General features: G+C 38.4%; 4 protein-coding genes across 11 annotated transcripts; 2 read left to right on the top strand and 2 right to left on the bottom strand.

Moving 5' to 3' along the window:
• Nucleotides 1-33,031: 33,031 nt before the first annotated feature.
• On the bottom strand, nt 33,032-49,929 carry LIPI (lipase I). 2 transcript variants are annotated; one of them, XM_065848898.2, is made up of 10 exons: nt 49,728-49,929; nt 45,646-46,022; nt 44,328-44,436; nt 43,333-43,434; nt 41,797-41,886; nt 40,516-40,683; nt 38,894-38,986; nt 37,761-37,872; nt 37,212-37,385; nt 33,032-33,405 (listed from the first exon to the last, which is right to left on the bottom strand). In XM_065848898.2, the coding sequence occupies exons 1-10, from the start codon at nt 49,774-49,776 to the stop codon at nt 33,318-33,320; spliced, it is 1,362 nt and encodes a 453-aa protein (XP_065704970.1). In that variant the 5' UTR covers nt 49,777-49,929; the 3' UTR covers nt 33,032-33,317. The 2 variants fall into 2 exon arrangements, with proteins under 2 accessions (XP_065704970.1, XP_071665828.1); XM_071809727.1 differs by lacking the exon at nt 37,212-37,385.
• Nucleotides 49,930-54,675: 4,746 nt separating this feature from the next.
• Nucleotides 54,676-63,751, top strand: RBM11 (RNA binding motif protein 11). 3 transcript variants are annotated; one of them, XM_071809720.1, is made up of 7 exons: nt 54,677-54,712; nt 56,526-56,864; nt 58,023-58,200; nt 58,615-58,777; nt 59,693-59,768; nt 60,511-60,604; nt 62,504-63,751. In XM_071809720.1, the coding sequence occupies exons 3-7, from the start codon at nt 58,111-58,113 to the stop codon at nt 62,834-62,836; spliced, it is 756 nt and encodes a 251-aa protein (XP_071665821.1). In that variant the 5' UTR covers nt 54,677-54,712; nt 56,526-56,864; nt 58,023-58,110; the 3' UTR covers nt 62,837-63,751. The 3 variants fall into 3 exon arrangements, with proteins under 3 accessions (XP_065718878.1, XP_071665821.1, XP_071665818.1); XM_071809717.1 differs by lacking the exon at nt 54,677-54,712 and having other exon boundaries at nt 54,846-56,864; XM_065862806.2 differs by lacking the exons at nt 56,526-56,864; nt 58,023-58,200 and having other exon boundaries at nt 54,676-54,838.
• Nucleotides 63,752-66,139: 2,388 nt separating this feature from the next.
• Nucleotides 66,140-106,952, top strand: LOC136103038 (multidrug resistance-associated protein 1-like). 5 transcript variants are annotated; one of them, XM_071809684.1, is made up of 28 exons: nt 66,141-66,304; nt 67,744-67,805; nt 70,722-70,863; nt 72,246-72,403; nt 73,415-73,592; nt 75,189-75,443; nt 76,910-76,975; nt 78,127-78,264; nt 83,060-83,206; nt 84,310-84,394; nt 84,509-84,575; nt 86,148-86,274; nt 87,672-87,848; nt 88,364-88,531; nt 89,557-89,743; nt 91,338-91,407; nt 92,363-92,423; nt 93,547-93,766; nt 94,257-94,411; nt 95,681-95,836; nt 96,842-97,041; nt 97,850-97,931; nt 99,347-99,448; nt 100,407-100,550; nt 101,215-101,373; nt 103,849-104,015; nt 105,048-105,242; nt 105,729-106,952. In XM_071809684.1, the coding sequence occupies exons 1-28, from the start codon at nt 66,242-66,244 to the stop codon at nt 105,838-105,840; spliced, it is 3,843 nt and encodes a 1,280-aa protein (XP_071665785.1). In that variant the 5' UTR covers nt 66,141-66,241; the 3' UTR covers nt 105,841-106,952. The 5 variants fall into 5 exon arrangements, with proteins under 5 accessions (XP_071665798.1, XP_071665785.1, XP_071665793.1 ...); XM_071809692.1 differs by having other exon boundaries at nt 66,142-66,304; nt 83,060-83,125; nt 97,850-97,976; XM_065840799.2 differs by having other exon boundaries at nt 66,142-66,304; nt 97,850-97,976.
• A 2,187-nt stretch (nt 106,953-109,139) lies between these two features.
• Nucleotides 109,140-117,491, bottom strand: HSPA13 (heat shock protein family A (Hsp70) member 13). Its single transcript, XM_065862810.2, has 5 exons — nt 117,387-117,491; nt 115,908-116,248; nt 114,836-115,049; nt 114,021-114,188; nt 109,140-112,569 (listed from the first exon to the last, which is right to left on the bottom strand). The coding sequence occupies exons 1-5, from the start codon at nt 117,409-117,411 to the stop codon at nt 111,899-111,901; spliced, it is 1,419 nt and encodes a 472-aa protein (XP_065718882.1). The 5' UTR covers nt 117,412-117,491; the 3' UTR covers nt 109,140-111,898.
• Nucleotides 117,492-134,652: the final 17,161 nt, after the last annotated feature.

Below are 134,652 nucleotides of genomic sequence, written 5' to 3'. Positions count from 1 at the left end.
TGAGAAATGAAGCATGGAAAAAGAAAGCTAAAATGTTAGTGGCAGAAGTCATGAACTGTATAGGACCAACTGCATGAAGCAATGTATGACATACCCTACTGTGGCAGAAAGGAGTTTCTTTGCTTTCCTTTGCTAAACACTAATTCCCAGTCAGGAGGCTTGTTTAGATTAGTAACCAGTTTGGTATGCTCATTTTACAGGAAAATAAAAAACATCCTTATGGTTAACATTTGGCAGTGTAGATAAGATTGCTCTAATATGGACTGAGTTCTTGGCACCTATTTTCTTGGTGTGGCTTCCACAGGAGCAATTTTTTCCTCAGGTAGTAAAAATCAAAGCTAAAAAATGCTCAAGCAGCTATACTCAGAAATTATTAGGGACTGAATGAGATCACAATTAAAATTACTAGACGAACTACGTATTATTTTTAAGACAAGGAGTCTTCCTTGGTTTCCTCCTCTTTTGTTATAGAACAGACACAGTCTTACTATGACAGAGAGTAGACAAGTATGGAACAGCAACAGCAAAAATCTTCCTTTGTTGAAGAGCTTATAGTCTAGTAAGGTAAAAATCTTTATACGAATAATGTACTTACTGTTTGGGCAGCCTAAGTTTTATGTGTTCTTAATTATTCATTTATTTGCTTCTAAGTGCTTTGGTTTAAAAATGATGTGATGTGTACATGCGGTGTTGATACTCAGATAACTTAATTGTTTTGGTAATATAACAAGGCATATGATGTAATGTCAATAGAGTGCACCTTGTGTGCATTACAGAGCTTTTTCTCATGGATGGTTATCCTCTAGTGACAAAGCTAATGATTTCTAATATGTGTACAGGCTAAGAAAGAGACTGCAGTGATAGACACTTAATAAATGGTTAAACAGATTGGTGGGAAAGCCAAGAAAAAAAAAAAAAAACTCAAAATCAAATCTTGGCTTTGAACTGGTTTTGGAATTATATAAGCAGATGAAAAAATTTGAATGTGACAAAGGAGAGGAGAGGAGAGGAGAGGAGAGGAGAGGAGAGGAGAGGAGAGGAGAGGAGAGGAGAGGAGAGGAGAGGAGAGGAGAGGAGAGGAGAGGAGAGGAGAGGAGAGGAGAGGAGAGGAGAGGAGAGGAGAGGAGAGGAGAGGAGAGGAGAGGAGAGGAGAGGAGAGGAGAGGAGAGGAGAGGAGAGGAGAGGAGAGAAAACACACAAAACAGAGAGAAGGGAAATAAAATCTAGACAATTACTATCATTGGGACTCAACCATGCAAGATCAGTAGCATTTATTGCTCACGTCTTCTCAGAGGAAAAGGGTCTAAATAAGATTGATAGATATCAACAGCTGACTGTTCAGAGCAAAAAGGAAACGCTCACCTTTATGTACCAATAGTGTGCTATGTAGTCTTTCTGAACACATGTAGTCTATTCAAGAACATTCTTTAAAGAGTCATCCTAGTGCTGCTGTAAAGTGTACCTTTCTGGACAGGTTGTGCATTATGTTGTTTGTTCTTGTTTTGGCTTTTGGATTGTTGGGGGTTTTTGTTCGTTTTGTTTTCTTTTTTTTAATTTTGATTTTTTTTTTAATAATATTAGTATTAGTGATAGGCAGTAAAAAGAGCAGGTAATCACCTCTTGTAGTCAAAATAGGCAAATCAGCTGGAGCAAATGTCTTCTCAATAAGTTAATGTAGATGTATCTGTCCAAAAATCGTAAAGCCTGAACTTCATGTATGAACATTTGGCACAATGAAATTAATTGGTATTTTGGCAGTGATTTCAGCTGGATCAGAATTTTATTAAACAATTTTTAGTAGGTATGAGGTACGAATGCATCAACAGAATGAGAGGAGGATAGAAAACAGACCCTATATGTAACAACATCTTTAATTAGATCTACCAAGTCATATATGCAAAGCATTACCTTCACTGCTGTGATTCAGATTTTCTTTTTAGAAACATATCTACTAATCCGTTTCTTTGCCCACACTTAATGCGAACTTAAAAGCCAGATTTACATTATAATTTCCCAATATACGTGCCCATTTTGAAGGGCGTCTGACATGTCCAACAGAAACCCAATGGGACAAATAAGATCAAACTCATCATTGTGATATGAGTCATATCAGTACAAAATAAAGTATTAGATTACCAGGATGAACCAAGAGGTCATTTACCTTTTTCCAGTTGCTCAGTTTAACAATTAAGGCTTTGAATGATAATTTTATTTGAGTTGTGTCAAAAGTAGTTATGCTGCTATTAACAGTAATACCTAATTACAAATATAATCATGATTTTGAGTAAAAATTAACCCCTAAAACCCTTATAGTGTAGAAGGTTAAGCACTTTGATTACTTTGTACCTAGAATCTAACCCAGAATCTCAGTTTTATAATGCCCAACCTATTTCTAATTGATTTTATATCACCATTGATTATTACAACAATGTAAGACTCATCTAATTGAGTTATAGAGGAAAGGGGGGAAAAAAATCTATCACTAAGATACAGAAGCATCCATCAAAGATGCATTTAGAGCAAATGGACAATGCACTTTTTTTTTTTAGAAGTTGTAATTGTATTCAAGGGAATGACATTTAGCAGTCATTGACTGTAGGTTATTGAAATATTCTGTGACCTTGGCTCCACTTCCAAATAGAAAACAAAACCACAAATAAAACTAGAGGGAATAAAGAAATTAAATTTTGGTCTCAAGTACACTGTTTTGAAAATGTTTAATAGTAAGATAATGATCCCAACTACTCTCACAACTACCAATTTTGGAATTGGTGCTTAACCAAAAACCCACATGTCAAATAACCCCATAATCTCTAAATGGACAGAGTTCAAATATATAAGTGAATCTGTAGACACTTACTAGAGCAGCCTAGCTATTCTAGTAAGAGTATGGGTTTTTTTGACAAAATAGTTGTACCGGTATACTTCTTATCTTGCATAAGTCTAACAAATACATATGCAACACATCATAGGTTATTTCATTACTATGTAAGATTAAACTATGGTAATACAGCTTTTAGCACATGGGACGGGTATTTTCCAACCTATAGTATCCTGGCATTTAAAGGAGTAAGCTAATATTTAGCAGTAATGCCTTTTTTAATTGATGTAGCTACTTCTCATAATGTTAAATCAGAACCTAAAGGAAAACTTTTTTTTTTTTCAGAAGTGACAAGAAAGGGTAGAAGTTGAAAGCCAGGCCCCAGTTCATTTAAGAGTTATTTATTTACAGCTTGAGTCTGTTCATTGAATTTAGCTGTTAAGTAAAGGAGTAGGAAGACAGGGGAGAGAGAGAGAACAGAAGCTCTTTCCCTGACAGCAGTTGTTAGAGCAGATCTCCTGATTATCGTAATGGGTTCACTTGTCAAATGCCTTTCATACCAAAACCAAGGCTGTTAAATGTGAAGTTGAGACTGTGTTGCTTTTTTTTTCCTCCCCCATGAAAAAAGCACTTTCCACGTCTCCCCTCAGCGACGACCATTAAAAGCATTCTGATGCCTGGGGCAATCTTACTTCCAGGGGGATATCATAGCATCTACCTGTCTTTTGTTCCTTCTGAACGCGCTGTTCATAACTCCAAGCAATGAGTCAGCACGTAAGGTTTAATTTTATCTCTTTTGACCAACAACATTCATTAAAAAGTTCTGTTTCTTAATTCCCATTCCCTGAAAACAATGAGTACTCTACCCACTGAATTGAAAGCCTTTGCTCATGCTTTCAGCTCTTTAGTAGCAAAATTCCTTTAAAAAAAAAAAAAAAAAAATCAAAAGTCCATGCTGGTTTTGTATCAGCCAGTAATCTGACCCTAAAACTCTACAGTGACTAAATGAAGATTTTTATATTTTTTAATTTAAAATGAATAAACAAAATGAATAATTATTGTATGCCATATAGCCTGAAAAAAACCCTCTTTTTTTTCTTCACTGTGTATGAAGAAAACAAATTTCCAATTGTATTTTAGAGCAGAGACAAGTATAGTGCTCTGTACCTCAGCATTGCTTGAGATTTATTTGAAAATAAAAATTATAATTCTTGTTCCCAGCTTACCTAATTTAATAAAGAACCAATTTATGAGGCATTTCTGAGGTATTTGTGTTGGCTTTTAAACTATTGAAACACCAGCAACTCATGTGAACCTTTACAGACCTGCAATTGCTTTTGCTGGCACATGATGCACAGATTTTAAGTGTGATATTCCATCATAGATACTGCAGGCCACCAGCCTGCTTGCAGAATAAAAAAGAAGTAGAAATAAACATTTTAAAGGACAGTAAAAAGGCGGAAGGGAATGTAAGTGTGTGTGGGGGAAGGAATCCCCTCAAAAGTGAAACTAGATTTTCAATTATTTCAATAAACCATTTTTATGTCAAGGCAACAAAGAGAATGAACTAGTACATTCAAAAAAAACTTCAATTCCTTTTCCTACTGTTTTGTAATAAATGTACTGAAAAATCATTAATATATTTCCGAAAGATGGAGAGTCAGAAATACAGCACCATAGTTATTGGTTCTGTACTTTCTTAGAAAGACAAGTGATTGGTCCAAGTTTTCCTGTTAAACGTATTGAAGAAAAGGAAAGCTGCAAAAAGGATTAATTCTAGAATACAGAAAAAAAAAATAAATTAAAAAAATCAATAACAACAGAAATCTAGGGAATAGATTAAAAAAATTACAAGGGCTGGAACAGGTACTTGTAAATGACAGATGAAAAACATAAATCAATAGAAAGCTTTGAAAAAGGTACCATAGGAATAAATTAATATATACTTCAGAAAGATTAATGTTTTGTATATGGCAGAGAAAACCAATGGAGCTAGTCATCACGGAATGGAAAATAAAATCGTATCCCATAACACGTTGCAATGACCTTGATAGGAAGAAGCTGGCTGCAGAGAAGCTACATCTCACTTAATTAGGTAGGATTTTGTGCAGCTTTAAAAGTCTTTATTTGATCCTCTACATTAAATAGAGCTTGTTACCTATAAACTGCTCATAACTTAAAAGCATGTCTCCTTCTGAATCAAAGTGAGACAGTGATAAATATTATAATTTTCATATTTGTTAACTACCTTTCTACCAATAGAAGTGTATAATTTAGAAAAACACATTGAGACATTACTGGTCAGAAAGCTACTGAAACACATTTTCTGATTTAAAAATTATGATTCAACACTGTTCCTTTTATGCAACTTCCCAGAAAGTTTTATAAATATCACTTCTTTGATTTTAAAAAGGAAATTTCTACTACTAGAAATTTGTAGTACAAACTACAACACAAGCTAGTAGGGCTCACTCTCAGAGCTTTAACTAGACTTGGAGGGGGAGGGGGATAATATCAGACTTGCTCATGACAAGCTGTGAGACAACACACCAAGGTTAGAGGGACGGTGTGCTAGCAAGGACCCTCAGCCTGTTGTTCTGAGATGTGCTGGGTACACTGCAGCAGACTTGAAGTCTTACAGAGATGAGTCAGGGGCTCTTGAGGTAATAGAAGCCAATAGGGAAACACCAGTGAAATACTTCAAAGGAATTAAGGTGTAGGTGAAAGTCCCTCTACATCAGTGCACACAGCATGGGCAACAAACAGAAGAAGTTGGAAGCCACCAGGCTGCTAAGAAGTTACTACCTAGTTGCCATTACTGAAACTTGGTGAAACAGATCCCATGACTGGAAAATCGTGGAGTGCATTGAGGAAAACTCACTAAGATAGGTAATAGACAGCCCTACCAGAGGCAATGCAATACTGGACCTGACGGTCACCAGTGCATCAATGCAAGTGAGCTAATCGGTGACATCAAGATTAAAGGCAGCCTGGGGTGCAGTGATCATGTGCTCGTGGAGCTGGCAGTCCTGAGGGATGTGGGATAGGAGAAAAGTCAGGACATTGAGTTTCAGGAAAGCAAACTCCAAGTTCTTCAAGGAATTGGTCAATATGACCTCCTCTTCCTTCTTGTGAGCAGTTACTTATGAAAGATTAAAGCTGGAGGACTCTTTAGGAAAACCTTGTGAAAATAAATGCACATATCAATGACTGAGCAGGGCAAATAAACACTATTTCCCCAGTTCTCTAATAAACTATGTAAACTACTCTCTTTCCATCTTCTAACAGCAGCCCATACCCATACTAATATCGCTATCTAGAGCTAGTATACAGTCTACAATAATGCTTCCCCTTGTATCAAAAATAATTCTGTACTGCCTCAGGCAATTTTTCTAACTTTCCCTTTCACATCATACTGTTTGATTAGGCATTTTATTATGATTTTCCCAACAACTTCTTAGCCATACCCTTGACATATTTTAATTGGGGTTTCCCTGTGACCTGAAGATGGACACCTTTCTCTTCCAATTAGTTAATGGTTTCCTACTTTTTGCTGTTGTTGTTGTTGTTTCCATCTCACCATCCTCCTTGACCTCAAAGCAGCTGGAACTATGAAATTAGATTAGACAGGCTCATGCAACTCTCTCAGCTCCACAGAAGCCACTGCAGTGGTTTTGCTGTTTGTGTCCAAAACTATGCCATTTTGTTGTATAAATTGCAGTAATCATAGGTGCATATGAATGGAGATTACTATTTCCAATAAAAATGAATTTATGAAAATAATAAAAAGCAGAAAAAGAGATGAACACATTTGTTTTCGTAGCACAAACACATAGAAGACAAATATAAGCCTTCCCAAAGGCTCTTTTCAAAGATTTTTCATCAACATTACCCCAAAAACAGCCCTTCAAAGGAGAGCTACTAATAACAGAATGATAACAAAGTTCAGTAATTAAAAATGGTTTATTATTAAAGACACACTAACTGAGGTTATGACTGGTAGGAAACTCATATTTACATTTCAACTATGCTATAATTTCAGTGCAAGACTTGTAATACTAAAATGTAATGTGGGAAAAGGCAATTTTTACACAGGTAGACAAATGTCTACTTTTCTAACTTCTGCCTCTTGTGAAGCAATATTAACTCAAGTTGACGCAAGTATACTCTCTAGTTCTCACTGCTTACATTTTACAAAAATTTTAAAGGGATATGGGCATTAACAGCAAATACTCACAAAGAGTCATTTTCTGTGTGTCATTAGCCCAGTTTTGAAAATGTAGAGTGAAGGCCATGCAAGGAAAAGATCTGCTGAAACTATAGCTATAAGAGAAAGACAAAGTAAAATGATTGGTTGAAAATGCAACTTAATGAGGTGGTACAAATTAACTGCAGTTCAGCAAGTACACATCACTTACTACAGTGGGTATGGCAGTGTCATATTGCTTATGGACATAATTCTATTAATTAAAAAAAAAAAATCAAGCCAGCAGTAGTGGAGGGAGTAACTTATTTCTATTATTTGCATCTATCTTGTTGTTACATGCTGGGAAAAGGAAACTATCACTATTCTTTATGATGTTATGCTAAAAGTTTTCCTCTTTTTCTCAATGAGCTGTGCAAGTTTTACACTCCTAACAACCATTTGTCTTTCACCTTGATGACTCTCTGCTATGAAAGCAGGACAGGATCAAAGAAAGATGTTAAGCAATTTCACTAGTAATTTCATATACATTTTCAGTTCCACTCATTGTGACATTTCTGTTTCATATACATGAGGACCAAATATAGACTGCCTGAGCTCTTTCCATAAACTCAGGACCCGTCTCACCATCCACACCTTCTCTTAATTTTCTTACCTTTTGACAAAGAATGAGGAACCCACACCTTAAATCAGGAAATTGAGTTCTGAAAAGTTGGTATAGTTGAATACAGGAAGAGTATTTAAGTTAGATTTTTCAACTCAAAAAGCCTGATATCCCAATTAATCTGAGTCTGAATCCAAATGAATAATGAGGCTTTTGTGTGATGCCATTACTTTCATGATTACACTATACTAAAATAATTTCTATTATTTTACTTATGTAACACAATGCTTTATGAATGTTAAGGATATCAACCTTACAACAGTGCTGACAGATACATGTTATTAAGCAAAATGAAATGCAGAGCTGCTGAGTTAGAGTGAAATTTAAGGAAAAAAAAATCAATAATAGCAGAAGCTGTCATGGAACTTAGAATTCCTGATAGCTAATCTGCCACTTAACAAACAGCAATTATCTGAACAAAAATGGAGAAAGTAGTTCTCAGCCATAGTAGGAATGACATTTACCTGAAAGGCAGAAGCCCAGAAGCTTATATCTATGTATGCAAAGTGGTAGACAGAATTGATCCTGGTAGTTGTTTTCATCCTTCATAGCAATTAAAGTAAGAGAAATCTATTCATTTGGTGGGGTGAAAGACCAAACCATTTCTGTCAGGTCATGGCTACTCCACATATCAAATATAACTTGATAAACTCAAGCTATGTTTGGTTTTGACACTCTTTAGACTTCAATGTTATTTCATTGCAAAAATAAATAAAGCTATCAACTTCAACTCCACACCAAAAGTGTCTATGGTGAGAAAAGAAGTCATTTAGTTTTATATCTCTTTCCTGAAGTGTATGATTATGTCTCCAATAGAAAAACAAAACAAAACAAAACAAACAGTATTCTATCGGCTACAAATTCATTACTGCTCATTTATAAAACCCTCCCTCCACTGTCACCTCACGAGTAATATGGTGTATTTCAGTGTATTTTGTTGGGTTTGGTGCATTTTGACACTTCCATTTAGTGTTTTGTACTTTCTTTTCAATTCTCTCCCTGCGTTGTATCGAACTTTGCTCATTATATTTCAAGTAGTGGGGCCAATAAATAGTGTTTGTCAAGATATACATTCAGTAGAACATTGAAAGTGTCTGCTTAAAATTTTCTTTGAATAATTTTTTGTTAAATGTTTTGGCAAACTATTAATTAGCACACAATGATTTGTGCTAGACTCTCATAAGTAGTACATGTAGAATTATAAACACATTTTATAACTAAACAGCAAAAAAGATAGACCGTCTTTCCCACTGAAGAATTTGTTGAACAAATAATCTACCCGTCCTATGTAAAAGGGATGTTATGCACCTTTTTCTGGACTTGCACACTGTTATAAATCTGGCTGTTTCCTTTAAGACAAAAAGTCTTTACCCTCATAAGCAGGATGAGTCATACTTCTTAACAGTTAACATCTATAGCTAAAGTTTTACTTTATGTTGAACATGAAGAATGATGTCCACAGATCAAACATAAAAATATTCAGAAAAGTACAGAAACTCTTTCCAAGAGCATCTTGCAGATGTTTTTTTCAATAAATAGTCTTCACTTGATCATTTGACAATTAAAATTCTGACTACTACATTCTTTTGAGCTAGAAAACATCAAGAACTGGGCATTTAACGTATCTTTTATTTATACAGGATTCCATTAGGGACAAATAACACTGAGTTTCTCCTATTCTAGCAACATCAAAAACTCATCACAAGTGTGTCCATCTCTTCTTTTTACCTTGACCATGCTTTCTTGCTGTACTGGGTCTGGCTGGGATGGAGCCAGCTTTCTTCACCGCAGCCTGCATGGTGCTGAGTTTTGGATTTGTGACTGAAAGCGTGTTGATAACATACCAATATTTTGGTTGTTGCTGAGCAGTGTTTCTACAAGTCAAACCTTTCTTTTTCCCCCGCTCTATCCTCACAGCAAATAAGCTGGGGATGAGCAAGAAGTTTGAAGGGGGCACAGCTGGGACAGCTGGCTCAAATCGGCCAAATGGATATTCCATGCCATATAACATCATGCTGAGCAATAAAACCTGGGGTACGAGAAGCGGCAGGGAGAAACTGGCTTCCAAGGTGGTTATTGCTCAAAGATCATCTGGGCATCAGTCTCCTAGCAGGAAGTGGTTCATGATTGCTTTTTCATCACTTTTTGTTTGGTTGGTTTTTTCCCCCTCTTTCCTTCATCTATTAAACTCTCTTTATGTTGACTCATGAGTTTTGTCACCTTTTCCTCCTCTTGTTCTCTCCACCACACCACCACAGGGAGGGGGAGAGCGAGTAAGCAGCAATGTGGGTGCCTAGCTGCTGGTTGGGGTCAACCCACAACACCTGCTAAGTTAATTATTCTATTGTATTTTCTCTTTTCCTGTATGCTTTCTTGCCTTCATTCCCAGTAACCTGTTCCCCAGGCTAGGTCAAGGTCTTTGCTCAGGGACAGAATTGAAGGACATCACATGGAGAGCAATTCCCCCCTCTCTTAAGTTGTCTCATAGTATCCTGTTAAATTAAGTCAAATGTCCTACACAGGACACCAAGCTTTTAACAAAGCTTAACATTGTGCAGCTCATAGCTTATGATATAAGCTGATCCTAGTGTCACCTTCTCAGTAAACCATTTTTAAATTAATGAAATTGTTTCCCTGAGAAAGGCATTTACCCACTGTTAAATGTACACAATTAGTTCCACTTATATAAAATGATATTTTTAGCATAGACAGCTATAGCAGAATCCTTCTTTCAGTGTTTGCTTGAAACACAATCTTAAGATGAGTAACTGCACTAGTTAATTCTGGTATTTTTAACAATCCAACCATAGCAGATCAGACTTAACTCACCTGGCACCTCAGGAATGGTGCTCCGTCAGGCAAACCTGTAGCTCTGCTCAGCACGGCCAGAAAAACCCAGTGCAAGGTGGCTGGGGTATGGGAAAACTCGCTTTAAAAATCTCAGTGCAGCCACAACCTATATTACATGTGATGACTCTTGTATATGGTCTCTCATAACACAAAAATTATACAATTTTGTCTATACATTTGCTCTGTTCACAAAAGCATTTTCAGATAGCACAGTCACAAAGCAAAATAAATTATTTACCCTGTCTACTAGCCTTTGAAGTTTTCATTAAATTCCTGTAGGAATTATTCAGATATTTGGAGAAAGAATAGGATCATCGTAGATATTTCAGACAAGATAGTCTGTAACCACTTATTGGCATGATATCTCCTAAAAGGTCATTGATAATTAGCAACAGTCTCTATTAAAATTCAATTTTATATGACATATTTGGAAGTGCATCAGGCAATAAATTGCTAGATTGAAAGTGTTTTTCCAATGAATGTAGCCACAATGGCAGATATGTATTGCAGACCAGCAAGATTGCAATAAACTAAAGTACACTATCAATCTGCTGAATTAATGCTGGTGGTTTGATCCATTGTATTCTCTGTGACAGAGACAGCAGTTGTAGCTTGATAACTATTACAGTGACAAATACTAACAGACAAAGACATTCTTGAGATACTCATGTCAAAGTTTATATCTAACATCTCTCAGGTGGACCTGAAAAATATTTTTCCATTGCTCTTTTGTTCCAATGGACTCTGCCATTAATGGCCACTGCCAGAAACGTGGGTCTGAAAAAAGAGGTGAAGGCTGAAGTTTCTTAGGATTCTTCCCCCACTACCCCATCCTGCAACAGACCCCCAAATCCCATGCTGCTGGCAGCTAGGAAACATACTGTTTGTGTCTATTATTAGAATAGGGAGAAGAATTTTTCAAGAATGGATTAGCCAAACAGTTCTTTCACAATTTGCAGTGATTCACTGCCTCTCTGACATGCTCTTGATTTCCCCCAGCTACACAAAAAAGGTAATATTAACTCAGAGAAGCTACTGTTCACCAATCTGCCAATTTATAGGAACAATAAATCTCATGAAACCAAGCATTGTATGACGTTGCTTCATATTTGAGCTCTCTGATGCATAATAACTACATCTGAATTCTGAAAGAAGTCTCTGAGACTATAGTATCTCTGTTATCAGAAAAGTTAAATTTCAAAGAAATGGTTGGACAGAGAAACAGCCAGACATCATAACCTACATTCTCCTTGAAAATTCAGGTTTCCCACTACCTACAGGGAGAAAGCACCTGAAATAACTGTTTATGCCAAGTTTTACCTCCTTGGTATTTAATTGTTAGATTGCTGCTAAGGCCAAATAATAACTGTTACACATTTTTCTAGTATAGAAAGTGTAGCAATGAGGGAGTGAAAAAGCAAACATTTCCAGCAAATCACTTCTCACTAATGGTAGCATAAATCTGCAGTTATCCAGCTGACTTCAATGAATCTACTTTACATTTGTGCTGCTGTAGCCAAGCATGAAATTCGTCCATGATTTATTCTATAGATGAGATAGATCTGAGTTGGACTCAGTTTTGCACTTAGGAGATGGCCTGTAGTTGAAAAAATCCCTGTAGTCTCCACCCTTTTTAGTACTTGCACAATAGATGCTCTGTAACAAAGTTCAGAAGAAATTTACATACCCATCTGGATAAAATATTAAATTCATTAACACCTTATCTTGTAGATGAAAATTGCAAATTTAAAACCTTTCTTCATGTGAAATACTGGGAGGGTTTTTTTTGTCAGCAGTGTGAATTGATGTTTCCCGTCTTTTACTTCAAGTGTTTTGTGGGAAATGTACAATTTGCACTTCAAAAGGCTCGCACCAGATGAGTCATGTGCTTTGCAGCCCTAAGAATCTCTTGCAATTGTATCATTAAAGTCAAGAGATTTCCATATATTTAAAGTGACAGGCTTACATTTATTTAATTCCATAGGAAGTATTAGACTCTGTATTGTTTGGAGCAACATTTCAACATATTTGGATCTCTGTTCTATTTATTTAATCATATAAATGATGAGCTGAGTACCCGTTGCAGTGTAAAGTCTCAGATGTGTGAAATAGTTTACCAATCAATCTTAAAACATGAAACAAAAATAAACCAGGCTCCCCAGCTCAAAACAATTTCTCCTATCTTAGGCCATTATTTGATTGTACAATTTAGTTTTTAACTTCACATGGTACCAGACCAAACCGTGACAGATTTACTCATTCAGTATGCCTCATGGAAAATATCCTATCACAAAGATTTCGGGTGAGAAGTCATCAGAGCACCCATCAAATCCTTCAAGCATTAGGATATAATTCCTGCTACACCTGTTTACAGGAGCAGCTCTGTAATCATACAAAGGTACAGAAGCATTTTTGCTTCCAGTTAGTACCCTGCGTATAGAATATTTCTTCACAGAAGGATTTGGAAAGGCAACATGCCACGAAGCACTATCACAGCAAGTAGCTGAGGTGACCTCTCTCTCGGCTGTGAAGTCTCTGTCAGAGCTGGAAGCAGCCTGTTCACACCTTGCAGCATGCTGTTCCCAGCACTGGGATACCGAAGCCTCGCGGTGGGTGGGAACTACACATCTCTCCTACCAGTGATGGGCACAGGGGTCTGAGGGAGCTGCTCATCACCTGCTTGCTGCCATCTCCCCCCTGCTTGGAAATACATAAAAAATAAATAAATAGATAAACAGATAAATAGATAAATAATGCTACTGCTACCTAGGAAGAAGAGGCAGGCTTAATATAGCCTTCTGACATTATCAAACCCTTGCAAACATTATTTGCAAGGAAGTCTACAATATTACGGTCCATGGGAACAGTACTCAAAAAATGATGGATGAGACTGTGCCAGGCAACATTATGGGAGGCCCTGGTGCCCTCACTTCCCAACCCATCACCTCCCTCAGCCTCCAGCAATGCCACCTAGGCCAGAGAAAGTGACTGGGGTCAGCCACAGCCCGGCCATCCCCAGGCACTGCTGCAGCCCTAGCCCAGTTGGGATGGCAGCCATCAGGACAGGATGGGGTCAGGGTGAGGGTGGTGCCTGGCCCAGCAAGGCCCAGGGGCAGGTAAGGGGCTGATGGCAGCCCCCAAGGTGCCCATGGCCCAGATGTCGTTTTTTCACCTAAGTGAAACTAGCCAATATACATAGTATTTGATCATGCTTTTAAAGTTTTGATTCTGTGTTGTCCGTGACAGCTGAACACAACTGTCCTCCCCAGCATAGCACTCCATTAGCAGAAGCGGTGAGGAATTGCAGAGCTCTCCTGCCAGCTCAGCAGGGCTGGTTTGAGTCCAGTCACTCCCTCTTCCCCTGGGGAATGGCCAAAGACCCAATTTCCCATTACCAATGCTGATTAACTACCTCCTAGTAAACACTACAGTCAAAGTTATACCAGCAGCAGAAAAGAACTAACCCCAAGGTACTATTTCCATTAGTTGTTCAGTGTGATGCAATAAGAAGTTAAATCCATGCTGTAGTGATTAAAGATGTCAAGGATTTTTGAGGGTTTGTTTTGAAGTAAGCCATCTATGTTAACAGCATGTCCAGGCATACTGTAAGCTTGATCACTGCAAAAGGCAGGGAATGCAGAGGGATCTTACAAGGTAAGGGTCTTAATTTGACAACAAATCTAGTACAGCTTGGCCTAACTTGGAAATGTTGATGGCACTTCTAATGAAAAAGAAAAGGAAAAGAAAGAAAAAAAAAAAAAGCAGACGTGTCTGAAAGGTCTAGTACTAAAACACTATCAGCTAAAACTGCTTGTTAGGGGCAAAATAAATGCTACAGAGAATTCCTTAATAGTGAAAAGCTTTTTATCACAAGGACATCAATCTTCTGTACTTTTACATTCCCCATTGCTAACAAGCAAGCACTTCACAAGCCTTAATGCATGTATAACATTTCTGGGAGGTAGAGGAATACCATTGTTTTTCATTTTACAGATGGAGAGCTGAGGCAGAGGAAGGGGAACACTCTGACCATGGCCATCAGTTTGAATCTTCATTTCTGGATCCCTGGACCACTGCGCTAAATACTGGGCATTGCTTTCTACCACCAGCAATGATATAAATCAACAGGGTGAACCCAGTGTGGATCTAGTCTCAGCTCGCCAGAGCAACTGTCAGACACAGGGATACAGGACTAGAGGGCACAGCGCTTTTCCCAGTGCTGGCAAACAGGATGGTACCCCAGGTATAAGCATCACTGAAACCAGACAAATGACTACCATACCTGTGCTATAGGCCTATGTAGGTTAACAAAGACCTGTGCTTTAACATGGGCTGGTAAATAGAAGCCTGTCGCTCACCCCTATGCAACATAAGCTTTTGGTTTGTTGGTAACTGTAGATCTGCAAACTCTTTTGCTGATATACAGGTGTATTATTTATACATGTGTACTATTAGCTTGATGAAATAAAGTTATATTTGATATGAAAAATAGTGTATGAAATTAGAACAAGGACCTGGAACCAAGACGCTTTCATGCTCTTGCTGAACACATGTAGCTTCTACAGTAATGCAGAACAGACCACATGAAGACAGTGGGACACAGCAGATAGGCACCCTGGCACTAATCCTGTAAACCACAATAGCCCCTTTGCAAGGGAGAGAGAAAATACAGCACCTTTCCCCTTGAAGAGACAACACCTGGCCTGGGATTTGACTCAGTCAGTGAGGAGGTACATTAATCCACAAAAGGAGGTAAACAACTTGCAGGTTATTACCTTTAGCTGCACAAGTATGTAGTGTATGCTTATTAGTAAGCACCTTTAACATCCTTACCTCTTTCCCCTGTAGTCATTTTGATCATCTAATACAATAGCTCTTGCAACAATACGTGTCTCAGCACCTCTAAATCACATCATCTTTTGTCTGCCAACAGGTGTCGCTATGAGGAAGGAACAGAGACAATGGAGAACCCTTCTATAGGATTTGCCACAAAAACATTCATGGGGAGCAGCATGAAAAAAATGCTACAGACCCTTACTTGTGGCTTCCATGTTGCTACTGTCTCAAGCCACCAGTATCAAAGGAAATAGCACCAGCAGTAGGGAGAATCAGAATATGTTCCCAAAATGCTGTATTTTTTTTCTGGTCTCCTATAAATGGATCTGAGTTTCTTCCTCCTTCCAAACACATGCTACTTCATTCCAGAATAAAGGAGAATGTTTTCCTCTATAGAAGAAAATAATACAAAATAATTACACAAATGAAACATTTCCAACTTTTCCACTACCTTTTCCTGAAACATTTTCTGTTGAATGCTATTCTCCACAGACACACATATATACACATATTTATAGTGTATCTGTATAGATCATGTTATTTCTACATGCTCAAATGCTGAACTCTTCTTCAGCTTTACTGCATTCTTTATCATCTATTATCCCTGTCTGTAGGTTAAAATATTTCATTTTTTAAAGTCTGTATTTCTACTAGATTTAAAAAAAAATACAGATTTAAGGAATCAACTACATGATTTCTGATGTGAACTTATTTAGTTAAACTGTTCATATTCATGAACCTGTACTGCTTCTAAAAGCTTAATACAAGTGGATGTAATCAGAGCTAGTCATTGCTTGCATTGATAATTTTAGCATTTCAAAAAAAAATTATTACAATGATCAGTCTCTTGGAATTTGTTTTATGTTCTCTGATCTTTTGTTTTAACACTCAGTATGGTTGTAATAAGATAAAAGGGATGTGCACTTTAACAAAAAATTGTTTTCTGCATTCTTCCTCTTTCAGAAATTAAAGCTCCTCCAATGTATTGCAGATAATTGAAAAATAAAAATTATGAGCTCATTTTTAACTTAAAAAAGAAAACTCTTGCAGAGCAATTCAACCTGGAAAGTCTGAAAGATAAGAGCTGTTATGCAGCATTCAGATAAGGCCTTTCTCAGTGCTTTGTAACCAGGCAAAATTCCTATTCATTTTAATAGAAGCTTGCAGAAGGGTTGAGTACTTTGATACTGATTTTTTTTACATATAGAAAGCATGGGCAGTGGAATGAAGGCTATCTATTTAACAAGTAAAGCACCTAATAAGCTATCCAACTTGGAAGAGTGAAATTCAGGGAGAATTAGATCTGTCATCTCTCTTAGCTGCAATGCCCTGGGTTTGGAAAAATGTCATGAGACCATAACATATAGATAGTCAGATTACTTTAATACATAGCCCAGCTTATCATAGATACCTGCGCAAGGAAGTATACTGAACAGCAAAATACTGAGATCATTGCTGAATGCTCTTGTTATACACGTACATCTATTGTGTTTTGCTGAAAAAGTATTTAGAGTAAACAAATATCTATGTATAATTACATTGGCTTCAATAAGAATTTTTATAGATTTTTTAATGGAATTTGCCATTTGTAAATTTTCTAATTTGCTCCAGAAAATTCTAAAACTTCATGGTAGACTAAAATTAAAATTTTATTTTATTTTATTTCTGGGTTTATGTATTTTTTATATTATTACGTGACATCCAAGTAGCAATAACTCTTACTGGTATCATAATAATTGAAATACACTTCTACTCCTCTTCTTTTTCTAAAACCAACATGACCAATTGAATGTTATCTTCAGATGGAAAAAAAAAAATTGCTGAAATATTCAAGATAGACACCTCAGAAGACAAGAAGATTTATTATATTCTTTGGAAATATGCCTCCTGTGTCTGCTGTAATGAAATGCTCCAACAGGCACATACCCAGGCATCTTTGTATTGATTCACAAAACTCCTACTACTTACCAACTAGCTGTAATGATTTCAAAGAAAACCTAAAATATGGACTAAAGATGTGCTTTAAAACATGTTTCTTTCTTGCAGTAAAATCAGAACATTCTTGTACTCCTGCTTCATTTCATCTTCCCAGAGTTATACCATACAATTTGTTGGATGTTAGTGCAATGAGACAGATTTCTGTAATTTGCTGTGTTTTAAATGTTTTAGAGATGTTTTTAAGCTTATTTTTACCACACATATTTTTTCCATTGATCAGGTGCTGGCAGAAATTAGAAAGTAATACGATGAGGGAAGGCAGAAAAAAAAAAAAAAAAAAGAAGTGGAGATGGGATGTTTCAAATCGGCTTCTCAATTTCAGAAAAGCTGTCAGACCAGAAAGCTGAAGTGCTGAAGAGCCTATTCTGCAGAAAGTCTGACTCAACCGGTACAATTGGAAACTCCTCCAACCACAGTAGGGATTTCCAAACCTGAAGGAGAGTTAGAGTGCACCCAACAAGCTCCGGTAGCTTTACTTAGAAACTAGCTGCTTTTGGGACAGGTAACTGTAGCCACAACAGCCAGGGGCTCAACTGAGTTAGAATGACTGGTTCTGAGGGTATGCTATGAACTACATATGAGAATTAACCTGGATCTGCAAAAGCTCTTTTTCTGCTTTTGTTGCTAGTATTTTCAAGTCAATATACTTCCCAGTTCAATTCAGTGATGTTGTGAAACCATAGTTCAAGCATCATTTAGACAGGGATTTCAGCTTCTTTCATTCTTAATTACTCAAAAAAAAAATTAGGTGAGATGAGATCTGAACTGAGAAGATCAATGCAGGCACAAAGACAATTTCCTAAGAAAAAAATTTGTAACCCTACATACCTCTAAATAAGCACGCATCCATAAATCTTCAAAACACTCAGGATGGAATACTTCACAACATAAGCATACAAAGTAGATAATTACTGGCTTGCTTACTCTTCTTGCCATTCTGCAATTTCCATTTCACTTTGTCAAAGTGCTAGGCAAGAAAATATGTAATAAGAACGACAAAGAAAGCAAACTTGAAGTGCCACATTTAACAAGTTAAAAGACATTAAGAATAGTTCTAATGATATTCTCTGGAATGACTGCAGTGTCAAAGCATATTGAAAAAAATTTATGAAGAGCTGCAGAATAGGCACAGAACAGACATTCAAACCCCTAAACTCTGTGATGTGGAAGCATGTAATTAGAAGAGTGCTACATAATAAACACCAATTAAGCCAGAACAATCACAAGGGGAATAAAAAAATGAACACTAAAGCAGGAAAACCAAAGCCATCTGCACACTGAAAAATGCCATGAATTCAAAACAGTCTGTGCATAACCGAACACCTGAAAACCTCTTTATCACCACACTGGGCAGAAGGGGGCAAAGAATGTCATAACAACAACGTTCTTGTTATAAAATTCTCTGATATATTCACTAATATACAGGCATAAGAAATTGCTTCACAATAGACACCGGAGATTAAGATTAAAAAAAAAAAAAAAAAGAAAGAAAAAGAGTAAGAACTCCTCCAATCAGTTGTTTAAAATAACTCACTACCAAGACTGAATAAAATTCTTTAATGTTAACCTACATTAATATTAAACTACTACATTAACAAGAAAAATAGGGTTTATTTTGCTTATAAAGGTTTATTGAGCATCTTATTTCTGTGTCTCACCTGATCATAGACATGCAAAATACAGAGAGCAGCAGGCTACCTCAATAACAGTTACTGTACGCTCTTTCTAACCAGCATCAACCCACCTCTTTTGCATTCCTTTTTACTAACATATTAAGTTCCTGATTACCATACCTAAATCAGTTACCTCCTGCAGAAATATCTTTTCTTTTCCCAAATATGGAGTGTTCTTGCTTCCCTTCCCCATCAAATGAAGGCCTTGTTCTCATGAGGCCTTAAATCTAATTTCACAAGGAATTAAATCAGTAGTAAAATTCATATCAACTGATACCTGTGCTGAAGAAGTACCCAGCTAGTTATATTTAGTACTGCATCTGTCACAGGAAATAAAACCTTAAACATTAATGACAAATGTGTGAACTAACTGATGGCTTTTCACATGTGAGTCATTTCCAGAACAATACTTCTTCTGATTCATCTAGCACCAGCATTGCCATGCAATGTACAACCTTTGGGTGCCCATGAATGCAGGTAGCCAAGAAACTAGTGAATTCCCCTCATGGAGCTCTGCAAAGTGATGGCATCAGCAATAAATCCAAGGAGGAAGAAAAGAAGGTAAAAGGCAAGAAGGACAAGATGCAAATTATATAGTTTAATTAGGCCGCAGCTTCATTAAATTGGAGATCATTTCTCCACAGTAAATCATTTCTCCTGTGATTGCCCCAACCTATTTGGGAAGGTCCTCCTTAACCCACTGACATGATGTCAGTCCTTCCGTCTCTACTAGGCTAAAAATGAAAGAAGAGCTGGTGACTGTTACTCCTTACCCTGCAGCCTCACAGATAATAGGTATTTTGATGTCCTTCACCCTCTTTCTGCCAGCTCATTTCTAGCCTGCTCTATCAGATAAACCTTGTAGTTCTTCCTGTACCATGGGCATGGTTGGAAAAAAACAAAGCAGAACAAAACGAAGAAACTTGACCAGCCCAGTCTTGTAAGAAATCAAAATTTCCCCTTAGCTCCCTTTCAATCCCTCACGGAGTGCAACTTGTCAAACATGCTCCTCTTTCGAACAAATAGGTAGGGAAAGTGAGGAGTGAATCTGACCTTTAGAAGTGATGTAGTGTCAGAGTCAAAAGGAACCGAGTGTAGCTGTTACACGATCTCCACTGTGCACATGATGCGACATTTGCAGCTCTTGGATAACACTCTTGGACAATTATTCTCACTTCCAGGTAGACATGCAACCGAAGGATTCAGGAGTGGCCTCTCTGCACAAAACCCCAGACTCATTTACTGAGTCACATAAATAAAAGGGCATCCACACAGGGTGCTGTTAGGAGACATTGGACGTAGTCTGGGTAACTGGAGATATTACCAGAGCAAGCAAGGTACTTTTAACTCTTTATGTTCATGTCTGCTCCAAACCCTTCTAAATATTTGCCTGTGTACTGCTTAAAGCTAAATGATACATTAAGTGTTAGAATTCTGTATTTCTGAGAATACATTATTTCTATAAAATTAAAAGTCATCAGAGAAAATAAAATATCATACTTGACAATATTGATTAGTAAAAATTATGCATTACTCACTTTGAATTACTTCTACAGCACAATATTGTCCTCTTGCTAGTAGGAATAAATTAATTATAACATTAGAAGCCATTGTACAAAGGTTAAAAACAGGCATGCATTCAATCTACAGAAAACCAAAAAGTTTAGGTTAATGAAATGTCAAATGAAAAGAGTCTTATTAATTAGCAGGTTCACAGCATTCTTCACAGCTATATTTTAGAGATGTCAAACTGTAATATATTAATGCTGTAGGCAAAAGCTGCATCTCCATCTAGAGAATAATTTCAAGCTTATTTTATTTGGATCTTGGATCTTTTTCCTAGTGATTTGTATGCTGCAAAGCACTATCTCTTCTTCGTGAGTCTTGCATGAGACAGAAACCAAATGCAATGTTTATGGCCCCACACATAATGGGATAAAACTACTGAAAGAGCTCTAGTTATATTTATTTTTTAAAATGGATTGCTTTTTCAAAGTTTAATTAACATTGTACCTCATGTAGGTAGGTGTTTTTGGTTTTTTTTTGTTTTTTTGGTTTTTTGGGTTTTTTTTGAGGGTGGGCATGGGGAATGTCGATGTAGGCTGATTCAAGTCCATTGCAATCAACATAAGTCTGTCCACTGGCTCTGCTGAATACTTCACCAAGACCTAGTAAACAAAAAATAGACTACCTTGCAACCTAACAGACTTGGAGCTTCCTATGTAATATGCAGAGAGGACATGGAGTGAGGAGTATCTGCACTAGGTGTCCCACTGCTCCAGTCCTTCAGTTGTGACCTGAAAGCCATTCATGAGCAGATATTGTAACACTTCTTTCTTTCTTTCTTTCTTTCTCTTTTCAGCCTTTGCCCTTTGAAGAACTTCGATAATGTTACTGTCTATTGGGATTGTTTTTGGGAGAAAGACACAAAGTTTATTCAGTCACTGAGAATCTACCTTTAAGAACCAAGCAACAAAGTAACATTGGTGGTCCTGTGGGTTGCTTTTGTTGGGGGAAAAAATTGCTACTGAAGGGAGGTGCAGGAACAAGTGAAATGCCAGACACAGAGCCAGTTCTGGGGATGGGGACTTCTTGTTCTGTGCTTGCGTGGGCAGGAAAAGGAGGAGCTGACTGCTGAGCCAAGTTTGGGTGGCATGACTCCCAGGAAAGAGTGTACCAGGGTGCAGAGCAATGCTTACTGGAGGCAGCACTTCTTCAGCTGACAGACAGTTCAGGATTCAGCTCTGCCTGCAAAACCCACTCATCTGAACTAGAACAAACCCCATCTGGCTCAGGTCAGGATGCAACTAAGTCTATGAACAACGTGCCCTGGTGGACAGATCCGTATCTACCAATTCAAAGATCTTTTCACAGATAACACTGCACTCAAAAATCTTCCTCCTTTTCCCTGAGCACATTGCAGGGCTTGTTTTTTGTCTCATGATTGTCTCTCCTTTCAAAAGACTTCCTACATTTTCATTTATTTCTCTCGCACTGCTGATCAGGAGGTTGAAGATCTGCATTATTTTCTGGCTCCACTCTTTGAGACTTGTCACCACTCTCCTTTCAGTAGTCACTATGTCCTCAAATCTACAAGCTTCCTAACCTGTTTCAATAAAGATGACACAGTTTAGCTGGAACAATTTAAATGGTAGGGTTTTGATACCAGTCAGAATACACCAAAGTAGGTTGGGTAGCAATTACATTTGCAGGGAAGATAGAAGTCCAAAGGGTTATCAGCAGGGATCTTCCAGTTGTCCCAGTGACTAATTGCACTTTGTCCACATCACTCTGCATTGCCTGTCAGAGCAATGAGGTCAGCTTCTGTTCAAGTCTCCACACCTATTTGCAAATATTAGATAAAACCTCTGGTTTTTTTCTTTTTTTCAATAAAGATACCTATCTGCATGTTCCCTGCCCCACTGACCTCTCCAAGCCTCCCCACTCAAAACAAACTGCAACAACCCACAGTCTTTTTGTGTGAGCTGTTGAACAGTTGGTGAAACTCTTGACCTCATTTCATCCAATCTTATTGTTTTCTTTCCTCATTTTACCGTATTTAATAAAATACAGATGTAGGTACTTCAAAGAACAACCAGAAAGATAGCAATAGCAAGGGGAAAAAAAAAAGTTTGATTCAGAGACATTAAAAAAACCCAAAAACAAAACCAAAAAATCCTCACAACCCATAACAACAACAATGAAACTATTTTTGATTGCAGAAATTAGGGCAGATGGACCAGATAAAACATAAATCAGCACAAGTCCTTCACCTGATAGAGCTATATTCTATGTCATTATACAGGGTGTTTCAAAAAGATGGACCCAATTCCAAAGGGATAGTGATTTCAAATTGGATCCATCTTTTTGAAACACACGGTATATTGTATTATGTGTTTATTACATTAGTTTACGAAATGGTTTTAGCTTAAGACATTTTTTAAAGTATTCTCTCCACGATAAGGACATATGATTTCAAAGTAAATCTGGCAATTTTGCTGACCAGAACTGTCTCTTCTTTTATTTCAGAGAAAAAGGAATGCAAAAATGAGAAAGGAAAAAGAAGCTCACTTTTTTTTTAATTAGATCTAGCTATTGATAATGGGGGTGGCCTAGGGATCCTGTTGACAAGTTAACAATAACCTATATGAGACCTGAAGGTTCTATTGCATGCATATATATGAACAAGTATAGAAGTCTACTGCCTCCAATTCAACCAGGCTCAGAAGGATACAGATCTCAACAGATAGAGTCATGCTGTTTCTGGAAAAATTCCAATTTATACATGTCTCTTTAATAACGTGGCCCTCCCAGGATCCCATGTGTTTTGCTAGTCAAAACATTGGGAAATATCCAAAATTCAGCTATCTTAAAATGCAATAATATGCATTATATACACCACAACACCTTCAAACCATAAGCACAGTTCCTGACACCTTTCATACGGCCCTCTGTTCCCTTAAGGAAAATCAGCTGGAAATCAAACACTTTAAAGTGAAAGTATTGTGTTGAATAAGAACTGAAAAGCTAAAGCCCCGTCTGCTCTGCCTCCATAGTAAAGACACCTTGCTATATTTTATAGGATTAGGGGTGTGCCTTGGCATCCAATACATGACAATGCACCTTGTGTTGAGCAGTATGCCATGCTATGATTAAATCTGCATTCTCCTTAGACGTGTCTGAACGGTGGAAACTACGGACTAAACACATACATGAGCTTGGAGTAGATGGATGGGAGGGAGAGATCAGAAGAGCCTTTAAGACATCCTTTGCTTCTTCCTTATGCTATGTATAATATTTTCTTAATTGGAACAAAGAAATAATATATATATTTTACACAAACTAAATGTTTTGTGACAGTTTTGAGCACTAAGAAAATCTTTGATTTTTGAGCAAAAAATACTTAATAATTGCTTGGGACTGCAATTAGGTAGGTTCCTGTTTGAGTACGTATTTAATTCTCATCTTAATCTTCCACTTAAATCACCTGGAGTTTAAGTGCTTTACTGAATCAAGCTCTAAAAACTTCATTAACTGAAGTTGAGTCATCACTCAGCCAAGTGTCTAGATCCAAATCTCCACTCAAGATAGATTTCCGAACCTTAAGAAAAGGACTTTTTTTAACATTTGACACATATCAAAATAGACTTGGAGTTACAGAATTACATCAAAAAATATTCAGATGTTAGGCTGATGTTTCTTCTGATTTCACCTCCTTCATTCTCACTGCATTTCCAGCAACATAATTTTAGAGTTATAATTGCCTTCACTTCAGATATTTCTGATTTACATTTTTAAAAGTGAGAGGTCCAGCATCCTTAGCATTGGCTTGCCCAGCATCTGATGTTGTTTTGAAACACTGAAAAAAACAAACTAGGCTTACTTTGATATCAGATATTTCTTTATTTCAGCTACTAGGGGTTTTTACTTCATTCTTGGAAATCCCTTGTCACCGCTTCTCACCCATCAGAAAGCTACAAGAATCTACTTTGATTCATGAAACTTAATTGACAAAGAAAACATTCTGAGGTTGAAAGTTTGAACATCAAGCTTGCTCAATTAGACTCCTAGTTTGAGCGGCTTAAAAATATGTTTTAAGATATTATTACTGTGGTAAGTACAATAAATTTCTCTTGAATACAGGAAAAGCATAATACTACTATGTGCAGGAGATGATGCCTGTCAGTTCTTAAAAACAAAACAAAACAAACCAAAAAAACAAAAAACAAACAAACAAACAAACAAACAAAACCCATCGTAGCTTAATTCTCCTAATTTCAGACCATTTTGTTAAAATGCTCCAGAATTTAATTCACTAAGGATTTTTGAAAGAAGTGGCTGTGTTATCTTACATCTCGCAGGGATTCATTGACATATCAGCTAAAAGGACATAACAGCTTTAGTTAGAAGCACTTCAAAATGGGCAAAGTTCCCATCTTAAATATACACAAGCATATTAAGTCTCTGGAAAGTCATGACTCCTAATCCTCTAATTGCCTTGCTTTTTCCTTTCTCTTTCAAACAGACTATATGTGTTCAAATTGCATTGTCTTGCACAGCTAGCAGATGGGGTTCCCATTCTTAGAACACAACAGATGTATATTCTGCATACACTGTTTGGAATGAGGGTTCTGAAAACACTTGGGTTACTTTTTACTGGTGTAAATCCCTGTATGTCCAAGGAACTCTGCTGATTTAAGGTATAGCTACAGAGCTGACTACAGTCTTCCCCTTTGGTCTGTATTTTTTACATTTTACCCTTTTCCACAAACAGCAGACTGAGTATCTACAGGTAGATGAGATGAGAACTCTCTCTACTCCTTTGAGCTGCTGACCATGACGTGCCTCCTGTCTTGAAGTCACTTGGAAACTATGGCCAAGTTAAAGAGCTTTGCCGAGATGCTGGACATTTTAATTTGAGATTTGAGGAAAGGTCTTTATGCGGAAAAGTTCCAGTACATACCAATAGATAATCCATGTAACTGCCCTGTTTGTGTTAAATTTTTATGAAGTCTGCCTACTGACACTAGTGGTGATCTTCAGAAAGCCTTACCTAAACAGTTTAGGAGTTCCTGCTTCATTGCCCTGACCTACTCTGGGCTCAATTACTTGTAAAGAGACATGGCCACAAGGTTACTCCTTCCACTTGGGAATCAAAGTTAGAACAAGCACATCTTCATAATCTCTTCTATTAGTTCACAAATTATATTCATTCAAATTTGAGGTTTCTCTTTTTCCACTTCAGAAATTTACTCACTGGAATAGTTACAGACTAGTTGTAGCTGGAGTCTACTGACTGCAACAAGTTCTGTGTAAAATCAGTGTAGTCTACCAATTGTTTATGCTATAAATTTCACTATTTGAAACAGCCCTCATGGCTCCTTTTGGCTGGGACAGAGTTAATTTTCTTTATAGTAGCTAGTATGGAGCTATGTTTTAGATTTGTGCTGGAAACAGTGTTGCTAACACAGGCATTTTTCAGCCACTGCTGAGCAGTGTCTGCTCAGAGCCAAGGCCCTTTCTGCTCCTCACCCCACACCAGCAGCAAGTGGGCTGGGGGTGCACAAGAGGACTGGAGGGCACACAGCCAGGACAGCTGGCTGCAACTGATGGAAGGAACATTTCACACCATATGACCTCACGTTCAATATATAAAGCTGTGGGAAAAAGAAGGAATGTGGGGATGTTTGGAGTGATGGCCTTTGTCTTCCCAAGACACCATTGTGCATGATGGAGGCCTGATCTCCTAGAGATGGCTGAACACCTGTCTGCCCACGGGAAGCAGTGAATGAATCCCTTGTTTTGCTTTGCTTGTGTGCACAGCTTTTGCTTTACCTAATAAACTACTTCTACCTCAACCCACCAGTTTATCCACTTTTACCCTTCTGATTCTCTCCCATATCCCACCAGTGGGGAGTGAGCAAGGGGCTGGGTGATGCTTAGTGGCTGGCTGGAGTTAAACCACAACAATATTGAATTAGAATAAATACTGAGACAGGTTGATATGATTAAGAATACATTAATAAAGCATCATTCATTTAATTTACTAGTGCTTTGTTAGTTCTTAATCTAAACATTGGCCTACCTCTCTACAATAGTATTTAAGCAAGTGTATTTTGACCTTAACATCCAAAGTATTCAAACTTCATTTGCCTGTAACAAAAGAAAAAAAAAAAATCACATTTCCCTTTGCTTACTCATCTTAGAACCCTTGCTTACTCTAATGTCTGAACATAACAAGCAAAAACTACTGCTACAAATCCAGAACTCTGTCCTTTCAAGATCAGGTAGCACAAAAGGGAAGCATTCTTATTGTGATCAAAATTTGTGCGTGTTGTAGTTTCCTTGACAAGGTTGAGCTCACACTGGCATGCTTAGCTATACTGAAAGGAATAATTTAAGATGTTTTCCGTATTGTTGTTGGTTTATAGTTTATGTGAGAACGCTGCCCTCTTCTGACTACTTTTTCATTTCTTCTAAAATCCTAACACATTTTTCTCATCTCCATTTACACTTCATCCTTTGTTTCTCTGTACATTGTATTGTTAGGACCATAATCCCTTTTCCTTACACTCTTATTCAGAACAATATAAGAAACTTAGATATGAGAAGGTTAAATACACTATGCAATTAATGTGTAATCTGCTCGCAGTTGATAAACACGATAAAATTACCACTCCTCCATTACTCAAACAGTGAAGCAGGAAGCAAGGTCTTGCATCCAGGGTTCTGTGGCAGTAGATATACAGGCTGGATTTTCACCTTTTTAGAAAGTAACACAGAGTCACAGAATGTCAGGGATTGGAAGGGACCTCAAAAGATCATCTGGTCCAATTCCCCTGTCGGAGCAGGAACACCTAGATGAGGTTACACAGGAAGGCATCCAGGGGCGTTTTGAATATCTCCATAGAAGGAGACTCCACAACCTCCCTGGGCAGCCTGTTCCAGTGCTCTGGTACCCTCACTGTGAAGAAGTTTTACTCATATTTAAATGGAACCTCCTGTGTTCCAGTTTGTACCCATTGCCCCTTGTCCTATCGTTAGTTGTCACTGAGAAGAGCCTGGCTCCACCCTTGTGACACTCACCCTTTACGTATCTATAAACATGAATGAGGTCACCCCTCAGTCTCCTCCAAGCTAGAGACTCAGCTTCCCCAGCCTTTCCTCATAAGGGAGATACTCCACTCCCTTAATCATCTTTGTAGCTTTGCGCTGGATTCTCTCAAGTAGTTCCCGAAGGAAGGAAAGGACAGACAGTTTGTCTAGAATTCAGACCAAATGAACACAGACTTTTAAGAGTAAGTCCATTTTACACATCTGCCATATAGCAGCCTCTGAAGTAAGGCCTGTCACTAAAGAGTCCCACTCCCATTGAGTACTCGGTTCACCTGTGCTTTCCCTATCTCAGCCAACTTTAGTCCCATTCTGCACACCCATTCTTTCCCCACTCAAGAGGAGGGGGGAAAGTGAGCCCAGACCAGGAGGGCACAGAGCACAAGGACACCAGCACTCCTGTGGGAATCCATGGATGTAAACCTAAACCTCCCTGATCCCATGTATGACTAGCTTGTACTCCAAACAGGGTCTCTTAACTCTAAACTATGTCTTGTAGGGAACAGCAGCATATAATTTCTCTTACACTGTTTTAACAGAAGGCAGAGTCTGTCCCAACTTTTTCTGTGTACTTCAGTTCAAAGCATGAGATGTGCACCATGCTTGCCCACCACTCTGAAGAGGGAGGTGTAAGCGTGCTTAGACTTGATATCTTGACTAGGTAGGGGGCATTGTCAAACTGTTCAGCACTAAGACTGATGCATAAATCTGGATATGCTTCAGAAGAAATCTTGGAAACATCAAAGTGAAAAAATAAGTTGAGGTACCCACTGACTGCCATCAGAGGCAGCTGTCAAACATAGTAGGTGACTCTGGACTTAGCATAAATTCAGATTTAGTACCTCTTTAGGTCCCCATGTCTGAATTCTTCCTTCCTCACTCATGTCAGCTGTGCTGTATTGGTCCATCACTTGCCATCCAGACATTAATGTCTCGAGTGATTACTAATTACCCTTAAATGCTCCTTTACAAGTAACTCATAACTACAAAATTCACATAAAAAGAGCAGATGTTTTTACAGGACTTTCTGCTTCCTAAAAAGATACCTAACCTGCTTTCAACATCTCCTTACTAAATTGTTTTCCACTTGGCTGTATATAAACTTAGCCATCAATTCCACCAACATATATCTGCACTTTACCTTACAGAAATAAGCAAACCCAATGTGAAATCAATCCTTAGCTGAGGCAGAGATCATAAACAACAGCCTTAACTGTATATAGCATCACAGAAATCGATAAAGCCATCTCAAATTAAACTGGAAAATGGTCTTCTTTTACATGCCTTTGATCTAGACTGCTTCAACCTATGGTGATTTGAGACTGATGCAGTGAACATCTGTATTATACAGCCTTTTGTCTATGTAAACTACTGCTTACTCCACTTACTACTAGTGTTTAATGAGTTTCTTGACATATCTTCACTGCCATGTCATTTTAAATAGTATAGTTAAAAGAAAAGATGATGTTATCAAATACAAATCAGGTCTAAAAGAAACCAGAAAAACAAGCTTATATTAGTTTTATAAACCTGTCACTTAACAATTTCATCTCCCTGTGACTAAGCACTAAATATAAATACTGCATTAGATTTCCCAAGCTTGTTGCATTTGATAGAAATAATTTAGAGTTCATTACTATAAGTATATACTAATGAGATCCCTTTGGTATTATTACAATATACTTATTAATTACAGAGTCTACATTTACTCACGGGATATATCTTTCTTCACATATATAGAGATTGCTCCTTCCAGTTAAACACACTAGATACAAGCAAACTTCTAAAATAAAGTTAACAAAATTTAACATTACAAATTGAGAAGCATTTCTTGAATGGACACTTTTCCATTTTACAGGTGAGAAAACCAAAGCACAACAGTATCACCAGGCCACACAGCAGTCCAGTCCTTATTGCCAAATACTGAACCAGAAGAAAATCGGAGTGTTTAGGGTACTTCTATAACGCAGATATTTCATTCCAAGTCAAATTACAGGGTGTTTCAAAAATATGGACCTGACGTCAATTGTGTTCCAGGGTCATCATCTTGCGAATGACTGAGGCTGGGGGCTGTTTGTGTGCTGGTAGAGGCATTCAGTGGCAATAATTTGAAATGCTACGTCTCATCCTTTCAAGCGGTAAGAGTTTCATTCATGGGTGGTTCGTGGTTGCAGAGATACAGTGATTTCAAACTGGGTCCATCTTTTTGAAGCAACTTGCATACTGCTTTGAAATTGGGTCCATGTTTTTGAAACACCGTGTAGTTTGAAATGACCTATTTCTCCAATTTAGATTTTCTCAGCAAAAATTGATTTGGGGGTTTTCAGTTCATTCTGAATATTCCTAATGAAAACATACGTAGTAAAATGAAAAATGTTGGTGGATATTTTGTATTCTGACAGAATGCAAAACAATACTGCAATGAGTCCAACCTCTCTTCAGCTCTGATGCAGAAGTGTGCTCCACTGATCTGTCATCACCACTTGCTTCAGAACAGGGAACTCCTTGGACAGTTTTCATTTTCTGTGGTATTCTCTGCTGAGCTTGAGGGAGCTGACAGAATTAGTACAAAGTAGCATGTGGCAGTGAGCCATAAAAAGCAATGCATTTCCGAACAATTACAGTACATTTTTGTTGGTGCTCGGAGTCACAAGGCTACAGTCCAAGTGATTAGCCACTTGAGAAGTGCAATTAAGTGATGGAAATGCACTGCCTGGAACAGTCCCTCTTACAAATCGAAATTACCAACTAAGATGGGAAATTAGAAAAAGAAAGTTTCTTTCTGTCTCATGTTTTTTATTGGAACTTCCTTATTAACCCCACTGCTTCTTTGCTTTTTATCCAAAGTATACCCAAATTAAGGCAACAAACCACTATTCATGTCCTACATTTTTTATAGGTATGCTTAAAGTGTGTGAAAATATTATTACCTTTATATCGCACCACCGTGCAACATTGTTATTCATGTCTCTATGTCTCCTTGCATCATTTCAACAGCACATTACCTCACATTTTTCCATGCATTTGTAACCAAAAAGTTCTAGGAAGGTATCTCAGTCCTTCACTTTTTCTCACTCATGTCTTATGCTCTACCCCACAACTCAACACATCATGACTACTTATGTAGTCATCACTTTGCCAATATGTTTACAATATAGATAAAGGATGCATGAGGCTAGTACACCATTGTACATGAGTTATGACTACTGCCTAAAAGCATATATTAGTGCAAGTTGACCTTTCCAAGGGCTGCCATACCAGAGGACTATCCTAATTTTGGGAGCATGTAAATGGCAAACTGTATAGTTTGTAGTGAAAATGCTGACCCCAGCAAATGCTGACAAGGTAGACATTTATATGTCTCTGTCTTTAAATAGAGTGAGCTGTTAAAAATCAAGCTTACATGGGTAAACAATCCACAAAATAGGGGAAAAAAACTACTCATCTGACAACAACATTAATAATAGCTATGGTAGTAAACAAGCACTCAGTTCCATTACTGGAAAGAGCAGTATATCTACCCTTTATGCTGCCAATTTAGAGCTAATACAATTTCATTATTTTTTCTGGATATTAACTTGAAATTGAGTATCTTAAGCAAAATAAAAGTTTACAGTCAAAAAACATATTCACACCTCCATACTTAAGGTCTTCTCAGCAGGATATAAAATCGATGAAAAAAGAGGATATGAAATATAAAAACGAAACAAAAACCGTATAAAAATATAAAACTTTACTGAAGATGTAGAAAGTAACTTTAAAAGGAAATTTAAGAAGACATTTGATATATTTCTATGCCTGAACATCTGTGTCACCCATTGAAAGATTCTAGTTCAAGACATCTGAAATTTACTCTCAAGTCTCTATGCTTTTTTAAAGTGACATAAGAAACAGATATTTGGAGGCAAGGGGATGAAAGAAAGAAGGCTTGGCTCAGGGACCTATAAATGGGAAGCTAGGAATGATGAGAGGAAGGCTGGACAAAAACCTGCAGAATGAAAAGCAGAATAAGAGTAGCTTTGTTTTGTTTTGTTTTGTTTTTTAAAAAGAGAGAAATAAAATAAAATAAAATAAATAAAATAAAATAAAATAAAATAAAATAAAATAAAATAAAATAAAATAAAATAAAATAAAATAAAAATTAAAATAACAAGAACACCTCTCCATACACATGCATATAAGCAGAGAAAAATGTCTTTTTCTGTGTGTTTCCTAATGACTCCGTCAGAGGCAAGGAACAAAAAGGTGTACAATAAAATGATAAAGCTGAGAAAGACACCACCTGAAAACATCTATGGTAACATAATTAACATTTCTATAGAATATATCTTTTTTAAAGTCGGTCCATGAGAATGTCTGCCCACAGTTCTGTATTTGTTTGGTTGGTTGGTTGTCCGAGCACTTGTTTGCCTAGCCAAAGTAAAAGCATGTGCAATGGCTGGTTCAGAGCTTTGCACACACTGACCAGCATGCTGGAGCTGCCTCTTGCAATGGAAAGCACAAAGTCATAACTTGCTTTCCCTTCCTTAGGACATCAGTGTCCTTCTTCTTTCTAACTCAGCTGTTGACTTTAAATAAAACTTAGCATTCGTATGTTTTGGACATCCCACTCTGACATTCAAATGAAATTGGTCAATAGGTTCAACTAAGTGTTGCTGTCAAGAGCAGGGACAGCAATGGCATAGGGAAGAAAGGAAAAGCATAACATGCATATGACTCGTTTACATGAGAAAGCAGGGTTAAATACATAAAACAACCTTAAAGAAGAAAAATATACATATCTATTCTTCAATCAGTACCATCAGGAAAGGTAATCTGGCACTGGAAAACCTTTTTCTTAACTGGAAGAGGAAATATTTATGTAGGGCTTATTCCTGCTCACATTTCAATAGGTGAAGAGCTATCATCAGTCTCAGCCTGAGCAGTAGCTCTAATTTCAGGAGGCCCAAAAAGAAACATAATGAAAATGCATTTATTTCAAGTTATTATCTTCAGAACAGACTTTAGAGTTGCTTCATATCTGAAGCAACACTGCCCTGCCCATAGGTTTGATAGAAAAAATTCTGAACAGTTGCAATAATATTCATCTATGATGAGCATAAAGATAACTTGTTTAAATAGCAATTTTACATATGTGCCCAGAGATCTTATTGTTCCAGTTTTCAGAGACTGAGCGATTCTATAGTAAGAAAATGTGAATTCATTTATCCAATAAACATAGCACAGCAAAACTGCTGTGCATTAGATCTCCAGATCACATGTACAGTATATTAAATTCACTTAGTGGACAGATAATAATGTTACCATGTAAAAGCCATTTCAAATAATACATAATTAAATACATGTACGACTTGAGAAATAATGTGTCAGGATTATGTAGATAATTCATATTTAATTCAGCGGTTGCTTCACTGCTAACAAATAATAACAAATAGACCATCATACACTTACTTTATTCAAATTTCCCAAACACATAGAATCTGAACTTTTCAAGTAATTTCACCCTAAGGCACTCCAAGTAAGTCATGCATATTACCAGGTAGACTCTGGAAAATAAATCTAGCTTATCTCATTTCCTTTCTTATTGCAGTCTTTATCCTGAGGAAGAATCAAAATGTCACTGCTATAAGACAAATTAAGTTAGTAGAAGCTCTCTCTTCATGTACCCTTCTCTGGGCAAGGAATAGGTTTGAAGGTCAGTTCAGTGTTCTCCATCAGTACAAAATCATATCTGCACAGCTGCAGCCTACAAAAGCAGAAAAAAAAAAAAATGTGCACAACAGAAAAAGTTAACATGAATAGAAAAATATTTCAGTATTTGATTTATGAAACCTCCAGCATTTACCACCTCTCAGAGATGATACTCGGGACAAGAAGAAATGTCTTCTTGTCTAAGTTTACACTGTATTTTATGCATCACTCTATTTTTTTGCCAGACAGAACAACAATCAGCTGAATGGTGCAAAGTAGCATGATAAGAAGTGTATCACATTAGTCTCAAATACAAAGATGCAGTACTTCATCCATTAAAGTTATTAATCTGCATTCAAAGTAATTCTTTAGAACAATTGTCCAAGAACAGTCCAATTCCTGTTAACACTGAGCCTGAATAATTTACTCTGAGTTCCCTAGGTATGAAAGTTTCCCTACTTTCATTCCACAGAGGAAAGTAGAAAACCACATCATTATATCTTCTAACTCTTTCAGTTGCAATGACAGCATGCGTAAGAAAGTTTCATGCAAGAGAGTAATTAGTCGTGTAAACACCTAGAACACCCAGAACTGCATAATACTGCAAGCAGAGGTCACAAAGGGAGTAACACACACACACAATCTTCTTTTTAAGGTCAACACAGATACTCTGCCTTTTAGGGTAGAGGTAGCTCATAGCTCTGCCCTTCATGTGCTACTACAGATAGATGCTGAGAGCTGGTTTGAACAGGCAAACTAGTAGCATAGACTCTGATGACACCTCTAAGGGTATACAAGCTACAATACTTTCTTAATTTAAAATTATCTTCTATATTGCTCTGAACTCACAGAAGTGGCTATATAACACATTCCACCTCGGACTGAGATGCAGAGTACAGTGAAACAGCTAAAGGACAAAGTCTGAGAAAGAACGTCCCACCAGGCACTTCTGTTGTTGCCCATTAGTGTGACATTTCCAACCAGTCGAGGCCCCACCTGTCTGTATATGAAAGGACTGCTGGACTTCTAGATAAGAATTTGAGGCCATTTAAGGACCCCACAAAGCTATGATAGTAGATTTTATGACTAAGAAGTGAAAGATAAATTCTGGTATTCTGTATGACGCAAAGCATAGAATTTCATTCAGTCCTTCATTCACAATTTGTTCTGATTGGAATTTAATAGTTTACTATTATTTTTGTAGAGGGAGAAAAAAAGACATAAAAGCACAGAAATTGCCAGCATTTTAAAAGTCCCTACAAAATATCATGAAATAAATCACAGGACAAATTTCCAACCAGAAAAATTAGAGGTTATTATATGTATCTGTTTCCTGACTTGACTTTCAATATCCCATATAACAATACAATGCTGTATTTCGGCACATTTGCAACAGTATTTGCAACACAGCAGCACAATGTGTTCGCACAGCCAGTTCTTCAACAGCAGCTGTCACCTGGTAAGTCCTCTATCTGACCCCAGGGGATATAACACTTAGGCAAAGAGTAACAATGAATACTAGAAATAAAAATGTATGTTTTCCAAAATATTGTATTTCATTTAACATGCAACACACCAAAACTTGTGATTATTGAATACTAGGAGTGCCTTTTGGGAGAGAAGCCTTGAGAAAGGAGCAGGTTCTGTTCACAAATAAGGAGCAAAACACAAACAATTTTTTTGGTTAGGTGAGGCTTTCATAGTCCCTCATTCCACATGGCTTCCCTGCTGTCTAGAAGGGCTGTCTGCAAGGGCACACCACTCTCTTGTTCAGCAGAGGGATTAATAAGGTCTTCTATTTTATAACTTGTGTTCTTGTTTTGGTTAAAAAAATCCCAGGAGTGGCTGGGCTAAGTATCTTTGAGACATTCACCTTCCCCATCAGTTGAGTTTGAATTGACTGAAAGGTTCAAAAGCTCTTTGGGAGAACTGACACCTGGACACACACAAGTCAGGAAAGCTTTCTGGTTTTATGGGTTAGTAAGAATGATTTTTCTGTGAGGCCAGAAGAAGAGTCTAAAAATTATATATGCCTTTTAGCACCCTCACGTTCACACAGCACCTGTGCAAATAATGAACCAGCCCAGAAGGCCATTTTCAGTGATATTCACCAAACTCCCACTATCTGCTGTTAACCCAGATCTGGGGGGACCGAGACTCCTATTGTCTTTTATCCCTGCATCTGTCCCCTGGTTTTTACCTACTACTTTATTATATGAATAATTTAGATATTTTAATGTAGTTTCTAGTTGATTATCCTGTATTCAAGTAATTGTTGTAATTATATGTAACAGAATGAGGTAAATATAGGTAGTTATAATTACAATGAGCAATTATGTAATTACACCATCCAATAGTCTCGTAACATCTGCATTTAAATTACCTTCACCTGCTGATTCAATACACTACTTTTCATTGCTATGTGAAAGTATCTAGTGTGCCTATATGACTCCCATCTGATGAGGTTCCATAGGAAAGACTTTAGTGGGTCCCATTTTAAAGCAAATCAAGTGCATCTTACTTTAAAACTAACAAGAGTCAGAGTAACAGAATGAAAACTCAAAATCAGTAAGGGCTGCTCACTGAAAATCTCCCTTATTTGCTAGATCACTATCTGAAAAATGCCTGAATGCTGATAGGCTTCCATGAAATGTATCTTCTGATTCATCGCCATGGGGTTGAGAAATCAAATTGCAATATGATTTAGAGCTTTAACTATCTCTCATCACCAAATACTTTTAAATAAAATCATGTCAGTTCACCTGAGAGCTTGAGACTTATGGCATTCAACAAGTTAGTAAAGTAAAATGTATATGCATTCTGGGGTACTATTTTGATTATTGAGTGTTCTCTTTCTTCCTAAGACTCTCCTACCTGTCTCATCCTCTTTCCCAGTAAATATGAAATAGTAGGTTATTTTACAAGGTTTCATAATTTTTACGAAGAATCATACCCAATTCTACTAGACTAGTATCATAGACCAAATCAGAAGGCCTTAAATGTTGTTTCTCAAGTTAACAAAATATACTGTCTTAAGACTTACTAATATTGTAATATTATTCCCACTCATTACTTGATAATTATTATTTTAAATTCTGACTTTGTTGAACCTTCCATTCATACGAAGCAAATAAATGTAACAACTCAGACTAAAATACTCCTGCTACTCCTGGATATTTCTTAACTATTCCATGTAATACATTATTTTCACAAGATGAAAATGTAAAATTTAATTGCTAGTGGTATTGTACAAAAAAAAAAAGAATATATGGCAATACTGCTGAAGTACTTTAAACCAGAAATAATTAATAAAAGCTAGGCAATGACACTTAATTATAAAAAAAATGCAGATGATGTCTTTTTAAGTGTAGGCAACCATAGACTGTGTTTTGGGCTTGGAAGGTCTTTACCTTCAACAAGACAAAAACCTGTTCCAGCCACACAAGTAGCTGAAGTGTTCCATTTCACACCTAACCGTGAAAAGCTGTGTACGGACACATGATTACAATCAGAAAAGTGCTTAATAAAATTTATCTTCTGGAAGAGAACTTAACCACATAGGTGTAAGTCGGGCTTGTCTACTTAAGTGGTCCTTGACAATTCATTGCAACCAAACAGCAGCACGCTGCGTTAACAAGCAGCATCCTGACATCTACATGTAAAAAGGGTGCTGTGCACTAAATGTTAAAATACAGAGAAGCTCTTCCACATGATAAACTTGATTCTAGGTAAGCTGAGAAGGATATTCATGCATTTAGGAATATGTGATTAAAAAAAATCACTAGGGGAAATACAGATTCCTGAGGAAACATCCTGCACAGTTTAGTTCATAAACAACTTTGATACATGACAAACACTTACCTTTCTGGATTATTAAGGGATTTCAGCCTCATCTGGAGAATCCTAAGTTTGTGTTTTGGGCCTATTAAAGTCTTCGTAGAAAAGGTCAAGGAAATTTTTGATATTTTGTCAAGGTCTTGGTAAAATCCAGTTATTATTTTGACTTTTTTATATTGCTGAAATGTCGAAGCTTCACTGAAGAAAAATATTATTTCTAGTCAGGATTTTGTTAGCTGAGTAAAATTAGTCACTGCTAAGCATTATTATTAAGATCAGAAATCACGTAAGATGTATTGACTTTGAGCGTTCAGAACAAGGGCACTAGAACTGGATTCAAACCAGTACCATGCAAGGACCTGGGGTAGCTCATAAATGGAGAGAGGATCTCTTCAGTGTGAGAAGCCTTGCCTCTGACACTGAGCCATATCCAGGAAAAGGAGCTGTGGCCAAGTCTTAACAACCCCATGACATTTTTTTGACTTACAAGTTAGCAATTTAAAAGGTTTAGGAAGCTCAGAAAATTAGTCCTATAGAGCAATAAAAAAGATTTAGAGACAAAGCACAACATACCTATTCATCTCTGATTCTACTGTGTTTCCAGCATAATCTGTTATTTTAACTTTAATGAAACCTCTCCTAGTGCCTTTATTCCAGGTAGTAATTTCCAGTAAGTAGTTATACACTGCAAAAAGAAATAGGAAATAAGATTCAAAAAAAGATCTCAACAGGATACAGTTGTTATTATCACACTGTTAAAAATATTCACTGGTTGATGATAGGAATAGTAACTCTTTACTCCTAAAGTATGAGCCCAAAAATTGATCACATCTTTGTTAACATCTCCTTGACCGTTTGGAAGAAATGGTGTTGTGAGTAACCATGATTACCACTATAACAAGAGATATTCAGTCCTTGGTCACAAAATTTGCCAAGATGATGGAAAAAGCTAACAGGAAAATTTTATTTCACTTGAATTCCCTGTAAGCCTGTCCCCACACCCCAAATCAAAGAGTCTTTAACATAGCAAATTAGAGGAAGAGTTTGCTAACATTTTCTTATGGTGGTAAAGTCTGTTAATAAAAACAGAAACTGGACAAGAATCTAAACTGGACCTCCACATGCATAGGTAGATATCTAAAATGTTGTAGCCAAAGCCCATGTCATGAGAATTCATACCCATAGAGTATAACCCTGAAACAGTTAGCTAAGATTTCCCTCCGTGGTGTTACTCCTAGGGAGACATGGACTTATAAAAGCTGGAGCAGCTCTAGTTGACTGCGGGGTGCTCTCCTCCTGGACTGGAACACAGAGATGTCTGTTTTCTGTCCCCCACCCAGGGGAGTCTTGCTTCCTATTTTTGTTCTCTGAAAATGGCAGCAATGATCCCATCTAAGCAGGTTCTCTCAGTCCAGCTTTTGCCCTGTCACTTGATTCTCATTTTCTGGCTTCTTTCTTCCTCTTGGCAGCCCATCCCACCACTTGTAAAGACATATTTCTTTCTCAGTTCATGTATTGCTTGCTCTTCTGCCACAATCATTCTTCTTTTTCCTCCAGTGTTTGAAAAGACACTTAGCTCATGGTTTATTACACCATTTTAAACAGCAACTAACAATAACATTCTACTTTTAACATGCTTTCACTCCAGATCAGCTAATAAACAGCCAAAATATTTCAGTTTGTTCTGCATGCATTCAGTCACTCACTGCAGAATGGGTCTTGGTCCGAGGTATCAAAATAAGCTTTTGTTGGTGAACTTTTTGGGATTAGCATTTTTTTCCATCTGTCAGCATAATAACCTATAATCCAAAGTTAAATATTTTATTTCAGACATTTAACAAAATCCTGATACACATAAAATTACACAAAAGAAACTCACCCAAAGTGACAGATTTGACTTTAATTTTCTTAAATATTCTCTGAGAAAGTAAATTGACTTGGAAAATGCAGGAATCCCCTGAGTATAATAGAATGTAATATACAAGCATTTTGTTCTTCTAATATATTAGAATAACGAAAATTGTAATAATGTGATAGTTGGAATCTATTTAGTCTAGAGCACTAACTCCAAAAAATAGTGCTGACAAACTCCTGCAGAGGTAATAAAAACAAGCCCAAAAAAGTAGCCCATATATTTGCAAAGAATAGTTACAGCTTCACATTAGGTAAAATTTCTTCCTTTCTCTTTTGAATCACTAAAGTATATGTTTTAAACCCTTTAGTCTATTATTGTGGATGTTATTTACTAAAATGTTAGATAACCTTATGGATGTAATGCAGAAAAAACTTCTGGTTTATACAATTCTACGCTTAATGTCTTTGGGGCTTGATAACAGTCCTTGTTTCTAAAACGGTTCGTCCTGTTGTCTCCCTCTGATTTCTATACCTAATCTGGACAACGAGGGCTGGTTCCAGGCTGCAGAGCTGCCACTGCATGGCAGTAAGCCGGAAAGCTTGCAGCAGGAAGATGCTGCTTCTCCTCTCAGTTCCCAGATTCAGCTGCCTGCCATTTCCTCACAGGTTTTACAGTTATTAAAAAAAAACCCAAAAAACAGCTGACTGCTCAAATATTTCTTCACTTATAGCTCAGGCATTCTGTGTAAGTGCATCAGGCATGGCTAACGACAATGCTGGGGAAATCCTGGAGACTTTCTGCCCTACCATAAGGTCCCATTATGGTTGGGTTTACTTATAAAATAGCATACAGAACTACTATCTATGTTTTTTCTTCAAACCTGATCTAACTACAATAGGGTGTATATTCTGATATAAGGATGTAAAAAAGACAAGATACGAACTGAAAGCAGCTTCTAATTAAATATTTTTGAAATTTCATTCCTAAGAAAACTGCCAATTAGGAAATGCTCACACTATTGTAGCTCTTTACAAACTGTCTCCAGATCCTCTCTAAACCAATAAAAGCCCAAACAACTAAAACCCCCTCCAAATAAAAGCTTGATTCCAAAAGAAGAGCCAGAGAAACTATGAAGTTGCTATAAACATTATTACTGCTAAATAAAAACCACTAGCATTCTAAGGATGACAACACATTGTGAAAGCCTAAAGCGATGAGCTAAGTAGCAGCAGTTTCTCTGTAGAAAGGAAATACTTTGTGGATTCATTTCAAAGCATAATAATCAGAGATTAGGAAATGCTGTACCTGTGTCTGACAGAGAAACTACAAAGCAAAGACATAAACTTTAAACTACTTTAAGCAGCATGCAGCTCTGCACATGATCTATCTCTACAGATCACTGGATTAGCCCCAGAAAGAGCTGGACTTGCCAGAAAATCTCACCCAGCCCAGAGCAGATCTCGTAGCACTTACCCAGTACTGGACAGGACATCGGCTGGAAAGCTTCACAATCAACACATTTTCCTCTCTTATAATCCAAGTAAGAGTCACAAGGATATGTTATTATGTTGCACCTTCTTTTCAAAGATGCTAAGAAGAGGAAGACAGATCTTTGATGGTCACACTTAAAATACTGAAGTCCTTCAGGAAAGAAAAAAATAATACAAAGAATATGTAATAATTTTTCTTCATGAAAGAAAAGACATCATCAAAGTAATCCCATTTGAGTCATTCTTAGATAACCATGCTTTTATTCTCTGGTTAGTTGATTTCTAATTGTGAAAAATGGACACACACACACAAGAAGAAGAAATTCAATACTATTTTGAATATTACAGGTATAGAAAAAAGCCTACAGGCTTTTATATGTAAGAAATAGTCTACCAAGTCATATTAAATTTACAGATTTTTTAGTTATAAAGGCTGAGTCTGAGTTAAAATTTGTCTTGTTGCATCCAGTGAAGAACATTTTGGTAGAAAAAGCACTCTGAGAAATACTTCAGAGATTCATGTCTGGTTTTTTTTCAGAGGTACTAAATTTCTTTCTCTCCTAGCAAAAAAATAAAAACAACAACAACAACAAAACCACACAAAAAAACCCCAAATCAAAACAAACAAAAAATCTAGTACAGGTAAAGATAATCCTGAGTCTTAAGGGATTCTCCCATACTCCCAAAGAGCATTGTGTAGATTAGTAGTAGAAACATAGACAGACATAGACATATCCAAAAGGAGTGAGCAAAAACAATAGGCAGCAACATTGCCTAGGATTTACAGAGGTTGAAATAAGGAAAATTCTGCAGCAAAAGATCATGTCATAAAACTGTTTTCATCCTACAGCCTGAAAGGCCTATCCAAAACCTAGTTCAACATTGCCAACCAGGAGGAATTTAAGACACGGTGAAGACTTGAAAGCTTTGCATTGCATGTCATATGCAAGTGACCCTGTCCAAATGGCTTGGACACAAACATCTCGCCCCATGCCTAGCCACAAATAAACACAGAAAAATAATTATCACTGTATGCAGATTGCATATATAATATAATAATATAATTCCATCATACCAATAACAGCAGTATGGTGGAATGTGTAGGCTTAGTGGAAGATCTTTTTTCAAAAAATGTCAAATGTCTTTGTTATTTCTCATGTGCTGAGCGGGGATGGAAAAGAGACAATATAATGCCCTCAGTTTAACCTTTTTTGTTATTTGATCTCAAATACTCTTCTCATTAATCGAACACATGTTTATTTACCACTGAATACTGTTTTTGGACAACCAGGCTGATCCATTCCGCCATTTGGATAGAAATCAATGGTTCCTAAAGGTTTCTTGAAACCTAGTGCTAAGGTAAAAACATAATGATTCAGAAAAACAGAAACAGAATTATGCAATCAATTATTTATCATAACATTCATAACAAAATAACATGGAAACATTTAAGAAAATTTTTGCAATTATACAGTTCTTTTGTTCTATAAACAGAAGTTGTGTTATTAGTAAAAATCCATGAGCTTTTTTCTTTTTTATAATTATATGCATATGCAATGCTGTACACAAATGTATACAAGTTTGTTTAAGATTCCTCCTGCCACAAAGGAAAGAACAGAAGCAACTACTCAGTGCTGTAGCTGAGACATTATTTACACAATTTATGGAATTTGTGTTCTCTCTTGCAACCAAAATTCTTTACCAATTTAATTTTCATTAGGGTAAAGTTTTCCATTTTTTGCACATGACACTGGATTCTACACTAATTTAAGCAGTATATCAACACAGAAAAATCTGTACCTGTCCTATAAAAGACCATCGGTGAGATTTAGCACAGTTTGACCTACCTTTCTTTTCATCACAAATTATTTTTATTGACATAATTGGAACATTACAAAAACTGATGGTTTAAAGCTTCATATATAAGTTTGTATAGTTAAATTGTTAATGTTTGTACTATTAAAGAAACTGATATGAACTACACAAATCATGGGCCAAGTGCGGTGGGTTTGAAAGGTTCACTAATGGTTTTGAGAAAAAAAAAAATAAACCAGATTATAGCACAGATGAAGCAGACTTTACAGTGTTTTTCATTTTAACCTTACAGTAATGTGATTTAGAATTCTAAGCAGTTGATCTGTAGTGTACTACCATGATACAGCTGAGACTGGCTGTCTCAGAAGGGACTAATTCAGAGATAATCATGTGCTTACAACCTCTATGTTCATACGCACTAACACAGCAAAAGAATGTTAATGCTAAACTATTTTGGAAATAGCAGTATCATAAATTAATGCAATAGGTACACGTTATTCAATGTGCAGATTTTTTTTTTTTTTTTTTTTTATTCAGAAGGAACAGACTATAACCAATAACATATAAATGACAGTGGCATAACTGTTAGTTTTGCATGACATTTAATGGACTCCTGACTACATGGTTATCTACATACACCTTCAGTTAGCTGTTGGACATAAGTTATTTCAATATTTTCAGGTTCGGTTATGAAACTTCACTCAGTAACATGGCTACTCATGTCAGAACTGAACAAAACAGGCCATCATTGCTTAAGCCATTAAGAAAATTTAGTTTTAGTTTCTTGATGAGCAGGCATAGTAACATACAGTATGATTTCAAAAGTATAGACATTGTTAGAAAGCAACAGCACAGGAATCCACCTGATAACATAAAACATACTTTTGCAGCCCTACTTGGATGTTACAGAAAAAGCTTATCCCTTCTCTTTTGCTTTCCTGCCTTTTCTCAAGTTGAAATAGGAAAGTTAAGGCTATGTCATTACCATCAGTATCTGAATGGATTACATCAATAAATTGTGCATCAGTACGATCCAGTCGCTCCTCTGGTGGTTGTTGAGTGAACGAAGGGCCCGCTGGATCAAGACCTAAGTGAAAATAACACTGGCATTACAAACCCTGGGGTCTGTTTCTACAGATATAAAAACTGACATTTAAGCATTATTCATCAGTGACTCTTCATTTTCCTGGGATAAGAACAAAATCCAGCACAATTCTTCTCAAGTTTCCATTCTTCAGCTTGCTTAGCACCTTTTCTGATAATTAACTTAGTGAGCTTCCTTCTTAGCAAGCTGCAGTGAGTTTTGCTCCTTCACCATGAGAAGTATCTGGATCCTGTGAAACCAAATGGGCACTGTGGATTCTGCTCTAGAACCAGCATCTAAAAGTTAATCCTAAACTTCATGCAAGGCTGGTCTGGAAAGATGTACCCAAATGACGATACTCCCGTTCTCACTGTATGCACCACTTCCCGCAGATTAGAGTGGTGAAAGATGTAACAAGGTAAGATTTGAAGTATCCATTCATGGGCTGGACACCTGATTTAATCACCCTGTAGCAGACAGCGTTATGTACTGAAGCCCACACTATGTTCAGATACCTCACACTGAAACTAGATCCTTGTCCCTGATCCCTGTGGTCTGACCAAGAGGTTTTGAACTTTCCTTCAGAGGGACTCAACTTGCTCCATCAACTAGACAGAAACTCAGGTAGTATGCCATGGAACTTAAGTGGCATTTCGATGTAGCACTCATTTTTCATTTGAGAAACTAGAGGTAAACAGGTTGGAAAATTTCAGCTGTTACTTATGTCCTGAAGGCAGACTTTACAATTTTCTGAACTTCTAATAGGGATATATTTTTCCTTGTGTATGTAACTAAATAATCAGTTCTCATTTGTCAGTATTTCAGTGCTATCATCTGTGTGCTTAGCAGCTATGACAACAATACAAAGTACATTAAATTGGGATTAAAAACCTTACCTGTAATTCTGCCAACTTTGCCATTATACTTCTGACCAACAAAGCCAGCTATATGAGCCCCAAGACTGACACCAATCATATAGATAGTGTCAAGAGAAGCTCCATCTACCTATCAAGGAACAAAAAAAAAAAAAAGAAAGAACAAAGCCACAACCACACAAATCGTTAACTGAACAGACATCAGCAGACTGATTTAGTTTTCACTTTTTGTTAGTACTCTAAGTTATATTTCTAACTCTCTAACTTTAGAAACAAATAGGAATTATAAAGTTCTTTTCACATTGACAATCTGTATTAGTTAAATAGTGTAGTAATTATGAAATTATTTGACTAGAAAAATGTAAAAAGGAAGCTTGAGTCACATTTCTTTCAAACTGTCACAGTAGTTAGAAGGGGACGATGGGGAGGGAAGAGGAAGACATTTACCGAATAACAAGAAAGATGAACCGAAACTATGAACTAGGGAGAGAAAAAAAATCTATCTCCCCCTGCCCTATCCTTCCAATACTATAAATTTAGAACATAATACTATTAACACTTACACCACATATCTGCTGAATAATGGTGCCAAATGCACACTTGCAAGAAAGTCTAAAGATGCCCATTCTACAAAGTAGGCAGTATTAAAAAACAAACAAACAAACAAAGACAGACAAACAAACAAACAACCTACTGAAGAACTCTGAAATAGTATCAGCAGACCTGTTATAATCTCTGCAAAGTGATGAGATAATACGTGGGGCCTGAAATATTAATACATCTCAAAATGAATTAACAAAGGCCTCATGACAGCTTGCAAGTGTGAAACTGATAGCATTCAAAATTTCTCAGAATGGCTGGGAAAAAAATTGGTGAGAATGGAAGAAAAATCAAGTGATAAATCTAACAATTCCATAAATTAGATGATAATATCATCAGATAAAGCCCAGCTAAGACCACTGGCATCAGCAATTGTTTAAGCAACTCCTTCTAGAGTGCTGGAACAAATATTTGTATCTCTTTTAGTGATTTATTTTTCATTTAAAATCCTTAATTACAGTCCTTAAATAGTGAAAAGACTAGTGTGATATTTTTGTAAAATCTTAATGCTGCATACTGTTTGAACATCTCTCATTTCACTTCCCCACTGGTGGATTCATACTTTCCAGAAGACCTAAAACTTTCAGCTGGCTAAAGAAACCAGATGTACTCAGACATACTCCAGTGAAAGGGAAACAAGAACTCAAGTGGAGTGAAAGATACACAGAGATTTCTTAAATATCCAGTCCCACACAAACTATTTAAACTTATTCAGAACAAATGCAACTCTCTGCCTTACCAGCATCTGGTCAATATAGTTCTTTAGTATTTCTGCAACTTTTCTACAGTTTTCAACAGCAGTTATATAATTTACAGTTGTAGCACCACGATTCCAATCAACTATAATGAGATTAATGTCCTCTGAAGACAGTAAAAGCTCCTTCATGTCACCTAGCCATGCTGGTGGAGATCCCGTTGGTCTGAAGCCATGAATAACAAAGACAATTTTCTTGGAGGTATCAAGGTATCCAGATGCAGTAACATTATGTTCAATGAGTCTCTCAGAACAATTTGGATTTTCCCTTGTGTATAGCAGTAGCTGGACTTGGAGTTCTGTTCCAGACAAAGCATTGCCTATATTAAGATCTGTAAATTCAGGACACTTTTCCTCCTCATCTGAAAAAGATTAAAATGTTAGACAGTCATTTGATGAGTTAGAACACCTGAAATGCTATCTCTTCACTTTTCTTTCCACTTTTTTCCAGTAAAAGTGAAGAACTTTTCCAGACCTTTGGAATGAGGTGCCAGAATGTGCATTGAACAACAGGGAGACACAGTTTTAATGATTCTGAAGATACCAGTGTGTTCCTTTGAACCCTTCAAATGCAAAATTAACCTTTCTAATTGTTCTTGCACCATGTATTTTCTCCACAACAAATACAAATTAGTAGTCAGTGTTGATAAGATCATTTGCTCAACCATCAAATCTAGGTTTCAAAATTTTTCATAACTACTGTGTGTTGTATCAACAAGACCACTGTGGTTGTTTATTCTGTTGGAAAGTAAAATGTGGGAAAGCAAGACGTGCGGTTCCAGTCACCTGGATGATAAAGGAAGATCAATACTAACATGACCATCTGGATGGTTGAAGACATAATACTAACATAATAATATATAAAGGGCCTTGGACAGATTACTTTGAACTACGTTGCTTGTAATTGTAAAAAGTCATAGCCCAGACTCGTGAGAATGGTCTCTCAGGCCAGATAACCGCCCCCAAGTGCACGGGATGTGTGAATGTCCTTGGGCCTGGTCGGTGAATGAGTGGAAGAACAAGTGAGACAAATATCACATGAGTTCAGTGTGTTTTTAATAACGATTAGTGGAAAAACGCCTTTTGTAAACATCTTAGTCCAGGTCCATACCTGTAAATTCTATAAATCGTCAATGGTGAATGAAGAAGGCAGCCTAGGCCTAGGTCAGCTCTCTGCTTGGCCAGGCTCTGCATTCCTTCCTGAACAAGATTTCTGTCTCTGCGCGAATTTCTGTCTGCATAGATGTTTCTAATCGCCATATCTTCCTTGTTCAGCCAGGGCGTCAAAGCTGCCAGCCCTTAGGCCTTTTTGTTTTATCTAGCAGTAAGAAACAGTTGTCTGACAGTATGTGATGAGCCAGAACCCTTCCATAGTTTTGGATCACTGTAAGGACGCCATTAGCAAGAAACAAAAGAAAGAAGAAACAAAGGACCCTTTTCTGAGTTGGAAAAAATAAGAATCTGCAAGGTCCATATACATAATGGCACAAGAAAACCTGTAGTATTTAGCATTTCTGTACTCAGAGAGTTATGGTATACAAGGTTCAGCTGTAGATCAGTCAGGATCAACAAGAGGGTGGAGATTTTTGAAACTGTCTATAGAGACTTAATTTTTCCTCTGTGTGCTTTTCAACATGGAAAGTTAATGCTTAAAAAAAATTCCTTTAGCTACTAAGCTCACATTGTGTGGATAAGCCACTTCAATATTCTGGGCACAACGCTGATGGCTGTCACAGTTCTTCTGTATGACCTCTTCACCTTTGCCATGGTGTCAGCGGGCTTACGGCCAAAGAAATATGGGCCAATATTTTGGCTTCTAGTGCACTACACTACTTTACAGAAGGCTTTTGTCTGATATTTTATGGCACCTTTCTCAATTTTCCTGTCATTAACACCTTTGTAAAACAAGAGTCAGTCCACTTCTGGAAAGCAAAAGTAGGAAGAGGAATAGTGCCTACTCAGTTCCTTAAAAAACACTGTAAGAAAGTAACCCAAAATTCTCAGAATTTTTGAGTTACAGGAGAGGCAGTTCTAGCTCTTTTCCTTTCCCCAGCAAGCGGCTAGCAGGCAGAACCGAATCCATCACATTTGCACATCTGGAACAGACAGAGGGCCCTCACTGGTTTATCAGGCTGTGAAGGGCAAGTGTGGGGGAGTGACAAGATATCTGAAAGAGGTATTTGAATACTGTAGTGAAGATCTAAACAAAGCTAAACAATGTGAAGTACAGCACTTAATATGGTAAAGATGCTAATTCATTTAGGGAACTAGACTAATCACCTTTAGGCCAAACCATGTATCTACAATTACTAGACCAGTCACCTCTGGACTGGACATCACAAAAAATAATGCGTATTTCCAAAGCAGAGCAGGGTTGAAGTTAGAATGTTAGAAATTGACTAGATGATCTTTCAAGGTCCCTTCCAATCCCTAACATTCTGTGATTCTGTGAAATGGCCTGAAACTTCCTTTCTCAAATCATCCAGACAGAATCATGACCTTACGACAACAGCTACAATTATTACATCTGGGAAAAGTTAGGATTATCTATATTTCAAAATAAATATCACCATTCTTCTCATTTAGACTCTGAATAATTTAAGTAACTTTTACTGAGATTACTGGAAGGGTTATTAACAAACTACTAATACAGGAATGCATTCCAGTTTCATTGCTGAGACATCCAAGAGGTTCTGAAATTAAGAGCTGATCAGCTGCAGTTGTCTTGAATGTATGAAAACAATATTCAAGAACCCAGTAAAATGTCATACATGTGACATGACACAGATATTAATGGAATGTGTCACATTTAATCTCTAGTTTTCATACAATTATATATGACATCAACACTAGAAGTTCTATTACACAAATGTCACATACACAGCTAAACAATAATAAACAGCCACTTAATTACATTTTTGCTATTCAGATTCAAAGCTGTGACATGAAACTCATTCATTTTTGCCTAACATTGTTCTTAAATCGAATTTTAATCACCGATCCTTAAAATTCATCCCTACATATCTAACATATAACAGATTCATGCTAAGATATTGTACAACTATTTCTTCATATCCATTTAAATGTTTTGATTTATTATCATTTGACTGGTAGAAATAAGAATTAATTCTTCTAATCCAGTGAAATGACAGCAACATGAAACAGAGATACAGTCTGGTCCATGGAACTAAGAAAACTATCACAAGGAAATTATTTTAATTGATGAAACTTATTTACTAGCTGGCAAATGTCAAAGGGAAACTACTCATTTGCTTATGGCTCTGAAATGACAGCAGTTGTTCTTTGAAAGGTAAACAGAAAAAAAAAAAAAGAAATTGTGATGTCTTCACTGTGGAATTAGATAAGCACTATAAACAGATTTATAGATTTAATATTTTGAATTGTTTAGCAAGGAGTCATCGAGGGAAGGTTTTTCAAACTCCTGTTTCTCATCAATTACTGGAAGGAATACCCAGCTGCCCTTTGTGCACACTTGTGGGAGTACTCACACACACTTCTCTGTACAGTCAGACCACACAGATAAATGTTGGGCAGTTACATATGTAGTTTAGTTCAGTTAATATAAAATTTTAACTTCCGTGTGTACCTTTGTAAGCATTGTAATCATCTTCTGTCATTGAAAAGTGGAAAATCTTAAGTGCGCACTGACTTTCTTGTAACTAAATTTTGCTATTTAAAGTATAACGCATAACTTGAAAACCTGTCAACCTATCAAATCTGCAATAAACAGTAAACTTATGTTTAGAACTATTTCACAATTACCTCTTTACTTTGTACAAAGTGCAAATACCTGAGTGTGTCTGTGTGCAAAGTACAGCCAGAGATAAAGTATCAGGCTTTGTTCTATTTACTTTAAAATTAAACCCTACGTCTCAGTCTCAAAGTGATCAAATTCTCTTTACTAATCATCTGCTCCATTAGTTATAATTCACTGGGTTTAATCTTTTGGTCAATTTAAATGAAAGAATACTCGTTTGTTGGGATTTTTTTTAAGTTTGAATAAAGCCAAGAGACTATACCACAAAGAATAAGTGAACGGTTCTTACCTGATTTCACCCGGTATACCAAAAAGATGAAGAAACACAATTTCAGCATGTGGAAACGAAGAAAAGCAATACGCAAGTGGCAAATCTAGTATTTCCTTATAGTATGCTAGATTTCTGACCTGACTGTCACTAACAAAGTCAGTGACATGTGGAGTAGGAAGCAGAAAGCAAAGCTATATTCCAGCTTCTGCAATTCATGACTCCTCCTATTGAATGACTTCAGTAGGTAGGGTGGTTTCTGGTCTTTAAGGGCTGGGACTAGTTTTTAATCTATTTCCCTCTCTCTTTGGCTATCAGCAGATTTACACATAAGCAATCAATACTATATATTACTGACAACTCTGTCACACACATGGAATTTAAGAAGCAGAATAACTACAGGTGCTTAGAAACCCACCGTGTATCTTTTTTTAAGCGTGTCACTCAGCTACAGTTAGAAGCACTAAGATGGGCAAAATAAACAGAACAAAAAGTCATTCTGGTGACAGAAGGATTTTCCTGAAAGAACTGGAAAATAATTCTGAGAACTGTACGTCCATAGATTAATTTTGCACAAAACTATGTTCTGAGCTTTTTTCAAGGTGTCATTCTCTAAATCCAGAGGTCTGTGAAAGTGCTTAGATGAGAGAGATGGAGCTTAGAGCCCCGTAAATCTTACCCAGACAGCAAGGTGCTGGGTGTTTTAGGTATGTAACTTAACTTCATTCCCTCTACGTCCCCTGCTACAAAACAGATGAAGAAACATTTACTTTCGTGAAGCTAATCTATTTGCAAAGCAATTCACTGGGTAAACGCAAGAGGACGAACTTTGGTTTCTTGGAGTTCACAGTGAGGCAAAGAGGCAGATAAACTCCTCATTACTCAAGTGAGATGTGTGGATGCTTTCTTATATCTGGCCCCCAATTACTTCCACTACAGGAGAAAGAAAAATGAACCATAACCACTCAAAATGAGAGAGATGCATCCCAGAGCAGGGCTTTTTTTTTTTTTTTTGCATAGCATATCCTGCACAGTACTTGTAAACATAAGGTCTAGGTGTCCTTCTTTTCCATCCACAACAGTTAAGGAGGGAGGGGACAGGGGGGTGTGCTTCATTATTTACTTTTCAGCGGTCAGTCTCTTCAGCTGGTTTTATGATTCTGAGCAGCTCAACAAAGATGTCCTACAGAAGTTCCTGCAACAGGTAGCCGTTAGGAAATCTCCTCAGGGTCTTTTCCCCTTTGAATGCAGCCACAAGGAGACAAAGATACCGTATGTCCGCTCATATGAAAATTTACTCAGCTTAACCAGTGACTTTATATTTTTTACTTCCATTTCTCGAATCTGCCCTCCTATTCTCAGTAAAGTCCACTAAGTGTCCTGATTCTGTTAAAAACAAGTTTCTCTTCTAGTGATTTTGCCTGTCAGCTAAAGTTTTCATATTAGCTACATGTTTTGGTAAACATAGCAATGGAATGTGAAGTTATTGATAAGCATGGATGCACCTCTTGCGAGAGGCGCAACGGGAAACGGGTGACCAAGGAACTGATCAATGGAATATAACATCCCATTCACGTGAACACTTCATATAATAGTGGGAGATCACGAGGATCTCGTCCCTTTTCCTTATGGCTGACATTAGGAGAGGACTTTGCTAGTTGTCCCTGAAAACTGAGGCCCAGTGACAGACTGAATCCAGCTCCGGTTGGCTGCAGAGTCCAGTCCAGGACTCCAGGTGCCGGCTCTGCCATTGCTGGAACTTTCAAGATTGGTTTTGTATATTTTGTATTATTTTCTCTATTCTTATTAGTAGCATTAGTAAAACATTTTTAATTTTTCCAACTCTCTTCTCTCTGTCCTTCTTTCCCTCCCGATCGTCTGCCCTTAGTGGGAAGGGGAGAAAGGGAGGGGCTAAGGGGGGAAGGAGGGGGAGAGGGATTAACAATACATCTGCCGCTGTTTTATTGTCACCCTGCAATCAAAACCCTTGAGACTAAGGCAGCTCTTGTTATTCCTTTGCATTGCCTCTTCATCTCAAATCTTTGATGCTTTTCACAACTACTATTATAAAAGTACAGCCCAACTGGCATTACCTATTACTTAAAACAAGTAACAGTAGAGCATCACTTTGGTTCTTTCCCCTCTCTACATTTTAACATAGATTATTGTTACAACAGCAGCTTAGTGCACCCAAGCGACCACCAGATAGGCAGCCCCAACACGCACTACATGTACGGTACATTTTCATATACCAGTTAAAGCACAGAGAGCTCACCATCACTGAAAACCTACTGCTAATAAGCCCTAGTAAAATACCCGCCATGCACATTCCAGAGCAAATCACCTGATTCTAGAAGAAAACTTTACATATATGCCTTTATACCTAACGCCATTAGTTGTGAATAAATAAACATTTGCTCTTTTACACATAAATGGGGAAAAGAAAGGAAATTCTAAGTTGCCTCCCGAACTGAAAATCAATAAGCCCAGCTCACATGTAAGTAAAGTACTGTACTACCCATGTCGATACAATGACTCATGAAACAGATTTAAAGCCCTCTGAAATCAGTCTCAGGAAAGGACTTCTTTACTAAATCAACACCCAGAATGTTTTGTGATATTAATTAGGATGTTGAACTCATGCTTGATGGACCCACCTCTCTGTCATATGACAAGGGGACTTCGTTTACCAACAGTGGCACTTATGCCACTTCGAATTTCATAAATTTTAACAACTGTTACTGTTTACAGTGCAGTTTCTACCAACATCCACTGTCAGCTAAATCCGCCAAGGTGACCCTGAGTTCCAAGTACACTGTCGCAAACAGATGCAAGGCTCTCAAAGTTCAGCTACTGCCCACCCTGCTTTGCTGCATATTGTTATATCCACTACTTTTCTCACAATGATACACTTCTCACACTGGAATTCAGTTTCCTGCCCCAAAAGTGCCTTATGTAAAGCAGCAGAGGTTGTCAGCACTGTCTCTTCAGCACTCTGCATCCCATCATGCTCAGGACCACAGGAGCTGTACCTCCTGAATGAACCCTGGTGCTTTGGGGAGAGCACACAGTCCACTAGCTATTGAAAAACTCTCAAGATCGGACAAGTATTCAAGTTGAAAAAAACCCCATATATTTAAAAACTTCATTTTATTACAGTACAAGATTACAATTTACAGATAACAGGATGGCACTTCAGTTTACCCCAAAAGTTTCTGATAACATAACAGCTAAAAACATTACAGTGTGGTTTTCAAGATTAAGATCAAATTCTTACGCAAGCCTCGATATCCTGATCTGTGGTCATATGTAAATGTATTTCCCCTTCTAATCTTATGCATACCCCCAAGGATTTCGCAATCTTGGGAAATCCCATTCTAATAACAATACTCATAACAACTTTCATTTCTCTTATGAACCAAGCCACTTCTCCAGAAAAATTCCTCTCTAGCCACTAGCTTAACAGCGCTGCTCCCTATCAGACAAGATGAAATCACACCTGGCTTTTGCAATGCAGTGTGTTTAACTACGAAAAAAGGCTGTCTAAAGATTACAAAAGGAAAAACCCTGACTGGCTGGAAGATGACTACGGCTCACTGTGTATTTTACACTGAAGCGTGTAATTCCCATAAATTGATAATCCCTTTTTAAATAGACTTGGCAAGTCAGTAACTAAGCCTACATTAGAAAATAAATGGGCACTGAGGCAAAGTAGTAGGCTTGGAGGGGTGAGAAAAAAAAATCTTTCATAATTTTTTAACATTGCTGTCATCAGGATTACTTCTGAAAATGAGCTCCTTTGAAAAACAGCACTTTAAAAATATATATCAAATGTTAAATGTGTGCATGTGCTTGAAAACTGTAGCCACGGAACGGCAGGTTATAAGGCAGGTGTAACTTAAGATAGCAACCACATTACTTTTCTTTTTAAATATCGAGAAACGTACAACGCCTGACACTTTACATATGTATTTCATTAGTAACTATTACAATGCTTTATCATACCGATGACTGAAAACAGCTCGGGGGCTTTGAAGGTTTTTAATGCCCTTGATCCCCGGCCCCACCCCGGCGGCTGCGGCACCCGCAGCTCCGCGCGGGGGCGCCGCTCCCCTGAAGTGACGCCAGTTCCTTCCAGCCCCTCACGGCTCCATGGCGGCTCCTCGCGGCCGAGGAGGAAGCATCGCAGAAACACACACACATTTCTGTATAACACACGACTCACCGGTGGGCCTGACAATAACAGACGTTTTCTTCGGTTCATCAGGGAAAAGCCAGAAAAGAGAAGATGAAATGAGCGTCTTAAAACGACAAAGTTCCCCACAGCATAATGGCACTACGGAGTGCCAGCCCTGCCTGGCACCGCCTCACTGCACGCTTAGTGTCGCTCAAAAACGCCGTTAAATAAACCCCACGCCTCGCAGCAGCTGTGATCGGGCCTCCGGAAAAGCCTGTGCTGCCTGGTGTGGGATTTGTAGAATCCCAGAGTGTTAGGGATTGGAAGGGACCTCAAAAGATCATCTGGTCCTATTTCCCCGCCAGAGCAGGAACACTTAGATGAGGTTACACAGGAATGCGTCCAGGTGGGTTTTGAATGTCTCCAGAGGAGACTCCACAGCGTCCGTGGGCAGCCTGCTCCACTCCCTTAATCGTCTTTGTTGCCCTGCGCTGGACTCTCTCCAGCAGTTCCCTGTCCTTCTTGAACTGAGGGGCCCAGAACTGGACACAATATTCCAGATGTGGTCTCACCAGGGCAGAGTAGAGAGGGAGGTGAACCTCTCTCGACCTGCTAACCGCCCCCCTTCTAATACACCCCAGGATGCCAAGGGCACACTGCTGGCTCATAGTCATGCCCCCGTTTCTAGCGACGCTCCGCCCTTCACACACCACAGCCGGCAGCCCGCGCGCCCGCGTTGCTAGGACACCGAGCCCGCTGCCTAGCAACGCGCCCCGCCGTGCGGCACTTTACGGCAGCGGGGCCGCCTCTGCTGCCACCCCCTTTCTCGGTGAGAACCGGCAGCGGCCTCGCCATGTCCTCGCCGGGGCGGTCCGAGGAGGCGGACCGGACGCTGTTCGTGGGGAACCTGGAGAGCCGAGTGCGGGAGGAGATCCTCTACGAGCTCTTCCTGCAGGTGGAGGGCGGGTCCCCAGGGGCGGGACGGGCCCGCAGGGCGGAGGCCTCGGCGGGCCCCAGCGGGCGCAGCGGCCGTGTTGTCCCCGGGGCCGGGCAGGGGCGAGGCGAGGCCTCAGGCTGCGGGAGCGGCTACGGTAGCGCAGCGCTGCGAGCGGCCGAAAAGCGGGAAGGCGCCGGTTTGGGCCGGGGCTACCGCCCGCAGGGCGCTCCGCGGCGGGAGCTCTTGCCCTGTTTCGCCGGTTGGCGGTCGCCGCTGCGACTCCGTGAGCCTGTCCCGTCCGTCTCCCCGTCCTCGGTTTAGCTCCTCCCGACCGTGCAAGTTTTGGGGCCGCAGGTGGGCCCCAAGTTAGTGAGGAAGTTAAATAGTTTAAAGATATTTTTAAAATCTCCAAGGTAAAAAAAAAAAAAAATATTTTTTTACACTTTTACAAATTATATTTTGAATAAAGTATTTTTGATCAATAACTTAAGAAAAATTAAGGTAAAACCTGAAAACGTGTTGTGCGGGGTTGAAACTGTTAATAAAGTGCGAGAGGCGGTAGTAATGATCTGGCTCTGGGCTTCCACCTAAATGACCTTTGTATCAAAATGGTTTAATGCTTGAGAAGACATTAAAAATTCCATCAGTGAGGTTTTCATGGAGGTGGCGGGAAAAAAAATAAGGTGCTGGGGCTGTTTCAAACCTGAGCTTAATTCTCTCTTTGGAAATAAACTATGCCAAGGGGGAAGGAAAACAGCGAAGACGGAAAATGTTAAGACACAGACATGGCTTCAGTTTTCGTCTTGTATTGACAGCGTCTTTGGCTAAGCTGGGTTTATTAATTTGAAAGTAGTAAGGAAAAGAGCAGCCAGGATATGGAGAGGAGGAAGCATTATATCATTAAAACAAGCATCAAATTTAAAGATGCATTGACAATAGTTGCTCATGATGGGCTTTTCCTGAATTTGTTTATGGTGTATTTGGTTTGGGGTTTTGTTTTGGTTTTTTCCTTCTGGTGTGATCCACATCCAGACTCTGGACAGGTTCAGCCAACAGCTTGGTGATAAACCTGCTTCTTGCAATCCACTAATGCCCCCAGTCTTAGAATGAACATTGCTTCCTTCTGATGTGTTTGCAAAATAAAGAGTGTGAAAAAGAGGTGGGCAGAATCATCTGTTCTCTTGCTCTTTCATTTGGTAATCAGAACTATTTCTATTCACCAGTTTTATTCCACTCATTAAGCTGTCATTTGTCTTCTTAACTAGGCAAGATCTCAGCATGCTACCCCATTTGCATTGAAAAGCTTTTATGTTTTGGTATATTCTAACCCTTTGGAGTTTTATCTCTTCCTCTCTCTTCCAAACTTTCAGCTTTTAACTTTTCCCTAAAACTATCAAAGAAACAGTTGGTTTTTCTTATTTTTTTTTCTTCCCATTTTCTATCTAGTATTCCTACCTGTTCCCAATACTAAACAGTAGTCTGTTTTTTAACTTTAAATGTTAAGAAAGCTTGCCTTACCAGGGGACATGAGTAATACCACACAAATTCTGGTATAGAAGTCCTTTCCTTGGAAGTACACAGTTCAACATTCCTGCTGTGGTATAGTCCTAAAGATGCATTCCTGACCTGTAGCTTTTTCCCCATCAGATTGGGAGCAAGTATTTATTATTACTTCTAAACTATTAATATTTTTATTTATGAACAGGAAGACTACATACTTAAAAGACTGATCTGCGAAGGACTTGAGTTTGTTGCTTCTAGTTCTTGAAGAACCAGATCCTCTTCGTTAGGCAAATAATAATCAGAAGACTGGAGAGATGTCATTTTTATTAAAAATGCAGTGTAGTGCAGAACAACAACATAAAAAGAATCAACTCAAGCAAAAATAAGCATATCAGAATCTTACTGAAATCCATTATTTAAAAAAAAAAAAAAGCAAATGACGACAAAAAATCCCAACCAAACAAAAAAACTCCACCAAACTTCAAGATATTTGGAAAGACAAGATCAATATTTTGAAGATTCACTGCACAGGACAACCTAGGTAGTATCCATTTCTGTATGGCCTGATTACCCTCTGCACCAATAATAAAAAACAGTACATTATTTTTGATCCTTTATGTTTGTCTATATGACTTCCCTACTTTCAGCAGGGTTGGGGGCAGAGGGAGGAGTGTGTTTCATTTTTCAGCAAAAGCATCTCATTTGAGTAGTTTATACACAGCTGGCAAAAGCATGCAACATCATTATCACAAGACGATTCTTAATGTCTTCAGTCTGACAATATGGAGGGTATACAAAGGGAGATGGTTCCACATCATCACTAAATGCTCAAAGCAGATAAATTACACATTTGTTGTTTGACAGCAATTGTTGAAAATGCAGAATAATAAATTACTTTCTGTGCCTTATTTCCTTCATCTGAGCATATGCTGTGTTTATTTTGAATGTTTAACTGTTTATGCAGTTTAATTGCTGTAAAGCTGGTATGAGTTAACTTGTGTTTGCCTGAAGCTATAGATGACTTTTGAGTGACTTTTACTGAAAAGTACATCTCGTGTCAGCAGTAGTAGTGGAAGCCAGTTCTACCAATGAGTGCTATTTTCTGCTTCAGAACAATGAATTTTCCATCTACTACAGTAATTTAGACAGTTGGTGATTTTTTTAATTTTATTTTTACTAGTGTATTTTTTGTAACTTCTGCCAGTTCATTGCTCATCAGGATATTATATCCTCCTAAAGTTAACTTGTTGCATCCTTAACACTCCTGAGCTGTGGCAGGAGACGGCTGTTGGCCATTTCTTTTTACTCGGCTAAATCAGAGGTACAGATGCATTGTTTGTTTTGATGAGAAACTGTTAATTCAGTGATTAATGCAGTGACTCAGTCTTGTGTAGAGAAAATTAATCATCTTTGATATCTGTTATGAAAATGACAGTTTCTTTGAAAATAGAGCCAATATTTATGGAATATCACTGCTTTAATTTGGTTCTAGAAGTACTATGCAAGGATTAAAATGGTGTGTGTAGGCAGAGATGGAACTTCTTTTCAATGGAAGATATTTCAGCCAAAGGGTGTGGTTTGGAGTTCTGTTTTGTTGGTGGGCCTTGGGGGCTTTTGTGGGGTGGCTGGTAATAGGAGGGCAGAAACAATATGTTACCCCTGATGAGATAACAGAATCTCTTGACTCCTTGCCATGCAGTTGTGATGAGGGCCAGGCAGTACAGAAAACTTTTGTGGTGGTTCCAGAAGCACTTCTCGCTACTTGGGTTTGCTTTCCCACAGTGCTGATGCTGCCCATTTTAGAAATTCAAGCAAGAGTAAAAGAGAAGCATATTAATGGAGTAGGTCACTTCTGCACAGCTGATACTATCAGTCAGGTTAGTTGTTATGCTGTCCAAAAAAATCTCTGTAGTAGTTGTACTAACAGCTGTACATGCATAAAATGACTTTTGCTATGGAGTCAGTAAATTAGCCTTCCCCTTGCAGCAGCAATCATCATTATATTTTAAAAATAATACCCCCCCCTCATTATTAAAGACTAAACATTACATGTGGACCGATGCTTGGTTCAATTTAACGTTTGTGGAGCTGATTTTTGTTTCTAGAAGGGTCAGAATTTGAGCTTGGGGTTTGTGGAGAGAGATTTTCAAAATTAGGTAGAGATTCTTATACTGAGAAACTTACATTGTTTCTAACTATGACAAAATATACATCATTATTAAATATTCAAAACAGAATGAAGTGTCAATCTCCGTTAATTTCTGTGAGAAAATAATACAAATTTCTTTCAGGCTGGACCTTTAACCAAAGTGACGATTTGTAAGGACAAAGAAGGAAAACCTAAGTCTTTTGGATTTGTCTGCTTTAAGCACAAAGTGTCAGTGCCTTATGCAATAGCTTTGCTGAATGGAATCCGCTTGTATGGAAGACCAATTAAAGTGCAGTATCGGTTTGGTATGTTTAGTAGTCTCAACAAGTCTTTGTAAATTTTTTAATTTTTAGTGACTATTTGTGAATCCTACAGTCTTTTATGAAGATGATGATTTATAGTTGAACAAGTTATAGTCCATTCTTTTTAAGAAACAAAAACTTCTTGTGACTTTTGCATAGGGAAGGATTCAGTCTTTGTATTTTTTTGTTTACTAAGAGAATACAATAGGTTGGTTCAAAACAGCATAGATTGCAAGTCAGCTCAGATCACACCATATGGAAAACAGCAACACAGGTTTTCATGCCAGATTGCATTTATGAGTCAGGTTGTGACTTTAACTTACAGTCTGGCAGGAAAAGTTGATTTGGCAAGTGCAGCAACTATCAACCTGTTTGATAGTTTTTATACTAAAGCCACAGAGTTACCAGAGCTCTTCAATGGAAGAGATTGTATTATAGTTTGAGGAATATAGTCAAATCAAGGTCACATTCTTCATTTTATTCTAGGAAAATAAGCCACCTAGAAAGCTAATAATCAGGCAGCCTTGGCAACCCAAACATTAAGGACTCATGTTCCCACTGTGCACTGTGACAGTCCTTACGCAGAGGCTGTACAGAGCAGTTGCTGGGTCTAAGTAAAATGGCTGAGGTTCCTAAAATCAGAAGCATCTCCCATGTCTGTAACTGTATGGGAATTATTCTGTTCTTGATTACTTTAACAGCCCCGATTTATGTTTCTGTAAGTGAATAAATGATAAATGAACATTTTCAAGCAGTAATGATGCTATAGATTATCTGCCATAAAAAGGCACCATATCTTTATATGCTAGCTTAGATACACTAGCACACTGCAAATGACACAGAACACTTTCTATGGTTTTAAGTCTTTAATTGAATAGTTGTAACTGAATAGTCATTATGTTTTTGTCTTATTTACAGGGAGTTCTCACTCAGAACTAAACAGCCCTACACATGGTTTTGAGAACTATATTGACTTATATTCACCTTCATATAGGTAACAAAGATCATCTGTGAATGAACTGCATGATTATAATTTTTTAAAAATCTTATTAAGTCAATTGATGCAACTGAGCAATCTTTAGGCTTTTCATTAAAACAGTTGTTGCATGCTATAGTTGCATCCCTACTGATGACTTGCAACAGGTTCTAGTTAATGTTTGGTTGCTTAGCTTGCCAGAAGTTCAGTTAGCTTGAATTTTCCATTCTTTCTTTCTTTGTTTCTGCAAGATACAAGACCACGAGAGAATACTGAAATGTGGTGCTTGTACTAACAATATTTGCATTTGTTAAAGGAAAAAAAATCTGACAACAGATATTATCTTTTTAAACCCCCACTGAGTTTATATCTGTATTTTTTGTGTGTATATGTACAAGCAGCTTTCATGGACAATGAATGCACAGATATAGATCTGTTATAATGGAAGTCTGAATACCCCAGATTAAATATTTTCAATGTTATAATATTTTTTTTACAAATGTGACAGAACTCTGTGGAAGCTGAACTCCCACGGTGAAATCCAGAACTCTTTTGTGTCTCTACTTAAGTACACGTGAGGATTACTCATTAATTGAGCCTTTGGGTGTATTTTCCTTATCATGTTTTTCATGCAAGTTCGGTTAATATGTCAGTCGTCCTTTTGGATATACTCATTATAGCCCAAGAGTTAAGTCTTAGCACTCTGGTAAGCATTTTGTGGTGGATATCTAGTGTTTGTACATTTGCTTGTTTTTCCTAGGTGTCAGGAGCCTTACGGAAATCCTCCATTTCCTGTTACTCCTTTTCCAATGAACAATAGTTTACCTTATGAATACTCAGGCTTCCAAAAGATGGTGAGTTTGTGTTAAAAGTTAAAATTTGGGAGCTTTTTAATGAAGCTGAAGGTATTCTGCATTTCTGCAAACAGCAGTGCTTATTTAAGGTCTCAAAATGTGGTGTAGGCTGCTAACTTTGACTGTGTTAGGTGTGTTATTTTAGCGCTAAAGGGTACAATAGGGGATCTACTAAACCAAACTGTTTTATTTGTGCAAGAATGTCTTAAAAGTATATAGCTTAGGGAGGCTAAAAATATCAGTCTACAGACAGAGTGCTTTCCTGTACCGTGTTCCAAAACAAGTCCCCTTTGTGAGACAACCTAACCTAGTAAAATTACAATCATGCAAGCAATAGCTTCTTCATATATGGCTAATTAATTCAAGGAACCTCTTATCTCTTCTACTCAATTCAGAAATGCCCAGTAGAGCTTTCAAATGTCCTAAAACTCCCCCAACAAATTGCCACTGCGCAAGTTAGGGCAACAACACTTTGAGGGTTTCTGGCCTGAAGTTTTTCATGTCCCTGCAGTTCTCACATTCACGATTTACTTTCACAGCAGTAGACAGAACCCATGTGCCACTTCCCCTCTCACAGACCCTGGCACACAGAGCCATTCTTCTTGTCCTAATCTCTTTAGTCTTGAGATAGGCCATAAGGGAAGTGATCTGGTCTCTTCACATGGCAGCCTGTGGGCCAAACCCTACTCACCAAACACATCATGGAGCTTCTGAATCTGATGAGTATGGATCTGTAGGACTGAAGAAACCCAGCATTTAGTGTGAGGTACCAGCTCTGACTAGCGGATGGCAGGCTCTTGGTAACTGTAGCAAGGATGAAATCTGGCTAGATTACTCTTGCTAGTTCCAATCTGAGCAGCAAAATGGAGAGAGTCTGTTCCTCCTTACACAACTGTGGTGGCAGATTGCCTCCCCTCTTACCAGGCTGTGCCTTCAGAAGAGCTGGTGCTTGCACAAATTTTTCCATCCCCTCCACTCTGGTTGGTAAGGCTTGGGAGTGTACCATCTCCCCCATTCTGCTCACCAGTGAACTCACTCCTAGTTGCAATGCTGTACATAAACACTGAGAGCAAACTCAGCAGACCAGCACATATGACCAACAGCATCCCATTTTCTGCTTACTGGGAGGGATGATATTTCAGTATTTCTCCAATGATAGTTTGTTGCAGCTTCAGCAGGAAGTGAGTTCCTCACATGTACCCCCTTCACACATCTACCTCACTATTATTTGCATGAGCCAGGCAGGTTACTCACTTCAAGTCTGTCTGTACATATAACAGACTCAGACATGCTACCCATAATTTTTCCAGTTACTGCCAGTCAGTAGAAGGCCGCTCTTTTCTGACCTTTGTAATTCTATTTCTGTATTTGGGCTCTGCATTTTGTATGAGAGGGACTCTTGGGATACTACATGGGCTGTAGCAAGGGGCTGGGCACTTCCTGCATCATTCCAAGTGCTTTGATCTAGGAGTTCGCTGTACCTTGTTGGAACACTGTGTTCCACATTAACTTTAAAATTAGTTAAACCAGGTTAAAAAAAAATGGCATATGTGCATGTCTTTACATTAACAATAGGCATGACAGTTACAAATGTTTATAACATACATAGATGAAGACATGAAAGGAATGCCATGTTTGATTACCTTACACAAAGACTAACTGGCAGTTTAATCTTAAATCAGATTACGTCTCTGTTCCAACGTTGCTATGAAAGACTGTCTACCTTTTCCAACCATACTAGTTGATATAATAAAATACAGAATCTTTATTCTCAAATGTTATATGTTGTTATTTTTTAACTTATCAGTATTTTCATTGTAGAAGCTGTAATGCATGCAAAATTAAACTCTTCAGAATTCCTCTTTACAATGTTAACAACTCAAGTTTCTGTTTCTCTAGATGAACTATTTTTTAGCACAGCAGTACACGGTGCAGAGTCCAATGGGTCAACAATTTCCTTACTATCAGATGACTCCGCCACTGCCTTCAAATTTATCCTTTTCTCCTTATCAGAATCAAGCTGCAAATTTTAAGTCTGCACAGAGTACTTTTGAATTGGCCCTGCCACATTCAAGTGACTGTGAAGTGCACCAGGAGGATGAAAGCACCTCTAAAAGAAAGAGAGAACAGCAAAGCTGTGACAGTGACACTAGTATTGAGGATGACAAAATGAGACAAAGAGAACGTGACCAAAAATACAAGAAGCACAAAGCCAAGAAAAAAACACATTAATACTGGATAACTGTATTCATCGTGGTGGTTTTTGTTTTGTTTTTTTTTTTTTTTTTAATTTTAAATTATATTTGATATTTTTATTTGGGAGAAATTCAATCTTTCATCTTTGCACTTTATTAAAAAGGAATGTTCAAGATTCACATTATTTTTGAAATATACATAAAGTGTACTGATACTTTATTTAATCTCAACCTATTTAAAGAGGAAAGTACTATTTAAGGTACAGAACACATTTAAGAAGATAAAGTTTTGCTAATAAAGGAAAAAAAAAAGAGTTGGTTCCACACCTCTAAGAATCATGGAAGGCTATTATTTCACCAACATGGAGACTTTATGAAAACACATAATTTCAGCCACTCATTAAGCCTATATATCACTTCCATCACTTATGTAAGGTATTTTTATGAATGGTGTAAGAATTTTATGGAGTCATTGAAGAACTGAAGTGGGCTAGAAATTCTAAGTGTCACATCAGAGGTGTGCTTGTCACTGAAGTATCAACAACTATAACTTTTTTCTGATTTAGCTCTGTTGTTACTTTCAATTAGGATCACCTTGTCTGGTTATTGGAACTGTTTTTTTCCAGTAGTAAATTTGAGGTAAAATATGGACGTTTGCACCTGAGACTTCCAAATCTATGAATACCTGAATGTATGTACTTTATGGCTGCAGTATGTACTGACTAGAACTACATGCATATATATGCATCTTTCAAGTTACTCTCTGGTGTTTTATTTGCTTATTTGAGAGTCTAAATGTTCATTGTAACAAATGGTTGAAAAAATTAATATCTGATAGCACAAAAACATGAGTCAGTGGAGTTAGTACTACCTCTTAAGAAGAAGAGTTTTTCCCTTGTTTAGCAGAGGAACAATAAACTCATCAAAAAAATAAATCTCATATTGTGATAAATCAAGATAGTGAAATGACCTGTCTGTCTTTCACAACTGGCACAAACAACCTATAGACAGATACAGAGGTATTGTCTTATACAATACCAAGCACAGGTGGAACACTTTTAAGATCCTATTATATGAGAAAGCAAAAAACTTAGTTTTAAGCTATTTAATACTACTTAAATATAAGTCTCCAGACTAGGTGTAGGCTTCAAAGCAAACCTGACAGTAAAAATGGATTTTTGTTTTATCAAACTCAGTTTTCTCGGTTATAAGATTGGGTTGCTTGAAGGGAATACTTTTCATCCTTACACGAATATTGAGAAAGAATATCCAAGTTTACTGGTTTAAAGGCAGTGTGTTTTACAAGCCCAAATAAGTTATAGAAATGGAAGAACGTTTAGCTTGCAGTGATTTCTATTTTGTCTGATAAGATAAATCACAGCTAATACAATCACTTTATCAAGACACAGTTTTTTACTTCCCAAAAGGATTACTTCTTGAGCCTAAGAGACATTCCTATAACGCCACAGTATGGCACTCTTGCAGTGTCACTAGCAACTTAATTCAACCTTCTATAGAAAACACTTATATAACAAAGGTTTGTGCCTTAAATATGATTTATGCCTTATCTTTTAAGAAACTTGCCAAGTCTGCCCAGTCCCTTTCCCTTTTTCCCTCTAGCCTTCCACACAAACACTTGGCTCTTTAACTGCCCCCTTTCCCCCAGTAGCTTTAGGACTAAGCTATGTAGATGTAATCTAACTTCTCTTGGGAGATAGTGCTGACATTATATGCTGACATTATACCAAGAAGTCACTGATCACGAAAGTTGCCACAATAATAGAAAAAGTTAACAATTAAAATACACTGTATTCTTTTACCCTGTTTCCTACATTAAAAACATTTAAATATAAATCAAGTAGAGGAAGAATATGTTAACTAACAATAGCTTAAGTTAGCAGTGAAGTTCATCAGACAAACAAGAAAACAGATGGATGCCCAAACCAGTCAGCCTACAGAAAGAGAAGCCTAGTCAGATCTATGCTAATGTGTCCTTATCAGGCTTCCCTAGTGGATAGATAATATGTTCTGTGCAGCTGTACTATACAAAAGGAATGTCAAGGAGGATCATGTTGCATATAGCTGATAAAAAAAAAATAATCAAAGGAAATAATTTTTCTTACCTTCTCTCTTCCCATCTTTATTTTGTTTTCATTTTTCTTTTTTGCTTCCTGAGAGAGGTATGGATTTTAACACCTATCACTATCCACTTACTGAAAACTCATCAGTGTGTTAGAAGAAGAAAAGCTGGGCATGTGGGAATGTGCTAAAATTACTTTAGCCATAACTAAATTTCTTTTGTATATCTGTTAACTTAAGACATCACTTTAGTAAGGGCCCCAATGATATTTTAATTACATTGTCACCATGTTTGAGAAATGAAATACTGGAAACAACAACAAAAATATCACTTGAGTTTGGCCTTGCCCTTTTGTAAAGCCCCATCTGTTTCAGTAGCTTTTATAATTCTTTATGAAATTAATGTTTTCTATGTTAGTTCTGATTCTAAATTATTTTTAATTTGTCCTGGTCTTTCACTTCCCATACTACTGGCTGGCCACAAGGCCTTGCTTCCCCTACTGTCACATAGGTCTTGTGTTTAGACTTGTTTCTCTGTATTTTATTATATGGAATGTGGTGTATGGTTATTTCCATTACAACCTCCCAAACTTTTGACAAATCAGTATTGTTGCACTCAGTAATGCATTCTCATTTAGGGTGGTAAGTAACAAGAGTCAAAGGGGAGGTGCCATATTAATTATAGACTGAAACAAATACTGATTTTTATTAACTTTTGGAAAAACTGTATGTTCAGGAAAAAAAATACAGCAATGGAAATCACTATTACAGCTTCTTTCCTACCTAAACTTAAATACTAGTGAACAATTTGTATGAAGCCTCCAAAAAGGAAAACTATAAAGTATTAGGAAGTAACAAAGGTCAAAACGTGCTGATCTGATCCACAATCTGCCAGAGCTCCCAGTGCTGGTTCTACAGAAAGGCCCAAGTTTCACCTGCCAGTCCCAGCTGGAGTCCTTTGGTCAACAAGAGGGCATTTGTTTTCATACCACCCATTTGCCTATACCACAGCATACAGTTCCCTCTCCAGTTCACTTCGCTCACTGGCACAACACACCAAATAACACCAACGAGACAAAAATCACAGGCACACCCTTCCCTCGGCAGCTGCAGGTCGCGTTTTAGGGCACAAAATGCCTTAAATGCACTAAAGCGTAGGGCTCGACCGTGGCTGCAGAGCTATGGGTTGCCCTCCTCCTCCGGGCCCCGTGGGACCGGGAAGCTACAGTTCCCGCTGTATCTAAGTTGCGGGGAAAGGCCGCGGCAGCCGCCCTCACCGCGCCTCCCCCGCCGGCCGCCTCCCTGCTCCTTCTTCCGCCGCCGGCTGCCCGGGGGTGGCAGCATCTGCTTGTGGGCGGGAGCCATGGCCGGTTCCCCTCGGAGGCAGAGCGGCTGCTACGAGCGCCTGAGTGCCAGCGGCAAGAAGGTGACAGAGAGCGGAGGGGGCGAGCGGGGAGGAGGGTGGGCGACCTCCCCCCCTGGAAGCCTGCCTGCTGCCCGGGGAGAGAGCCAGCCGCCGGCTTCCTCCCGGGGACACTGGCGGTGGCCGCTTTAGTGGGGTTTCACGTAGGTTTCATGATAGAGCTGCGTCAAAAAAAAAAATTGCTGCTAATGGCGACTGGGATGTATCCTTTGAATTTCGAAGGAGGGAATAAATCTTTAGACCAGAGTTTCGTTCCAGTATTTCTTACAATAATGAAGGGAATAGGAGCTGTGGCACGAGTAGGAATAAGATTTGAGCAAGGAGTGTTTGTGTCCATGACTTCGGCTGTATTCTTCAGTAGTAAAATGGATAGTTAGACAAACGATGCTGTTCGGATGTAAAATTCAGAAATCACAATGGAGCATGGTGAATATTTATATCTGATAGGGAAGAGCAAGCAGAGGCACAAGAAGATATCTTTGTTAGAGAAGGAGGGCATACCTACTTGTTTATTTGTTTCCTGGCTGATCATTTAATAATTTGCTTTTCATTGGAAGTACAAGAAAAATTGCGGAAAACATACAGAATCTCAGAACTCCCTCAATGTACATTTTTTATATAGGTGGGTTTTTTACACCACCTGCTGAAAAGATCTGTAACTGCATCTTTATGTTAGAAATCAATTTAAGCCAGTACTTACTAAGGGACAGAATTTCCTGTCTAGGTGTGCTGAAATCGTTCTTGGGTGTGGATACACATCCCTCAAGAAGTATGGGAGAGTTCATATCTGTTTGCCTCTGTTGCGCTTATCTCCAATGACTTAGGAAATTGGCAGCAGTTCACAAACCTCATATCCTTCTCCTCCTTTATAGGTACAGTATATGATAGTAGTACCTAATCTCTTAATGTCTGAAAGAAGTTTGCCATTCTTTAGGTATTTGAAGTTGATAACTTCCGATAGCTAAGTTTTCAAATAAGAAAAAAAAAAAAAGTCAAGATTTTAACCAACAAAGATTTAAGAAAGGTTTGCATGTATTGGACACAGAATCATAGAATCAGAGAATATCTCAAGTTGGAAGGGAGCCATGAGGATCATAGACTCCAAGTCACGTGCTTTACTGTTGGTGTGATCATACTCTAGGCTATGTGTAAACAGTGTAAAATCAAGCTGAGATGGTCGTTAATATGCTCTTACAGTGAGTTAAGTTGTTCTAGTAAGTCATGAGATTGTAGATCTCTTTCATTACTTGTACCTTGTGTTAGAGTGTGTTCCTGAGAGAAGACAATAGAAAGAACTGTAGGTATAAAAGCTATTATAGCTCCAAATTAAATAGCTCCTGAAAACTACATGTTTAGTAAAAGAAAAAAAAAAAGCAAACAACTTTTTTCTTCAGTCTTTCAAGTAACATTAATACTTTTTCCTTTTTTTCTTTATTAAACAGAAACGTAGCCCTGAAGAAAATGTTTTTTTCTTCAGTAAATTAACATATTCCTGGTTTAGCAGGTGAGAATTTAATAGTTTGCTTATTGATGTTCATTGATGCTCTCAGAATTACAGAGCAGGCATTTACATTCCACACAATCATTCTGCCTCGAACCTGAGATTGTTGTTTTGTACAAAAATCAAAGCTTATGATTTTTAGAGTTCATATTCAAATATTTCGTTTGTTTATACAAAAAGTATTGTTTATACATAGTAACAGTCATTTATACCTTATCTTGTGGCACTATTTAAAACATTAATATTTTGACAACTAAGCACAACATTCTTGTCACAATAGCCAATATTTTTAGACAACAGGACATAAAAGGCCAAATTAAGCTATCCTTTTTTATGTATTATCTGTGTGAAATTTAGCGATAGACTGGTTTCCTTTATACTCCATATGGTGATACAACAATTTGCTATATCTCCAGGAAAAAATATTCAGTAGTACATTTAAGGTATTTTCTAAGTAGCTGATTTCATGCTCCTTTTCCTTCACTTTTTATGGCAGGCCACATGTTATTACTGTAAATCACTTGCTCATAAACACCAATAAAGTCCCTTCATTTCTTGGGAGACTGTCCACTTGAAAAACAGGAACTGAAAGCTCAACTATATCAAGTCAGACAGCTTCCTGTCACTTAATATTTTGGATGTTTTATCTAACAATTTCATGCATTATGTCTTGTGACTGTTAGTAATTTTTAACATTTTTATTTTTTTTTCTTTAAAATCATTTGAGTCATACATATACACTTCAAAATCCTAAAAGTGAGAGAAAACATTTTAGGAGTATTATAACTGTTTTTTGTGTTATTCAGTATTATTAATTTTAAGGAAGGAAAAACTGAAAATGATATTTATTATTAATAAGCTGAGACAAAACAATCAGGTTGTTTCAAGGATTCAAAGTATTCAGTTAAACTCTGGCTCTATTGAAGTTAGGAGTTCACCATCAGTTTCAAAGTAGCTTTGTTTTTTACCAGTCTTTACATTCTACACCATAAATACTCATTTTCAGTTTTTCTAGAAAGTTATACAGTGTACTAAGCGTAGTACTTCTGTATGATGTTTATGTGTTCATCAAATCACAGCATTCACCTAAATGTTGAAGCTAGACTATCTTTTTTATTTTTAACCAATTTCGCAGTGTTTAACAGAAGATAGGAAAACAAACAAACAAAAACCCAAAACAAAACAATGAACAAACAAAAACCCCACAAACAAACAAAACAATACAAGACCCAACAAAACAAAAACCAGACAGTTCTATTCAGTGAGAGCTTATTTAGCTATGAAATAACTGGATGCAATTAAACAAGTATTGTCAATGTTAGATATGTTCCCCTTTCTCATCACCAGCAAACACAATGAATTATGGCTATTATATACTCGCCTTAAGTGCTTGCAATCTAAATGAATAACTCTCAATTAGTTGTTACATAATAAACCCATAATGTTATAATAATATAGATATGTATGTAATAATATCTAATAATAATTTCTTTGGAATTCAGGAAATCTGGAGATTATGGTGTGGGGGCATGTGTTAGATCTGTTTATCCTCTGGCAGCAGTGAGTTTTAGCATTGAAATGAGTTATACAGGATTCTTAAACAACAGTTCCCACTCAAGTACCAATTGATCTGCTTTCCTTATCCATCTCAAAAGCTGGCACTCTTCGTGAGAAGCTGTATTATTTTTGCTTTAATTTATCAAGCGTAAGGCAAGTTTCACTTTGTGTCAACGTTACAGCTTCAGTAGATGTTTGTGTAGCCTTTGGGGATAGTGAGGTCCACCCCCACCAGAATTTTACAAGCCCCGAGAAAGTGTTTTAGAGTCGTATCTTCTGGCCTGTGCTCAGCACCACGGCACACATGTTGGCCCAAAGCCCAGTGCTGGCACTCACTGGCACAGGAGTGAGACACTGGACGTGCACGCTGGAAATGATGGACACTGTGCTGATGTTGCAGCCCTCAGGGAAGGAAATCCCCACCAGCTAGAAGGTGTGAGAGCTGCCACTGAGAGGACACATGCTCTGCCTGTGCCTCTTGTTGATTCCTAGATGTTAGAGAACATTGTCAGCGTTAATCCTTTTGCATTTTCCTCGCCTCAGAAATGGTGTGGGACATGTTTTTTGAGTTGTCATAAATCTGACATGCTCATCAGAAAATTCCAAATAATCTGTTTTTCTTAAGGGTTTCTTTAGATTCAGTGTATTCATCAGCCCTATTTTGCCATTTTTAAGACCAGTTTCAGTTTTTGTTAACACTTAGGTGGGTAAAAGCACTTGTTAAAACAAATTTTTAACAGCTGAAGATCTGTTGTAAGGAAACTTCCATTGTACTTGTGCTGAAACTCAGTGGTTTAATGTTGTTACCATGGTTAAAGATGAGCCCCAGCATAATGAGTCTCCATCCCTGGAGGTCTTTAAAAGACACTAGATGTGGCACTTAGGGACGTGGTTTAGAGGTAGACTTGGTAGCATTAGGTTAGTGGTTGGACTCGATGATTTTAAGGGTCTTTTCCAACCAAAATGATTCTGGGATAGCAGAGTCTTGTGATAGAAAACGTATTTCATTCTAGATCACAATAGTAAGTGGGTAGTGATGCTACATGTTCGTTTATGACACAGTATATTTTCCTATAAGGAAATATGGGATGAGAAATGTAGACAGATTCTGAGGTACAAAGGTTCCTCAGAAATTGCTGTTGGGATGTAGCGATCTGCTTGGGCTCTTCTTCAGGTGAATTTCAGCGTATTTAAGGTGACTGTGTTCCGCTCTTTAGTCTGGAGCCTTTATAGGATTACATATATTATTTTGATTATAGAGTTTATGTGTATCCATTAAATTATATTGTTAACTTTTTGAGTTAGTTCTCCTTGTTTTGTCTGCTGTATTTCATGCTGTCTGCATTCATTGCTTTCTTTCAGACTAATATCTGTAGGCTACAAGAAGCCGTTGGAGAGAGATGACCTGTTTGAACTGAATGAAAGTGATTCACCATACACTGTGTGTCCTAACTTTGAAAAGCAATGGAGAAAAGAAATGCACAAGTCTACCACAGGATTAATGGTAGCTATAATTTTGATGAGGCAATATCCTTTCCTTAATTTAAGGAGTCTAGAAGCTGGAGAAGATTTCTAAAATCTTGTTTATTCAACAGCCTATGCTTTGTAGATGACAAAGGCCACTCAGTGTTGCGGCTGGTGATCTCAAGTATGGCTATAAGATTTTTTCTAAATTGTTTAATTTCAAACTTACCTCTGAAAAAGACATCTAGTTACATTTAAACACTTCAAGTGACACAGAATGTAGAGTGACTGGGACTTTGGTGGTTAATTGTCATCTTTGTGAAAAGTGTCCAACTAATAACTTGTCTGTTTCCCTGTGTCTTATCTTTGCATCTGTATTTTAGGTAGATAATCTATTATCAGCATGCTTATCAGTAGACACCCTGGTTTACAGAACACGAAAACAGGCTTCAGTTTTCTTTAATTTTAACAATATTGAGTTTTACAGATATTTGGGTTTTTTTTTTTTTGCTTGAGTTATGCTATATGACTTTCATGTAAATCCTTGACAGTTTCAGTCACAGTTATTATTTTGCTGTTGCAGTTAAAGTGCAGTAGGAGTTCTTGTAGTGTTAGGAAGTTCACAGGAGAGAGGACCTGACCTGTAAGTCCAGTAAGAGTGTAGCTTTTGGTTTTTGTTGGCTTACTGAGAAGAGGGCTCCTGCAGAGTCTGACCTTACTGCATCTCTTCAGTATTTTTCTTACCTATTTGTAGATTTACCCTTTCTTCCACTGATGGTATATACACCAAAACCCTTTCTATCAAGGCATTAAAAAAGTATTTTTCAGTAAGCATAATTTTGAATTCAGATACTGTTTTTATCATTCAAGTAATCTGTAAAAAATATCCCATCCTTCCTCACTGTCATGATTAAGAGGGCTCTTTTTTTTTTTCTTTTGTTTGAGCCTTTGTAAGAATAATTGCACTTGTTTGAGCTAAATTCAAACTGAAAAAAAATAGTTCCTTGACAACTGAAAATATTCTGAAAGAATAGAAGAGTTATTCAACCTTAAATATAAAATGGCTGTAAGTCTGCTATAAATGAAAATGTATTTATGTTGAAGCGTACCTCTATTTTACTTATACAGTTTATTTGACCTGTGATTGATTTGAGGATTCAATTATTTTCTGATTATAATAGTGGATGATTGGGTCAACCATAGAAATTGTATTTATCCTTTCTGGAAAGACTGCTAGCCAGGAAAAATAAAGCCAGAGTTTGTTTCTTACTCCAAAGCTTTTCTTCTTACTACAGAAATTGTAAGTACAGTGATGACTTTAGATGGACAGTCTAGTATTACATGTTTTCTATTTGTAAATGTGGATGAAGTTAAATTATAAAAAATTATCTCAATTCTATACATATTTTTGTAATCTTGCAGCCTTCTTACATCCAAAGAGTGCTATTTAAGAAAACAAGTTTCCATGGACCATCTTTGGTTTTGTCATTATGGCAAACATTCAAGTTTTTGTTGATTAAAGTTGCATTTCTGAAAGCTACAGCTAACATTCTGGCTTTCATGAGTCCACAAATAATGAAGTAAGTTTTTAATGTGTTTCACTTTTTGTTCAGAAAGTAATAATAAAGCTAAAAGGTTATCAATATCAAAACCAAACTAAGCAACAGCTTAGATGTGTAAAGATTTTATTTGTTCTCCCCACCCTGCTCCAGTGATTATCTGAAGATGATCTAATCAGGGAAAGCTCAAAGACATCAGGAATTTCTTAGCCAAAGACCTGTAAAAAAATCAGTAGAAGTTCAATTCCACAATGTTAAGAAAAACGAAGTACCAAGATATTTAACTTCCCCTATTTTTTGACAATATTTTTGCATCCCTATTTAAAAAACAAAACAAAACAAACACCTACATGTAAAATAATATCTGCAGCTTCAGCATTTAATGGAAAACTGCAATGACTCTGTTGTTATCATGTTGTTGGTACCATGAGGTTGGTGGAAGTGGTTTTTAGAAATTGTGCTTACCACAGAAGTATTCAGATTTTATCAAATACCTATGTGTTTAGAAATAAAAGATTTAATGAACAGAATTATTGTTAACCCCCAATCTGTACCCTGAATCACTGTAATCCTGAACAAAATTGTTAACTGTAAAATCTGTGTGAAGACATTATGGTTGGTTATTTAAGAGAACTTTTTACTAACACAAAAATAAGAATATTCCTCTAGATTTGTTTTCTCTCTCACTTTCATGGTTGGTAGTTGAAACCTTTCTAAGTACAAATATATATATGTAGATATATATATTTTTTTCATGCCATTCTTCGTTTGTACTCCCTTGTCAGTGACGCCAGCAATAGCACATTGATGTATAGAATAGTATTTGAGAATTGTTTCTAAGCTAACAAGTTCGAAAACACAGATCAGACTTGCGCTATTTTTAACATCACATTTCTTTGTAACCTTCTACCACATCTGGATCCAAAATTGACTTAATTAAACAAGTCGCCAGCATATCAATTAATTGAACTTTTTATTATTGGTTGTTGACTTATTGCACAGAATTTAAGATTTCTTTTCCTTCATTTTCAGAGCAATTATTATGGTCAATGAAAATCATCCCAGTCCTTATGGGAGTGGATATGGCTATGCTTTTGCCCTGTTTTTTGTAGCTGTCTCACAAACTCTTCTCCATCAGTTATACCAGCGTAACAACATGCTTGCTGCAGTCAAAATCAAGACTGCAGTTGTTGGCCTGATATACAAAAAGGTAATAATGTATTATTCTACTTTTATTTCAAAACAAAAACTGAAATAAACACAGTATTAAAAGACAGCATGCTTACCAGCATGATCAAAACCTAGGATGCTATACACTGGTGACAGGCTAACAGATTGACTTTATATTTTGATGGTTGTTTATTTATAATAATTTGGAATGTCAGCAGCATTTCTATTATAAGACTCTAATCTTGAAATTAAATACTTTTGTCAGCCACCTGTACACACGTAATATTGGAAATATATGTGGAAACTGAACTCTTTCTATTTTGAGTATGGGTTAATTTCCCAAATTTACTGAATGAACTGGGAAAACATTTTAGGTTGGATGTCTGATAAAAAGTAAGGGTACATTTGATTGCTGTTTGTACTGTATAGTAGTAGTGAATATGACAAGCTGAAGTTTGCCACATTGTCTCCTTTGGAGGTTGAAATTTCCCTCCTGATTTTAGTGAAATGGATTTTCTGTTGAGTTGAATACCCACTAGGTTTGGTGTGTTTCAGATGATTAAAAGATGCCTAACTACTGTGGAAATCTATCTATATCTTATCCTGCCTTTAATAAGATCTGTTGAAGTGGCAGCATGATTAACTACGAGAAATGCAGGTGCTAATATAGTAGACATAGAAGTAGCTTTCTGACCTGCAAAATGTAAGAATGTTTATTATACTGTTAATATGTAGCAAATGAGATTAAGCCTGTTTCTAAGCCAGCCTTCAGTAAACCTTTAGTGTACTTTGTTATGAACATGACACATTGGTCTTTTTACTGCAGTATTTAACTATTGAACAAGTTAAGGAAGCTACAAAATAATCCAAATCTGAAATAAATTACTGTCTTTGTTAATTTAAAATACAGTCTCTTTTCTCAAGAGAGTCACATCAATCTCTTGACATTGAGTTCTCAGGTATTTTCAGAACCAGTACACAAAATTTTGCTTGCAGGTTGCAAAAATAAAGGAATTCATTCTCTCAAGTTGCATAGCAAGGTGTGTCAGTATGTCAGGTCATGAACAGAGGAACAGAGGCTCCAGTTAGGGTGGGCACATCTTCTGGCGGGTTTTCACAGCTACGAGGCAAAGAGACAGGGTAGAAATGCAACATCTTCCTCTCTCTGGGTGGACTCGAATAGTGAGTGCTGGGTCAGGCTGCACTTTGTACGTTGGATGGATGGTGGAGCAAGTTGCTGCAGCTCTGTCTTGGTACATGCAGGAGCTGCAGGTGACACAGTGGATAAATATGAGGCACTAACACAGAGAGAGAGTGTGTCTGTGTGCGTCTGTTTGGGTGTGTGTTTGGGTGTCAATCCAGAGACACCTGGGACTTGTGGTATCCGCCTGCCACAGTGAGATTATATGTGTGTTTGCTGTGAAGCTGGTTGCTGCTGGTTCCTGCATAGGGAGGTTCTAAGCTAGACCACGGCTGAGGCTTTCTGAACCCTCTTTGCACCATGTTGTCCTGTTACTTAGTATAGAGTGTTGCAAGTCAGTTTCAGCTTTCCTCTATAATCATCCTTTTATCTTCTGCTGGGCAGCTAAACCCGGAAAAATTGTTGATTTATGACATCTGTATTTTGTGGTTGCAGGCCTTAACCTTAGCAAACTCCTCACGACGAAACTATACAACTGGGGAAATTGTGAACCTGATGTCAGCAGATGCTCAGCAACTCATGGACCTAACTGTAAACATCAACCTGCTGTGGTCAGCACCATTTCAGATTGTCATGGCTGTCATCTTTCTCTGGCAAGAAGTTGGCCTCTCAGTCCTAGCAGGTGTTGTGGTGCTTCTTTTGATTATACCTATAAATGTACTCATTGCAACCAAAGAAAAAAGACTGAAGGTGAGATATTTAAATAAGCATTGTAAGAATAGATTAAGTTGTCATAATACAGGAATGAAGATTGGGGGGTCAATTTTGCACGTATAAGAATACTATTGGTACATCTAAATTAAACCCAAACCACATGAACAACACCAAACCACAGCTGTTTGTCATTGATGGAGAAAAAACATAACTGCAGTAAGAAAGCCATATGTTTTTTACCTAACCTAGTATTTAGGTTGGATATCTATATTTTCATTATACTCAAACAATACCTTTACATTAGTAAAATTACTGTATGATGAATTTAGAAAATGGCTCTGTTTTTATATATCGTGTGAGTTAATGCCATTAAATAAGGGATTTTATAGGATTATGGCTTTCTTTCACTATTATTGTTCAGGTTAAGCTGCTTACTCAAATTTAGCACATTCTCTTGAGACAATTGGAATTCCAATAGAAGTACTGCATGTGTTCTGACTTCTTTTCTGCTTCTCTGATGCTACAGTTCTTTTGGCACTGTATTGTCTGTTACTATGACAATTTCTGTGAGCTACACTGAAAAAAATACTACAGCCTTAAGTTTTGCATTGCTATCAAGGGAATTATTTCTCTCTGTCTGATTCTGCCTTAATGGTGCCACATGCAGTGAAGACTTTGGGACTCTGTGAATTCCTTTGTAAGGCCGTGACAGTTTAGAAACATTGGAAAAAACCTCAAATATCCTCTCACCTCTTTTGCAGGTGAGGTGCAGCATCTGCATAGGCACTTAGGTCCCTACTGTGATATGAAAGACAGAGAAGAAATACAAAGGACAATAAAATAATTCTGTCTAAAAGTTTGGAAATTATTGTGTATGAATAAGACTCAAAACATTAAAGAGGCTGTTAATTACTGTCTTTGAAATGTGAGATGCAGAACAGCCTCAGTATAGTGTATGATTGAGAAAAATTTCTGTGTTTCTTCAATTGGTTCTTTCAGTAACAATGTATTAACCACTAACAGAGGAAAATTTCTTCCTGACTCTTGTATATATACATGTATATAGTGTTTTATATCCATTTAGTATTAAGTATATATTCAATTATGTGCATATATATAGTATTATATGATATTGTTATTGAGTCTCTATTCACCTGCTTAGTGATTTTGAAGATTAAAACCATATTATGACAGCTGAACACCCTGAAAACTGGAGCCTGTTAAGATCTTAATTCAGTGTGCAGAAAAATGAACAAAAATTGAAGTATACTCTTTAGGATATTTTAGGGGAAAAATTCAATTTTAATGTATTTAATCTTTTAGCGTAGTGAATTTATTTTCTTATGTATACATCTGAAAGTGGTATAACTGCAGTGCTAGTGTGTTTTTCAGCAAGGTAAAAAAAGCATAAAAGTTGTTTATTGTTTACAGTACACTGTGTATTTTACTTTCCAAAAGTTTTGCTTATTGAATATTGAAAAAAATTGCTGTCTTTTACCCAGAAAAGCCAAATGAGGTATTCAGATCAACGAGTCAAGCTACTAAGTGAAATGCTACATGGAATAAAGGTAATGGCACAACTAATAAGGTTTTTGTTTCGTTTTTGGTTTTTGTTAGATTGTAAAGATAGAAAGTAAGTTATTTAAAAAACAAAGGTTTTGTGAATAACATTTCAGCTGATAATGATAGAAGTTTGGGGAGAAAATGTGTTTTAACATAATATATTTGAAGTGGTTTTGGAAAATATTTACTAGCATAACTTGGTTTGAAAAGCTTCCTATCCATGATGCATTAATGCATCTGCCCTCATGAGGCCACATCTAGAGTATTGCATCCAGTTCTGGGCTCCCCAGTTTAAGAAAGAAAACGAATTACTGGAGGGGGTCTAACTACGAAGATGATCAGGGGCCTAGAGCATCTTTCTTATGAGCAGAGACTGAGAGGGCTGGGTCTGTTCAGCCTGGAGAACAGAAGGCTGAGAGAGGATCTTATCAATGTTTATAAATATCCCAAGGGTGGATGTCAAGAGGATGGGACCAGACTCCTTTAGGTGGTGCCCAACAATAGGATGAGGGGCAACAGGCACAGCCTGAAACACAGGGATTTCCATCTGAATCTGAGGACAATCTTCTTTACTTTGAGGGTGCCAGAGCACTGGAACCGGCTGCCCAGGGAGGTTGTGGAGTTTCCTTCTCTGGAGACATTGAAAACCTGCCTGGACACATTCCTGTGCAATCTGCTTTGGGTGAACCTGCTTTAGCAGGTGGGTTGGATTAGATCTCCAGAGGTCCCTTCCAACCCCAACCATTCTGTGATTCTGTGAATTTTACTGTCACATTTTTAATGAGAGTGGAAAGTATGTTAATAGATATTTGAAAAGCTTAAGCAGAGTGAAATTTTAGTGTAGAAGAAAAGCACTTTTAAAAAAGTTGTCTCATTTTTATGTTATTTGTCCTGTTTTGAAATGAATCGGCTCATCATTTATGACACAAAGGGGACAAGCTGAAATCAGAAGAAATAAGAGTAACTAGAGTGTATCTTCCATAAGAACAACCTAAGTTACATTTATCTCAGGTCTTGCTTTTGTTTGTAAAACATTCAGATTTTTATAGTTTGGCATTGCTAAATACTTGAAAATGACATTTGGAGTATAAGCTTATTTTCTGAAGCATGGTCACTGTATTTTATTTTATTAAAATATGTTTGTTTGATTGCCTAGATCCTCAAACTTTATGCATGGGAACCTGCATATCAGAGGAAGGTTATGAGCATTAGAGAATGTGAAGTGGATGTTTTGAAGTCATCTGGGTATCTGACGACTTACTCCATGCTAACATTGACGTGTATTCCTTTTATGGTTTGTTTCATAAAAATATTAATTAATGCAGGACTGTTTCTCATTATCTCTGTTGCTTTAGTAGCTGAATGGCTTGCAAATATTGCCTGGCAGCATCTCAAAGTATTAAATTTATCAACACAATATATTTGAATTTTCAGGTTCTAATAGTATGTATATGACTGGAGAAGAATGGGAGAGATTATGGCCTGACAAAGCTTTTAAAGACCTCTATTAGGAAGTCAGAAACCAAATCCAAAGCTCCTAAATCTCATTTCACTGCTTTAGCCATGCTGTATCTTTTGCATAGTAATCAACTACCTTCATGATACTCTTCCTTTTTAAAGTTTTAAGGGAATACATTTTTGATCTGTAAATTTTAGCTATCCCTTCTCAAACACTAAACCTCTATATATGTGAAAACCAAAACCCAAACAAAACCAAAGAAAACAAACAAAAAACCACAACCAACCAACCAACCAAAAAAACCTACAAAACCAAAGCAAAACAAAACCAACAAACCCAACCCAACAAACAAACAAACAAAAACAACCACAGAGACAAGCCAAAAAAAACCCCCAAAACCCACAAATTCATCATAGCCTTGTTTTGGTGGAAATCTATTAAGATTTATTCAGATCTTTGGATCTTTAAATCCCACTGTTAAAGTCCACTGGAAAATAAATGGAGACTTCAGAGTCTTGGGTCAACTGGTTGAGGGATCAGGAGTACAAGTAGTGTTCTCCTCTGTCCTTCCAGTTGCAAGGAACAATGAGGGAAGATACAGGAAAATCCAGCATATCAGTACCTGGCTTTGAGCTTGATGTCACTGGAAGAATTTTGAGGTTTTTTTGATCATGGGTCATTCTACAGGATACCAGGTCTGCTGGCATCAGGCAGAATACATCTCTTTCAAAGGGGTAAAAGGATCTTTGTGCAGGAGTTAACAGGACTCATTGAAAGAGTTTTAAACTGGATTTGAAAGGGAAAAGGGATAAAACCAGGCTCACTAAAGATAAGTCTGGGGCTCAGCATGCCAGTGCTCGAGGGATGGGGTGCTAGCAAGGTCTGACATCTCAGTGGAGATAGGGGATGGAGATCCATGCTGCAGTAAAGATGCATGGGCTAGAAGCATGGAAGCACCTGAGACCAGTCGCACAGGAACTGGGGCTTCTCCACCAAAAAAGGTGGCCCAGCTGAAGTGCACACAGCACACAGCATGTGCAACAAACAGGAGTTGGAAGACATTGTGCAGCTAGAAAACTATGACATAGTTGCCATCGCAGAAACATGGTGAGATGACTCCTGCAACTGGAGTGCTGCACTGGATGACTGTCTGTTCTTCAGAAGCGATAGGCAAGGAATGAGAGGAAGCAGGGTAACCCTGTATGTTGGAGAGTGTTTTGACTGTCTAGAGCTTGATGATGGTGATGAAAGGCTCAAGTGTTTATGGGATCAGAGGAAAGGCCAACAAGACAGATACCATGATGAGAGTCTGTTATAGACCACTCAACTAGGATGAAGGGACGGATGAAATATTCTTTAAACAGCTGGGAGAAGTCTCACAATCACTAGCCATTGTTCTCATGGGGGACTTCAACTTATCAGATGTCTGCTGGAAATCCAATACAGCAGAAACACTGTAGGAGGTTCCTCGAGTGTGTGTAAGATAACTTCCTGACACAGCTGGTAGGTTAGCCAACTGGGAAAGGTGTCCCACTGGACCTGTTGTTTTCAAACAGAAAAGAACTTGTGGGTGATGTGATGCTTGGAGGCCATCTTGGGCATAGCGATCATAAAATGATAGAGTTTTTAATTCTTGGAGAAGTCAGGAAAAAGCAGAACTGCCACCTTGGACTGCTGGAGGGCAGACTATGACCTGTTTAGGAGACTGGTTGGCAGAGTCCCTTGGGAGGCAGTCCTGAAGAGCAAAGGAGTCTAGGAAGGCTGGACATTCTTCCAGAAGGATGTCTTAAATGCTCAGAAGCAGAGAATCCACATGTGCCAAAAGATGAGCTGGTGGGGAAGAAGACCAACGTGGCTGAACAGAGAGCTTTGTCTGGAACTCAGGTAAAAAAAGAAAGTTTATGATCTTTGGAAGAAGGGGCAGGCAGCTCAGGAGGACTACAAGGATGTTGTGAGATCATGCAGGGAGAAAATTAGAAGAGCCAAAGCTCAACTAGAACTTAATCTGTTTCTATAAATACGTGAGCAACAAAAGGAGGGCTAAGGAGAATCTCCATCCTTTATTGGATGCAGGGAAATGTAGTGATAAAGGCTGAGGTAATAAATGCCTTCTTTGTCTAAGTCTTTAATAGTAAGAGCAGTTGTGCTGCAGGTACCCACCCCCTTGAGCCAGAAGACAGCGACAATGTACAAAAAGAAGCCCCAATAATCCAAGGGGAACTGTTTAGCGACCTGCTACACCACTTAGAGACAGGCAAGTCTATGGAGCTGAATGGGATACACTCAAGGGTTCTGAGGGAGCTGGCAGAGGTACTCATTAAGCCGCTTTCAATCATTTATCAGCAGTCCTGGCTAACCAGGGAGATCTCAGTTGGCTAGAGGTTGACAAATGTGATGCCCATGTACAAGAAGGGCCAGAAGCAGGATCTGGGGAATTACAGGCCTGTCAGTCTGACCTTGGTGCCAGGGAAGGTTATGGAGCAGATCGTCTTGAGTATGCATACAGGACAAACAGGCAACCAGGCCCAATCAGCACAGGTTTGTGAAAGGCAGGTCCTGCTTGAACCAACTTGATCTCCTTCTGTGACAAGGTGACCTGCTTAATGGATGAAGGAAAGGCTGTGGATGTTGTGTACCTAAACTTTAGTAAAGCCTTTGACACTGTTTCCCACAGCATTCTCCTGGAGAAGCTGACAGTTCATGGCCTGGATAGGCGTACTGTTTGCTGGATGAAGAGCTGGCTGGATGGAGAGGCCCAAAGTATTTTGGTGAATGGAGTCAAATCCAGTTGGCGGACAGTCACGAGTGACATTCCCCAGGACTCAGGACTGGGGCCAGTTCTGTTTAATCTCTTTATCGGTGAGCTGGATGAGGGGATTGAGTGCACCCTCCCTAGGTTTCTAGATGACAACAAGTTGGATGTAAGTGTTGATCTACTGGAGGGCAGGACCAGCTGGATTTATGGTCTGAAGCCAATTGTATGAGGTTCAGCTGGGTACTGCACTGGGTCGCAACAACCCCAGGCAGCGCTACAGTCTTGGGGAAGAGTGGCTGGAAAGGTGCTTGGCAGAAAAGGACCTGAGACTGGTAATTGGCAGCTGGCTGAACATGAGCCAGCAGTGTGGCCAGGTGGCCAAGAAGGCCAACAGCTTCCTGGCTTGTATCAGGAATACTGTGACCAGCAGGAGCAGGGAAGTGATTGCCCCCCTGTACTTAGTACTGATGAGGCCCCACCACGAATTGTGTGTTCAGTTTTGAGCCCCTCACAAGAAAGACATTGAGGTACTAGAGAGAGTTCAGAGGAGGGCAACAAGGCTGGTGAGGGATCTGGCGCACAAGTCTGTTGAGGAACGGCTGAGAGAACTGGGGCTGTTTAGCCTGGATAAAAGGATGCTGAGGGGAGACCTTATTGCTGTCCACAACTACCTGAAAGGAGGTTGTAGCGTGGAGGGTGTTGGTCTCTTTTCCCAGATAACAAGTGATAGGATGAGAGGAAGTGGCCTCAAGTTGTGCCACGGGAGGTTTAGATTGGATATTAAGAAAAATTTCTTCATGGAAAGGGTTATCAGGCATTGAAACAGGTTGCCCAGAGAAGAGGTTGAGTCACCATCTCTGAAGGTGTTTAAAAGGCATGTAGATGTGGTGCTTAATGACATGGTTTGATGATGGACTTGGCAGTGTTACCTTTATGGCTGAACTCAATGATCTTAAAGGTATTTTCCAACCTAAGTTATTCTATCAGTCAAACTGAAACCTTTGTTAGGGATAAATGGCCACCATTAACTTCGGTTATATAAACTGATACCTTCTAGTGCTGAACTCAAGATATGTAGGAGGTGAAGAGGAATTCTCCTTGGGAATAGTGAAGGGGAGGATTAAGGCCATCCTTCAGTCTGTAATCTTCATAATAACTGAAATACTTGAAGCAATGAACAAGAAAAATCAAAGTTTGAATTAAATGCAGTGAAGAGTCACACTTCTTATTTTGGACTTTCTTAGGAGTCCTTCTTCTATAAGATCAGTTTAGTTTAGGACTCCTAGTTTAAGACTTCTAAACTCAACAGAAGGTAGAAGAGACCCATAGGACAGATTCTTAAATATAGGGTTTTCTGGGTAATTTTGCAGACCTGAGTATCCATTCTGTGAGACCCCAGCTTATTATCTGATGACTACTGACTAGATTTTTGAAAAAAATTCCAAATGTTCAAAATAAAAATACCTGCAGTAAATAATTATATTTTATCTCCAATATCACAGGAATAGCAAGAAGAAATTTTTTTAAAAAAGTTATTTTCTTGTAACATAATGTTTGAGTGTTTTCAAAATGAAGGAGTCAATTCCTGAGATGATTAAGTTATTTGATATAGTTTCATGTGTTGGGTTAAACACAGTAGCCACGTGTTTTGCTTACTAAAATTATAGTATTTCTGCACTCAGTGTTGCAGATATGTGATAATTTCCATCTGCAGCAGTTGCAAAGTCTCCATTTATACTAGAACAGAAATGGGATCCTACACTTGTGAAAACCAAACAAAAATAGTATCGGTGTATAAATTTTAGCTATAATGCAATTTTGCTTTTGGATTTTTTTTCTCTTTTAATTTTTTTTAAATTTTATTTTATTTAAAAGGTATCATTGGCTACATTTGGAGTCTTCTTTCATCTGGACAAAGAGAATGTTTTAACAGCCACTAAGGTTTTTACATCTATTTCTTTATTTAATATTTTGCGACTGCCTTTGTTTGATTTACCATCTGTGATCTCTGCTGTAGCCCAGGTAAACACATTATGAACAATTGTTATAAAAGGCTGATTTTATACTCTTTCGTGTTTTGTATTCTTCTAGGAGTGACTAAGTAATATAATTATTTTAGGTTACATTTTATTGAGATGAAACTGCACAATAATTTTATGGATTGAGAAGCATGAAGGCTGTTTAAAGGATGTATTGCATCTAATTGTGACCAAGCTCTCTATTTGTCACTTTTCTTCCTTTGATGGACTAGACTCAGCTTATCCTTCTGCTCTCTCAACTTTTCTTCTTCACAGTCCACCAAAGATAAAGTATGAACAATTTGGGCTGCACATGTTTAAATCAGTCATTGTTATATTTTGGAGCCCTTGGTACCAAGCAGAGGAGACCCATTGTGGACTCTACAATACTGTTTTTGTCCAGTCACCACTGGAGGAAGTAAAAAAAAAAAAAAAGGAGTAGAGCTGCTGAGGATACTGTATCAGCAGCCTTTAGTCCTAATGGTTACCATATGAGTTGGGAACTTCTAGCTTTTAAGACTCTGTTATGGGTATATTATAAGAGCTGCTCGTGAATGTACTGTGTCACAGCTTGTACACAGCTCAGCTTTTTGTAAGGAAGGGAGCCACTGTGAGCAGATAATCATCCTGATTTGATTTCATTTATGGTTAGCATCTCACTTCTTCACAACACAGTGGACATCTCATGACGCACACACGATGAAATGTTGTCTTCATTATATGAAGAGAGAGTTACTGTGAACTCAAAAAAAAAAAAAAAAAAAAAAAAAGCTAAAGTATTTTCACCACAAGTTTATGAAAGCAAACTAGTTGAGTCAGAGGAACCAGACATTCATATCTTCTAAAAATGGGTCTGCCAGGCATGCTCTATTACTTTATAACTACCAATCACTAGATTCTCAGGAAAAAAATACACTTATTTATGACTTTAGATTGTTTAGTACTTTAAGGAAAATAATTTAAAAATACCTAAACACCTTTTTTGTCTGTCTTCAAATAAAAGATAAGAATATGTCGTCATATTATCTAGAACTTTAAAAATATTATTTAAACATTTAGGAAGCACAGGCATGTTATAAATATTGTATATATATGTTCATCTTGCAGACTAAGGTTTCTGTGAGCCGTTTAGAGGATTTTCTGTGTGCTGATGATCTTAACCCTGAGGATGTCAATACAAACTACAATGGAAGTAAGCAGTAGTTATTAATTTGTAATTGGTCATGAGTTTATATGGATGATCATTAGGAAACTCAACTAAGGGGGTGTATTAGCAACTCATTGCTCTTTTTCTTTACTGCAACAGATCATGCTGTTGAGTTTATTGGTGGTTCTTTCTGCTGGGAAAAAAATGGCCTGCCAGTCTTAAAAAAGTAAGATATTTCTTACTTATTTTTATGAGCTCCTTTAGCAGAATGTGATGCCTATAGAGATTTGTTCATGTTTAATGTATTCTGATTCAGACTGGTTCATGATGTTACATGCCAAAAAGAACATAAATTATTGTTTCCAGGGTGTCCCATGTGATCAGTGTGCTCTGGAAAGCCAAATCTGACCTAGTTTCCCTGATACTCCAAGAGGAACCACATGAAAGTGCATGTTCCCCAACATAGCGCTGTGTAAGTGCTATGGGAAACCCATGGTCTTCATTCCTTCTTCATTCCTTCTCCATTCCTTCTTCATCCCTTCTTTCTTACCACGTCTCCCCTCAGTTTGCACAAGGGAGATTTAACTGCAAGATCAATTTTTCATGAATTGCATTTTGGGGAGCATTAACTGGCAAGATGCCCTTTTGTTGTTGTAGCATTTTATATTGCTGACAAGTCAGCAAAAGTAGTTTATGCAGCCTTGCGTTGGATATTGATCTTAAAATTGGGCTGTGGCTTCCTTTGGAAAGAACAAATGAAAAGTTTGCTTCTCTCACAGTGGTCTCCCTTGCTAGAAAACACCCCTCTTTTTGTTTGTCATTCATTTACAAGGTATTTCTTAGGTATAGATTCAGCTATGCTTAAACTGGTATGCAATGAATACATTGGAGGGTTAGTAAGGAAATGCAATGACCAAGCCTTGGAATGGAATGAAGAACCTATTTGATAAGCTCTATAAAGCTGTTAAATTTTACAAAGGCAACTGAAGAGGTTACAGCCCACTTTGTCTAACCCTCTCACCACACTGCCTACCCTGTTCCTCTCAGGGCTGGGGGTATCAATTCCCATAACGTGGCGTTGAACATCCACATCTCAGCCACCACAGCCTGAAATATCGTGTCCAGGTATGAGCTGCCTTCAGCATCATATACAAACTTCATTAAAGTCTGGTATGGTCTCGAGGTACAGTTTTCTCTACCTCATTTGTGCTCCAAGCTCCAGTCTGAAGGTATTATGCTTATTTTAGCATAGGGCCTTCAAATCAGAACACACTTAGATCCAGATAGCATAGAGTATGGGTACAGCAAGTGGCTCTCCTTACATGCCTTTAAGTTTGAGTACGTGTTGTATTTATTTTGACAGCAAAATATGCAGATTATGAAGGTCATCTTTTATTTACCCAAAAAGCTATTTTTTTCCTTAAGAGGGATCACACATTGGCTACAGTAGATGTTACATGAGAAGTCTAGCAGTTGATTGTCAGATTAAGACAGAACATGAACCACAGGCCTGAGAAGAATATGATAAGACCACTTATTGGTTAGACTGTTTCCCATTTGATTTCTTTGTGACCAGATCAAAGAACAACCTCTTAACTTCCAGATGTATACATTTTTACTTGAAGTCATTATTGCAAGTTTCTGAATGGTATGTAATCAAAAGATGCGCAAACTGAAGTTCTGATTTCTTACCATTTTCAGGGTAAAATAAAGTATCTCTTTCTTACAGCGACCAAACCCATACGTGATGGAGTATTTACAAAGAGGATAAATAATTTGTCTTTATCGATATTTCCAGCTTGAGTGTCAGCATTCCTGAAGGCTCTTTAGTTACTATTGTGGGACAGGTTGGATCGGGAAAGTCATCTTTTCTTTCTGCTGTTCTTGGAGAAATGGAGAAACTTGAAGGAACAGTTCAGAGAAGAGTAAGATTGTCTGTCCATGTCCCCCTGCCCTGCCCACTCCTCAATGCCTGAATTAAGCAGATCTGCTTTTGAAAGTGAAGTTTTTCCTCCTCATCTATTTATAGTTGTAGAAATACTGGCAAGAGTAGCTCCAGCTTCTTAATTCTTCAAAGAAAAGGAACACAGTGACACTTTGTTGAGAGTGTAACAGTTTTTCTTTGTTTTTCACCTAACTGATTGCAAAACTATTTTTATTTTGATATAATCTGTATAATTCAGTGCAAAAATGAAAATAGTGTTTAAGTCATATATTGACCCTAAACATGTAATGGTTGCTGGTTTTGAACAACTGGACAAGCATGACCCACTTGAAGCAGTTATAAACTGGTCTAGAAGATGATAATCTTTCTTGCAATGGCTTTTGTATAGAGAAGATACAGGATACAGAAATAGAGGAAAAAATTGAACGTTCAGCAGAGATTGAATTAAGGTGCTGTCTCTCCTAGTGATAAGATACCCTGTATCCTAAACTTGTCTTGTAGTTACATAGACCACTGAAAGTCCCCATCACAGAATAGAGTTTAGGGAAGTTTTTTGTTGTTTATAGATATGGAGGAAGTCTCTCTGATGAGAGACTACAGTGCTTGAGCCAATAAAGATCAATGGATAAGCACGGTTGCAAGTGGTTGTGGTAATTGTAAACAGATGTCTTGGCCTTGAAAATAAGCGTTGAAAAAGAATCTACTCCTGTGGAAATGTAGGACGGTATCCTGTCAGTGTTGGGGAATGGAGGAGGAATCCGAGATTGAGGTGTTCCAAATCTGAGAGTAGTAATTAATGGGAAAAATATCAGCTGTGTAGAATCTAATAAGGAAGGCATATACCCAACAAGTGTATCAATACTATCTATTTGTTGTAAAATTACTGTGTTTTCACAGGGCATGTAGCTTAATGTAAGAAAAGATCTAGGAGCATTTCCAGTTATCATTCCTGTGCCTAATTTCTAATGTCTGACACACTCCACAATATGTTATGTAAAAAGACAAAATCAAATTGTATTTTGATATATACCTAATACAGATCCATTTTGCTAGATATAAATCTTACAATGGATGCCTAGTTGTACTGAGCTATTTCCCTGAAAGACTTTTCTCAATATATGTCCCAGCTCTGTCAGTGTTATTCAAAGTAATAATTATTTATAATAATAATTACAGGCAAGTTGTTATACAGGAATATGCAACAGATTGGGTTTTTTACCTGACTTAGTAAAAATTTGTGCAGTTTAATAATGCTCAAGTGTTTGAAGTAATTACTGGTTACTTTGAGGTCAAGCTGGAATTTCAAATGTATTTTTAAATGCTATTTTTTTATGTTCAGAAAGCCCAAGTAAAAAAATCGTTTTCAATTCTTTTTAGGGTTCAGTGGCATACGTTTCTCAGCAAGCTTGGATTCAAAATGACACTTTACAGGAAAATATTCTCTTTGGTGCAAATCTAAATAGGCCGTATTATGAACTTGTTTTAGAGTCTTGTGCTTTACTGCCAGATTTGGAACAGTTACCGAATGGAGATCAAACAGAAATTGGAGAAAGGGTGAGAATTGGAGGTGTCAGAAATTATGCAATAAGTTATGGCTTTTATGTGTTTATATATTATCTATCTGATAATTTACACTGATGACTAGTCAGTCCTCTGCCAAGTACATCTAGCCCACCTCCTTATCTTACTTACTTTGAATTTAACTTCTGTTGACGATCTGAATGCTTATTAATTTTTAGATTGTCTCTTTTCTGTACAGAAGTTGGAGTCAGCCCTCTCTGGTTCTCCAGGGTATTTTTCTATACTGTAAAAATGCCTGTACAATTGTAAATAAAATTTATTTCTTAATTTTCTGAAGTACCTTGCATTTGCCCATTTTGGAGTGGGAAATTAACCAATAGAGCCCAAACTTTGTTCTAATTGCTTGAAAATCCAAATGTTACCTTCCTATTTTCATATCTAGTATAAAATTTACTTTGATGATCTGAAAAGAGTAATGCTGAGACTGACTGTGATACACTGGTGTTTAGTATTTCATATTTAAATTTGGATTATATTTGCTTTCTTAGGGTGTCAATATAAGTGGGGGGCAGAAGCAGAGAGTGAGTCTCGCTAGAGCTTTGTACAGCAATGCTGACTTGTATCTTCTGGACGACCCCCTGTCTGCTGTAGATGTACACGTTGGGAAACATCTTTTTGAGAAGATAATTGGGCCTTCAGGTCTCCTAAAAAGCAAGGTAAAATACAGTGGTTTACTTTCAATTTGGAGATGAACTGCTTTGTACAATGCAACAGAGTAGAAGTTCCAGTCATTCAGCAAAAGCTCACCTAGTGTGTTGGTTAAAATTATTATGAATGAAGAGGCTAAATAAAAAGCACAGCTGATTGTGCCAATTTGAAGCATATTGGGTACACAAAGGATAAACTGTAAAAAAGATTGAGAGCTCAAGATGCATATAATATTTGCTCATTTCTTCTTTACCGGTGTTTTTTGAGGAGTGCTGTGATCAGCATATAGAAGGCAGGGTGGAGCCTTTTGTGGTCCCTCTTGATGCCTTACTGCAGTAAAAAGGTTGTATCCAGTATAGATAATAGAAAGAAAGGCTTCTTTTGAATGAAGAAATTCCTAGGGAAAAGTGGAATCAAAAGGAATAGGTTCTCCTGTTTAAAAACTGCTCATGTGTGAAGGTAAGAAAGCTTGTAAAAAACATCTGTGTTATGGATTTGTAGATTATTCCCACTGACTGATGCCTGCAAAACGCATGTATTGTTATGAAATACTATTATTAATATGTTACTTACTATGAAGCAAATGTCTTTCCCTCTCTCCCTTCTCTCTTTTCTTCATTTACCTGCTCCATGGGCTATAACTATCTGGCAGAAGAAAGAACTCTAGTAATGTTAGACTTGTAAGCAGGTTTAAAAATTTAGACTATCAAACTACTTGTAGGATATTAAAAGCTACAGTATCTACCTCTTCTCTTTACAACCTCATCTATACCATTCCTAAGCAAAAGATGCACATTAAGAAACAGGTAAGTACAAGTAATAGCAAGTAGGTATGTGCATAGAGTTTGGCATTACAATCAGCAATTAAGAGTGATGTAGTAAGGCAGGCAATAAATAACATTAATAATTAAGTAGACGAATGAGCAAAATCCCAGAAAAGTTCCATTATATCATTCCAGCTATCCTAATATAATGTCTACTTTTAATATAAGCTTTGTATTTATATGGTAACGTGAAAAACATTGTGTTTTAGACTCGTATATTGGTGACCCATAACTTAACAGTCCTGCCTCACGCTGATCTAATAATAATAATGGAAGAGGGCAGAATAAGTCAAATGGGGACCTACCAAGAACTCATTTCAAAGAGAGCTAATTTTGTGGATCTTACTCGAGACTTCAGTTCAGAGCATACAAGTGAAGAGACAACCCCAATGAAAGGTGAGAAAATTTCTATGCTGTGCTTGCTTAGTATTTTTCTTTTCACTCAAGCTTCTCAAAATATTCCTCCTCTTCCTGGAATTGAACAGAAAAATTGCTGGAAAATGTAGAGCATTTCTGTCTACATTTTGGTATAGAATTATAGGTTATAAACTGAAAAAAAATCAGGCTTTAATGTCTTGAGATCAAATGACTTACTCTTTTAAGTAATGAATGTATGGCAAAGCTGCCTTATGCAGGTGTTTTCTACTTTTATCTACTGTATTAATTACCTGGTAAAGTTCCCTGATTCTGCTAAGGATTTATCGCTCAACAAGTAATATATGGGCATTTCAAATTAATCTTGCAGTGTCAATGTTTATATCCTGTTTTATATTGGTTGCTTCCCGTTTCCATCACCTTAGTGATGTAATCATGGAGCACAGCAGGAGTAGGAGAATATGGTCCATTTGTAGGAGAGAAAAAAAAAAAGTAAACTTCTAGTACTCTCATGAAATACTTCCAGCCAAAAAGTAGATAGCATAAACAAACAAATACTGCATAGTATCTTAAAGCATACTTACAAATAATTCATGTGGATTGTGATTCAAGATACTTCTGTACCTGGGTTGTTCAATATGTGCTCTTTATAGGATTGTGGGGAAGAAACAGGTGCATTGACAATGCAATGCAGTCTGTTTGACCTATTTTCATAATACACTTCAGGAGGAGATTAATTGTGGTTATTTAATTCTGAGAGGAGACTTCTTCCATGTCATATGGAGAGATTCCTATAACAGATAACTGACTGCAGATGTTTATAATGCTGGTTTCCAGTTAGCTTAGCAACTCTAAATTGAGCTTGTAGGAAGTACAATGCAGTCTGGTGTGCTTATTAACTTGGGCCCTGTACTGAGGCCAGCACTCTCAAATATTTGCTGGGGTTTGGTGGGGAAAAGTGGAAGGAGAGAACAGCAAATTTGCAAAAGGCAGCAGTCGACAGTCTTTGTTGGGATGAAAGTGTGAGGTAGCCAAGTAAGAAAACATATTTTTCCTGAAGGGTAATAAAAAGAGAAATGAGGAGAAGAAACACCATGCAATGTGTTGTGATACAAATTATACAGTAAAGGTGCATTCAGCAGGGTGGATGAATGTAGGAAACATATCTTCATCTTAAAGGATCTATTGACAAAAATAAAATCAAACATGAAAAAGAAGAAAAAATCCCTTCATGGAAGAAAAAAGGTGTTGACTCCTTTCATTAACATGCAAAAGCAATTTTGATTTTCCAGCCATGATGCAAGAATACTTTGAGATAAGCACATGTTAATACTTGCAGGGATACTAATATTTTCACTCAGCAAGAATGGAATTCCAAAGAGACTCTAGGCTCACAGGAGAGATCTACTTGCTGCCACGGTTCTAGCATTTGGTCATGAATATGTCTGGCTTGTGTAGTAGGAGTCCCAAGACTAGATTGGCTTAAGGATCTTTTAATTTAAAGTATTCCCACTCATCATTTTGTCCCCATTTTTTAGTTGTAGATTCTTGTACTCTACCTGTCTACTCATAGTATAATACTGAAAATATTTTTGTTTTTTTTTTTCCATTATAGCGAGTCCTTCAAAAGAAGAGGACCAACTGGGCAGGAGTCTTCAACCAAGAGAGCCGCTGAAACATAAAAAGTAAGTATTTAGAAAAAAAAAATAGCCATTGTTTAACTGATGCATTGCTAAAACAATCCTGAGTGCTGAAGGCTGTGCCACTGTGCTTCACTGTGTAAACATGGGTTAAGCCTGAATGCCCGTTAGCAGTCGGCAGGAGAGCCTAGTGTCTGGAACTCATCTTCTTGTTTCACTTTATACAAAAGAAATCCAGTTAATGCGCTGCATGAGTTCAAGAAGTCCAGTTCATGGGCAGCTTCACTGTGTCAACCAAAGTACGTTGATCAGGAAGTAAGGGGACTTTAAGAAGACCAACTGAAGTTGCTGATGTGGATGCTCCCACAATTCCCTGGCAGCAATTTGACTTCTTGGTGTATTCACAAGTTGTTTGTGCTCTTTGTTTTTCCCCTGTAACATTGATTTGTCTTTTTCCACCTTTATGGAAACTTCTGACCTTTCAAATAGTTGAATGACCCCCTAGATCTATTTGTAAAGCACTGTAGTGTTGTATTTGCAGTGGCAGAAGACAATGCAAAGATGAAATAGCAGACACTCAACCTAACAAGGTCAGACAATGCAGAACACTTAAGCTTAACCACCCTGGTTCAAAAGTAGTAGAATAGGATGTGTCAAATAGTAAGCCCTAATCCCAGGCCCAGACAAGGACTGCGACCCATGTTGCACCACACTTATACACCTCAGAAACAGGCGGTCTTATATCTCTAGTTGACACCTACACAGGGAAAGCTCAGTTTTATCCACATGTAATTATGCAAGAAATGAAAAGGCCTTATTAAGTGTTGTTTTCTAACCATAATGTTATTATAACAACAAAAACAGAACAGCTGAGGACAGTTTGTGTCTCCATAGGAAAAATGTACAAGATTTTATGGTATGCATTTTTGCTTAGGAATAAACTGATATATTCTTTGTATGATGATTCACAAGAAGATTTGAAAGTGTTTCTTGTTTGCAGTTCTTCCTCTGATCAATGGAAAATACTCACTAACAATAAAGAAAAAGTTGCCACTGGTGGTGTAAGTATCGCTGATAGAAAAGGCTTTGACATTTGTTTTTATAAAAATGTATTATTTTGCAATTGCAGTTTTCTGTTTCTTGTTAAGGTTGCCTGACAAGTCATTACTGAATTTAAGACAAATCTTACAAGTTTTTACCAAATTTTAAGTATGTAGTCTGAGATTTTCTATTTTGGTGATTGGCTACTGGCTGTGTTTTCATATTGCATCTAGGTCCAGTCTGTTTGGCGTGCTTCAGAAAGACAGAGATTAAAAAAACTTTTACCTCCATTAAAAAAAATTCTGCCTGTCTTACCTTCAGGAAGTTTAAATATCTGTGTGCTGGAGCAGAGACTAGGCATTTTGCATGGTTAATGCTTCTGCAGTATTGTCTTATGTTAGAAACACGCTTTCTGCAGTCTGCATTAAAAAAAAAAGTAAATCTGCAAGTTGCTAAGGATAGGGTAAAGAACAAGTCAGAGTGTGGAGAAGGTCAAAACTTCCTGGGAAGCAACTGTTTAATTAAAATAAGAATGGGGAGGGTGGAAGGGGAAGAAGGTATGAGTTTCTAGCAAGATGGTAGAAATAGGCACCCAAAATTATTCTGCTTCTACCATTCTACCTTTCAAGTAGCCTGACTGAGTTTGGCCACGTTAGTCCTCATGTACACCAAGGATGTGAACTTTCTCCTGCTGACACTAATTTCCTTGGCTCCAGTAGCCCAGAGTGGCAGTTCTAAAGTTTCTAGTTGCATTGATTAATAACCTAAGATTTGTTTCATACAAACTGCCCAGGAATTCCACTCTTGTTTAGTTGGCTGGGGTTTTGTTTTGGTTTTGTTCGTTTGTTTTGTATAATCTACATATGTAAGATTCCTTAAGTCTGACACTGAAAAGTGTCACAAGCAAGATTGCCTATGATATGTATCATTAAAGAGCAGAATGTAGTGGGAGAGGAAACCTTTTTACAGTATGATTTTATACACCTAAGTTATCAGATTTAATTAAGAAACTATTTGGATTTATGTTGAATTTAATGTATCCAATTCCCATTGTATAATGTGTATTTCCCTTCAACAATGATATGATTTTAAGAGTAACTCCTTTTTTTATGTGTTCTTTTTATTTTATGTATGTATATTTAGATGAAAATGTCAGTTGTTTTGAAATACCTCCAAGCTTTCAAGTGGCGATGGATGTGGCTAACGATAGCTGCTTATTTAGGACAAAATGCACTAGCCATTGGACAGAATCTGTGGCTTAGCATCTGGACTGCAGAAACAGCAGAAGTTAGTGATTTCACAGAATGGAAACAATCACAAAACTATAAACTTTGTATCTATGGGCTTCTGGGATTCACACAAGGCAAGGATGAACATTTATGACTGTTTTCTCACAGTTTCCCAAGTTTAATCTGCCTGAATGTGTGTTCGTGAAGAAATAATGCTGGTTGCTTTTTAAACAGAATTGTATGCAACACGGTACAGTAGTTTAACCTGGGGAGAGGAGAAGAGATATACAGACATGTAGAAGAAAACACGGATTTTGTGATACTTCTGTGAATTCTTGAAACATCCAAGCGTAACCTAATGAAGTTATGTTGGCATCTCAGTGAGGAAGGAAATCAGTGTTGATGTGTAGTGGTGTGTCTGCATGAGAGATTAATTGCAGGAAAAACATAGTTATGAAGTAGTAAAATGTACATATTTGTATTTTGTTGATACATTTATAAATCTAAGATATGAAGTGTGAGTGTTGGGTTGCTCACTGTGGTAGAAAACAGTGATAGAAACAAGCTCCATCTCCTTTCCCTCCCTAACTGTTCATAATGTCTTTCAATTTCTTCATTCACAAGGTCTTCTCGTTTGCTGTGGTGCTTATGTGCTCACTAGGGGATCCCTGTCTGCTTCTCGGGCATTGCATCGTCAGCTGTTAGACAATGTATTACACCTTCCTCTACAGCATTTTGAAACTAATCCGGTTGGTCAGATCATCAATAGATTCACAAAGGTAAAAGGAAAACTCTTGTGTATTTTTCATTTCATAAAAAAGAAGCTTGAGTGATTTGATTCCATTTAGTATTGTTGAAAAATTAAAGATATCGAAGTAAGTGAATGTACTATCTAGCAATAGAAAGCTGTTTCAGTGTATAAAAACGTAAAGATCTGTCTCAAGCTATTTTATTGCAAACTTATCAAAACACGTTATTAATAGAAGTTGCATAGACCCTATCCAAGATCATTGGGAGGCCATTCCTTAAAGACCATTCCTGCAGTGCAATGACTTCACCAGACCTACATATGATCCATTAAAAACAAAAACAAAACCAAAAACAAACAAACAAACAAACAAACAAAACCAAACAAACCCGACCAACCAGCCAACCAAACAAAAAAATACAAAACACAGACACAACTGTGTTTTTCTTCATTAGTATATTGCATATCAGAATTAAATGTTATTGTCGAAACAAATTGATGCATTAAATTCACATTCTCAGAGGTATATAGACTTAAAGTGAATATTATTTTCTATTTTTGTAGTGTTTTGGTTTTAATTGGAACCTCTAATACACAAACAAGTGTTGTTTACTTTGACTTTAATGCTTCCCACTCTATTCATAACTTGATTATTGCAATGCATTACCAATTAGTTCAAATACGGTGACCGTTGATGGCTGTGTTCTCTAGAATAGACCCAAATGGTTGTGTAACACAATATAAAGATCAGTTGATTTAGGTTTCACTCAAGCCCCAATTGAGTGTATATTGCTTTCGTAGCAATATACTATATCTGAAATTTGAAACTGAAAATCTGAAAATTTGAAAATTGATATCTGAAACCCAAATATTGTATTTGGGTTTGACAAAGCTTTACCATGCACAGTAAGAGATTTGTAATCTTTCAGGACACCTCTATAATTATTAACAGGAGTATACAAAAGTTAGGATTTGAATTCCTGGCCTACTTTTCACTCCTATATGCTTTATGTAAGTTAAATAGTATTAAGTAGCAAAATAGCAAAGGCTGTCTCTTTTTGACTTTGCACACTGTGAGCCTATTCTCTGACACACCATGAGTAGTCTAAAAGCTATTATGTCTACTTCACTTTTAGACAAATAATGATATATGAATACATTTTGTTAGATTGTAAACAGAGGGATCCTACTAATTTTTATTGAAGCTATTTCAGTTTGATTCAATTTTTAAAAGATGCTTTCTTGAAGATTTTAGTGGAATTTACTCACAAAATCTTGATTCTTCTGTGCATTGTTACAGGACTTATTTATAGTGGACTTACGTTTCCATTACTACTTACGAACTTGGCTAAATTGTACACTAGAAGTTATTGGAACCATTCTAGTTATCACTTCTGCCTCACCACTATTCATAGTGGTAGTTATTCCCCTGGGATACTTGTGTTTGGCTGTCCAAGTAAGTGTATTAAGCTTTTACAAGGATTTTGAGATGTATACGGATGAAATGTCCAAAACAATCAATGCCACAGGCTTAAATTATTTCTAATTGTGAGAAGAACAAACAATACAAGCATATACATACAGAACACATCTGGAATTGCTTTCATAAAAAATATTCAGGCTTCTTAAAAGGAAATTAGAACACTTCTGAATATATCCTGTAATGCTTGGGAACTTATGATGACTTAATGTTTTTGTCTTTATAATTTCCGTTTACTTATGAAGATACAATATTGATATAGATCCCAGCAAGAAATGTGATGAAGTTACCTGAAAAAAATGGGATGTATATCATAGTGAAAATTAAAAGTTGAAGGGTAACCCTGAAACAACAGATATAAAATAGAATGACATCTAAACTACCTGTGCTATTTTTTGTTCAAAGTGTCAGTTACGCTACTGAGAAACCAAAAAGTAATGTTTCAGAAAGACTAATGGATGCATTCCTGTTTCTTGATGCTCATAGTATGGTCTGTGATTAAAGACCTTAAAAGATTCTTAAAATAAGAGTATAGAGGAAGAAAAAGAGTGCCTGGATTCAGTCTCTGCTAGGGAATTTAAATCAGACATCGTTACATTGAATAAAGGCTGACTTTCATCTGAGAAAGGCGCAGGATGTTCTAATTTGAAAGTTTACATAGAAGTTCTAGTTGGTTGTTGCACACTTCTTATGGTATAGCACATTTTCTTTAGAATTTTGAAATAGTGTGCTCTTTATATATCACAGTTACGGCAGCATTACAATGCTGGTGTGTCCCGAGAAACAGTTTTGTTTTTTTTTCTATACTGTTTGTGAATAGCTTTTTTCCTGTATAGACACCTCCAACTTTTTCATATTCAAAATTTATGGTAGTTACTTAACAGATTACTTAACTGGAAATAAATATAGAAAATATTTTAAACAATGTAAAAGAAACTGTAGCAACTCAAAATGTCTGTTTTCTCTGTACTGCTTTATTAGAGATACTATATAGCAAGTTCACGACAAATTCGTCGGCTAGCAAGAGCATCGCATTCTCCTGTCATCTCCCACTTCGGTGAGACTCTTGCAGGGCGATCAACCATTCGAGCATTTGGCCACCAGGAGAGATTCATTAGAAAAAATCATGATGTGGTGTATGAGAACTTAATTTACTTCTACAACAGTGTCATCTCAAACAGGTACTTTACAGCAGTTCTGCATCTGCGGCTGAGACCTTGTGTAGAGTCCCACACCGAAGTGTTTAGCCTTAACCAGAATAAAACCCTCTGAGAAACAGAAGGACAAGAGCAATTTACCCACTGCTCTTTGTAATGAATGCATAGATTATGTCTAAGCACTAGGATGATTTCTTCTTTATGTACCACAAAATAGCAGGTTTATAGAAAATATGTATATGCTGTCTGGGAGAAGACTATTAAAAAAAAAAAAAGAAAATAAAATAAAAGAAAAAAGTTTACAAATAGGTCATGAGCTTGGACTGTACTACATTTTAACTTCCTTTTACAAGTTTATGAACAAATCTAATTTATATTTCAGTAGTTCATGTGGAGATACCTAGATGTCTGCAACCTACAGGCACCAGGTAGATCCTGAGAGTACAATCCTAGGTTTAAGGAAATAAGTCCATTTCCTCTCCTTCCTTTGTGATTCAGTTCAGTTACAGGCAGAGATTAGCAAGATTTTCAGTTCTGTTTGCAGTCACATATGTGAATCATTTCTAGATAAGAGTAGAAAAGCAGGATGAGGAGTGAAGGGAGCACTAGTCAGGAGTTGAGAGACCTGCATTTTGGTTTTAGTGGTGCTACCAGTTCTAGATATGTCATATTCCCTCCCCAGTCTATGTGTAAAATGGAAATGAAATTACTTATCTCTTCTGTAAAGTGGGTAAAGCACTAATGTAATGATCTCAGAGAGACATAAGCAATATGTTCACCCTAAAAAGTTTTGTAGGTAACTCACTTTTATCTTTGCCTTGATTTACTACAGCTGGCTGTCTGTCAGGCTTGAATTTCTGGGAAATTTAATGATGTTCTTTGCTGCACTGTTTGTGGTACTGGCTGGAAATACAGTGAGTTCTTCTACAGTGGGTTTATCGATATTGTATGCTCTAAATGTAAGTAATGGTGTAATTTTTGAAAAGGGAAAAATACATACAATGACGTTGATTAGGTGAATATACACAGTGGCATCAATGAACCTAAATCTCATGGGCAGAACAGAGTTATCCTTTGGATTCCATTAGTTCTCGGAAGCTTCACATTAATTATTTTCCAGTTCTGAATTTAGATGAGATAATAATAATGACAACATACATAAAAATCAAATCAATGAAACTTTTTTTTTTTTTTAGTTTATTTTAAAGTGTTTTATTAAGCCAAATAAGAAGCCTAGTAATGTACAACTATACTTTGTATTGGATTTCTTGTTCTTGTACAGTTACTGAATACTATGTAGAAATGCTTACTTAAAAGCTTAGTAAAATCATTTACTTTAGCCTTGTAAGTAGTCTGTGAGAGACACATTTGAAGTATGTCTTGAAGTCAGGTATTGAAAAATTGCTAGTTAAAATAAATCTTAAGTATTATGTATATACAAACTAAGCATCCAAGTTTCTTTAATCTTGAGATGCTTAGAAGTCTAGTGGTGTCCAGATTCTCACTGTGGTCAGTGCTTCAGAAACACAGCTGACAAATACTAATGAATAGAAATACAAAAAAATATATAGACGATTACCTATTGTGGCATATCCACGTCGCCTTCAGCTCACAAGAGTTGCATTTTCTATTATTCAGATAGAACAATCTCCTTTACATTATCATATACTTGGTGAGGACAGTTGCAGGTAGTGCACAGTTTTTCACCTTCATCTGATGTCAAATTGACACCATTATTTAGTTACATACAGCATGTCAAAATGGTTGTCCCTAAGAACCGGTTCACTTTTTTCCTATAGAAGTGGGAATAATTGACAACAGAGTTGGTGCCATAGAAGTGGTACCAATTCTGTCTACAGAAGCATTCACAATGCTTGAAGGCAACAAATTTGACAGACATAGTAGGACAATTGCATGTCTCCATTACAGATTCTCTGTTCTGTATTCCTAGTTTATCTAGGTTTAGTGCAATGATGTACCCATAACGTGAGCCATATATGTTTTTCCTTTCAAGATACCATACAACTACTGTGCATTTTCTGTTGATCCTGAAGTAATTTCAGATTTCTGGAGCTATTATATTAGTGAAAATTGCAATAGCCATTGGGCAGTCTGAAAGCACACAAGAAGTGCTCAGAGGAATGCTGAGATCAGTGATTTTCTAAGTGATAGTTCATTTGGCGTGTAGTCGTTTTCTGTGCACTTTTTGGCTTCTGTGATTAAACATCCAGCTTATGAGATTATTAAATTCAAGGTAACTTTTGAAATCAGCATGCTGTATTCTATTAGAGTCAAATTTTTATGTTCTACAATGCAACTTTTTCCCCAGATAATTCAGAGTCTAAATTTTTGGGTGCGTAAAGCATGTGAAATCGAGACCAATGCCGTTTCCATTGAAAGAGTTTGTGAATATGCAAACCTGGATAAAGAGGTGAGCAGTTTTCTTGAATATCTAATTTATGTCTCTAGAAAATTGCTAACTTAGGATAAGTTTCATATTGGTGAGTGATAATACCAGTTTATAATTTTCATAATTTGTTATTAAAGACTTTATCTTTTTTATTAATATTATTATTATTTTTTACATGGAGAATAATATGTAGCTTCTTCATTATATTTATGATCATAGCAATTTGATTCCTGTTTTGACCACTAAATTTCTTGGCATCCTTCTTAGCAATAGATTTTGTAGTAAGACTAATGCAGCTACAGCTCAGGTGAACTCTCTATGCTATGTACAACCAAGAGGAGCATTTTAAGAGAAGAGGGGAAGAGAGGCCTGTCAGACCCCTAGGTGTTATTCACCTCATGTCTGGAGAGACATTTGTTTTGAACTGATTTGCCTTGGTTATTGTGCTTTTCTGAAAGTAGTACCCATATCAAGTATGGAGGTCTAAGAGCCTTGGTCTGTCTCAGAGGCAAGACTCTGTTCTACTTCTTCATTGTCTTTTACCCTTCCTCCAAATTTATGTTTCTTAACCTTTGTTCACATCTTTCTGTTCTCTCCTACCCCTTAGAACAAAATGTTGATTATAAAATATACACTCTGAATATCTGGGAGATTAGACATCAGATTAAATTCAGTTCCTGTCAACTGGTCGAACAGATACCAGACTATTAGCAACTACCCAGTTAAACTGAGTTTACTTTTTTAAATTAGTGTATAAGATGTTGTTAAAAAACCCCCACAACCTAAAACCAAAACCCCTAGAAAAAACAGTTGGAATGCTTCTGCACAGTGTTCATAAAAGTAGGTTCTCCTTTCCTTTTATTACATTGGAATTATCCTAAACCTGCTAGGATTTTTAAAGATACATATAATTTTCCTAATGTTTTTATGAACTGGTTTTTACTGTTGTATACCAAAATACCAATGTTTTTAATTCCAGAAACCATGGATAATGTCAAAAAGACCACCAGTGGGGTGGCCCGATAGAGGAATAATAGAGTTTGTTAACTACAAGGCTCAGTACAGGAAGAACCTTGGTTTAGCCCTGAATGGTGTCTCTTTTCAGACACAGAGTAAAGAGAAGGTACTGTATGTAATATGAAATACATCGGAGGTATAAAATTCTGTTTCCCACCTTTCTACTTCAGAAAGATTTTATATAAGAAAACTCCAATACTAGATACAGCAAGATGATATTGAACAGGGGAGATGTTAAATTGATAAGACATGAAAGAGAAGAGAAAATTATTTTCTCCTACTATGTAGAAATTCTTATCCCTGTAAGAAGCTGAGATGATGTTCGTCAGGACATGTTTTATGAATTTGGCAGTTTTAAGGAAGGTCTAAATTTGAAATTAAACCTCTTGTTCACTGTGTTGAATATTTATGTAGATAAATACTCTGCCAGATTAGTGCTAATCAACTTTTAGGTTTGGGATCAACCAAGCGAGACCTAGTTTAGAGTCATTGGTTTGATCTGACTGGTTTGGCTGGACAAAAGGAAGGGGAACTGGAAAGGATTCCCACTGAACAAGCCGTAAGCTGTACAGCTTCTGAGGGAGAGCTCTGATTGCAAATCAGGTGTTCCAAAAGTGAGTTGTAAGGTTTTATCCGCCTATAGGATTGCATGTTGGTTAAAAAAAGAGAAGTTTTGAACTGAAAGTTGAAACTGAATTCGCTAATCATTTTTCATATAGAATGTGTCGCATAGAAAGTTACAGTCTTTATCAGAAGACTTTTCGTTTCAGGTTGGAATTGTTGGAAGAACAGGAGCTGGTAAATCAACACTCACAAATTGCCTGTTTAGAGTTCTAGAGGGAACTGAAGGCAAAATAGTTATTGATGGAATTGATATATCAACTATTGGACTTCATGACCTACGTGGAAATCTTAGCATTATTCCACAGGTGAGATGTGTTTTAGAGATAACGGGTTTTTTTTGACTAACACAAGACACTTCATTTTTTATTTTTTTTTTTTTAGAAATTATAACCCCAAAGTTGACAGGCTGCCAAGAGACAGAGGCACAAAGCTTCAAGAGAATTTTACTGATTTTTGAAACCAGACTCTCTTATGGCTTTTCAGGTTTTATAATTGATTTTTTGAGAATCTTAGCTGTCTAATTAGACAGTAGTCTTCAGTACTGCTGGAAAAATGCTATCTGGAAAAATGTCACAACTGCATGTTGGCAATTACAAGGAAAAAGCCTCAAAACACAGACACTACAAGTATGATATTACATTTTATTTTGCCAGGTTTAGTTTAACAGTCTTAGCTAGAATAACTTGTATCCTTCAGAATCTGTATGTGTATAGCTACATACGGTGTTTTCAAGTCTCACCCAAAGGAAAAAAATGTTTTAAAATAACTCCAAATATGTCTGAAGAATTTAGGGAATAAAGTGAGGTATACATGAATCATATCATATGTATTTAAATTAATCTGTTATGGTCTGTCATATAGAGATGTCCCTGCTTACTTCAGGACAGAAAACTCAAGATGAGTTCACATATCATTAGGAATGAGTTCATGCTGGTAAACTGATTTATGTTGAAATGCTCTAGAATAAAGTAACACCTAGAAAACAAATTTAGTGGTCACCTGAAGACTTTTTGCATGTTCCCTGAATGGCATTCATAGAACCATTTTTGTGCATGGATGATGTTTACATCACTTGTTATAATGAGTTTATCTGAGATTTTTCCAAAAGAAGGTCTATTTTTTTTCCTAGCTTTTCTAGCACTTCAACACTGGTAATATTTCCTGTGTGTCTCTACCATGGTGTGCATGGAGACAAGGCTAATATTTAAATCAAAAAGCTTGCATTGTTGCAAGAATGAGCTGAATAGAAAAAAAGTATGCATATATTTTTTTCAAGTCCCTGGCTGCTTTTCCTTTCAGAATTGTGTTTGCTCAAGTGAATGATAAATTTACAGTTTATGATATAACTTTTGGGTCAGAAATGACAGTCCTCAACCAAATTTGATTATGCTGTAGGACTTCAAAACACAACAATCCATACATGCTCAGTTGTAACATTTTTCTTGTTTTAAGCCACTAATACTCTACAAATCTGCACAATGTCTGACAGTTGTAAGTTGCAGAGTATTTTCTCAACTGCAGTTGCAAGTCTAATTTACTGTGAATGGAGTATTTTGGATCCACATCAAGGCAGCTAAATTGAGAGAGGGACAGGAAAGCTGAATGAACTCACAAGCTGAGCTCAGACAAGGAAACTAGAACTGGCAGGGTGGAAAAACGGAGACTGGAGCTTGTGGAGAGTAGGTGGAGTCTGGAGTGTTGAACTGCGTAGGTTGGGAGAATGGAACTGGATGAAGATAAAAGTCTGGGAGAGAGAAAAAGGCATGGCAAGATACCAGGCTTTTAGCGGGCACACACTTTTTCAGATTAATCAACTATATCTCATACAGTTTTTAACAATCATATTAAAGTACAGATTTACAAAATAATTTAATGAAATTTGAATGCAAATGACATTATGTTTAAACAAAGAATATGCACAAGATCTCATTTTAACAGTCATTTTTGGTCACCTAGCTGCCTCAAAATTATCACCGTTCCACTTGTGTGTAACTTGCTAGTGAATGATGTTGGCCTATTGCAGTCTACCTGCTGGGTCACAACCACTGTAACTGCACTTAGTCAAGATGTCTGTTTGCTGCCTCTAAAGACATCAGTTCTGTTTATAAATCTGTGCAGGTATTCATATATTCTCAAGTACTGACTCGTTAAATTTGCCTTTTGTGTGCATCCAAAAAAAGTGTTTAGACTCAACTACTGAATGTATTTCTGCAGTCCTAAGTGCTGGATGTGACTCATATGCATCCTGGCATGTACTAGTCTATGTGTACTTTTCCAGACACTCCCTGCTGTATTCAGTACACAGAAGCTAGTGATGCTCATTTACGCAATAATTGCTTTCATTCTTATTGCTGAATGTCACCTTTCCCATAGGAAACTAAGAGTATTTGACGAACAGTCATACCGTTCTCATTTTTAACAGTGCTCATGAATGTAATAGCCACAGAGCTTCACAAATTTGACAGTAGTAATAATTCCTATGTTGTTGCAGTCGCCAGGTGCTGGGAAGGTCTTTTAATCAGCTGTAGAACCAGTAGCACAGAGAATGCATAAGAAATCTCTACTCTTTCTTCCATTTCACCTTAATGAAGAACTGAGCACACTGAGACCCCATGTGATTTTTGCGTTCTCATCCACCAGCTTCAAAATGTTACAATTGCCCTTGCAAAACTTCATTCACAAAATAATTTGTCAAGGTTCCCTGTGTTAATGTAAGAATTTATGGCAGACTGCTTTAGGTTTGTGTTGGAATTATGCACTCATGTTCTGCTGTTATTTAGGACCCCGTTTTGTTTTCTGGGACACTGCAGTCAAATTTGGATCCACTTGGAAAACATTCTGATCTTGAACTGTGGGAGGCACTGGAACTGTGTGACTTAAAGGATTTTGTCCAGTCACTCCCAGAGAAGCTCCTTCATGAGGTTGCAGAAGGTGGTGAAAATCTCAGGTACATAAACAAGAAAGGGCTATTGAAGTAGTGTTCTGGTATTGTAAACCTATGCGTTCCTTCCAGAGAATTAACTTCAGAAAGTATCAATCTAAAAATTGCACTTCTCCTCTCATTCTAAGTAGAATTGTTCTGATGTTAATGGTACAAGTTTTTTTGAAGTGGTGAACTGATTGCAACTCTATAAAGTCCTCTTGCCTGTGTTGTGTGGGAAGCCAAGAAAGTAAGTTATTTTCACCTCAAGTGTATGAGTAGGTTGAAAGGGTGGGGTGGAGCAATTCATGTACTGCCTAATTAGATTTGAATAGAAAATTGCGCTTTTATTTAAATTAAAACAAAACCCAAAACAAACAAACAAAACCAAACAGAAACCCCACAAACAAACAAACCAACCCCAAAACACTAAACCTCAAAAGAAGGTAGAACTGCAGAGAGCTTATTCCTTTGCTTTATTTGCTAAGCCAAAGCTACTCATTTTCCCCTTGTAAAACATTAACCTGTAGTTATGTAAAGAGGGTGACGCTTGAAATAAAAGGACTCTTAAGATCTAGGCAATAAATACTGAAGCTTTCAGTAGCAAAGGGGCATGTCTTAAATGGAGTGTACTGAATATCAACTTGCTTTTTTTGACAGATCATTTTCAGGAAGCAGTTCCTAGAAGACATACACCACTGCTAACATACAGGTCTATCCAAGCTTTTACATTGAACTTTATTAAAAAGTGGTTTAGCATTCAGTCTGATATATTCAGAGTTGCCCTTATAATCTGAATACAGAAACTGAAGGCAAGGCTAGGTTTATGCTACAAAGTTCAGCCACAGGTATTTAAGAGTCACACCTTAACTACTATTGGCATGCTGAGCAAGAAGAAATCAAAACTTCCAAACAAGGTGAACATATTTCACTAGTCTTTTCGAAAGTATCATGTGTTGTTAAGAAAGAGCAGATAGGCTCTGCAGTAATCTCAGCTTTATATTGTTCTCATCTTCCTCAATGTGCTTGACCTAACCTTCTCAAATATATTTTTAACAGTGTTGGGCAGAGACAGTTGCTCTGTCTGGCCCGTGTTTTGCTACGAAAGACAAAAATCCTGGTCCTAGATGAGGCAACAGCTTCTGTTGACATGGAAACAGACAACTTGGTGCAGTCCACCATCAAAAGAGAGTTTTACAACTGCACAATATTAACAATAGCCCACAGGTTACATACAGTCATGGATTCAGATAGGTAAGTACGTTTTGGTAAGCCATATTAAAACTAAATGGCTTCCTTTAAATGCATCGGTTTTCTGATTTTTCAGTTTGACTAGATTTTACGCTCCAATACTTTTTACCTTAGTATCTTCATATCTGTACAATCCAAGGTATCACAAAAGACTTGAGCATCCATTTTAAATATTGATAACCTGTGTTCTGTTTCCCCCTTCTAAATACAGAATTAATTTAATGTTTCTCCTGTTAAAGCACAGGTATAAGCTATTATTAAGACCACTTAATTCTCTAGAGTAAATGGACTATAGCATTTTTAGCAATTGAGCAAAACCACCATATTCAAAAGGCTCTTTCAAAAGATAGGAGTCCTGAGCTTTAGGAACCAAAGAATTTATTCTAAATAAGAGTTCCCATTATCCAGAGATATCTGTACTAGGACTAGAAAATGTGGCTGAAGAGCTGATTTTTCTTCTCCTTTAATCTTTCTGCTTTTGCATTGTAGAGTGCTTGTTCTGGATGCAGGAAGGATTCTAGAATATGATACACCACGTAATCTGTTACAGCGAAATGGTGCCTTTTCTGAAATGGTTGCAGAGGCTGGGATAAGAAGATAAAGAAAGCTAATGCATTAATTCTCAATCAAGATGAGAATTCCTTACTCCAGTAAACACTTGAGGCACATCTCACATTACACATATATATGGAATATATAAAATAACTGGCTTAATTGCTCCTCACAGCATTGTTGTTAACTACAACTACTGTAGTTATCAATACAACTATCTGTATATATTGATCAGGTTTCTCAAAATAACTTTCTGATTGTGCTGCTTTTGGCTGGGGTTGAGTTTTATCATAGTAGCTAGTATGGAGCTATGTTTTGGATTTGTCCTGGAAACGGTGTTGCTAACACAGGGATGTTTCAGTCACTGCTGAGCAGTGCTCACACAGCACGCTTCCAGTGAGTGGGCTGGGGCGTGCAAAAAGTTGGGAGGGGACGCAGCTGGGACAGCTGTCCCCAGCTGGCCAAAAGGACCTTCCACACCATATAGCATCATGCTCAGCGTATAAAGCTGGGGGAAGAAGGAAGGGGAGGGCGTTCAAAGTGATGGCGTTTGTCTTCCCAAGTCACCGTTATGTGCGATGGAGCCCTGATCTCCTGGAGATGGCTGGACACCTGCCTGCTCATGGGAAGTGGTGAATTAATTCCTTGTTTTGATTTGCTTGCAGACATCTTTTACTTGTTAAACTGTCTTTATCTCAACCTGTGAGTTTTCTCACTTTTACCCTTCCGATTCTCTCCCCCATTTCACTGGGGAGGGAGTGAGTGAGCAGCTGCATGGTGTGTAGTTGCTGCCTGGGGTTAAACCACAACACTGATTTTATACAAATCACTTATTTTGATTGTATTGGCACTGGAACAACATATTGAGGCAGTAATTTTCATGACATATTTTAACTGTTGCACTAGCAAAGACTGATTGAAAAATAAATCTTGCTGTTCACACACTATTTTAAATTAAAAATAGTACTTCTTAATAATTAAGTTGCTCTGACATTATGCTCATTCAGTTAATACATTCTTATTGCAATTGCAAATTCATAAAAAAAATAAAACCTGTTTATTGTGTGGACATACAGGTAGATTTCACTGATTTTTACGACTTGCATATCTGCATGTATACTTAGATAATTCTTGAGGCAATAAACTCGCCACATTATTCAATTTTCCTTTTGACGTTGTGATTTCTGAATAAATGCAAAAGGATTTCAAATTACTGAAAACCACATCTCACGTATCTAATTGAGCATCCCAGAAAAAATGGAGTCAAGTGGAGCTATCTATCTCTGCTAGTAGGTTTTTATGCAAACCTCAGTATTAATTACAGCAGCAGGGCAGGTTATGCACATTTGCTGAAAGCACCATTTAAACATGCCTGTGATTCTGTAGGCCACATAAATATTTTTTTTTTTTTTATTACAGTTCTTGAAACTCTTCACATTCAATAACAACTCAATCAATACAATATTCTCTTCAAAAACTAAGAGAAATTCCCCATAAACTGCTTAAAAACCAACAACAAAACCAAAAAACCTGAAGTACATGAACATAATTTCAGGCTGCAGCCCTGTTATATTGCTTTGTTATTGGCACCTGATTAATATCAAGGAGGATGCTAATTTCTTGTCTGATACCAGGCAAACCATATTTGTTGTTTTAGAAAGGTAGTGGCAAGTGCTGGAGACTCTGAAGGGAGTTCCTCCAAGATATGATTCTACTGCAGTGAGGGTGAATGGCTTCTCTGTCGTTTCCTGAAGGTAAAAAAAAAAAAAGCCTGTCTTCCTACATTCTGAACAGAGTACTATCTAGTTTAATTTGCTACAAAAGACAACTAAATATACTGTCACTTCCAGAAAACTATTAGGAGTATATTATGATTTTAGACTAGGAACAACCCTTCTCAAGTAACTAGTTGTATTCTGAAAGTCCTGGAGAGATTGCTGCGACAAAGTTTCTCAGGAGAACAGCTTCCTGCTTTTTAACTGTTTTCTTCACCTTTCCCCCAGGCAAGGCAGCAGTGCCTTCCCAACAGAGCGGAACCTTCTCATACCAACATTTGCCTTCCACACAATATTCAAAGTGCCCCAGGCAGGCTCTTCTGGGGAACTGCTTACCCCAGCCCTGTCCTCATCCCTTACCCAATTTTGTGCTCCCTTCCAAATGCACCCTTACCTGCAAGTATCACAGAAGGAACTGGAAAGGACTGAAGCGAGTGCCATTCCTAAACTGATGAACAAGTTTTAGGTGTAAGGTGAAGGGAGGTAAACTTCAGTACCTCAGAGACCAACACCTTTTGCAAGATCCAGAGAAAATATTGTGGGGACAGGCACCAGTGCATAGTAAATTTGACTGTATTTATTTATTTTATTTGAGCGGAGGAGGGTTTTGTGGGCTTACTGGTGGGGTGACATAGCCTTCCAGCTTCAGCTTGCCATCAGACCACAATTGGGAAAAGTTGCAGACTGAATAATTGCAAAGTCTGAGAGAAAAGAAAATGGTAGATTAGTGTCAGTAAAAGCCAAATAGCCATTCCTTCTCTTTCAGCAAGCTGTAGTCCTCACATACAAGTATATTTTGAGAAAGGAGGTGCAGCAGAGGCAGAAGCAGCATTATATGCTCCTGCTATGTTTTCATGGACCAGTAGCTTATGAAAGTAAGTGATGTAACAGGCTTAGGGTAGTCAGGAAAAGGCAATTTTGCAGTATCACCAAGGTGCTGCAACCTCTACTCTCCTCACATGCTTGATGTCAGAGACTCAGTCTAAAAAACAAAGAGGAACCACTTGGCTCCCTCTAGTTAAACATTAATTCAGATTTTGCAATACCCGTCATAGCCCACCAAACCAAGTGTCACCAGCCAACTCCCTTGACAGCCCAAAGCCACGCCATAGCCCTGCACGCCCCTCGCCTCTCCTGCACCTTCTCCACACAGCAATTACGTGCCTCCAGGGCATTTGAGGATCAGGTCCCAGCCTCCTCCTGTGGGGCTGCTCACTCAGGAGTGGGAGCAAGGAATCCATTGCCACCCCCTTTGACCAGGGTTTCCACTCCCTGTTAGTGCTTCCTCCCAGTCATCCCCAGCTTTTCCTTGTATCAACCTGTACTTTTCTTCTCAGTTCTCTTCTTCCACCCCAAACTGCAGCTTGAGGAGAGAAAGGATGTTTACTCCTCCCATTCCAGTTCCTAAACACTCCTCTCTGCCACTTGCCAAAGATCTGTCACTCCAGGGTATAGCAACCACTCAGCAAATTGAGGGATTAGAACCTCATCCTCTAATCTCCAAAGGAATTTGAGGAAGATGGGGAAATAGTGCTGTTACAGTATTTCCCAGAGAGACTGAAACAAGGCATGCCCAACAGACAGAAATTGCTTTTATTAAAAACGTTCTAAAAGGTTATTTATAAAATGCATTTAATCATCTGCACTTGGAAACAATTCAGGAACACACAGTTGGTAAGACATATTATTCTTTCAGAATTTCAAATTACAAAACAAGCTTTAGCTGTATAAATTTGTTACACACCTAACACCACAGGCAACCATACTCAGATTCTAAGGATTGCTTGCAGAAAGATTTCAGCCTTCAAATATACACTGCTTACCAAAAGTCTCTCTAAACAAATGTATGTGTGTACATGGACACCTGTACACCTGTACAGTGGACTCATCTTTAAAATTCAATGGTTTGTGCCAAAATACAGTGTTAAAATCAAAAGAAACAAAATAAATAATTTGATAGCAGAATAAATAAGGATGCATTGTGAGATATCCGATGTACAGTAACTTCTTTACTAAAAAAAAAAATCTGTATAGAAATCTGAATAAATACTGTTTTGTGATTTCTTTTTAACAAGTAAACAACTCACCCTTCCCTTACCCAGGCTAACACTGAAGGAGATTTAATTCCTCCAGTGTGAAGACGTATATGAAAGAAAAAAAGTACTTCATTTATTGCATTGAGAGTTTAACAGTTTAAACTTACTCCCACACTACTAGCTAACTTGTCCCAAAATCGCAAAAAGCTTTTAATAGCTTAACCTCACTGTGATGTGGTTCTGTTCTTCTACAGGTCTGCTCATTTTACACAGTGCGTTTAAAAATGAAGACTAAAGACCTACTGTAACTCCAGTAGGCTTTGAGATGAATTTACAGCAGCGCAGAAGGAAAGGCCACAATGACTCCAAAGACATTGGAATATATGTTAAATTAAGCACATACATTTATAGCTGAAAAGCAAAGGCCCCAATTAGCAACTGTGTATGAGAACTGTACTGTGTATTGGCATTTATCCATGGTTTTGCTTAAGAGGCACTTCTTTCAATGCAGGAGTTTTAGTTACTAGAAGTTCCACACAGACTTAGACAGGATCAATTTCAAAGAGGTACAAAGTAAAAAAAAAAAAGTCAAATTAAAAAAAAATCACTTGTTTTCAAGTTGAGGAAATTAAACAGATGTTAGCAGTATTTTGGGAATCCTCTGTGAAGTTAAACAATGTTGATAGAACAGCTGTGTGCCACTATGATTCAATTTAAGAGGTTTTTAATTAGATTATTTCAAAGATATGTTTAGACAACAGCTATGCAAACAGCTGAATCAGCACAACTGATTTATGACAGTGCCATAAATCAGGCCTACTGCCAGGAGAAAAAGAAGCCTATTGTATATAGTCATAGGTTAAACAATAAATTTAAGCCACACACTTTATCTTGGCAAGCTTAATACAAACAAAATTATTCTGGAGCATATAAGAAGAGCTTAGAACCACTTCTTACTAGAGCTTACCTAAGACTGGGTTGATGGATGTTGAAAAAAGTCTTAGCTGCATTGTAAAGTTCTACAGAGATGAAAGAATTCAACTGGCCTTTAATTATTGAATGAACCCTCCAAAGAGAGCAGCATTCTTACAATTTTATTTTTTTAAATAGTTGATTTTTTTTCTCTGTATGCATTTGCTAGATAGCTGGGTAGCAAACCATTTGCCTAAAATAAAGCCCTAAGAAATGCTACCTCAAATCCTGAATTACACACACTGTGTCCTTCTCAAAAGGGCTACAATCTCTCATTTATGTTCAGTTTAGAGTGGGGATATAATAAACCAGAAATACGAGCTAAAAGTAGAAAATAGCTGGGTGAATTCTCATTTGCTAGGACTACAGGAACTAGATACTATCCATGCAGTTCCCTCTGTCCCACACTTTCTCTCTGAAAACAGTACAGCTTGGGGTACTCCAGGGGAAAGACCTCACACACTTGTAGATGCACAGTGATGACATTTATGTTGGTCAAATTCAAGGGAAGATACACAGGTGTGGCTTTAAGATACATAAAATTACTGCAGCTTTCAAATAAGACAGGGGGAGGTATAAATAGTTGGCAATATGCCCTTGTTCTCTGTGGAGAACATCAATGGTAGGACAGCAGCACCTGTATGTGAACTAGCAAAACCAGAGCAGGAAATTAGCCCTCAGAGACACGTTAAGTAAGTCCACATTATCAAGAGCTAGGTTTCTTAATATGGTTTGGCTGAAACATGAGATAGTTTGCCATACAGCTTCAGTAATACCATTTTGCTGTTATGAACAGCAGAACAATAAAATGAATGCATGTCTTTTAGAAAAACACTGCAACATGCATTTTAGAAAGGTGCTTAAATGCTCAAGTGACTGAATTTAATAAATAAATTTAAGCTCAATACTGCTAGTGCTATGTGCGTTAACACTGCTTCACATTCTTTCAAAGTAAATATATCAAACCTGGGAATTCCTACAGTACCGTGCCACAGTATCTCTAACCTTTGGTCACGCTCCCTTTAAAATTTAAACATACACCTTTTCAGAGTTTGCTAATAAAATTTAGCAAGAAGACATGGGTGTGTCATCATTTTCATCCAACATCCAAACTAGAAGTAAATACAGAACTGAACTTCAAAAACCACTCGTACCTTTAAAGTAACATCTAGTTTTAACACAGGCGTCCAGTAGCACTGAACTGGAATAGATAAAAAAATGAATAGAGTATGGCTAAGATTAGGCTCCACTGCCAGTCAGCTTAAGTATGCACCACCAGAGTATGCTTTTGGAGAGATGGAATGCAACAGGGAAGAGTTTTGTCTCAGTTAAAATTAGTCTTCTGTAAATGCTTATTAGGAATTTCTATAGCACTGACTTGGAGAGGCCAGGACCCACCAACGATTCCTGCTTGGATAGCTACACCTGTTACAACCGCTAGATCAGGATCTACAGAGGTGTTAGGTTCCTTTCCAAAGAAATCCCGAATGACTTTGCGTATCCGAGGAATCCGGGTAGAGCCTCCGACCAGTACAATTTCATCCACTTCTGCTTTGTGTAGGTGGCCTTCCTTCAACACCTGTTCAATGGGCACAAGAATCTTCTCAAAAAGGTCCTCATTTAATGTCTCAAATAGCTTCCTAGAGATTTCTGTTTCAAATACAACTTGGGAAGAGTTGTCCTCTAGTTTTGAAGAGCCTCCAAGATTTTGCAGATCTTTTGTTTTTTGTGAAGGTTTGCCTTTCAGCAGAGTGTTTGTTCTCACCTCACTTTCTGCAAGTCCTTTTGTAAGCTCCCTTACTGGCACAGTCAACAACACCCTTAGTGTAGCTGTCTCATGAACAGTCAGATTTAATTTAACTGCTTCCACAGCCTGTCTGAGGTGATGTATTTCTTCCTTCCTTGTCGGCAGAGAACCATACTTTTGATGGAGCTGATCATATAAATACAGCATCAACCTCTGATTAAAATCCTGTCCTCCAAGTTTGTTGTTACCTGAAACATCAGAAAAGCAGGTATCAGATTCATCACCTTCAAAGCTTACTGGGAGATGGTGGTCAAGGGCCAGAACAATGATACTTGGACCATAAGCATAGTGCAAGAGCTCAGAGAGCTGGGAAAACAGACATAATTGTTGTCCACTGAAAAACATAGGATAAATAGTAATTTCCAGATTTTTATTTAGCAACTATTTTTGAATTTACCTCCCTTGGTATTTTTCACCTAGAACTGCCCTGCTACACTGTAACAGAAAAAGCAGTGGTTATTAACTCACAGAGGTATTCTACTTGGAAGAAAACATGTAAAGATTAATTTCTAGCTGGAAGCCTCTAACAGAAGTGCAATCTCTCACAGCAAATTGTTTTTCCACCCAGAAGTCACACTTTCAAATTTCTCTCTCTGTCCAGAATGGATATTGCTCTTAGCACTTCCACAGAACAGCTTTCTAGGGATTAATGTTTTAACAGTTTCAAGTTATTCAATGTCTTCATGCACCCATATGAAAAACTACACACTACTAAAATACATGTATATACCCTGCTGAAAGCAGAAGAAAGTGATAAAATGTAAACAGTGAACTTCAAGCTCTCTTAACAGGTATATCTTACATTAGCCTTCACTGAGAGTGAAAAAAGTATAATATATAACCATGTTTCCAAAACCTTTCAAAGAATTTTTCATGCTTTCTATTCAACAGAGTTAAAAAACCGGCCTGCAGATTTTCATTTGTGTTGAACAATACTCTCAAAGTTTCCATTGATTTGTTTTGACTGAAAACAGGAATGCACTTAGTGAACCTCCATCTAAATAAATCAGAATGAAGGTGCTGAATATTTCTTGCTGTTACACTCTCATGGTGGCAGCTCACATCAAAACTTCACCTAAACAGCACTGCATCTTAGACCTGTCTGAATCCATGTCACCTGAAAAGCAGTGGTGTATTCACAACAGTTTCACTAACATTGTTGCCAGAACTCTTTTGCCAAGTGATGAATCACTTTGACATATACATATCACAAAGCTTACCTCTAGGTTAACAGCATATGCATTCCCAAACCCTGCCCAACTGAGCTGGAGCCAAACACAAGGCGAGGATACTTTAAAACACTGGTCAATGATTTAGCAAATATTTCCAGCTTGGACAAAAGCAACAGAGAGATCTGTAACATCCCCAAAAGTCCAGTCAAAGCAACTGTAACATGCACTAGCACTTTTACTAGTGGGCACAGAAGTTAACAGCCACAACTTACTCCTTTGAGTCAGCCAAAACCTGTGAATTGTTCAAAGTAGTCACAAACCTTATTTGCATGAATGACAGCTGAGAACAGAGTCAAAGAATGCTTCATGACAGGGCTGGTATGTTTTTAGAAGCCTCTCTAATGCTGACTTCAGATGCACCCTTCCTTCCCCCCAAACTCCTTGAGAAAGTAAAGCACTTTTCTCACCTGCCATGGCTCGTGTGAGGAACATCCCTCCCAGCTTGTTCAACAGAGACACATCCAAAGTTCCTCCACCCAAATCCACCACCAGAACATTAAACACATCAGCTTTGTGGAGTCCATAAGCCATAGCTGCAGCTGTGGGTTCATTGATCACTCGCAAAATTTCTAGCCCTACAAAGAGCAAAGATACCAAGCAACAGTCAGGTACACTTCAGAAAACTGCAGTTCCCACATCACCATGACATTTACTTTTTTTTCTTTTTCTTTTTTTTCTTAACAAACACAAACAAACAAAAAACCAATCAACCAAACAAAAAACACCAACCAAACAAAACCAAACAAACTTACCTTAAGTTAAAATGTCATATCTAATGGAAATAGTACCATTTTCCTTACTTAAGCCTAAAGTAGTACTACTTCAGAATCAGGGTGAAGTCACGAACCATCATTTGCCAAAATGTATTTCTTCCAGAGAAACCTTGCTAAGGAGACTTATTTCACATGTTCTATTTCTGTTTAAGTTATTGTCCAAGGGTGCTCTGTACAGTCTTTTTGTTTGGAGATTACCAAAAAGACTATTTTCCCTGAAGTAAAACTTACTTCTTCAAGCTCTCTGTGTCTGCATTAGTCAGCTGCACCTGTTGGTACCCAAGAGTTCTGTGCTGTTCCTCAAAATTGTTAACGGTCTGTAAAAAAAAAAATCCACTCTAATGTTGTTATTAGTGAGTCACTGTTTCTAATTCCTCCCTGAAGACTTTATTTTTAGTGAAACAGACCTAAAGGTTTCATAGAAAAATGCTGCAATAAGGACACATCACCTGCAAGGTTAGCTGCCTTAATGGTAGAATTTCGTTGTCTTTCATCAAACTCTGCTGGCACAGAGATGACTGCCTTTGAAATGGGCACACCAAGGTTGCCTTCTGCCATTCTCTTCAATTTCAGTAGCAGTTGAGAGCCAATATGCTCTGGAGTAATGCGAAAGGTTTTATTAGTTGTCACAGAAAATTCAGCTGATCCATTGTTGTCAAAAATCTAGGAGGAAAAAGCAATAGAACCCAGAGGTGAGAAGTCTCTTTCTTACTCTCCCACGCTGCTCCCGACAAATTTTTTTATTCATATATAGTCTGTTTATTCTGGAAAAACAAGAATGTGCTTTTATTACTTCCTGAATCACTTTTATTCCTGGATAAGTTGGATTTTTTGCATAATACTCATTAAGGAGTTGGAGCAACTATGTAAGCAACTTCAACAGCACATTCAAAGACAAAAGTAATGCCTTTTAAACATTAGGTTCACTCTACTGATAACTTCCCAAAGGTTATTCTTTCTGAAAAGAAGCAAACAGATTGGTACTGGAACAACTTTTTCAAAGACTGTTTGCAGTACCTGAAAATTTGACTTTTTTCAGCAAATACTGCACCATGCTGAATTAATGCAATATTTTTTTCAAAAAGCAACTATCAACATCTGCTGCTGGAAAAGTAAGCACTAGAAAAGTGCTAGGAGAAATAATGTGCTACGACAAAGACGACATAACTTTTACACTTATTTTTTTTCTTTAGAATAGCTGGGGAGAAGTGAAGTTTTATCAAAGCATAGTTACAACTGCAAGTCGAAAATTGTACTTTAAGAGAAGGGGTTGGAAGCTTACCCAGAAACACATTTTGCAGTAGAGGACAGAGTCCTCTGGAAAATCACTATCAGCTCTCACACAGAGGTACATGACTTCTACAACCATTTCTTCCTCCCCCCTCTGGATACCTCTTACAGTTTTCAGGCATAACAGATTTAGCCAAATAAACCAAAGTCAGAAAATTTGGTCACCCACTACATATTTCAAGCTTTCTATAGATTACTGCTTGGAAAGAACAAAAAAAAGTGGCTACTTACCTTAAAGGGATACCTGCCACTTTCACTTTTCAGTTCTTCTGAAGTGAAGATTTTCCCAATGAATCTTTTTGCATCATATATGGTATTCTGAGGATTTGAATCAGCCAGTTCTAGGCCATCATATCCTACATACACATCTCTGTCTGTGAAAGAAACTATACTTGGTATGCTGTTGTGCCCATTTTCATCTGAAATAACCTTCACCTCCCCTGTTCCAGGAAGAAAGACACCAACAGAGCAGTAAGTCGTGCCAAGGTCAACCCCAATTATTTTCGGTGTCGGCATTGGTAAGTATTGCTGTGCTAGATAGCCAGCTAACAAGAGAACCAGAATAGCTGAACCTGAAACACAGATTTAAAAAAAAAGAGTTAGTTTATCTACTGCTGCAAACTTAGAAGTCAATGCAAATTACACAGCGTTGTACATTACAACTCATGCAGTTTTCTTTTACACTCTGAAGCTTGTTCAGCTACCTCCTTAGTTTTCCATTTTTTCAAAGGTCACCAGCAAGTTCAACTCCCTTAATTCTACAAAAAGCAGTAAGAGTCAAAAAACTTCAGCACTAAATATTAAACTGGTTAAAAAAAAAGTCCAAGAGGTATGGTAAAGCCAAAAATATCACCACCTTGTAATAATTATTTTTCTCTCTGCAAGATACTTTAAAAATATAAGCTAGTTAATACTTTTTGGAGAATTGCCTATGAATGACCCCTATGGGACATCTAGTTAATAAGGCTGCACAAAATCACAGTGAAATGACAACCTCTCAATTCAAACATCTCCTCTAGCTTCACTGGAAGTCTAAAAATAGGGAGCTTCAAAACCATTCTAACTCCTTCTATTCCAGTCATAGCTCCCAAAAAGTGTCTTCCCACAACTTTTCTATGCCTTGAAATCAAGAGGTAGACTAGTTTAAATGATTTTTTTTTTCAATTTTACATATAATCAACAGACAAAGCAAGAAACCCAAAAATCAAATATAAAGCAACGCCTCGGGAGAGGGGAAGGACCAACAAACAAAATTTCAAGAAGAAAGGTTAACAGGTTAAATTCCAAAGAGCGGATAAACTTTTTTCCCAGAAGGGAAGGGCTGTCACAGCTGTGCTTTCCAACAGACCAGTGAGAAATGCTTGCTTTTAGCTGGGAACATCTGGAGGAGACTCTGAGCAACACGCCACTGAGCACCTCGGTTTCCAAACGGAGGAACACACCGAACACGCCACAGGACGCCGTGCCAGCCTGAAAAGTCAACTCGGGGCGATACCGCTGGCGACAGCCCCAGCAAAACCACGCAGCCGCGGTCAGCGCGCCGCCTGGGGCAGCCTGACGAGACGCGCCTGGGCCCTGCCACGCGGAGGCCGCCACAGGCGGGGCGGGGGCTCCGCAGCGCTCCGCCGGTCCCACCACCGCCGCCTGCACCCGGGGCACCGTTCCCTCAGCAGCCCAAGGCGCGTTGCGGGCCCCTGGGTCCCCGCTCACCCAGCACCGCCATCTGCCCGGTCATCGCTGCCAGCCGGCTCTCTCTCGCTGCGCCCGCCAACGCCGACTGCTGACGGCGCCTTCCGGGCCGCGCCGCGCGGCACGCCGGGACTGGTAGTACGCACACCCCGCCCACCCCGGTGACACCGCTCGGCTTTAGGGAGCGGAAAACCACAACTCCCAGGAGGCACAGGGGCAAGGGCTATTTCCGGCGGGAGGGAGACCAGCCAATGGACTGGGAGGAAAGTTGTGCGGCCACAGAGAAGGGGAGTAACGGGTAGTGAGGGAGGATGCGCGCTAACGCCCCGGCGCATGCGCAAATGGGCGCCGGCCGGGGCGCGGTGCTTGCTGTGAGCTGTAGTTCGCTTCGTAGCGGCGCGGCAGCCGCTGGCCGTGGCTGCCACGGCTGTGTGAGCTGCGCTGGAGGCTGTGGGGGCGGCTGAGTGTCTGGGGCGGTAAGGAGGCCCAGCTACCCGTCTGTCCCGCCCTCCCTCCTCCTCGCGGGGAGGCGGCACGGCACTGCGCGGTGCTGGGCAGGGACGTGGCGCGGCGGCTCCTGCCGCCGCCCTGCCCGCAGCCTCCTGCCGGCGTGAGGCGTCAGAGACCGCAGATCCGGCACTGCCGAGACACCGCGCGTTAGAACTGTTGGGGCTCTAAAAATAACTGTAATATTTTTTATTATATATACACGCACACACACAAATATAGATTTAATTACTGGCATTCATGTTTTGGAGCCCTTTACTAAGGCTAAGTGGGGAGCTGCCCTATCATTCCTCGGGGCAGAAAGTGACCGTAAAGCGATGGGTCCGCACTTTCCCTTCGAAAAGCATTTCATCGCCTCTCCCTAAACTGCTCTTATCCATTTTTGTACCGTAACAGTGTTACTTGAACTCAACGGTTCAACAGCGAGACAGCAATGGCAGCTTTTACCTCTTCATACCGATGGTGAGGGGAGGTTTCCCTCTTGCTCACCTGACATTTAGCCAAGTAAGGACAACGCAGATGAAACCTGGCCCTCAAATTCATCCTGGAGGAGCAGAAGGAGTAATTAATCCAAGAAATACAACATGAAGTATGATGTGGTTTCGCTTCTTGTCAGCTATCACTCTGCTAAGCATTGCTCTCAAAAGGAGTAACCAATTTTCAGGTTCTTGCCGATCAGGTTTCTGTTTCAGGCAGCAATGAATTGTGAGAATCTGGTGCTTCTTTAATGCAGTCTAAGTTACATGTTTCTTAACAGAAGATATTCATAGACGAATAGCTGGTAACAGCATAGTGGAAAAAGGTTAGGCTAAGTTCTATTACAGTTGCCATCTCTAGCACCTCTGTTTCTCCTAAGTGGTGGGAAGACACATAACCCAAAAGCAATTCCCAGGAGCTTGCTTCTTGTAAGCTTCTTCTATATGCAAAAAAGCAGCATCACTTAATAATAAAAAGTATATGCATCCTCCATTTGTGGTTTACATAGTTACAGTGATGTGCCTCATTATTTGCATGAGAAGGTGGAAACTCCTTGGTAAAGGAATAGAAGGTTAAGCCATTCTGCCTTCTTATGACTTCCAATTAGGTATATGGCTAATTTTTTTCCATACATAAGAGTTGGAGACTTTAATCGTATCTCGTGGTGCGGGACTAATGTAATTGTGCTCATTCTAAAATAAGTAGAGGAAAACTTGTAGTTGCTTACATTTTTTCCTCACTTGTGCAACTCAAGCACAGGGACTTTGTACTATATGCAGCTGTCAGTGGGTGGTGAGTAGAAAAAAGAAGGGGTGGAGAGTAGAAAAAAAAAAGTGTAAACGGAATACAATTAAACTGGATTTTGCCCATAATTTTGATACTTAACAGCAACCTGATGCTTTAAGACATCAGGACCATCTGAAATGTCACACTGCAGAATGCAGATACGTAGGGATGTTTTCTAAAAAATACTGATACGAAACCTTATTTCAGAGATTTCTTCCTTTTCTAAAGCATAGGCCAGGCTCAGGTTTTTGTCCTTGAGGTTAAAACTCTGAAAGACATTGGAATCACTTGACAACATGCCTGCTGAAGAACAGAATTCAAATGCCCTTCCCTATATAGCTTCCATTCTATTTCTTCCAAACAAAGCTGCTTAATTAATTCAGCGTATCGGTCAAAGCCTCCCCACCTGACTGGCTCCCTGGAGGCCTGACTGTTCCCTGCAGAGTTACACACCACAGGCCACCTGCCTGGGAGTCAAATCAAGGAGAGCATCTCAGCAGGCTTCCTGCCCTGCAGCAAAGGTATATCATGCCAGAAACTTCTTCAGAAGCCACCTCCCTCTCTGTAGCTGTTTTTGGCTCTTGTGTAGTTAGAAGGCTGGATCCACCTTACATGCTTTTAGTCCCTTGAAGGCAACATTTGATCTTCAGCATCTGAGCTCAGATCAAGTCCAGAAGTGCCTTATTTTTTCCCACATCATCTCCATGAGTGGGCTGGTGACCACTCACTAGGGGGTTCTGCAGGGATCCATCTTAGGGCCAGTGCTCTTCAGTGTCTTTATAAATGACTTAGACTCAGGACTTGAGGGATTGCTTAGTAAGTTTGCTGATGACACAAAGCTGGGGGGACCTGTCGACACACTTGAGGGCAGAGAGGCCCTGCAGAGGGATCTGGACAAATCAGAAAACCGGGCAATCACCAACTGCATGAAGTTCAACTAGAGCAAGTGCCAGATTTTGCACATGGGACACAGCAACCCTGGCTGTACATACAGATTAGGCAACAAGAGGCTGGAAAGCAGCTCTGTGGAGAGGAATCTGAGGGTTCAGGTCGACAGCAAGTTGAACATGAGCGAACAGTGTACCTGGCAGCCAAGAGGGCCACCCGTGTCCTGGGTGCATCCAGCACAGCATTGCCATCCAGACGAGGGAGGTGATTGTCCTGCTCTGCACTGGTATGGTCTCATCTGGAGCACTGTGTGCAGGTCTGGGTGCCACAGGACAAAAAAGATATAAAGCCGCTGGAGATTGTCCAGAAGAGGGCTACAAACCTGGTGAAGGGTTTGGAGAGGAAGCCGTATGAGGAGCGGCTAAAGTCACTGGGTTTGTTCAGCCTGGAGAAGAGGAGGCTGAGGGGAGACCTTATGGCACCTACAGCTTCCTCACAAGGGGAGGAGGAGGAGCAGGTGCTGGTCTCCTCTCTCTGGTGACCAATGTCAGAACCCAAGGGAGTGGCAGGAAGATGTGCCAGGGGAGGTTCAGGTTGGACATTAGGAAAAGGTTCTTCACCCAGAGGGTGGTGGAGCACTGGAACAGGCTCCCCAGGGAGGTGTCACGGCCCCAAGCTTGACAGTGTTCAAGAAGAGACTGGACAACGCCCTCAGACACATGGGGTGAACTGTGGGGTTGTCGTATGCAGTGACAGGAGTTGGACTCGGTGATCCTTGTGGGTCCCTTCCAACTCAGGACATTCTATGATTCTATCAGCACCTGCTCATGAATACTCCTGGACTCTGCACAGGGATGCCTGACTTCTCTTGCATCTGCAACATTAGCAGAATTAATCCTAGTCAGCTTGCCCTTGTATTTTTGGGCACTACCAGATAATCTTCTGTGCCAGCTTCTTTTACCTACCCTCACAGAGCTCTTGTCCAGGAGAGTGAGACCTGATTCCGTTTTGTTTCCTTATCTGAGGGGATGGTACACCCAGGAGTGGGTTGTTCAGGGTCAGAACAGGAGATTCAGTGTTTCTGGAGAAAATTGCTTGATTTTGCACAGAATAATTAAATATTTGTTGATCTAGAGGGACAGGCTTGTTTGACTAGGTGGGGAAAGCTATGGGGAATACATATAAACATGGTTCAGAGCAGACATTGGAAGGTGGGCTGTTTTTTCTTGAAACAATGTGCTTTAGCCACTTCTCTGTACTGGCAGGCAAGGCACATACCGCCGTGTTTAACATTCTCACCTGAGGGTGAGAACTGCAAGTTCAGACCCATAAAACTGCTTTTAAAAAGCCCATTACTGTGACAAAACTACTGGGTGTAGCAGAATGAGGGTAAGCGAAGTGGTGACATGGCTGCCAGGACTGAGCAGCTTCTGGTCCCTGCTGGTTTGGACGCCCAGGCTGTGCTGTCTGTTCGGCATGCATCGGCCCCTGGTCGTCACCCGCAGGGCTGTCAACACTCACCTGCCACTGACTTGAGTGGAGGGTGGGTGTGCAGCTAACTCACTCCGAGGAGCTGGGCCAAGTGCTTGTTTGTCCTTCTTAGTGCATCTGTTCGCTCTGATAGTAAGCTGTTTATAACACTTCAAATGGTTTTCAGGGATTCGTTTCCTTCAAGGGGCTGTATTTTTTTCCCCTGGTGCTTTGATAGGTGCAGGTAAACATGTTTTTGTCTGCAAGTAGCTTGAGGGAGAGTTGTTCTTACAATGTAAGAGCAGAGGCTGGTTTTAGAACTGTCTCCCATCAGATGTGAACTGGTGTCTGCAGGAAAAAAAACCTGCTACACTGGGGAGTATTACTCAAACCGTAGACCTGTGATGTGCTAAACACAGTTCAAGCATTTGGTGTGCATGGAAACAAATGCAGCTCATTTTCATTTGTAGGATGCTTTGCATCATCTGTATCCTTGCATCGAAGGTTTGCCAAACATCCTCTTTTGTGCTCTTGTACAAAACAGGGCTGCTTTTTCTAGGGTTTACTCCGTGAGTGCTTTCTACACTGTCTTCATAATTTTCAAGCCAATGTCTGAAATCGAAACACAGGGAGGCGGGACATGGTCAAAATACAATCTGAGCCCAGCAACCCACTGTGGTCAAACTGTGTTTTACCACTGTGAATGAGGAAGGAGGAAAGGGATTTGGATCCACTGCTTAGGTGGAGATTGTAGTCGACGTCTCCATGAGAAGGGAGGCAATTTATTTAGATTCTAAAATCTGAAACCTCATTTTCAGTTTTTAACTTAAGTAAAAGTTGGTTCTTAGTCTTAGTGCAATCACACCATCAAAATTACAGAAATGAAGAGAACTTCATTGATAGTTCCTTTCCCTAGTTAAAACATCGTTCTTATCCTGCTGTGTGCAGTTTCAAAAGGGAAGGATTTCGCCAGAGCCCAGGCTTCCTCTGACAGACAGTTCAATGTCAGGCAGCTGGAAGAGAAGTATAACCTTCAATTTAGATGCAAAACTTTCCATTTAAATTCCAGCGTATAGCTTAAAGATTTCTGGCTCCTGGTGAGTGGCTGACTGGCCATCGCCAGGGAGGCGTGCGCTGAATTCTTCATTGGCCAGAAACCAGCTCCCCAGCCAGAGGCAGCAGGAGCAGTTTGGGGCTGCTCAGAGGATTTGTAGCCCCAGAGAGCAGAACTACGAGTGTGAGAAGCTTCCTCCCAGCAGATGTCTCTGCCAGGCAGCCCTACTTCCGCATGCCACTTTCAGTGTTTGACGAGTACCTGCAGAGTCATATAGAGCGTATTAACCTTTTGCAATCATTATCCAAATTCTTGTAAAGGCATAAGTCATGAAAATGGTGCCTCATTTTTTACTGCAGTTTATTTAATTGCCTTAACATAACCATTTCACTGAACCCTCATGAAATCTTTTTGAGGTTAACAATAAATTTACTATTTCCCCTTTCATGAATACACTTGCAGTGATAATAGTATAACACAACCCAGTAGATGTCCAGGAAAAACAGTCTGGAAGAAAAATGAGATTTTCACAGGTCTCTCTCCCACTTCTCCACTTCAATTTCAGTTGGTCTGCTTGCTCATACAGCTTGCTGTGATGTGAAACAAACAAACAAACAAAAAGCAGAGATTTTTTTTATTGAAGAAACAAAGCAGGTTTGGCACTTACTGGACTTACTGATCTGGTAACTGAGAGTTTCTCTTCCCGCTTCGCCTCTGTGCCATCTGGGGTAGGTGTTGGAAGACCAACAGCTGAATGGCAGCTGTGAAATTGGCTGAATCCTCCCCAGCCACTGGCAGCCTGGGTTAGTGGGGCTGAATTGTATCTTTGCTTGGATCTGTGCTAATGTCTGGAGCACATCATCCACTCTCTGCTCAGCTCGGGTGTCCTCTGTGGAAGCAGGGAGAACAATACTGCAGAAGCTCCAGGAGTGACAGGGAGACTGCTTGCTTGTACAACCCTTTGGTGACAACAAGGGGCTGCAAAGTGCAACCTAAAGCACAAGGGGGAGGATATGACTGGGAGTCTCATCATCTGCATGAATCATGATAGCGATAATGATAATGAACAAGAGTCCAAACAGTCTCCCAGGAGGCCGTTTTCTCATTCACGTTGTTGCTGTGTGTATGAAATCCATATGGACGTCAGTCAAGTTTGTAGATTTTATCTATTAGGAATGACAACAAAAGGATAACAGAGGAGTGCACTCAAATAGAGCTGCTTTAACAGCGAGCTTCATAGGCAAAGAGGTTTTGCAATATGTGTGGTTAGAGAAGTCCTGCTTTTCTTTTTGTGGGGTACTGCAGCTAAAGTCTCGGAATATCTATTTTTACACTTGTTCTTTTCCTGAAGGTATCACCTAGAGTAACTGAGAGAGTCTGTACACTGGGTAAGAACTTTTGGACTTTTGCAGTAAATCTTTCCAGTGGCACAGATCTATTTCAATTATCCCTTATAAATAATGTTGTGGTATTTTACGAGGAACTGTGCCATGCATATTTTCATAGAAGAGCTAGTTCCAGACCCAAATTATTTCTAATCCAAGTATATAGGAGAAATAATAGGTAAGAGCATGCATTATTCCTCGTTACACAGTGTGAGTTGGAGGAACACAGAAACTCAGCGAGTCAAGAACAACAAGCCTGGGAGGCTAGATACAGTTTGAAGCAAGATATCTCGAACACCATTCCTGAGAGCTGATGAGAACACCAGCCTTCTTCCATTCTTTTAAGGAAAGGAATCTGTATAAAGGACGATCAGCAAAAATATGATGGGAGACAAGTGCCGTCATTTGTAATTGCTGTTTGGGAAAAGTGATAGTGGCATTTCCTAATGATCTTTATAGCACATCTGTCCTGCAGGAACCAGGTTTGTCATTATTGCATGAATATCCAGCACACTTCAGTTTATTCAATACATAGTTCAAAGATGACTAAGATATGAGCAAGCTCATCTACTGTTACACAAACTCAGTTTGGTTTTATTTCTGAATGTGATATGTGGAACCAATAGCACTTGACAGCATATCACACAATGCCTCTTCCATACTCTAGTCCATCTGAAATAGGGAAAGAAATGTTGAGAAGAAGAAAACTCAGTGTCATCAGCCTCAGTCAAGGTCCTTAGTGTTGCTTTGTACCTTCCTAGAACCTCTGGACAATTGGCATCCACTTCACATTAGACTTTGCCTGTGCCAAGGCTTGCAATGTACCTGGAGGGCTCTTAAACCTATTTCTGACAATTCTGATTGAATCATTCCGACATTAGTCAGATTACTCTTACAAGACAAGCAAAGATGTTAGCCACAGCGTGTCTTCTTTTCTCAGCATCACTCCCCCATGCACTGTCATGTGAGTAGCAAGTGTCTGTTTAGCCTGGAGAGAAGTTTGTTGGAAGCAGATACTGTAAAGCTAGAGCCATTCTGGAAAAAGTCTGCATTGCTACTGAAAATGATCCATCCACAGAAGCAGAATTGAGTCTTTCTGTGTGATCACAGTAAAAGTCCCATGCCAGCTTTCCCTCTCTTTCTTGAATGATTGTGCTGTGTACAGGTCTGCTGGACTGCTTTAATACCTTCTTGCAGCCAATAATTCTTTGCCATGCTTTTGGCTCAGTCCTGCTGCTCAGGTATGCAAGTGCATGCTTTTGCCTATTTGAAATATCAGCTATTGCATATGCACACACCAGCACAGTAGTACACTTTACAAGATATGTGAAATCTGCGTGCCAGCATATTTGTGGGCACTGAGCCCTTAAGCTTCAGAATATTTTTACTGAATACAAAATACTGATAAAAATGCAACAGTATGTTTACAATGTGGTTCTAAGAAATGTTTCTGACTATGTGCAAACAGTCTCATCGGGCAAGGACAGCTTTTGTTTTCTTGTTGTTATTTTTTTTCTGTTTGCAATACAAAGCACAAAGAGGGCTGGGGCTTTCGGCATGCTGAGGTGCTCCCACAGTACTAATGATTTACAATTAAACAGTGGTGAGAGGGACAGATTTTGTGATCTCAGAAAGATGTAATAGAAGTCTATTCATTTCTGCTGAATTGTTGGGACAGAGAGTGGATCTCTTCATGTGTTCTGGAGAAGGCCCAAATGTTTTCCATCTCAGTATAATAGCTTTTTTCTTCCTGTCAGTCAGTCCCAAAGTGAGCAGAGCTGACACATGTCGATACTTTCAGATTTTCGCTTTCCTACGGACCTTGACAGCTTCAGCTGCAGGAACAACAAACCTATTCCTTTTTTATTTTTTTCCTTACCTGTTTACTCCCACCATAGCTGTCCTCTCTCTCACAAGGAGACATAAATTCAGTTTGTGTCATGCAACATCAGTGTGTTACCCTCACTTTGCTGAAAAGGATCCAAGGCACAGTAAAACATGCCACCTGTCCTCTGTTTGCTGTATGCTACGGTGACCATCTTCCATGCTTTCATTTCACTAGCAGTTAGGTATGACAGAAGAACTGTAGGATAGATATAGAAATATAACAGTGTGCTACTCAAAAAGAATATAGCTAGGCAACTGCTACACATCTACAATACCTGCAATATTTGTATGTTGAAAGATGTGTATGCATCGTTGTTACTATTACATTCGTTTAAAACAAAACAGCAGTTGTATGTCATACTGTGTATGGTCACAGTTAGTAACAGGCAGCTTTTTGAAGTTGGCTTACACATTCTGGTTGAATATAGGGAAAATATGGTGTGTCTGGATAGTTCAGAAGAGTATGTGATTGGGAGACAAATAGTTAAATCTCTTCGATTATTTGATTTCATACAGTAGATCTCCCATAAAATAACTTTGAGTTGACTGTTACCTGCAGTCACAGAGGGCTAGTAATTCACTGCCATGCTGTTTCTTCATTCTGATTTCTGTGTGTGCTATGGATAAGCCTGTTTCTGTGTGACTGGTTTATATGTTTTAGTTTTGAATTGCATGACCCTAAAATCTGATCAGGACAAGCAAAGCCTATTTATTTTTTGTGGTAAGTTCATCAGTCAAAAAGCTTCACTAGCTTAAACCTTTCCCCAGTTCTCAGAACTCTTTAATTTTTTTCAATGCACATTGATAGATCTTAGCTCAAATGTGTGATAAACAGTTAGTAGCAGAGCTCTTCCTGTGAAAGGCCGTCCTAATAAAAATGCAGTTTAGTTTGCAGGCTATGATAATCTTAATGAGATAATTAATGGAGGGCCTGTCAGGAAAACCAGCTCACCATCTCTATATCATTTTTAAACAACATATATTATCTATCTTTTTTTCCTCCTTTTTTGACAGAAACATGAAGCTTTATTCTATACCAAAAGATGGCAAACAAAATGGAGAAAATAAGCAGTTTTCTTTTTAAACAGAAACATTTTAAACAACTTGGGGGAAGTGACTGCTGCTGGGAAACTGATCCACCTCTCTGCTCCTCCTGCTGCTGATCTCCATCCAGCTGGGTGCTTTGCAACCTCGCTTCTACCTGTGCTGTGCAGCACTGCTGGCTTTTCCAGCTCATGGAGGACTGGGAGAGCCCGACACACAAAACATGGCAAATCACGTGCCTGCCCCTCTTGGGGGGAACGTGCAGTCTGATAAAGTGCCATCCAGTAATTTGGTCTTGCTGTCTTGTTTTCAGCAGTTAACCAGAAAGTCCATTGGAAACCCATCTATGCAACAATATTTAGAGCTAAACAAAATTGAGAAAGTCAGGACTCGGGAGAAAACTGTTCATGATGAAATAAAAAGGCTACATTTGTTGGATAGTGCTTTAGCCAGCCCAGCTGTGTGGTTCAACCTGCTCTCACCATGTTACACATTTCCACATCTGTTTCCCAGCTCTTATTTTCTTAATATAAAATAAATGTTCTGTCTACCATTACATTTACGTTATTCTATGTGACTATAACATTCTGCTTTTCTATTTGAGCAGGCTCTGTTCCATCTGAATGGCAAAATGGATAGAGGATTGTAGTAGTTAGAGGAGGAAAAACCATATGAGACTGGAGTCCATCATCCTGTAAAGGTATGATATAATACCGTGACAGAGGCCATATCAGATATTACATTGATATAATACAGAAGTATTTTACACTGTCTGAAATTATAATGAGAGAAAGCAGGCAAGGAGTGGATTTCTAGTTGGTGCAGTAGCTGGGTTACCCTAGGAGCAAGATGTAATGCCCGGACTATTACAAGAAACAGGCCATCGGGTTAGTTCGCGCAGTGAAGTCTCCTCCAGCATCAACCCTGTGTGTTTGGGACTGTAAGCTTCCGAGCGACCTGCTCTTGCACCATGGCGGCATACTGTGATCCCTTCAGCTCTCGCTAGCCAAGTGGGAAGGGGTTGATACAGTCTTCAGCTGTTGTGCCAAAATCTGTCAAAGCTGAAGGGAGTTTCACCTGTGGTTTCAGACACAACTGATGCCAGGCTCTGCACAGCCCCGGAGGGGAGGACAGGGCTCGGTGCCGCAGTAGGTGGCACTCTGTCCCCAGACAGCTTGGCCTCCCTCCCCGCATCCTTGCAGGAGGCACTGGGCAGCTTAAGGTGGTAGATTTTTGTTTAGCATCTAAAGGGAACTCTGATGTGTTGCTGAGAGGATGAAAAATCCCATGGCATGCTTGCAGAAAAAGGGTTATAAACCTTTTGGTATCCTGACTGGACCCAAAATTAAATAGAATTGTTCTATCTAATTTCTCCTTCATTTTAATTGATGCAGCTGTAACTGATGCCTTGCTTCTCCCAGACTGGAGCCCTTTAAATATCTATTCCCTCATTCCTCCCCCCAATGTCAGGTAAAACAACATATAACAGTGCTTGTTAAATTTGCATAGCACATTAATACAGTTATGGAAATTGGCACTGTAGAAATATCACCTTTCATAAGAATTTTATGTGACTTTTTTAGTCAGAGTATGAAGCCATGGAACAGAAATGCTCTTACACTCTTCTGCTGCTAGAGATATAATTGTGAGACAAGAAATATCTTTAAACTCTCACAACAGTTTTTTCTCTCAAAATACTTGTAACAAAAATATATTGTACCAGGTGCCCTGGTTTCATTTCTGCATGCTCTCTTCTCAGAGGTTTCACATAGCTCAGAAATGGAAAGTTAAACTACACAGCATGCATTTGCTGTTGATGGGCATATATGCAGGGTTAGACTAATAAAAATACCACATTTCTTCTCAATACAGTGTACAATTCCAGTGCTAAGTAAATACTAAACACAGTGTCTGAAATATCCTGTTACTAAGGCAACCAGTTCCCATGTTATCTTTATATATATATATATATATATATATATATTCATACTCCCTATGCTGCTCAAACTAAAAGAAGTTCTTGTCAAGATTGGTGAACTGAATTCTTGATGAGATCTGCCTTATGAAAGGCTAGATATTGTAGATGCCTCAGACTGGACTTTGGGGTTGACAATAAGGATAAGAGCAGAAGCTGATAGAAAGGATATGGAGTTTTAAGTTGCAGAGTGTTGGCCGGCTTGTACAAAACAGGTGTTAGGACAAAACTTTTCTAAGGCCTATGTATGCCATAAGTGCCCTCACAGGATTCATATATGTAAGCATTTCATAGTATCTCCTTCTGAGACAGCTCTTTTCACTTGCTATGTTACGCAGACCAATTTATTTCTCTAGTATGGTAATTCTTTTTACTAATGAGCCTAAGCAAGGAAATTGCCAGCAGCATGGAGTTTGGTATGTATTAATAGTCTCTGCATCTTGCTGTTAGTTTTTTTCCATATACATATTTTCAATATTAGAACATGCCATATACTATAGCAAGCAAGTGTGCATAACTCAGTGCCGCTCCAAGAGTGGAGAGTGTAATTGAGGCACTACTTACATAGTAGTTCTTGTTTAGCTGTCTTGGCCATGACTGGCCGGTGTTTGTTTGTTTGTTTTTGCCATAAATATTACTTTGAGGGTTACTCAGCTGTATTTCACACTCAATAAAAAAAAGAGGCATTCCCTCAGCGGGGGTTCAGTGCTCATGGTGCTGATGTAGTGTCAGTTTAATTCAGAATTGAAAACGAACTCAGCAGCAGCACCTCAGCAGGAAGGGTATCTGAAAGCCTGGAACTTCATGGGCTGACCTAAATCATCCTTGGAGGCAATCTTTGGTTTCATGGCATGTTGCCTGGGAAGTACATATGCTTGAGTGGACCTTGGACTGGACAAGTTTGCAGCTTCTTACAACTCTCCATGCTTTCAGCAAAGTACTACAGGTAATAAGAAGTTTTTAGGAGTTACTTTTTAAAAATAAATAAACAAATAAAAGGATATTAAATAACTCCACCATAGTGCCATATCCCAGCAGCTTGGGACACTAAATGAAGTTATCTCTGAAGGTGTTATTCAGCCCCGTGTATTCACTAGCATTGAGTGTCCCTGAAGAGCCCGTTTTCGGCAGGTATAAAAGGTGTCACAGAATAAGCTTGAGAAACAGTGAAATGGTATTAGGTGAGAGTTCCTTCTCCAAGTATTGACCCCAGTCCATCTCTCACAACCATAAGTACTGAGACAATTTGCAAATCCTTTTTCCATCTTCTTCATTATGTCTAAAAATTTATTTTCCAGTATTGGGGAATTTTACCTGTGCCACACAAAAATCTCTCACTGCGTTTTATTTTTTTTTGTTTTTTTGTTTTTTTTTTTTTTTAACCCTGAGAGAAGTGTCTGTCCCTTCTCTCAGATCGTTTAACAAGGCTAGGAGGTCCTTATCCATGTCCCTCAGTTAGATTTCTCTCTCTCCATGGCTTAAGTCAAAGTACTTTCAGCAGTTCTTGACATCTCAGAAGTGACACCATTCTGTTCCCATTTTTAGAAAATACCAGTGATACACTGAGGCTGAGAAAAATCCTTGCTCCTAAATAAGCTGTTCTGAAGAAACTTTTCGCATTTCTTTGCCAGCCTTTTCAGAGGTTTCCCTCATGTGGTTGTAAAGGCGGTGCTTATAATTAGGGAAACGCTTAGTTCTAAGCACAACTAATACAGTTCTTTTGCCAGTTATTCCCCAGCAGGGATAATAGTATTTTATTATCCTTAATGCAAAGGTTAAGTGCGTTTTAACCGAAGTGCCCAAACCCAGTGCTTAATGCAATGTAAAAGAGGTCTGTCCCGTACAGTCATTTTCCTGGCTCACCAGCAGATGCTGGAGGAACGCACCCTCCCCTTGGAGACTTCCATCCATCTGGAGTTCCAAGCAGCCCTTAGGCTGCGCTTCCCCCTTTTCATCAGCAGTAAGCTGCTGACTCTCAAAACCTTCAGGGAACAGGGATTACACATGCATGGAAATGGGATTTTTAGTAACAAGTGGCCAAATGTTCAGACATCTCTAAAGACATTTGTGCTTCTAGTGAAAAAAAAAAAAAAGGAGCCTGATCCCAGTAAGGAATCTATTTCTAAATTAATAATAATTTTTATAACTCCCCAAGTCTGAAATATATTAAAATAGAAGGTGACATTTGAATATGTACTGTGGGTCAGACTCTGATGCTCTAAGGCACATTGAGTACTGTTTTACTTGCAAGTAGTTCTATTAATTTCAGTGACCCAGTTATGGAGTAACACACCACTCATCAGGAGAAAATATGTTAAAAATCTGCCCACAGTATTTGATGATAATTTGATTTCTGCACTGCCTCCCAGACCCAGTCACCCCATTCTGCTTTCACCACAGTGCAGCATCTCTTTCACAGATGCTGACATCTCTAGAGGGCTGTCAGCCTTTGTGATGAAGAATATTAGAATAGCATTGTAGCTGTGTCAATAAAGCAGATATGCATCCATTCATAAGGAGGATATTTTTTCAGCGATTCTTGTAAAAATCTTTGGCTTTTTATCTTTCAAGTTTGATGTTCAGGTTTTTGTGGCTATGGTAACTTCTGTGCATTTGCATATTGTAGGCTGTGCAGCCACAAATCTGCATTGAAGATAATTGATTTTCTCCCTGAAGTAATTTGGTGCTCTTCACTTCAGAGATCAACCTTTGGATTATTGACTCCTTATTATTAGTCATTTGCAAAATTATTGCTATGGCTATGAGGTTCACAGCCCTGTCAGACTTTTGGCTTCTTTTCCTCAGGGTTTGCTTCCTGACCAGGAAGGTTTTAATCCTCTTGTACTTGTGAAAAAAAAAATAATAAAAAAAAGCCAGCTAGCTGTGCTGGCACCTTCTTCCATAAGGACGACATTTCAAATCAGGTCTTTATCAACACATGCTTCTTGCTTGCCTCTACAATAGCCTCAAAAAATGTTACAAAGAGCTTGGTCAGTGATGATAACCTCTGCAGAGCACTGACCTACAACAAGGAGAGGAGTGTTTCCAGATGACTACAGTATATTTAGCAAGTAAGTAGTTTGTGCTTGCACTTGACTACATTGTCACCCTTTTCAGTGTTTCACAGTTGGACTAATGCTTCGTTTATGATAGCTCTGTGCCATTTTTTTTTTCTGCTTTGAATGAATTTATAGCTTCAGCACAAAACCTAGTTCGAGGCTTAATGGCACATAAATTGCCTGCCTGCAATTAATTGTATTATTTAGCCCAAAATTTTAAAAATTAACAGAATAGCCTTTGAAGATTCAGCTGGACTGAGTGTGTGAGCTTTTTTGGTTAGGATTGATTCTTCTACTGGCAAAGGGTGAAATTCATGTTTTAGAAAAAATTCACTAAATGTATTGGTAGCTATTAAACTTCTAAAAGCACAGTGGTTGCTTAGGCTGACTTTGAAAGCATTTAGGACTTCACAGAAGTGGTAGTGATAATCGAAATATAAAGGAATATTTGATTTTCAGATACTGCCATGTCTCTGCATTCTATTTTCATAGCAAGGAAGTGGCATTTATCAGGCTCTACAGGGTTCAAAAACTGCAGGTAGTAGTAGGAGTGACTCAGTGCTTCCATTACCATCTGTGGTTTCCCGCTTGCATGTTTGATGATTTCTGGCTTGCATTTAAGGTAACCATTGAGTAGGGAGAATCTGGGTTTAGTTGTGCAGTTTTATCTGAACGGGGCATAGGGGTGAAAATGCTGTTGCAGTAGCATCCATGGCAGTAGCACAGTAACTTGCACCATTGTATGTTCTTTTTGTTGGAAATCAAGCTCCATCCATAGTGCTGGAGAAACACTGATGTGGAAGCCTGGCATTTTGGGACAAAACACAGGAGAACAACAAGGGCTACTGTGACTACTGATAACATTTCTTTTGTTGTATAGTGTTAATTTCAGCAGTATTTATATACATACACATGCATGTGCATATACACAAACCACTCATTTTCCCCTGAACTGATAGCTTTCTGTTTACTAAGAGCCCGTGTTGTCTACCCCTGAGGGGATCAGGAAAACCTCATGCACTGGAGAAGGATTCTGATTGTCATCAGTCTTACTCTAGCCCTTCTCTGTAAACTTGTTCAGTTGCCTAACTTTTCCAATTGTTATAACATTTGCCTAATGTTATATCTAAATTCCCCCTTGCTGCATCTTAAACCCATTACCTCTTGTTCTGTCCTTGTTCTCTAATGAGAATAATTGGCCTATGTCCTCTCCATAACAACCCTTTGCATATTTGTGGACAGTAATGCTTCCCCTCAGTCCTCTTTCCTCCAGACCGAGCAGGCCCTGCTCTCATAACCTTTTCTCAGAGGTCTTATTTACTAACTCTTTAATCATTTTTGTTGCTCTCATCTGAGCTCGCTCCAATTTCTCTGTCTGCTTTAAAATGCGGTGCCCCAAAATGAATGCCATTCTCCAAACGAGGCCTAGCCCATGCTAAGTAGAGCAAAATAATTGTCTTGCTTGTTTAACATGAGGTATTTCTCAGCGTGGCTCTCGCCTCATCTGCCAGAGCTTGGTCCTCTGGTCTCTCTGTCCATTTGTTATCCTTTATAACACCACAGAAAGCAGGAGCTTTCTGATGCAATTTTTATAGGGCAAAGACAAATAAATTAAGTACTGATGTGTTAACTATGCTGCTTTCCAAAGGAGAGACACTCCCCTCCCTGTTTCCTTACAATATGGAGGAGCAACCAGCAGCCAAGCTGTCATGTCTTAGGGAGGTCCATGAGGCTCTGAGGTCCCTCACCCCACCCCACCAGTGCTCCTCACCACAAGCCATCACACTACAGCCTGGTGCTCCTTTTCCCCACACCCACTGGGGAGCTGTCATCTCCCACGCCTTCACCTCACACTTGTCCTGCCTACTGCTCACGGCAGCCCCATGTGGGACCAGCCCTCCCCTGAAAGGCTGTCATGACCCGAGGCTGCGAGAGCCACCAGTCCCCAGGAGGTTTTGCTTGGCGAGGTAGTTTCGCGTTGGTTGTCCCCATGCAGGCACGAGAGTGGGAATTTCACCACTGTCTCCTCACGCCACCGCCTAGTTCAGTGTTACTTCTCAGGTAAAACCAAATGTCAAGCCCAGGTTGGCTGCTGCAAGTCCATCTCACATGGTGTCATTGCTGCTGAGGTCCTACCTTCAGAGGAGATGCACCCCACCATTTTCAGTGAGGATCCACCGTTGCCCTTTTGGCCTCCCAAGAGTTGAGCCTTGTGGCTTGGCCACTGGGTTTCCCCAGTCTGCTGTGGCTCTAGACAAAGGAGGTTGTAGCGAGGTGAGCGTTGGTCTCTTCTCCCGAGTGAGAAGCAATAGCATGAGAGGAAATGGCTTCAAGTTGCACCAGGGAAAGTTTAGATGAGATATTAGGAAAAAATTATTCATGGAAGGGGTTGTTGGGCATTGGAATAGGCTGCCCAGGGTAGTGGTGGAGTCACCATCCCTGGAGGTGTTTAGAAGGCATTTAGATGAGGTTCTTAGGGCATGGTTTACAGGTGGAGATGGCAGTGTTAGGTTTGCGCTTGGACTTTATGATCTTAAATGTCTTTTCCAACCAAAACAATTCTATGATTCTGTGACAGGACTGGGGAAAGGGGATGACTGTCACCAGCACGCTGGTGACAGAAATAGCAGCGTCAAGAGAAGGAAGCATGCATGATTTTAAGTCACACCCAACGAGCGGAGGATGTATTTATCTTTATTCAGAAATGGTTATCAAGGCAAGGGTTTTTATTTTGTTTTTGTGTCCATACCACAAA

The sequence above is a fragment of the Patagioenas fasciata genome, chromosome 1 (genome assembly GCF_037038585.1).
Source record: "Patagioenas fasciata isolate bPatFas1 chromosome 1, bPatFas1.hap1, whole genome shotgun sequence".
Taxonomy (NCBI): domain Eukaryota; kingdom Metazoa; phylum Chordata; class Aves; order Columbiformes; family Columbidae; genus Patagioenas; species Patagioenas fasciata.
This window is presented reverse-complemented; position numbering and strand designations above follow the sequence as displayed.

Excerpts from the sequence above, each read along its gene's own strand:
- LIPI (XM_065848898.2), bottom strand. The coding sequence starts at position 49,776 with ATGCTGAAATTGTGTTTCTTCATCTTTTTGGTATACCGGGTGAAATCA. Across the intron at positions 44,437-45,645 it reads ACTATATTGACCAGATGCTG|GTAGATGGAGCTTCTCTTGA; the intron begins GTAAGGCAGAGA and ends GTTCCTTGATAG. Across the intron at positions 33,406-37,211 it reads TCCCTTAATAATCCAGAAAG|GCTGCAGCTGTGCAGATATG; the intron begins GTAAGTGTTTGT and ends CTGCTTTTGTAG.
- RBM11 (XM_065862806.2), top strand. The coding sequence starts at position 54,737 with ATGTCCTCGCCGGGGCGGTCCGAGGAGGCGGACCGGACGCTGTTCGTG. Across the intron at positions 54,839-58,614 it reads TCTACGAGCTCTTCCTGCAG|GCTGGACCTTTAACCAAAGT; the intron begins GTGGAGGGCGGG and ends AATTTCTTTCAG. Across the intron at positions 59,769-60,510 it reads TTATATTCACCTTCATATAG|GTGTCAGGAGCCTTACGGAA; the intron begins GTAACAAAGATC and ends TGTTTTTCCTAG.
- LOC136103038 (XM_065840799.2), top strand. The coding sequence starts at position 66,242 with ATGGCCGGTTCCCCTCGGAGGCAGAGCGGCTGCTACGAGCGCCTGAGT. Across the intron at positions 78,265-83,059 it reads TGACGTGTATTCCTTTTATG|GTATCATTGGCTACATTTGG; the intron begins GTTTGTTTCATA and ends TTTATTTAAAAG. Across the intron at positions 105,243-105,728 it reads ACAGTCATGGATTCAGATAG|AGTGCTTGTTCTGGATGCAG; the intron begins GTAAGTACGTTT and ends TTTGCATTGTAG.
- HSPA13 (XM_065862810.2), bottom strand. The coding sequence starts at position 117,411 with ATGACCGGGCAGATGGCGGTGCTGG. Across the intron at positions 115,050-115,907 it reads GTGGCAGGTATCCCTTTAAG|ATTTTTGACAACAATGGATC; the intron begins GTAAGTAGCCAC and ends TTTTCCTCCTAG. Across the intron at positions 114,189-114,835 it reads TAAGGCAGCTAACCTTGCAG|GGCTAGAAATTTTGCGAGTG; the intron begins GTGATGTGTCCT and ends TGCTCTTTGTAG.